The 144,179-nt window shown below is 38.4% G+C and overlaps 5 protein-coding genes, 1 non-coding gene and 1 pseudogene across 6 annotated transcripts; 3 read left to right on the top strand and 4 right to left on the bottom strand.

Moving 5' to 3' along the window:
• Positions 1-23,527: 23,527 nt before the first annotated feature.
• LOC102274958 (keratin-associated protein 13-1) lies at positions 23,528-23,998 on the bottom strand. The gene has a single exon (XM_005899551.2). It carries the CDS (start codon positions 23,996-23,998, stop codon positions 23,528-23,530), a length of 471 nt encoding a protein of 156 aa, XP_005899613.1.
• A 4,248-nt stretch (positions 23,999-28,246) lies between these two features.
• Positions 28,247-28,750, top strand: LOC102276654 (keratin-associated protein 13-1). Its single transcript, XM_005899556.2, has one exon. It carries the CDS (start codon positions 28,247-28,249, stop codon positions 28,748-28,750), a length of 504 nt encoding a protein of 167 aa, XP_005899618.2.
• A 6,569-nt stretch (positions 28,751-35,319) lies between these two features.
• LOC102274676 (keratin-associated protein 13-1) lies at positions 35,320-35,826 on the bottom strand. Its single transcript, XM_005899550.2, has one exon. The coding sequence runs from the start codon at positions 35,812-35,814 to the stop codon at positions 35,320-35,322; it is 495 nt and encodes a 164-aa protein (XP_005899612.1). The 5' UTR covers positions 35,815-35,826.
• A 2,494-nt stretch (positions 35,827-38,320) lies between these two features.
• On the top strand, positions 38,321-38,731 carry KRTAP15-1 (keratin associated protein 15-1). The gene has a single exon (XM_070367075.1). The coding sequence runs from the start codon at positions 38,321-38,323 to the stop codon at positions 38,729-38,731; it is 411 nt and encodes a 136-aa protein (XP_070223176.1).
• A 15,937-nt stretch (positions 38,732-54,668) lies between these two features.
• On the top strand, positions 54,669-57,457 carry LOC138986490 (serine/arginine repetitive matrix protein 1 pseudogene; annotated as a pseudogene).
• Positions 57,458-81,749: 24,292 nt separating this feature from the next.
• Positions 81,750-120,182, bottom strand: LOC102276381 (shematrin-like protein 2). The gene is made up of 6 exons (XM_070382344.1): positions 120,032-120,182; positions 113,882-114,070; positions 104,240-104,428; positions 96,986-97,174; positions 87,547-87,735; positions 81,750-82,057 (listed from the first exon to the last, which is right to left on the bottom strand). Exons 1-6 carry the CDS (start codon positions 120,180-120,182, stop codon positions 81,750-81,752), a joined length of 1,215 nt encoding a protein of 404 aa, XP_070238445.1.
• TRNAC-GCA (transfer RNA cysteine (anticodon GCA)) lies at positions 101,710-101,781 on the bottom strand. Its single transcript has one exon. It is a non-coding gene; the product is annotated as a tRNA-Cys (tRNA).
• Positions 120,183-144,179: the final 23,997 nt, after the last annotated feature.

Raw genomic sequence — 144,179 nt, 5'->3', positions numbered from 1 at the left:
TTACAGTGAAAAGATAGCCATCAAGGAAAGGGTCTCATCAGACATTCAGACATCTCATGGTGCCTTGAACTTGAACTTCTTAGCCTCCAGAACATAAGAAATCAATGTTTTGATAAAGCATCCTTTCCATGATAATCTGTCATAGCGGCTGAAAAGAACCAAGACAGATTATTTACAAGTGTATTTCACTGCCTTATAATTATTTCCTCGATGACAAGAACATTACTAAGAGTTATTATAATCATGTGAGTTGGTGGAGGTTTGTTTTATGATTGAAGTATTTTCAGTTAAACTCCCTGTGCACTTCAAATGATTGTGCTAGTTGAACTTGAGTGCAATGCCTCCACTGTTTGATCAGTTCTTTTAACTGTGTTGGTCAAGTGTTCTACCCTAACTAGCTTTTGTCTTCCTTTTTCATATCCTTAAGCATTGAGTGTGATATCCATGGAGGACTCACACCTTTTTAAAAATTATGATCATTCCTCTTTATCATTAGTGAAGTTTCTATGACTGAGATTAATAAATTAACAGCTCCCTTTTGTTTTTTTAGGTAATTCATATCATTTCTTTCAAAATTTCTGTATGCTTTTATTTTTATTGATTACTCTTGAAAGCAGAATATTGTGGTACTCTTTTAAAATTGAATCTGAATCTTTGTATTAGACTCCTTTTCCTTTTATGTGTCATACAGATATATAGATAAAGATATGTCTAAATATACTCATATGTGTATATGCATATATGGGGTTTCCCAGGGGGCAAAGTGTAAAGAATATACCTGCCAATGCAGGAGATATAGGAGACACGGGTTCTATCCCTGGGTTGGGAAGATCCCCTGGAGTAGGAAATGGCTGGGCTTCCCTGGTGGCTCAATAGATAAAGAATCCTCCTGCAATGCAGGAGACCTGGGTTCAATTCCTGGGTTGGGAAGATCCCCTGGAGGAGGGCATGGCAACCCACTCCAGTATTCTTGCCTGGAGAATCATCAAGGACAGAGGGGCCTGGTGGGCTACAGTCCACGTGGTTGTAAAGAATCAGACATGACTGAGTGACTAAGGACAGGCAATGGCAACCTATTCCAGTATTCATGCCTAGAAAAATTCCATGGACCCAGGAACCTGGAGGATTGCAGTCCATGTGGTCACAAAGAATCTGACAGGACTGAGTGACTGAGCATGCACATATGTATATATACACATATAAAAATGTATATCTAAAAATTTGGAATTTTTTTATTATTTAATCTTTTAGATTATTTTTTTTCCCTTTTTGATTAGCAAAACTTTTAACATTATCAGTTCCCATTTTTAATGTAATATCTGTGGTGTTTTACTGATTTTAGACTTTTTTTTTAGAAATTTCAATGTACATTCCTGATTTACTTCTCATCAATATAAATTATTTTACTATTTCTACAATAATTCTAAAACCTTGGAAAACCTTAAATCCAATTGTTCTCTTTTTTGGTATTGTTGTCCTCATGCATTTTAATACTACATATATTTTAAAACCAAGAATCTTTTCAATTAATGATTTATGAATTTTTACTTAAATGTAATCTGTGTTCACGTTTTTTCTCCCATTTCCATGTTACTCTCTGGGAATATTTTCTTTGTACCTACCTGAAGAAAGTCCTTTACTGTTTGTGTGTGTGTTAGTTGCTTCAATCATTCTGACTCTTTGCGATCCCATGAACTGCAGCCCACCAGGCTCCTCTGTCCATGGAATTTGCCAGGCAAGAATACTGGAATGGGTTGTGCATTCCTTCTCCAGGGGATCTTCCCAATCCTGGGATTGAACCTGGGTATCCCACATTGCACGCAGTTTCTTTACCATCTGAGCCACCAAGGAAGCCCAGCAAGTGGAAGTGGAAGTGTTAGTCGCATCCAATTCTTTCTGACACCTTGGACTGTAGCCAGCTAAGTTCCTCTGTCCATGGGATTCTCCAGGCAAGAATACTGGAGTGCGTAGCCATTCCCTTCTCCAGGGGCTCTCCCCAATCCAGGGATGCAACCCAGGTCTCCTGCATTGTAGGTGGATTCTTTACAGTCTGAGTCACCAGAGAAACTTTGTACCTTTAGTGTTAGGTTTTTCTCTTTTTTTTTTCTTTTTTGGCTACATGGTATATTGCATCTTAGTTCTCTGACCATGTATCAGCCTGTGACCTTACAGTGGAAGCGTGGTGTCTCAACCACTGGACTGCCAGGGAAGCCCCCTTTAGTGCTTTTAGAGAGATAACACAAAAGATCATGCAGGTATCCTGCACTAAAGAAATAACCTTAAGAAAGTGGTCTAAGGAAGAAAGAGGACGTTTAACAGGGAGGAAATGTAGTCACCTACATGATGGGGCTGCAGTGTCTAACTGGCACTTTTCTAGAAGAGCAACATATCTGGTTGTACTGTAAATGTGGATAACAAGAAGGCAAAATATATCTCAAAATTCATAAAGTTAATCCATTTGAAACTCTCTTGATTTGAATAATATTTATTCAGCAAATCATAGGTTTGAAATCAGGTAGAGGAGAAACCTGAATGTGTCATTCTGTCCTTTGTTATTTACTGAGACTCACCTCAACAGAGGGCTTCAGATAGTAAAGAATTCACAGGAAACCCAAATTCTGTCCCTGGGTTGGAAGATCCCATGGAGAAGGGAGTGGCAACCCACCCCAGTCTTCTTGCCTGGAGCAGGCCATGGATAGAAGAGCCTGGTGGGCTACAGTCCATGGGGTCACAAAGAGTTGGACATGACCAAGTGACTAACACACACACACACATACACCTCAGTAGAGTCATTACCCGAGTTTCCTCTGAGAGGCTCAGATTGGTCTCCATTTGTGACTGTTCCTATTGATTGGTCTTGTGTCTTCCAAACGCTCATCTAGGGTTCCCTCTGTTCCTGTTACTCCGTCAGTCAATTTTAACAGGGTTGGGGCTTTTGCATTGGCTGTGAGGTCTCTACATTAATTTTAATACTTGGAAATTAATCTTGGAGGAAATAAATGAATGTCACAAGCAGGTTCAATGTTTAGAAGGCTGTTTTGAAAGCCAAAGCTATGCCTCTGACCAAATAAAAATGAAAGATGGTACCATTTCAATCTTCACCCTTAGAAGGACTGCATATTTCAGCAAAACCAGACTCAAATACACATGCAGCATATACCAGGAAGAAATGAAGGAACATTCCTGACCACAATGGGGTGGTCATGAATACAAAAGGGACACACTTTTGTGACATGAGTAGTTTACTGGGTTTGTGTTATAATGAAAATTATTACAGCACACATAAGTACTGGAGAAGGAAATGGCACCCCACTCCAGTATCTTTGCCTGGGGAATCCCATGGACAGAGGAGCCTGGTGGGCTACAGTCCATGGGGTCGCAAAGAGTTGGACATGACTGAGCGACTTCACTTTCACTTTTTTCACGCATAAGTACAATGTGTAGGAAACTAGCCAGCTGAACTTACAGAAATGATGACTGAGCGAACATCATGCAAATGAGGGAGTAGAAATGTGTAAATGATGACCTTGTAATTGTTAATACCTATTGCTAATAAATGCCACAGTCCAGGAGGTAGAAATTGTCCTTGCATCTCCTGTCAATGTGTCCTATAACTGCTGCTCTGGAACCTTCTCCTCCTGCTCCTGAGGGACCACCTGCATTACTCAGGCTCCTCCTTCCCTAGCAACTTAGTCTACAGCGCTGAGCTCTGCTCTCCCAGCTCCTGCCAGCTGGTCTCATCTCTCTACAGTCAGGAGATCTGCTGTGAGCCCATCAGGACCCAGACATCTCATATGATGTCCAGTCCCTGCCAGACATCCTGCTACCACCCAAGGACCTCCACATTCTTCAGTCCCTGCTGGACAACTCACCCAGGGTCTCTGGGCTTTAGGTCCAGCAAGGACTGCTCCCTGAACCCTGGATCCAAAAGCTGCTACTTACTGGGTTGTAGATCCAGTGGCTTCAGACCCCTGGGTTATGGAGTCTGGGGTTCCCCTATCTTGGGCTATGGATCAAGATCCTGCCACTCAATCTATCTTGATTTTTGGCTAATCTGCGGATCTGGCTTCTAGGCATTAAATTATAGAATATATAGACATTTTTGAAAAATGTCAACTCTAAAATCTCATAAGAAACAACCCTTTTTGTGGTCCCAAAGATTTGTTCACCCATCTGTAGACCACCCAGCCTCATTTAGAAATTGGTTCTTGCACAATGTAAAAGTCTAGTCAAGGCTATGGTTTTTCCAGTGGTCATGTATGGATGTGAGAGTTGGACTGTGAAGGAAGCTTAGTGCCAAAAAATTGATGCTTTTGAACTGTGGTGTTGGAGAAGATTCTTGAGAGTCCCTTGGACTGCAAGGAGATCCAACCAGTCAGTTCTGAAGGAGATCAGCCCTGGGATTTCTTTGGAAGGAATGATGCTAAAGCTGAAGCTCCAGTACTTTGGCCACCTCATGTGAAGAGTTGACTCATTGGAAAAGACTCTGATGCTGGGAGGGATTGGGGGCAGGAGGAGAAGGGGATGACAGAGGATGAGATGGCTGGATGGCATTACTGACTCGATGGACGTGAGTCTGAGTGAACTCCAGTAGTTGGTGATGGACAGGGAGGCCTGGCATGCTGCGATTCATGGGGTCGCAAAGAGTTGGACGTGACTGAGCAACAGAACTGAACTGAAATGAACTGATAATGTAAAAGTAAGTAATAAACCTAAACTTTAAATCATATAGCTGCACTGGTGATGGAAATCACCCAATTATTAAATATACTTCATAATTCAACATTATTTAATTATCTTAAGCAAATAAACAGAGGAGCCTGGTGGGCTACAGTCCACAGGGTCACAAAGAGTCAGACACGACTGAGCAACTAACATACATATAAATAAACACACTTATTCTGGTATCCATATATGGTATTGTTATCATTATTATTAGTTAATTATTGACCAGGAGTTTCTTTTACTGTTTATTGGATTTATAAATGTAAAAGATTTAATTTGTTTTATAATACAAACTTTGGGATAATAAAGATTGAAGAATTTGAGATAAAAAAATTTGTTATTTAGATTTCTTTTAACCTTTTAATATGAATTGGTATGAATAAGCATCTCAAAAGTTATGTGCTGTGTGCTAAGTCACTTTAGTCATGTCTGATTCTTTGTGACCCTATTGACTACAGCCTGCCAGGCTCCTCCTCTGGCCATGGGATTCTCCAGGCAGGAATACTGGAGTGGGTTGACATTCCTTCGTCCAGGGAATCTTCCTGACTCAGGGATGGAACCCATGTCTCTTCTGTCTCCTGCTCTGGCGAGTGGATTCTTTACCACTAGCACCACCAGGGAAGTCCCTCAAAAGCTATAAAAGCCTCATTATTTAAATCACATGAGGTCTTAGATCTCTCTTTACAGGAAAAGAAAAGAACAAAAGTTAGTGGATATATATGGTATGCAGAGAGAAAGAATAAAATTTAGATATACTGCTAGATTTGTACATAAAACAAAAATATACATCTAACTTGTGGCAGTATATTTTCAGAAAATACTAAATATAAATCTAAAGTAACTTCCATTAAGTTCATCCAAAGTTGGCTGGTAAAAGTGATCGGATTCGTGAATCTTGGTGAGTACTTTTCCATGAAATTCATTTCTTTACAGCATGTAAGAAGGAAGCCAATTATTCTTCTTGTGAAGAATTTTGATTCAGGATGTGTGGGCTTTTATCTCTATGCTTTCCAATGGCTCAAACTATATATGGCTGAGAATCATCACAACCTTTATGTCAGCAAAAATGGATGTTCTTTACTTTTTTATAGTCATGTGCTAATCTTTTTAACAAGACACAGATTCCAGAAAACGATACACAGTCAGACAGTTTGAAAAGGAGGCAAATCTAATAATAAAGGAGCATTATCTTTGTGTTGAGGTAAATAAATGTTCAAAGAGACTTTCAAGTCATTATTTCTTCAGAATTTTAAATAGTACTCAGAGGAAGGTAAATTTTTTGTGATACTTTTTTTCCCCTAAGCATGAGGCAATGGAAGTTCAAAGGGAGTCAAAATCTGGCCAAACATCCCAGTCTTACAGAGAAACTGTTGTTCACAATTTTCCTAAAAGAGGGAGGCTGTTATGAAAAGCTAAAACAGAAGTAGTATAGAATTGAATTAGAGAAAATTTGGAAAAATAAAATTACATGGATGAAGCACAGAGATAGAAATTGTCTGGTATATTGCAGGAACATTTGGGCAATTAATTTGCAGTGGGGTTATTAATTAATTTGGTAAATAGGTTTGGACAACATTTCTAATGGCTTCATGTTAGTCCATCATTTTGAAGTTTGCATTTTGAAAGACATTAATCCTAGTTTTCCTTTCCATCTAGTCAATTTACTGAAACAGATTTTTGGTGATAATCTTCACTAGAATTCTCGTCTATTCTAAACAACTTTGCATGCATTGTAAAATAAATATTTTTACTAACCACCTTTGTATTTAATATGTAGAAGTGTAACATGATGAAGGGCTTCCCTGGTGGCTCAGCAGGTAAAGAATCTGCCTGCAATGCAGGAGACCCCGGTTTAATCCCTAGGTCAGGAAAATCCACGGAAGACGTGAATGGCAACCCACTCCAGTAATCTTGCCTGGAGAATCCCATAGTAGCTCAAAAGGTTGCTCTGTCCATGGGATTCTTTACACACAAGGGGAACCCTTTACCAAATAAAACTTTTGTCATCATCAGATTGGGTACTTGAAATTAGACAAGTTCGGTCACGTTCAGGGTGATTTGGCCATAGACAGAGTTGCATTGATTTTGATGATATGATGTTAGCAATCTTACAACAGCTTGGTTCATCCAAAGTAAATTCCTCTACAGATAGATCCATTAAGAGCCTCAAATTACCTATAGTAATTGATTAAAAATGATCAGTGCTACAAAAGGGCTAGAAAAGAACAAACCAAGAGGCAACACAGAGTACAAAAAAGTCTACAGTTCAGTTCAGTCACTCAGTCATGTCCAACTCTTTGCAACCTCATGGACTGCAGCATGCCAGGCCTCCCTGTCCATCACCAACTCCTGGAGTTTACCCAAACTCATGTCCGTTGAGTTGGTGATGCCATCCAACCATCTCATCCTGTCATCCCCTTCTCCTCCTGCCCTCAATCTTTCCTAGCATCAGGGTCTTTTCAAATGAGTCAGTTCTTCACATCAGGTGGCCAAAGTATTGAAGTTTCAGCTTCAGCATCAGTCCTTCCAATGAACACCCAGGACTGATCTCCTTTAGGATGGACTGGTTGAATCTCCTTGCAGTCCAAGGAACTCTCAAGAGTCTTCTCCAACACCGCAGTTCAAAAGCATCAATTTTTCTGCATTCAGCTTTCTTTATAGTCCATTTCTCACATCCATACACGACTACTTGAAAAACCATAGCCTTGACTAGATGGACCTTTGTTGACAAAGTAATGTCTCTGTTTTTTATATGCTGTCTAAGTTGGTCATAACTTTCCTTCCAAGGAGTAAGTGTCTTAATTTCATGGCTGAAATCACCATCTGCAGTGATTTTGGAGCCCCCCAAAATAAAGCCTGACACTGTTTCCACTGTTTCCCCATTTATTTTCCATAAAGTGAAAAACAAGTCTACAAGAGGGCCAGATAATGGACATATTAGAAATATACACACAAATAATTGTGGCTATTTTTCTTGAGACATTAATGATAAATTTAAGAATTTTGACAGAATATGAGAATGTATAAAAATGAAAATTTGAAAACTGTAAAACAGTAAAATAATGTGCAAAACTCAAATGAATTCAAAGGTAAACTAAGGCATTCTGAAACTATTGGCCAGTATATCTCCCATCTGAAATAAAATATAATAATGGCTCAGATCAGGGAGTGGCAGTGTATCTGGTCTAAGTGTAGGCAAACTAGAGGTTCCATCAACCACATTTAAATTGAAGACAGTGTCTACCTAATTTAATTTTTTGAGGAAGCTTATTGATAAGCCCTTTACCTTTCTAACATGAAGAAAAAAGGGCTTGCAATCTCTGGAAAACATTATATCAAAATATTTTTGTACATGTATTTGTATGTATATATGCACTCATTTCACATGCTAGCAAGGTGATGCTCAAAATCCTTCAAGTTAGGCTTCAACAGTATGTGAACTGAGAACTACCTGATTTTCAAGCTGGATTTGGAAAAGACAGAGGAACCAGAGATCAAATTGCCAGCATCTGTTGGACTGTAGGAAAAGCAAGAGAATTCCAGAAAAATATGTACTTCTGCCTCATTGATTACACTAAAGCCTTTGACTGTGTGGATCACAACAAACTGGAAAATTCTTAAAGAGATGGGAATACCAGACCACCTGATCTGCCTCCTGAGAAACCTGTATGAAGGTCAAGAAGCAACAGTTAGAACCAGATGTGGAACAATGAACTGATTCCAAATTTGGAAAGGAGTACATCAAAGCTGTATACTGTCACCATGCTTATTTAACTAGCATGCAGAGTACATCACAAGAAATGTCAGGCTGGGTGAAGCACAAGCTGAAATTAAGATTGCCTGGAGAAATATCAATAACCTCATATATGCAGATGACACCATTCTAATGGGAGAAAGCAGAGAGGAACTAAAGAGCCCCTTGATGAAGGTGAGAGTAAAAAAGCTAGTTGAAAACTCAACATTCAAAAAACTAAGACCATGGCATCTGATCCCACCATTTCATGGCAAATAAATGGGGAAAAAATGGAAACAGTGGCAGACTTTATTTCCTTGGGCTCCAAAATTACTGTGGATGGTGACTGCAGCCATGAAATTAAAAGACATTTGCTCAATGGAAGAAATGCTATGACAAACCTAGACAGCATATTAAAAAAGAGAGACATCATTTTGCTGATAAAGGTCCATATAGTCAAAGTTATGGTTTTTTCAGTAGTCATGTACAGATGTGAGAACCGGGTCAAAGAACTGGTGTTGGAGAAAACTCTTGAGAGTCCCTTTGAGAGCAACGAGGTCAAACCAGTGAATCCTAAAGGATGTCAACCCTGAATATTCATTGAAAGGACTGGTGCTAAAACTGAAGCTCAGTACTCTGGCCCCCTGATGTGAAGAGCTGACTCCTTATAAACGACCCTGATGTTGGGAAATACTGAGGGCAGGAGGAGAAGGGGGTGACAGAGGATGAGATGGTTGGATGGAATCATCAACTCAATGGATATGAGTTTGAACAAACTCTGGGAGATAGTGAAGGACACTGAAGCCTGGAATGTTATAGTCCATGGGTCACAAGTAGTCAGACAGAACTGAGCAGCTGAACAACAATGTATCAGTCATGTGATTTTATAACCATAATGTATGAAAGCAATCATATGTATATAAAAAGACAAATATTTACCAAATACACTACTCTTTTATATACAATGTCTGTAATGCAATAAAATATTACCAAAAATATCAAAATATTATTCCTCCCCCCCAACAAAAGAATAACAATCAATAGGAACAAATTCACCTTAAACACACATATTATAATTAGTTGGCATAGACTGAAATGATAGTGATGGACAGGTGAGTTATTTAAGAAAAATATGGATATAATTGATAAATATATGAGAAATTTTAAGAGATATGGACATAAAAAGCCTAACAGATATTCTCAAACAGCAAGTTAAGGGTTTAAAATTTTCAAAAGTCAACCTAGGATTTTACTTCAGTTCAAGATATTCCTCAAAAATAAAGGAGAAATGAAAACATTTTTAAAAAACTTTTATTCTCAAAAATAAAATAATTAATTAGACTGTGGCTTGGAGAAGCAAATGGCAACCCACTCCAGTGTTCTTGTCTGGAGAATCCCAGGGACAGGGGAGCCTGGTGGGCTGCCGTCTGTGGGGTCACACAGAGTCAGACACAACTGAAGTGACTTAGCAGCAACTTAGCAGACCGTGGCTAATTTGATCAACAGTTTCTAGAAGTGGGTGCAGTTGAAAAGTGCTATAAACTATGGACAACACTTATATCAAATAATTGTGTCCATATCTAAGGAATACAGAGTCACAGACTAAATATTGCAAATCAATATTTCTATAGTAAAGAGCACATATATTTTGAAGTCATCCAGTTCTATGATATTGACAAATAATTCAGCTTTTTTCCTTAAGAAAATAATCTTCTCCTGGAAGCCTATTGTGTACAGCAATAATCAGTACAAGATTGGAGCTGGGTTGACCAGGATCCAAATGTCTGGGAAGTGTCCTTTATCATTCACTGTAATACAAATGTATAATTAGAGATGAAAATAAACTGGGGGAGAATGAAGCTAAAAGCCTCTTTGATTGGTGCACAGGATATGAACTAGGATTCTGCAGGTTTCAAAAACAAATTGATTAATTTTTCACCTTGTTCAAGTGCAGTTCTGCTCTTTATTCATTATTTGATTACTCAAGTTTGACAAGAGGGCTATTTTGAAGAAGTGTTTGTAAAACAGATACAATGAGGAAGGCTAAGATATTTACCTCAATTGCTGGAGAAAGTTTAAAAAAATAGCTGCTTTAGAATATAGAAAAATGAGTAGCTTTTTAAATAATTATGTAAATTCTATGAAGCTGTTGGTCACTTCTTTATTCACATGACGTTTCTTTTAAAAAAATGAAATAATTGATTTTGTTGATTTTCTCAAAATCTAAATTTTGACCTTGGTTTTCCCTGTTTTGTGTTTGACTTCTATTTCATTGATTTCTGTTCTTGTCATTGTAATTTCTATCTTAAATTTACTTTTGGCTTAAATTGCTATTTTGCCTAACTTCCTCAGTATAAAGTACTAAAGCTTCAAGTTTTCTTGAATTGTGAAAGTGTTAGTTGCTCAGTCATGTCTGACTCTTTGCAACATTATGGACTGTAGCTTGCCAGGCTCCTCTGTCCATGGAATTCTCTAGGCAAGAATACTGGAGTGAGTAGCTATTCCCTTCTCCAGGGGATCTTCTCCACCCAGGAATCAAACCCAGGTCTCTTGCATTGCAGGCAGATTCTCTACCATCTGAGCCAAGCCCCAGGTACAAGAATATGAACTATCACATATGGATTAAAATCTAAAATTTTCCTTCTACACAGCTATATCTTTAAAATTTTACTGGGTTGTACCATCATTATCATGCATTTTAAAATATTTTCAATTCCCATTGCGGTTTTTTCTTTGATGGTTAAATTGTTATGAATAGTATTAATTAGTTTACAGTCACATGAGGTTTTTATTTAAATTTTTGTAGTGTACTTTTATCATATATCAACTGATTTTTAAACTTTTAAAAATTTATTGCCAGCAGTAAGTTGAACAAAAGCCCAAATTTAAAGTCTAATGCCAGCATTTGCGATAGAATTTTCTCCTCCAAATGAAATTCACATGAATTAAATCTAATAAACCCCTTAATCCAAAAATAACGTGGTGGTTTGTTATCTGTTGCTTTTCTAATTTTGTTCTCTTGTATATTTGAACAATTAAAATGAGAGATCAATATTCCCTTGTGAATGGGCTTTGAAATTCTAAGTGTGTCCAAGTCCTTAACTAATATCTTCAGAATTTTAAGTGTGTTAATGTGGTAATTTCCTGGAAGTTCATAGTTTGAAGTCATAACTTTCTCTAGCTATTAATCTCAGAAGCAGAGGAGAGCTGAATTCACTCATGAGCAATTTACTATATGTCTATTTCTGCAGAAGTACAAAATTAAGGAAGTAAGGAAATAATTTAGTTCACATTAAAAAAAAAGTAAATAAAGGACTAGTTTAAATTTGTAAGCTTGAAAATAGAATGTCTTTGATGCTGTGAAAGTGTTGCACTCAATATGCCATCAAATTTGGAAGACTCAGCAGTGGCCACACGACTGGAAAAGGTCAGTTTTCATTCCAATCCCAAAGAAAGGCAATGCCAAAGAATGCTCAAACTACCACACAATTGCACTCATCTCACACTCTAGTAAAGTAATGCTCAAAAATCTCCAAGCCAGGCTTCAGCAATATGTGAACCATGAACTTCCTGATGTTCAAGCTGGTTTTGGAAAAGGCAGAGGAACCAGAGATCAAATTGCCAACATCCACTGGATCATGGAAAAAGCAAGAGAGTTCCAGAAAAACGTCTATTTCTGCTTTATTGACTATGCCAAAGCCTTTGACTGTGTGGATCACAATCAACTGTGGAAAATTCTGAAAGTGATGGGAATACCAGAACACCTGATCTGCCTCTTGAGAAATTTGTACGCAGGCCAGGAAGCAACAGTTAGAACTGGACATGGAACAAAAGACTGGTTCCAAATAGGAAAAGGAGTTCGTGAAGGCTGTATATTGTCACCCTGTTTATTTAACTTATATGCAGAGTACATCATGAGAAACGCTGGGCTGGAAGAAGCACAAGCTGGAATCAAGATTGCCCGGGAGAAATATCAATAACCTCAGATATGCAGATGACACCACCCTTATGGCAGAAAGTGAAGAGGAACTCAAAAGCCTCTTGATGAAAGTGAAAGTGGAGAGTGAAAAAGTTGGCTTAAAGCTCAACATTCAGAAAACGAAGATCATGGCATCCGGTCCCACCACTTCATGGGAAATGATGGGGAAACAGTGGAAACAGTATCAGACTTTATTTTTCTGGGCTCCAAAATCACTACAGATGGTGACTGCAGCCATGAAATTAAAAGATGCTTACTCCTTGGAAGGAAAGTTATGACCAACCTAAATAGCATATTCAAAAGCAGAGACATTACTTTGCCAACAAAGTTCGTATAGTCAAGGCTATGGTTTTTCCTGTGGTCATGTATGGATGTGAGAGTTGGACTGTGAAGAAGGCTGAGTGCTGAAGAATTGATGCTTTTGAACTGTGGTGTTGGAGAAGACTCTTGAGAGTCCCTTGGACTGCAAGGACATCCAACCAGTCCATTCTGAAGGAGATCAGCCCTGGGATTTCTTTGGAAGGAATGGTGCTAAAGCTGAAACTCCAGTATTTTGGCCACCTCATGCGAAGAGTTGACTCATTGGAAAAGACTCTGATGCTGGGAGGGATTGGGGGCAAGAGGAGAAGGGACGACAGAGGATGAGATGGCTGGATGGCATCACTGACTCGATGGACGTGAGTCTGAGTGAACTCCGGGAGTTGGTGATGGACAGGGAGGCCTGGCATTCTGGGATTCATGGGATTGCAAAGAGTTGGACATGACTGAACGACGGATCTGATCTGATGAGCTTTCAATAACTAAAATTGATTTACCCCATTTTGGTTGACAAAAATTTCTGAATTTATCATTTCAACAACCAGTTTCTTGTGTAAATTTATGATGTATATGTAAGGAGGTTATCACTCAACCTAGGTACATACATGTGTGCTAAGTCGCTTCAATCATTTCTGACTATCTGGAGCCCTATGGACTATAGCCGGCCAGGCTCCTCTGTCCATGTGACTCTCCAGGAAAGGATACTGGAGTGGGTTGCCATGCCCTCCTCCAGGGGATCTTCCTGAGTCAGAGACTGCACTCATGTCTTTTATGTCTACCATATTGGCAGGTATGTTCTTTATCACTAGCCCCACCAAAACAGATATACAGGCAGCTCTGGAAGGGTTTAGGTTCAGAAGGGACGGGTTTCATCTTGATGCCTTCCCAAGTCTCAAACTCAAAGCAGCTGAAAATGAGCTTCTAGAGCTGCCCATATGTCTGTTTTGGTTGCACCTCACCATGAAATTTGATTTTTTTATAGTTACTTTCTATGCTTTTATAAATATATAAAAATACAACTTGTAAATGAGCCAAATGTAAAAATAAGTGCTTATCTTTGTCCAGAGCCAAGGAATCTAAAGAAACTTCCCATGCCTTATTTCATTATACCTTCAAACGGGTCTGTGAGGAATTCACTCATTACATTTAAGGTCCTTTTAGCATAAGAGAAAAGAGAGGCTCAAAGAGAATCAGACTTGCCAAAGATGACATTTCTTTAAGGACATGAAAATGCTCTACTCTCTTCCTAAGGTGGATTAAATATAAGACACAAATCACTGTATAGATCCACAAGTAGATCTTATTGTATAGATTTAAAACTTGAGAACTAGAATTATTTGTTTCTAGATCTCAAAGAAAAGTTCATGTTAAGGCCAACAACAGAACACCTGACTCCTAAGCTTCATTTTAATGCATTTTCAGTTCTGCCACGTGATCTCATTCTCTCTCCTGATATTCAGCCATCTCTCTCTGTTCTTCTCTTCCCCATTATCATCACCATCATTACTGCTATCAGAATGCTTGGGAGATTTTCAGAGTTCTTAAACTGTTACTGGGAAATCTAAAGGGAAAAAAATAATGAAAGAAAACAGAAAATTTAATTTGGCATCTGCTGACAGAAACTGAAATAGTAATGTCATGTTGCTCCCCTGTGAACACAGTCTTATTTTGTCTATAGCATCCATAATTTTTGAAAATGTAATAATTCAAGTTATCCCCACATGCAATTCCCCTCTTTGGCTTAGGGCAGTCTCTGATGATTAGAAATCAGCTGCATATTTCAGATGTGAAAGTGTTTCTCTGACCACTAGAAATTCTCTAGTTAAAAAGCAAGCTTCCTTAAAAAAAAACAATCAGGGATATATTCAACAATAATTATATAGCAATAAAGTGATATAATAGGGCTTCCCTGGTGGCTCAGATGGTAAAGAATATGCCTGCAATGTGAGAGACCTGGGTTCAATCCCTGGGTGGGGAAGATCCCTGGAGGAGGGCATGGCAACCCACTCCAGTATTCTTGCCTGGAGAATTTCAAGGACAGAAGAGCCTGATGGGCTACAGTCCATGGGGTTGCAAAGAGTTAGACACGACTGAGCTACTGACAGTGATGTACTAACACACAACTAGAAATTACAGTGTTGGAAAGAGTACATTTGTAATATCACAACTGGTGCTGAAGTTAAGTATACTACTGCTTTATATCCTTAAAGATGTAAGAAGCAAAGTGTAAAAATTGTATCATTATTTCTCCAGAAATTGGTGCAGTCCCATACAAAGGCTGCTCTAGAAACAGCCAGTTCATATCCCCGAAACCAAGCAGTACCCTGGGGGTTCTGGGCACAGAAGTCTTTCTGTGTCCCCTTCTTTGAGTTCCAGAGGGCATGTTCAAACATTTGCTAGTCAGGGAAGGGAGGGGGAATGCAGAGACAGGGGAGGAGAAGCCAAGAAACAAGAGTGCAGCCTTGGGGCAAAGTCCTGCTCTGTGAATCCCCTCCTTGAGGGATACGTAAAATGATATCTTTGAACTCTTTTGCAGAGTTAAAAACCTCATCAAATGGAAGATGTCACCTACTTGATGAAGTACTCTTCATTTCAGAGAGGGTTTGTCTCATCATCACCTGATGCCAGATGATCTCTGGACTGAAGGAATGAGGGATATGCAGGCACCCTGAACCTTTTCAGCCACCCTGCTCCTTGACTACAAAACGCCTCGCAACCCTCCCCCACCTGCAGTCGGACACACAGTCTTGAGGGCATTAAATGGCTGTGGCCCTCTTTGCCTGGCAAAGCAATAAAGCTATTTTCTTTCTACTTCACCCAAAACTCCGTCTGAGATTGAAAGCAGTGTTGGGCTACAAAGGCCAGACTCAAATCTTTTTTAACATTCTGAATTTATCAGGATCAAGGTAAGGGTCTCTGTCCAAGCAACAGTGATTCTGGGTCTTCAGTTCCCTGCAAAAGCAGCCTTCTCTCTACCAGATTCCCATTATCTCTCTTGTAGATCCTGCCCCTACTAAGCTGATTTCCTCCTGCTGTATTCCTTGTCCAAATGTTATACTCAGCAGCTCTGTGAAATTTGAATTCAGAAGTTCTGTTCCCAAGCTCCTGCTGCCTAAGCTACTTTATTTCCAGGAATTGCCAGTCATCTTTTTACCAGCCAGCATGTGGTTCTTACTTCTAGGATTAATTTATTCAGTTTCCGAGGAAACTCATCATGAGTCATTTCCATGCAATTGATTTCACCAATTTCTATTTATTTACTCTTGTCACTTTAGTGATTATAGATAACAGCTTTGTTCTCTCCCAACCTTAATTCCCATATTTTTTTTATTAGTCATGCCTCAGTAGTACCCTGTCAAACATCTTGTCAGCACCTGTGAGTCCACAAAATAATATTCTTTCAACTCTATTCTTATAGAATACTTGATGAACAAATTGTGTGATAAACGAATGTTTTATTACATTCTTTTTCAGGGAGAACACATTCATTCATATTATTCTCTATGTTAAGAAAAGTTTAAAATTAATTTTTAAATGGGTTTCCATTTCTCTGAACTTACCAACTATCAAGGCTAATCAAATAATGATTTAATTGCAATGGTAATTAAAGCTGTAAATGAACATCTTATATAAGTACATTTAACAACAAGATCTTAATAACAATCTGAGATGTCAGATATGTGAACAAAGCTTCCAAGAGAAAGTATTTTATAAGCTCAGTCTGGAGAATAAGTAAAAATAGTTTTATTCAGATGGAGACTGGAGCCACAGTACCCAATTAGATAACTGTACCAATTTGAACAGAAATAACAAAACCTTAATTAATGAAGTCAGTATACCTACACATACCCATCATATATTGCTACCTCTGTCTCTCATTTCTGCATAAATTTCTCCTTTTACTGCAAACCAACTGAACTTCTGTTCTCCCCTGAACACAATTGTGTATTTTTACCGTCTATTTGGTCGTTTCACTTCAGGTTCATCTATTTTCCTTTATCTGTTCTCATGGCTCTTTGTTTTTGATATTTAAGACAATTCCAACTTTTAGATTCATTTAAATGCCCTTTCCTTTATAATTATTCTATCACCAAATAAAAATTTTCTTTTCATCTTTTGAAATTGGAGCTAAAATGAATTACTGTGAAATTTAAAGAGTGAGGCAATAAAGATAATATGGTACAGTGAGTATGGCAGTTTAAAATTAGAAGACATTTAGTTAGCAAAATGCTATATGCAAAGGTCCCATTTCCTAATCTGAAGAGTTTGAAAACGGAGATTTCAGGCTTATGAGGATAAGAGAGCAGGCATTTTGTTGCAAATGCCTCCTAAGTGAACTGCTGCTGCTGCTAAGTCGCTTCAGTCATGTCCGACCCTGTGCGACCCCAGAGATGACAGCCCACCAGGCTCCCCCGTCCCTGGGATTCTCCAGGCAAAAACACTGTAGTGAGTTGCCATTTCCTTCTCCAATGCATGAAAGTGAAAAGTGAAAGTGAAGTCGCTCAGTCGTGTCCGACTCTTAGAGACCCCATGGACTGAAGCCTACCAGGCTCCTCCGTCCATGGGATTTTCCAGGCAAGAGTACTGGAGTGGGGTGCCATCGCCTTCTCCACCTAAGTGAACTAGGTAAGTACTATTAGTCAGCTTTCATTCATTAGTCCTCTGCTCAGATACAAGTTGGTACTATAAACCCCAGACTTTTAAAAGCAAAAAGATACATATTTATTAACTGCTGTTAACAGAGAAGGTAGGACACTACTCAAGCATATAAACACACACACATTCAGCTACAGTAACATATTCCCACATTTCTAGTCATCCTTGTACTATATGTCTTAGCCAGAGCAGTAAGGCAAGAAAAACAAATAAAGGGCATAAAATATCACCAAGAGAATAAGAAAGTTGTCTTTATTCACAGGCGGAATGATTGTCTACACAAAACATCCTAAGGAATGTATGAAATTACTACAGAAAACTATTTTATTTCTATATATAAAACCAACATTACTTGAACAATTAAGTCTAAAATATGTTTTAAAAACAAAATATGTAATCTAGAAGTACATTTCATGATTCCAGATTCCCATATTAATACTTATAAAATATTTCAGAAAGAAATTAAATAAAACTCAAATAGAGATACATATCATGGGTTGAAAGCTTTCATTACATCTTAATGTATATTGATAGATTCAATACATTCTGGACAAAAATGCTGGGAGGCATTTTATAGAATCTGAAAGATCGACTGTGAAATTTATATGGGAGAGTAAGAATAGACAAAACAACTTTCAAAAAGAAAATTAAATTTGAAAGACTTTTATTATATCATTTCAGGACCTAATATAAGGATACATCAATGTATTTTGGTACTGAGAAAATTATAGGTGATTATTCAGCAGTTCTCCTGGGTTCCCTTACCCTACTGCTCTCCACCCGGGTGTCCTTTCCCAATAAAATCTCTTGCTATGTCAGCACATGTGTCTCCTCGGACAATTCAGTTCTGAGTGTTAGACAAGAGCCCCGTTTCGGGCCCTGGAAGGGGTCCGCCTTCCTGCAACAAATGGCGACTCCGGCGGGGACTCCTCTTCACTGAGACTGACATCCTGACCACTCGGGGTACTCAGGGGCCAGCTTGCCTGCCAATGGAGCAGACCCAGTGGCCGCAACTGGGACCCTTTTGTCCCTGGTCTCCTCCTGACATGGACAACTGGCCAGAGTGCCCCGACCGGTAAGGAAGAAGAGACTTTATTGACCTCTCTCCTCTTCCCCTCTCTTTTCTCTCTTTAACCCTTCCTATCCTTCCCTGTTTTTCTAGTCCTCCGGTCCTGGACGCAGGAATCTGGTTGAAGGGCCCTCAGCCTGAGCTGAGGATTGGAGACTAATCACCTCCTCTTGGCAGAGAACTCGAACTCTGGTTCTGGACTGGTCTGATTTCTGGTAGGGCCGAGTTCTAGTCCTCCCTTCTCTGGAGGCCCAGGGAAAAGTCCCATAACGCCTGGGTATCTGTAGGTGGCAGGAGACATCTGTAAGGCCACCCGTTTTGCCCTGCCTCTCCCGTCTCCTCCCCCTTCTTCTTTCAACCTGGCTTCCTTTCCTCCCTTGAAATCTTTGATGTTAGTACTTGGATCTGAAGTTCTGTGTCTCTATAGGAGGTTTTCTGAGAGACTGTATTCTTGTATTTAAGGGCTTCCCTGGTGGTGCAGAGGTTAAAGAGTCTGCCTGCAATGTGGGAGACCAGGGTTCGATCCCTGGATCGGGAAGATCCCCTGGAGAAGGAAATGGCAACCCACTCCAGTATTCTTGCCTGGAGAATCCCATGGACAGAGGAGCTTGGTGGGCTACAGTCCACGGATCGCAAAAGAGTCAGACACGACTGAGCGACTTCACTTTCACTTTCATTCAGTGGAACAGAATAGAGATCTGAAATAGACTCACATGTATATTATCAATTTCTTTTTACAAAATGTCAAATAATTCAAATGTGGAAAATGAATTTTCAACTAATGGCATTAAAATCACGGATGTATTAAAGTGATTTTTTAAAAAGAGGTGAAAATGTGTTGTGCAACAATATTATACTTCTACTAAAAACAATTAAACAGTTCTTGTTGCTTTTAGAAGTAAGCGATCCAGAATTAGACACCTAAGACCTAGAGAAAATAGCTCCTAAATCTTTCTGGCCTAATTTCAAGTCATTCTTCCCTTTTCCCTCAATGACCAGACAAAATGGCTTTCCATCTTATAGTGCACATATCAAGTCTTTGGTGCTAAAACACTTGTTCTCCATGTCCCACGTATCTAGTCCCTACTTTTTTTTTTAATCTTTTTTCTCCCTACTTATTCTTTAGACCCATTTCAAATGCTCTTTCTCTGGGAATTCTTTCTTTACTTATAAGATATATGTTGCTCAACATATGTTACTGTAGCATCAAGGACTTATTCACAGCTCATTATTTATATAACATCCACTTTCTCTGTTAGACTTTCATTCTACTTAGAACAAGTAGCATATATTTCTCACTCTGTTTTTCATTTTTCATTATGGAATAATACACAAAATAATTTTATTAAAGAAATATATTCAACGGTATATTTCCATAGCACAGATTTTGGCTCACGGTAAAGCTTTAATGAAAATATTGTGAAAAATAGTAATACTGGCCAAATGTTTGGCTATGTGTTCTGAGGTGTGACTAATTTAAAAAAGGGGCACAAAGGGTTTGGGGAGGATACAGTTATTCATTGTAATCACTAACGAGGTAAAAACTATTAAGAAATGGAAATTGTTGAAATCGGATGCCTAAAAATGACTCATGAGAAAATTTCCTGGGAAAATGGATATATTTATTCTCAGAAATCAGGACTGGAAACAAGTCGGTAGACAGATAATCAGCAGTTTCTGGAACTTTAGTTGTGTGGGCAGCAGCTCGGGACACAAAACTCTGGGTTCACATTTCCACGGTGTTAGGCATCTCGGAAGCATGCAGCAGGAGGAATCAGGAAGCTAGAATCCAGGTAAGTGCCAGCTGATCTGCTCTTAGTTGTATAGAGTAGGATTAAGTTAGTGAAATCTGAATGAACACTATACTATTCACTATCCTAAAATTAATTGATGAAATATAGATAGAATAAAATCTGTATTCCAGGAAATTAATAATGCCAGAGATTTGGAACAGAGGAATGGTAGTTTCCCGAATGGTAATGGCAAAATATCAGCTCAGGAGTTATGTGTTTTCTGTTGTAAAATAATACAGTTTTCTTATTTTGACTATCAACCTGAAATGGGATACTATATTTAACTTCAGGTGTAATTGTAATATTATAAATTCATTGTCTCCACCACTGAATTTCAGTGATTGTTTGTGATCTCATCATATCACTATTTATACTCAATCAATCTTCAAGTTATTTTTATAAATTTACTTACTAATTTTGATAAGGAGAATAATGGCCCCTTAAATGTATTCATATATCTTGTGAATATGGTATGTTGTATAGCAAGAGTAATGAAAGTAGTAATGGAATTAAAGTTGCTAATCAGTTGATACTAAACAGAGAGATCATCAGGTGAGCCCAATGTGTTTATAAACATTCTTGAAAATGGAAGAGAAAGGCGAAGAGTAGACCAGAGTCATATCAATACAAGGAGGATTTTACCCACCATTGCTGACTTTGGAGGAAGTAGGGCATAGGCTAAAGAATTTGGGTGGCCTTTGGTTCCAAATAGGAAAAGGAGTAGGTCAAGGCTGTATATTGTCACCCTGCTTATTTAACTTATATGCAGAGTACATCATGAGAAATGCTGGACTGGAAGAAGCACAAGCTGGAATCAAGATTGCCAGGAGCAATATCAATAACCTCAGATATGCAGATGACACCACCCTTATGGCAGAAAGTGAAGAGGAACTAAAGAACCTCTTGATGAAAGTGAAAGTGGAGAGTGAAAAAGTTGGCTTCAAGCTCAACACTCAGAAAACGAAGATCATGGCATCTGGTCCCATCACTTCATGGGAAATAGATAGAGAAACAGTGGAAACTGTCAGACTTTATTTTTCTGGGCTCCAAAATCACTGCAGATGGTGACTACAGCCATGAAATTAAAAGATGATTATTCCTTGGAAGAAAAGTTATGACCAACCTAGATAGCATATTCAAAAGCAGAGACATTACTTTGCCAACAAAGGTCCGTCTAGTCAAGGCTATGGTTTTTCCAGTGGTCATGTATGGATGTGAGAGTTGGACTGTGAAGAAAGCTGAGCCCTGAAGAATTGATGCTTTTGAGCTGTAGTGTTGGAGAAGACTCTTGAAAGTCCCTTGGACTGCAAAGAGATGCAACCAGTCCATTCTGAAGGAGATCAGCCCTGGATGTTCTTTGGAAGGAATGATGCTAAGGCTGAAACTCCAGTACTTTGGCCATCTCATGCGAAGGGTTGACTCATTGGAAAAGACTCTGATGCTGGGAGGGATTGGGGGCAGGAGAAGAAGGGGATGACAGAGGATGAGATGGCTGGATGGTATCACTGACTCGATGGACGTGAGTCTGAGTGAACTCCGGGAGTTGGTCATGGACAGGGAGGCCTAGCGTGCTGGGATTCATGGGGTCACAAGGAGTCAGACACGATTGAGCAACTGAACTGAACTGAACTGAACTAGAAAACAAACAAACAAAAAGAAGACAAGTAAATAGGCTTTCCCCTAGATCCTCTGGGAAGAAATGAGGCCCTGTTAGTACAATGATTTTAGTTGAGTGAGATATCTCATTCAACTAAATTTAATTTCCTAATTTGCATCTAATTTCTTAATTTCAGGGATGTTTGAAAATCTTACAAAGAATAGGAAAATATTTATTTTTTCTATATAGAACGCTACTTGTTCTGCATAAAGATTAAATTTTCAGTTATCATTGTACTGTCTCTGTTACTACTTTACTTTTCTATAACACTTGCATATAAGATAGAAGAATAACACTTAAAAAAAGAATATTCAATTTTATTTCAATATACAATTGAAACATTCATTTTTTATGATATTAGAGCTTTCTTGAGAACAGTTAGATTCTGTTTCTCTGTTGCTTAAGAAACCCAGGTGCAACCTCACACCTGCTGAGCCTAGTTCCTTCTCATCTAAGTTTGTTGCCTGTCTTTTTTTACAAAGGGTGATAACTTGAGCAGATTGAAAACAGTAATTGGGGTACAGGGATATAGTCAATTGAAAAAAAAAAGAGAGAGAAAAATTCCTGCAAGGTGATTATCTAAAGCTCAGAGTTGTCCTTTTCTCTAAAAATGTACAGCCACACACTAGTCTTCCATTCTGATACTCTTCATGCCCAGGTCTCATCACAGAAGCCTAAATTTTATTCCTGCATTCTTAAAACTGCTCTTGTACATAATGCCTTTCAAGATGTATGGTCTGTGTTTACCATGTGGATAAAGATATTCAAATCTCTTGAGATTTTTTTTTAGAGTAAGGCTGTATGTAGAAGCTGTGGGCATCCAGGGAAAATTCTTGGTTAAAGAAAGAAAAACATCTGGAGTAGGAGATGGCAAGCGACTCTGCTGGACATGATTGAGTGACTGAACAGTAACAAAAACCAGTATTCTTGTCTGTAAAATTCCATGGACAATGGAGACTGGTGGGCTACAGTTCATGGGGTCGAAAAGAGTTGGACATGACTGCTGCTGCTGCTGCTAAGTCACTTCAGTCGTGTTGGACTCTGTGCGACCCCATAGACAGCAGCCTACCAGGCTCCTCCGCCCATGAGATTTTCCAGGCAAGAGTACTGGAGTGGGGTGCCATTGCCTTCTCCGGGACATGACTGAGCACAGCCAAAATTAGTGCATAGCCCCCTAAATCTGAGCTTTCCAAAGCCCATTAACAGAAACAATGACAATACAAATCTTAGTTGACACATTGCTAATAAATAACAACATTCACAGCATATTTGGATGGCAGAATAAAGAGTTTATTAAAATCAAATTATTTGACTTTCCATCTATCTTTGGGAGATGTGCAAAACCATAAATTCTATCTACCATTCAATTTGAATTTCTCATTAACTTTGTACGTTGACAGAGTTAATTTATCACCCCAAGTCTGAGCGTTAGAGAGGTAAAGAATTGCCAGTGATCAGGAAATATTAGAATACTTTTCAATGGAGCAGATTAGGATAACAGATAATTAGGGTACAAAATCTAAATTTCTCAAATGAATTTGGCTCTTCTACAAGTTAATCAGTAGAAGCCAGATATACAGGTTGGTCAGTAGCAAGATTAATGGAAACTTCTGCAGGGAAAATTAATTGGGTGCCAGAATCTGGATCCACAGCCCAGGGAAGGGAAGCCACAGACTCCATAGCCCAGGGGTCTGAGGACACAGGATCCACAGCCCACTGAGTAGCACCTTCTGGATCCAGAGCTCAAGGAGCTGCAGCTGCTGGACTTACAGCTCAGAGACCCACAGTGAGTTGTCTGGCAGGGAATGGAGAAGGTGGAGGTCCTCCGACGGTAGCAGGATGTCTGGCAGGGACGAGATACCACACGGAACGTCTGAGTCCTGATGGGCTCACAGCAGGTCTCTTTACTGTAGAGAGAGGAGCCCAGCTGGCAGGAACTGCGAGGGCAGAGGTCAGTCCTGTAGACCAGGTTGCTGGGGAAGGAGGAGCCACAGGAGGAGCCTGAGTAGCTCAGGCGGCCCCCAAGGGAGCAGGAGGAGAAGGTTCTGGAACAACAGTTGTAGGACATGTTGACAGGAGATGTGAGTTCAGCTGAGCTACAGTGAGAAGATTCTGAGTTTGAATGTAACCTTCTAGACAGATGTGCTTATATATACTCTCAGCAATAGGTGTGGTAACCTACAGGGTCATTTTTTCCATATTTGTGTTCCCTTGTTTACATGCGTGTAACTTAGCAATCTTCTCTATAATTGTAGTTGGAGTGGTTCTCCCCATATTGTATTTATGGATGCTATAATTTTGGTGTTATAGCCAAGGCCAATGAACTACACCTATGTTAGAAATGCTATGACTGTTTTACACTAATGCTTATTCCATCATAGTCAAGAAAGCCTTTCCATTTCCTCTTGCCATAATCTTTGGGCGTTTTGCTTCTGCCAATGAAGAGAAAATGCTTTTCTCAAATGGCAGTTACATAAGATAAAATTATTTTTCTTGTCAATGGATCAGAGGTGTAACTTTGGCTTGAACAAAGAACCTACTAAATACTGGCTTTACTTGTTCCCATGTCTTCTCAGAGGATGAGATGGTTGGATGGAATCACCGACTCAATGGACATGAGTCTGGGTAAACTCCAGGTGTTGGTGATGGACAGGGATGCCTGCCGTGCTGTGGTCCATGGGGTCACAAAGATTCGGACGTGACCGAGTGACTGAACTGAACTGAACTGATATCTTCTTATCCTCCATTATTGTTATTCAATTACATTCTGTTACGCACGTGTCTCAGATACAATGGAGAGGAAAAATTATCAGCCAGGACATTTTTTTGAACACCATTGATGGCTAGAACCAGAAAGAAACCTGCACAACTATTTGGAGACATGGTGACAGTGAGGGAGAGAACTAAGACAGAGTCACAAGGAAGGCCAGTTTGGACCCTTATGAAAAGCATCAAAGAGCTAAGAAATATTGAGATGAGGGAAGGAAGCAATTGAGTTTCAGATTCAGTGGACCTGATATGAGACCTGTAGTCTTAACAGATTGTCATCTGTACATGTAGAAGCCCTAAGAATTTCCTTCTCAGATCTTCATCTACAGGAGGCTTGATTGACCAGGGACACCCCTGCCCCAACTCCATGCTATGGTCCAAAATCTAACACTGCATTGGTAGAAAAGCCTCTCTTTCCATGGGGCTGCTCCCAGACAATGACTGAGCACAGGAGAGAGATTAGAAGGCCTCCTTCTTAGGACACATGAGATCCTTTGCTGGCCAACAATTGAGGATCTCCAATGGTCTTGAGAAACTGTCCACAATCTGTGGCTGCCTGGGACATGTCTTTCTATCTTCTTCACTCTGATGAGACTCTCATGGAAGTCTGACAAGTCTCCTAGCCTTCTGCCCTTCTTCCCCAACACTCTTCTCTCACAGCCATATCCCCATAAGTCTTTGTACCTTTAATTCCATCTTGGGGTCATTTCTGCTAAAGCCCATCTTTTAGTCACCTCAACCTTAGGCCAGTTCTACTCATTTCTTGAGTACCATTTCACACAACAGATGATGCATCAACTTTGATAAATCCTAAACTATTGTTTAGATATGTTAGATAGTATCATTGACTTAATGGACACGAATCTGAGCAAACTCCAGGAGATAGTGGAGGACAGAGAAGCTTGGCATGCTGCAATCCATGGGGCACAAAGAGTCAGTCAGACACGACTTAGTGACTGAAGAACAACAACAACAAAACTATTATCTCTTCAAATACTGTTTCCATCCCATTTTTATCTCCTTTTTTCCTGAGATCCAATTATAAGCAAAATACACTATACATTATATATATATATGCCTCTCACAGTCTTTTCTCTATATTCGGTCTTTTTGTCTTTTTTACACTTTAGTTTGGGATTTCCTCCTATTCCATCTTCTAATTCACTAACTGTCTATTCATTTCAGTCACTTAGTCGTGTCTGACTCTTTGCGACCCCATGGACTGCAGCATGCCAGGCCTCCCTGTCTATCACCAACTCCTAGAAGTTGCTCAAACTCATGTCCATCGAGTCGGTAATACCATCCAGCCATTATCATCCTCTGTTGTATCCTTTTCCTCCTGCCTTCAGTCTTTCCCAATGAATCCATCAGGGTCTTTTCCAATGAATCAGTTCTTTGCATTAGGTGGCCCAAGTATTGGAGCTTCCGCTTCAGCATCAGTCCTTCCAAAGAATACTCAGGATTGATTTCCTTTAGGATGAACAGGTTTGATCTCCATGCAATCCAAGGGACTCTCAACAGTCTTCTCCAACACCACAGTTCAAAAGCATCATCTATTAGTCAATGTTTGATCTATTGATAAAAGATATCACTAGTTTTTCCAAATCAGTTATTTTATAAATTTCTAAACTTTAAGTTAGATTCTGTTGTCTAGTTTTCATTTTCTGCCCCAAATCCTCAAATTATCTTCAATTCTGAAACACAGCTCTTCCCTGATAGCAATATTTTCCTGTTTCCTACTACTAAATTCATAACAAAAGTAGTTTAATGTCTGATTTTCCCAAGACTATTATATGGATTATGGATTTCAGATTGTATTTTCTGCTGTTATATTTTGTTCCAGTTTTATTTTGTTATATTCAGTATTTTAATGTTATTATTTTTGGTAAGTTTATAATAGCTTTATTAAAAAATAAAATAAAATATTGCTATCAACAATAACATTACATTTCCTTGAGTCTGGAGTATAGTTTAACTAGTTTTATTTTAACACTGAATATTTTGTGAATGAACTTTGAAAGTAGCTGTAACTATTTATACACTCAGAATATGATAAAATTTAGTAAACTTTGTTTTTAACCTTTGACTCTATAAAGAGAAGCTATATATATATATATATATATATATTTGGAAAACAGAAAAGAGAGAAAATCTAGGTTAAATACATTAAAAGGAGGAAGGAAAAATGGTAGGGTGAGAACAGAAAGAGGAGAAAAAGAGAGAGATTTATACACCCTGCAGAAGAAAAGAGAAGTGGAAAAAAATCTTCACATATAGGCAGGAAACTGCAGCTCTGCAAATGCCAGGAAGTCAAAGCCTGTGCAGAGAAAAACTAGAGATATTCTAAGACGATAGAAATCCTGCATTGCTGTTCAGTTGCTAAGTCGTTTCCGACTCTTTGCGACCCCATGGACTGGAGCATGCCAGGCTCTTCTGTCCTTCACTATCTCCTGGAGTTTGCTCAAACTCATGTCCACTGAGTCAATGATGCCATCCAACCATCTCATCCTCTGTCGTCCCCTTCTCCTCCCACCTTCAATCTTTCCCAGCATCAGGGTCTTTTCCAGTGAGTCGGCCTTCGCATCAGGTTGCAAAGGATTGGAGCTGCAGCTTCAGCAGATGATAAAAGGAACAACATATCAAGATTCATAAAATACACTAATTTTGATATTTTTAATAATAAAGACATTAGGGAATAAGTAATCATTTGAGTGCAATAGAAAAAAAAATTTCCTAAGCCTTCTCTGTGTTTTACTTTCAATTGTTTCCTTCTCTCACCATACCAGTGTTTCCGTCTTAACTAAACAGACGTGGGCCAGATTGATCTCTCCTGGATACAATTTCAGCTGAGCCTCTTTTTTGGTCATCTTATCTTTACATACACAGAAGCTGTCCTTATGCCATTTCTCTCTCAGTCTCTTATTTTATCTATTTTTCATCTCCATTGGATTAGAGACATACTGTATAACTGTGATCCTTGGTGTATTTTCTATTGCTGCCATAACAGATTACTGCTGAGTGATTTTGGAGAACGGGAGTAAATGGTGACAAAGTGGATCATTTCAGGAAAGCTTTGAAACTGTGCCTCTGATCTATCGTACCAGAGGAAAATCCATCTTATTCCACACTCTTAGGAGGAAAACAGTCACCAGTAAAAACATGTAGATGTAGATACATAGGAGGCGGGTTAGCGTAAATCAGAAAAAAGCTTTCCTGGTCATGACGCTTCCCTGGCCATGATGGGATGTGCATTAGTAAGAAACAGTCATAGCATTTCTGACATAGCAGTAGTTCATTGGCTTTGGCTATAACAACAGAATTACAGCATCCATAAAAACAAATGCGAGAAACCATTCACCTGCAACTGCAATTACCGAGAAGACTACTGAATTACACATATGCAAAAGAGGAAATCTCATGTAGGAACCATGATCCCTTGGTGTGCCACACCCCTTGCTGGAAGTGTACAAATGCTACAGTGCAGGAGAGACATTCAAACTCAGAATCTTCTCACTGTAATTCAACTGAACTCACATCTCCTGTCAACATGTCCTACAATCTCTGCTCTGGAAACTTCTCTTCTTGCTCCCTTGGGAGCTACCAGCACTACCCAGGTTCCTTCTTTCCCAGCAACCTGGTCTACAGGACTGACCTCTGCTCTCCCAGCTCCTGCCAGCTGGGCTCCTCTCTCTACAGTCAGGAGACCTGCTGTGAGCCAATCAGGACCCAGACTGTGGTGTCCCGTCCCTGCCAGACATCCTGCTACCGCCTGAGGACCTCCACGTTCTCCAGTCCCTGCCAGACGACTTTCCCTGGGTCTCTGGGCTTCAGGTCCAGCAGCTGCAGCTCCCTGAGCTCTGGATCCAGAAGCTGCTACTCAGTGGGCTGTGGATCCCGTGGCTTCAGACGGCTGGGTTACGGAATCTGTGGCTTCCCTTCCCTGAGCTGTGGATCTGGATTCTGCCGGCCAACCTACTTTTCCTCCCGTAGCTGCCAATCATCCTGTTACAGACCAACCTGTGGATCTGGCTTCTATCGTTCAATTTGTTGAAGGTCTAAATCCTTTTGCATATTGAGATCAAAGTCTCTCTCAATATACCCATTGTTTTCCTTCTCACACTTACCACCAATCTTTTTTATTCTTAAATCATCAGTTTCTTGCATCATCAACTTTTGAGGGACTCTAAACTTAATGAATAACCCAATATGAAGTCTTAATACCTGTACTGTTGGATTTTCATGGAAAAGCATTTGAAAATGAAAATTTTAATCTAATAAATTTACATCATCTGACATTGAAATGTATTGCTTGTCTCATTATTTGCCTATAGTTTAATCAGTATTCGGGAATTTTAAATAAAGATCAATGTGCCTCTGAAACTGGATGTGAAAACACACATTTTGAAAGATTTTAGCAAATTTCTATTGTCATTGCATATGTTTCCTAGTGGGAGTAATTATTTCCTGGAGGTCCATATTTTATTTGCCTTAATATCAGTGATATTTGCCTGAGGATGGAAGCATGGATTTCTGCTAATAATGGAAAACAGAGAAATTGGTGTATAACTACAAATGCAGGCAACAAAAATATAGTATAATTTATAAGATGATATAATATGTAGAAAACATACTGAAAGTCTAGTATCTGAATGTAGATTTTCAGCTAAGAGAAAAAATAAGCCTTTAAACAACTCCAAGGGTAGATGCTTTGTTCTCTATTGGTTGGCATAAATGCCGTAATCCTTCCCTGAGCCTGGTCCCAGTGCATGATCCTTTCTGAGCCGTACCTATGAACATTCATAAAGAGATTCACAATGATTTTAACTGGGGAGCAACTGGGTTAAGCAGTGAGTGCTAATTCTTTTCAGTCATATCTCACTCTTTGCAACCCATGGATTGTATCCTGCCAGACTCCTCTGTCCATGGGATTTTCCAGGCAAGAATACTGAAGTGGGTTGCCATTTCTTTCTCCAGGGGATCTTCCTGACCCAGGGATCAAACAAGTGTCTCTTATGTCCTCTTCACTGGCAGGCAGATTCTTTACCACTAGTGCCATCTGGGAAGCCCACTGGGTTAAGGAGATGTGGGATAACCTTCTGAGGCTTCCTCAAGGCTCAACCTGAGTTACTAACAGCAACACACATGGAGCAGTGTTGAATAAATATCTGTATCCTCTAGTCTTAGGCTGTATCCTTTGCTCCTAGTATGTTTTCCCCCCTGTATCCTTTTCCCAACTGTAAAGCAGAGCTGAAGTCAAAACCTTGAGTACAGACTGTGTATTTGTCACAAGACACCAGGCAACTAGGACTTCCCAGCTGGTGCTAGTGATAAAGAACCTGCCTGCCAGTGCAGGAGACATAAGAGATACGTGTTGGATACTAGTTAGGAAGATCCCCTGGAGGAGGGCATGGCAACCCACTCAGTGTTCTTGCCTCGAGAATCCCACAGAGGAACCTGGTGAGCTACAGTTCATTAGATTGTACAGTCGAACACAACTGAAGCAACTTAGCATGCACGCATGCATAGCATGCATCAGGCAAATAGTGTGGGAGAACATGGAAGGTGAAAGAATCAAAGAGAAAAAATCTTACAAAGGATTATGTTTTTTTGTTGCTGACTTTATGATGGACAGTGAGGACTTAGTCTTTCAAGATCTTTTAAGGAACATATGGAATGGTTTTGGAATTGTCCACCTCTGGATCTGATCAACAGTGAGAATCATTTATCCATCAACTTGTGCTTCCCATTGCTGGAATGTTGCCTGGCTGTGTATTAATTTTTGGAACCTCATTAAACATGTGAGAGGATTCAGTGTGTTCCTTTTGTTTTTCTGGCTGTGATCTCTGAGAACCCAAGTAGAGAGTGAAAGAAATGTTGTTTATGCAAGAGGGGAGATACTGTCAATGCAAAGAGGGTTGAAACTTGCATGCAATTGTTTCAGGCACCATAGCTGTGTCTGGGATCACAGTTGAAAGTTGAATATATAACAGAGGGTACAAGGAGTACCTGATACACAACTTGCATTTAATGCTCAAACATCCTCATGAGGAAGACAAATATTCTGTGCTATATACCTTTCCAGACACGAGAGAAAGAAAAGTCAAAAAGAATTAGAAATTTGCCCAAATTTGTTCATCAAAGATCTAGTAGAATCCCATCTCTTGAATCAACCTATTCTTGTTCTTTCCGGAGCTTTTTTTTTTTTTCACCTACTCTTTCAACCAAGAGCCTTGAGTATACCTCCTACTACGGAGATTGCTTTATCTGAATAGACTTCAGCTCCTTTGGATCTAGTTTCATTAGCCTCGTGAGTCGTATTCACAATAAAGAGAAAAACAAAAAATAAACATAGAGTTTAGGAAAAGAATGCTAAGGAAAAATGAGCTAATTTCTCTTAAAAAGATTTGCATTAACCATAATACTTAATAATAGACCGAGAGAAATACATGATTATCCCTCAGGAAGATACTGCTAGAAATTCTGAGTGCAATGACAAACCCGCTATTATTCACTTTAATTATCATTATTAATGTCACATTAAAATGTTCCCTTCCTCAATAACTACCACTATGAACAAGAATAGTAAAAAACAAAACAAACACACACACACAAACTTCTCTTTCACAGTCACACATGCATAATTTTAATATCAGCAACCCCAAAATTGAAGATGAGCTTACTGTTAATATTTTTTTAAATAAGAGATAAAGGTGATTTCTATATAACTTGACAGATTTCTTCTCCCCCTCTGAATTCCCCAACATAAACACTGTCACTCCTAGAAGCTTTTCTCTGAAAATTAGAAAAAAGTAAAATTGCGAAACCATGACATCTCACTAATCTGTAAACTGCATTCCACTTTGGTGAGTCAAGACTGAAGGAGCAAGGAGTCAATCAGGATAGAACCATGGGGAAGTCCTTGAGAAGGGAAAAGTCGTGTAATTGGATGTAAAAGTAACATAGAACATGGAATAAAGACCTCAAATCAAGCATGAAAGAATGTACCCCCCGCTGTGTGTGCTTTGTTATACAAAGTAACATGTTAATGACATAAAAATCAATAACAAAAAAGGCACCAGGAAAATAAAAATACAACAGAGGTGGAAGAGGTGATTGATGAGGTAAGGAAAAGCATGCCCAAAGAACTTACTCTGGGTATACATAAAAAATGCTTTAAAACTACAGCTTCTGCTTTGAATAGCAGAATATTACAGCATGTTTGAATCCAATTATGGGTTATATATTTACAGCAATTACAACAGTGTTTTTTCTTCATGGGAATCTTACCTGATTATTTTTACCATGATGTGGTCCTTCAGCAAAATTTTTGTTTTTATTGTTACTGAGACAACCAGTCATTTTATCTTTGATTTGAACTTTTTAAATAATTTTGCATTAGAGCTGCCTGAGTATTATGAACTTTCATTAGTCCACTTTACATGGACTCTTTGGACTGGATGAAGAAATCAAATCACTATTGGAATTAAATTCATTTTTGATTTGAAGTATTTAACAATATTGTCACAATACTGGCTTCATTAATCCTCAGTGAAGCTTTTCTTTTGTTAATGGAAGAGCACATCATCAACTACTGCTTCATCTGTGCTTTTGTTGTTTAGTGTGTGTGTGTGTGTGTGCGTGTGCACACGTGTGCATCTGTTAGTGATAGATAATCATCTTTGGAAGTAATCTTTTTAAAACTTCTGTCATTTGGAATAGACACTGATGCTTCTCCAGTAAAATTGTCTCTTTGACTTTTTATCTGGTGATACTTCTGACCCCCATGGTGGAGAGTAAATGTCAAGAAATTGTTGTACGAGTCATATTCACCATCAACTTCCTTTAAGAATAGAAACTAAGTTCTCACACCTTTAAATTAAAATATGAACTTTTAGCTTCATTGCTCCTAATAAGATATTCTTTTGCAAAGTCTAAAAAATAAAAAAAATTCTCCCAAACAATAAAACAAATAGTTGTAGATTTAAGCAGTACAATATGTGGCCAAACCACTGCAGCAAGAGCATTTAGATTAATCTTTATATGCTGTGTGCTTCTGCACGCAGTCATGTCTGACTCTTTGCGACCTCATGGATGGTGGCCTGTGGATTTTTTTCAGGCAAGAATACTGGAGTGGGTGGCCATTCCCTTCTTCAGGGGATCTTCCCATCTCAGTGGTCTAACCCGAGTCTCTTGGCCTCCCACATTGGCAGATGGATGCTTTACTGCACCATCTGTGAAGCAAGTAAATGCCATGTACCACCCTCAGTTTTATGCACATATTTTATGTACACCAATCACTACAGATGGTGACTGCAGCCATGAAATTAAAAGACGCTTACTCCTTGGAAGGAAAGTTATGACCAACCTAGATAGCATATTCAAAAGCAGAGACATTACTTTGCCAACAAAGGTCAGCCTAGTCAAGGCTATGGTTTTTCCTGTGGTCATGTATGGATGTGAGAGTTGGACTGTGAAGAAGGCTGAGTGCCGAAGAATTGATGCTTTTGAACTGTGGTGTTGGAGAAGATTCTTGAGAGTCCCTTGGACTGCAAGGACATCCAACCAGTCCATTCTGAAGATCAGCCCTGGGATTTCTTTGGAAGGAATGATGCTAAAGCTGAAACTCCAGTACTTTGGCCACCTCATGCGAAGAGTTGACTCATTGGAAAAGACTCTGATGCTGGGAGGGATTGGGGGCAGGAGGAGAAGGGGACGACAGAGGATGAGATGGCTGGATGGCATCACTGACTCGATGGACGTGAGTCTGAGTGAACTCCGGGAGTTGGTGATGGACAGGGAGGCCTGGCGTGCTGCGATTCATGGGGTCGCAAAGAGTCGGACACTACTGAGTGACTAATCTGATCTGAATCAGTAATCCTAAATTTCCCACTATCTCCACCTACTGGTAGCTTGGTGTCTATTATGGCATCTTGCAGGATGTGAAAACAGCCATAGCAGTACTGGCGAGGTTAGAACAACAAATGAACCTCCGCCAAGATTTGAGCACGTGAACCGTCCTACCTCTGTATTTAAGTGTAGTGTGTTTTCCATATTAGTGATAGATATGGAATAAAAGGAGCAATTCTATTTTTTTCAGGCAGAGCAAAGAATAGGATATGGCTTGTCTTCAGATTTAACACTGGTTAAAGTAAAAACTGTTTACCCTGTATGCATCTTATAAGGACTCCACTAGATGAAACCATAGCAAAAGCAAAGTGGAAGTTTCCTAAACCAGTCATCACTTATGTTAACTCAATTATCCATTACATATAAAAAGTGAGAAATCTAAGACAATTACCAAGTGGGACTGGATGCTGAGACAAACAGAATAAACCAAGACATATGGTTACCCTGTGGGTGAGAATCTAGGTCATCTGTACCTTTTAGTAATATTGTCCTTGACTTAACTGATAAAAGTTTGGAGCATAACTGCTGATTCAGGTGTAATCAGCTTCCTAAACATTTAGTTAACTCTTGTAACATGAGAATATTTGCATTGTTTTTGAGTTTCATTTTCCTTTTTTTTGTTTTTTCTCTAAGTAAATGTTATCAACAGAACAACTTAAAAAGTGGTTGCAAACCAACTGTATTGATGATTGTACCAAAAATGCTGGGCTTACTTCTTATAAGTATTGGGGTGTATTAGATGTTTTCAATTATAAATCAATTAGACATTTCATTTGCTTTCTTATGAAAGCAGTAAATCTGGGGCAACTGAAATTCTCACCAAATCTAACTCACTAACTTCTTATTGAATATATTATTTTAGAATCTATCTATGAGTAATCTTCCTTCCAAAATTATGTGATGTAGTCAATTTAATATACCTATTTATAATTATATAAAAATATTCAAGTTTCTAACCCCCTACAAAACCAAAGGTCACCGTTACTTTTCTGTAGTCTTAAAATCTAGTCTTAAAAATGTAATTTCAGATTTTACCATATTAACAGAATGTATTTACTCCTTCTGTATAAAGAGAAGGGTAAACATGAAAGATGAAATAATTTCTTCCAAACCTAAAGGACACTGAACAATTTTACTTTTTAAATTGAGAAAATTTAAATTATGAGTACAAGATGCAGAAAAATACAGCCAGATATTTAGAATTAGATTTGAAGACACGTCCTAAGTTGCTTCAGTTGTGTCCAGCTCTTTGTGACCCTATGAACTGTAGCCTGCCAGGCTCATCTGTCCATGGGATTCTCCAGGCAAGAATACTGGAGTGGGTTGCCACGCCCTCCTCCATTGAAGAAACAAAGCAAACAAAATGACAAAACCAATATGTGGATGTCATATACCATACTTTATTTAAACTTACACCATTTTTTCTACTAGTAAAATTTGAAATACATGCAGTTGGGGAAATAACCAGGAAATAAATGTGCTTCAGTATCGCATGTCTATATAGCTACAAGGGAGTAGTTATGGCACCTTTCTTCAATGAATACATTTTCAGTTACTGGTATTCAAATTATTCCTAATCCAGAGCAGGTAACAGTAGAAGTCAAATTTATAAGCTAAAGGTAAAACAAGAGGTCAACAGATAGTGTAGATCTCAATATAGTAAGTATTGCATTACAATTCTAGATGTAGTAGGTATTGTATTCAAGTATGACATTAGTAGAAGCCAGATCCACAGGTCGGTTGGAAAGAAAGAGACCGGCTACTCCTAGAAGAGAAGAAGGTCGGACGGTAAAAGCTGGATCTACAACTTAGGGATGAGAAAATGTTGGGGCTGTGACCCACGGATTGGAAACCACCGGATCCAAAGCCCAGAGATGGGAAAACATGACCAATAGATTGAAAGTTACTGGAACCGAAGCCCAGAGACCCAGAGCAAGACGTCTGGCAGGGACTGAAGAACGTGCAGGTCCTCGGGCGGTAGCAGGACGTCTGGCAGGGACTGGACACCACAGTCTGGGTTCTGATGGGCTCACAGCAGGTCTCCTGACTGTAGAGAGAGGAGTCCAGCTGGCAGGAGCTTGGAGAGCAGAGGTCAGTCCTGTAGACCAGGTTGCTGGGGAAGGAGGAGCCACAGGAGGAGCCTGAGTAGCGCAGGTGGTCCCGGAGGGAGCGGGAGGAGAAGTTTCCAGAGCAGCAGTTGTAGGACATCTTCACAGGTGATGTGAGTTACGATGGGAAGGTTCTGAGTCTGAATGTCACTTCTTGGACAGGGGCATTTATATATCCTTATCATCGGCTGTGTCATCCTCGTGGCTCATAAAAACAAGCTACCATCATCTTTTTAACTGAATCCAAAAGATCAGCATAGTTATACACATGGAGTGTCTGTGGTTTTATAGCTGAAGAGTATAATCATGTTTGTGCCTTGAAATTCAAGTAGTAGTATGGAATCTTCAAAGCTCTTAGTCATCCTTTTCTACCAAAGTCACCAAGCAAAGCACTCAGAAAACTTTGGAGGCAGTGACTGGGCTGATGGAAGCTGGTTTAATTAAAAATAATTGAATCCCCTTTCACAATCTGTCTCAAAATTGTTGTCATCTGGAGAGCAAAGTTGCTAACTGATCTACTCAAAATCGTTTTTTAAATGAGAACATACATGGATTGTTACCAGGAAGTGGCAGGTTTACCTAATGGGTAATGCCATAAGGAAGTGGCAATGGTAACACACAAGACATATGATGATTTTTTTTTAATTGAACCCCAATGTTAATGGTTTTCATGAAATATTAAATGAGAGTTCCCCTTATTTCTGACACTCCTGCTTAAAACTGTATGCAAACTAGCAAGAGTCCGTCTTAGCTATTCACTCTTTTGTGTGCATGTGTGTGTTTACTGCGAGTGTGTGACTGCTAAGACGCTTCAATCGTGTCCGAATCTTTGCGACTCTGTGACTGTAGTCCACGGGATCCTCCAGGCAAAAGTACTGGAGTGGATGGTCATGCCTTCCTCCAGGGGATCTTCCTGACACAGGAATTGAACCCTGGGTCAGGCATCTCATATACTGGCAGGCAGGTTCTTTTCCACTAGCACCACTTGGGAAGCCTGCGTGTTTATGGTGGAATGAGTTAAATATTATAAATACCTTTATATTGTTTTGGAAAGTTAGAGGTTATTCATCTGAGATACTTTTAGAGACATCAAAAATAAGAACAAAACACGTGACAAAAATGCCCAATGTATTTCTCTCTCTACTCAGAGGCAATGTTTTCCACCAAAAGGACTCCCTAGAATCTGGAAAATGCCTTTGTTTTAAAGAAATTTTATAAGGAATTTGCCCTGAAGTATTTGACCAATGTAGCCATCTTAGGGAGATTCTTCCTCTGCCTTTGAAAGTAACATACATGACTTTGACTTAAACTGTTCTTAGGTGTTTCTGACAAGTCTTACACAATTTCTAAAGTCATTTTTTGTTGTTATTCTATGACTTGTATTCCTCCTCTGTGTAGTAGGGTAGTGAAGATTGACACCTTGAAGAAGAGAGATTGAGAAGCTTTATCTTCCTGTGGCTTCTGTGCTATTTGATTTGTTCATATCACAGAAAAAAAATTTCTACTTTTTAACAAAAGTACTTGTGTGCAAAAAATTCCATTTCATTGAGAAAAGAATGTTCAGTATTACTTGATATCTTATCTTTTTTATATTATCATATATTTTGGAACTCTCTGCCCTCATTTCAATCTACAAAAATCATTTGTAATTATGAATTTTTCTAACTTGATCTTTTTTTGAAGTTTACAGGTAGTAGGCATTTTCCTTACTTTTTTACCTTCTTTAGTAAAAATCCTATCCTATGAGAGAAAAATAAGGGACTAAAGGTTCATCTTTTTTAATGTATAGAGCTTATTATTTTGTTCTCATTGACATCAACACCACTAAAAAATGACTTAAACTTTATGCAGAGATTTTTTTGAAAATTAAATTTATTGACGTGATCTCTCAAGAAGCAAGTCAACTTCAGAATAAGGATTTCTTAAGCATTTTTACAATGGAAACTTCAAAGCACTGCTGAAAATATGGGTCCCTTATTCTTAAAAACTCACACATAGAAGAGCAGCTTGGGTACTTATGCTATAAGAAAACTAGAACATAAATGTGTTAGATGCTCATTTAACATTTGTACCAATTAAGGATCATAAGTGGGTTATTTCTTCTATAAGGTACAGAAGATTTGGGATGTAAAACAGATATTGATTTTTTTCCCTCTCTATTCCTAAACTTGGAACAAAATGAATATTCCCTCCTGACTACAAAGTACTTTTTAGAGCTTTAAACACAACAAAGTTCTCACTGTGTTACCCATTCAATACACTATGTTGAAGGATAAGATGAATAAAACCCCAATCTTACAGGTACAATTATGGTGCAATCAGAGTCACCTACCCAAGCTAGATGAATGGGAAATAACATTTTTGCTTCATGAACAACTGCTTTGAAAATCAATGAAATTCTTTCATTTAAAAGTCTGTAATCATAAAAAAGGTCTTTGAAGGTTAGTGCATTTCATTTTTACTGGAGCCTAATTAAGGGTTCTTATTAAAATGAACGCATGCTATTACACCCATTGCTAGAGTATTTAAGTATCCGGTGTAGAAGGCAACATTCACAGTCACAAACTTCCCTTTCCAACTCAGCTGAACTCAGAACTCCCAACAGCATGTCTTTCAACTGCAGCATGGGAAACTCCTCCTGTTCCCTTGGAGGTTACTTGGGGGTCCCAGTTTCCACCTGTGATTCTTTCTACCCCAGCAATGTTGTCTACTCCCCCAGCACTTTCCACCTGGGCTCCACTCTCTATGGTGGCTGTCAGGAGAACGTCTTTAGGCCCATCAGCTTCCAGACACCCTGTGCTGTCACCAGATCTTTCCAGACATCCTGCTCCCATCCACAGAATTTCATCTTCCGCAGTCCCTGCCAGACAATTTACACTGGATCTCTAGGGTTTGGAAATATTGGCCTTGGGTCTTTTGGTTGTGGAAATACTGGCTTCCAGTCTCTGGGCTCTGGATCCAACTTCTGCTCCCCAACTTTCGTTTCCTCCAGGAGTTGCTGGTCATCTTGTTACTAAACAGCCTTTAGCTCACGCTTTTGTGAATCAACTTTCTGAATGACTCCAGTCACCTCAAGGTTATATCTATGCTTTATGAAGTTTTAACCCTTGGCATCTCCAATATCTTTGATAACTGACCATCTTCATCACCAGGGCTTACTATCACAGTCCTTCTGGAAGTATACAATTCACTGTGGACAAAGTAATCTTGACTTTGTAATCAGGCGTATGAGATATGTCTTGAATTTTCTTCGTTCCTGATCCAATGCTCAGAATCATTTCTGTTGCTGTCTTACTCAGAGTCTTGTTTTACTACTTTTCTCCTAAGACTCTTTCACGTGTATTTCAAATAGATATGGCGTTTAAAATAAACTTATTTCTTTAGAATGAACTACAACATTCCATTTTTTAATTCATATGGTACATTTAGTGAATGCATCCAGTACCTTCAACTGTGTTCACTAGCTAAACATTTTGTTTTGTTAATATTTTGCTGCGTAGAAAAAGGAAGTTTAGAGAATCTAAATATATGGCACATTTTATGTCTTAAGAGATTTATATCCTCTCCTAGGTACTTTTTTTTTCATCTAATTACTTTAGAAAATTTCATTTTTAGGTAGGCATTTGTTGAAAAATATTTATTGAGTTCTGATTATAGTCCAGGCATTCATGCTGAATGAAGACGTACATTCCCTCCCTTCACAGAATTCACACACACACAAGTTTAACTCACTGTTATTTAGCAAGTGCAATAATGTCGATAAAACCATGTTTCAATGGGAACACAAAGAATAGGACGTTCAGAAAGGGTGAGAATATCACGGAAAACTGATTAGTGACAATAAGATTACTAGTTCATGTAAAAAATAAACCATGCTCATGTAATGTGTTAGTTGCAGTCCTTTGAGAGATAGCTGTAGTCTAGGACTTGACATGACAGATATTTGTTGAACAAAATACCTCCCAGTGAAAATGGGGAGGCAGCTGGAGGGTTCTGGGAGAGCATTCAGACAGCAATGCTGGTCTGAACTCAGTGGAGGGAAGATGCAAGGAAGGAAGCTTGGGTTAGAAGAACCTTCTTCAGGCCAGTTCTAAATTTTGATGAGTCACCTCAAGTCATAGACACAGCCCTGCCTGCATATCCTTGCCAAGTTCAGTCACTGGCCAAGAACAGGTCACAGCATGACTTTGGCATAATTGTGGGGCTACACTCAGAGACTAGCAGCTGGGACTGTAAGTCAGTTATGCTCCCTATAGTGGGAGCTACATTTCCATAGCTTCCATGTTCAGAAATTCATCCTGATTTCAAGTAAGCCAAAATAATGACCAATAGCAAAATAATAAATGAAAACAGACTTTTCCACGAATTACATTCAGTATACTTTATTTCATGTCCATTGATCCAAAAAAAGAAAAGACTGATTACTGTATTAGATCCTGTATAGGATGCAATGAGTGAAAGTCAAACCCTGCAATGGAATGTGAGGGAAGAATTGAGAATTATTGGAGGGCTATGCTTGATTTAGAAAAAGTAGAGGAACCAGAGATCAAATTGCCAACATCCACTGGATCATAGAAAAAGCAAGAGAATTTCAGAAAATCATCCACTTCTGCTTCATCACCAACTCAATGGACATAAGCTTGACCAAGATCTGGGAGTTAGTGATGGACAGGAAAGACTGACATGCCCACAGTCCGTGGGGTCGCAAAGAAACGGACATGACTGAGTGACTGAACTGAAAGCCTTTTACTGTGTGGATCACAACAAACTGTGGAAAATTCTTAAAAAGATGGGAATACCAGACCACCTTACCCACCTCCGTAGAAACCTGTATGCAGGCCGAGAAACAACAGATAGACCAGACATGGAGCAACAGACTGGTTCCAAATTGGGAAAGGAATATTTCAAGTCTGTATATTGTCATCCTGCTTGTTTAAATTCTATAAAGAGTACATCATGTGAAATACTAGGCTGGATGAAGTACAAGCTGGAATATAGATTGCCAGGAGAAACATCAATAACCTTATGATGGTTATTGATGAAATAATATTACCCTTATCGCAGAAAGTGAAGAGGAACTAAAAAGCCTCTTGATGAAAGAGGAGAGTGAAAAAGCTGACTTAAAACTCAACATTTAGAAAATGAAGATCATGACATCTGGTCCCATCACTTCACAGCAAAAAGATGGGGAAACAATGAACAGTGACAGACTATTTTCTTGGACTCCAGAATCACTGCAGATGGTGACTGCAGCCATGAAATTAAAAGACGCTTACTCCTTGAAAGAAAAGCTATGACAAACCTAGGCAGCATATTCAAAAGCAGAGACATTACTTTGCCAACAAAGGTTCATATAGTCAAAGCTATATGGGTTTTTCCAGTAGTCATATATGGATGTGAGAGTTGGACTATAAAGAAGGCTAAACATTGAAGAATTGATGCTTTTTAACTGTGGTGTTGGAGAAGACTCTTGACAGTCCTTTGGACTGCAAGGAGATCAAACCAGTCAATCCTAAAGGAAATCAGTCCTGAATGTTCATTGGAAGGACTGATGCTGAGGCTGAAGCTCCATCACTTTGGCCCCCCAATGAGAAGAGCTGACTCAGAAAAGACTGATGCTGGGAAAGATTGAAGGTGGTGGGGGAAGGGCATGAGATGATTGGTTGGCATCACTGACCCCATGGACATGAGTTTGAGAAAACTCTGGGAGATGGAGAAGGACAGGGAAGCCTGGGGTGCTGCAGTCCATGGGGTCACAAGGAGTTAGAGACAACTGAGGACTGAAGAACAAATGTTTGATTTGAAGTGCAACTAAATGTACTAAACAGACAGGACTTATTAGGGCGTATTTAGGACATTCCCTCATTTTTCTCCTGTTATAGAACTTTACACTTGACCCAAGGGCCCTAACTTCCCTAAATTTCTGAACAATATCATGGACAGATGTATGATCACATTAAAAAAATATTTTGATGTCATACATGTAGATTTAATCCATAAATTAGAAGTCTACAGCTATATTATATCTCCTCCTTTTCCTCTCTATTCAAGCCTCTCATGGGTCACCAATGACTTGAAATGGCCTGACCACTTTATTTATCTCTTTGCTCTTCCTTGTCTTCCATCACTGTGCTGCTCCTGGCTTCTGTTTAAGCTAAAGGGAAAGGATAGGTGGAAAGGAAATGACAGCTGAGGCCATTTGTGTTAATCTGCTTTAGACCACCTGGGTCAACATGACCTAGTTAATTCAGGAAAATTTTTCTGGGAAAAATGTTAGATTAAAACCAATAAATCATTTCACTGTATGTTTCAGTAAACTACTGTAATATTTGATACAGTAGTCTGCAGACCTGAAAAACAGCCCCCCCTAATTAAGCAAGACGCTTCCATGGTAACTCAGACAGTAAAGAATCTGCCTGCAATATAGGAGACTCTGGTTTGATCCCTGGGTTAGGAATATCTCCTGCAGAAGGGAATGGCTAGCCACTCCAATATTCTTGCCTGCAGAATTTCATGGACAGAGGAGCCTGGTGGGTTACAGTCCATAGGTTTGCAAATTATGCAACAGTCAGCTTTTATCAAGAGACTGGTGTCAGTAGCTTCTCTTTGCCATGCCCATCAGTTCTATGCTATCTACTAATAAACTTGCCCAGTCCCAATCAATTCTGTACCTTGAAACCATCTGAGCCCACGATCTCACTTCTAACACCTGTCTTTGGAGTCATGTATGGGTTGTGAGAATTGGAGTATAAAGAAAGCTGAGCACTGAAGAATTGATACTTTTGAACTGTGGTGTTGGAGAAGACTCTTGAGAGTCCCTTGGACAGAAAGGAGATCCAATCAGTCCATCCTAAAGGATATCAGTCCTGATTATTCACTGGAAGGACTGATGCTGAAGCTGAAACTCCAATACTTTGGCCACCTGATGTGAAGAGCTGACTCATTTGAAAAGACCCTGATGCTGGGAAAGATTGAGGGCAGGAGGAGAAGGGGATGACAGAGGTTGAGATGGTTGGTTGGCGTCACCTACTCAGCAGACATGAGTTTGGGTAAACTCCGGGAGTTGGAGATGGACAGGGAGGCCTGGTGTGCTGCAGTCCATGGGATCGCAAAGAGTCGGACACGACTGAGTGACTGAACTGAACTGAATGTGGAGACAGACACAGCTGAATGTCTCGGTGCAATGGTGTTCCCCTTTGCTGAAGGAAGTTCTGACACTTCACTTTGCTTAGTTAACAGATTGTCTGGTAGTATTCTGAGATGTCCAAGAGGGACATAAAAAGTCTTTTCGCTCAGCTCGCACTAAGTGCTACCTGTCGTTTGTCTTTGCTGTTGAGGATCCTCCCTCATCACCCATGTCCGAATACTAGCTCTTTTCTGGAGGAGACCATGGTATGTTTTCCAGAAATCCCTTTCTTAACTCTCTGCCAGCCTCTGTCGGATCCTCTGCACTAAACCATTCCCCTGATAGCACACACTTCTATAACGTCTCCTTAGATCATCCCCCTCAATTCTACCAGCTCTGCACCCCACCCAGCTTTCCTCTGCTAGCATCCATTTGTTCTGCAGATGATGCTCTTAGCCTGGAGCGAACACATACACTTACCACACTATTCATGGAAACAGAGCCGGGCAGAAGGCTTCAGATGGGCAGAAAATATTTTTCTCTAAAGGTCTTAATTGATTGAATGAGCCCTGCTCACATTATTGAGAGCAAACTCCTTTACTTAAAGTCAACTGACTATAAACAACAAATTCATCTTTAGAAGGCCTTTACAAGAACAGCTAGACTATAGTATTTGACCAAACAAATGGGCTCCATAGCCTAGCCAAGCTGACACATAACAAAACCACCAAAGTCTCCATTTTCTAGAAAAGCTGGGCTGACAGTTTTTATTTCATAAAAATATAGTTGAAATTACTGCACAAAACTTAAGGCAATAGTAAATTAGAATTTTGCTTATAAGTAATCTTCCTCTCAGTTTATAAAATTATTCTCATATTTTTAAATGATCATTTTCTCAGATTCTTATGTCCATTTTTTAAGAGAGATTTCAAGCATAACTTCATGATCATTCAATAGAAGAACTAAGACTCTTAATAAAATGTCCACGTGTATTCATGAAAATAATTTTTCTCTGTTTATGAGCTGTTTAGCCTCTTCAGTGTATTTTTGTTAAGAACACAGCTCTGACCCAGCTGTGCACAAGACTTGCTCAGGCAAAGGGCAATATTCAGAGAATTTATTTCCCAGAGCATTTTTAATCTATTTGCCCAACTTATATCAGTCATCATATTTCTTGTGTTTTCTCAATCCATTTGCCTTTTCTGTGCCCCCATTTTTGTCATGTCCTTCGTTGGTCATTTTCTACTTTTCTGCTTTGTTTCTTGCACTTGACAAAAGTATTCACCCTCCTCACTTTCCAAAATTTTGGCACTAGTAACACCTAGGACGGATACGATTTTGTTAGGATAGGGCTGTCGTGTCCACTGTGTGGTGTTTAACAGCATCCCTGGGCTCTTCCCACTAAATGTCAGTGCTGTTCCTCTCCACCCTCATTGTGACAATCAAGTATGTCTTCAGATATTACCAAACGTCCTCTGGAAGTGAGCTTATTCTGCGTTTAGAACCATGGATTTAGACGATGTCCCGAGTGAGTTGTTTGGGAGAGTTCTTGACAGTGAACACTAGACCTACCCACATTTCAGATAGGGCTTTGACAGTAAAAATGCAATAGTATATCATTTCATGCATTAATGAGGTGTTGTAAATGATATTATCCAGTAAATATATTTATAGTTCATAAATAATGTTGAGTACTTACTTAACAAATATTATTGCACAATCGCACATAAATACAGTAGCTGTAATTATGTTTACAACCATCACCAGTGTAATAACCTGTTCAATTGTAATTAGAGAAAAGAAAATGGTATTTTTGTGACACGCTTCTCAGCTCTAGAATGGCTAGGTTGTCTGCTAGGATCACACCTATTCTGATCATCCTAGACCAAGAAGTAACAGTAAGATGTAGGTTATCTTCTCACTCTATTTCAAATAGTCAAGACCAATTGAGACCAATTGCTGGTTTATAGACTTCTGCAGTACCTCTTGGACATTCTGACCATTTTCTTCAATTTGTCTGACTCATTCAGTACACTCCACAAAAGAGACATCAACCCTTTCTGTATGTGCCAGCAGTGATGAAGTGGATCTCAAACTACATTTATTCATTTTGAGTTTTTGAAGGTTACATGACAGTTTCAAAAGTATCTCAAAATCTCAATTTAATTCATCATATGGGTACTTTACTATGAACTTCTTCAGCTGTATCTACCAAATATTTCATGTTACAAGCATACACTCAAAGAGATTCATATTTCAAATACAAGAAAACAAGTTCATTTAAACAAATATTTATTTGTTCCTGCTATATACCAGAGTTTATGCTAGGTCCTGGAGAATGCAAGTTTAAGTAATTGTGTAATGGAACTGATACACAGTTATAAACCATATTATAAACCAACTATAATTTTAGTTAGACTGATATAATCTCACAAGACAAGACATGAAGATTGGAAGACCTTTCCCAGAAAAAGTAAACATCAAGTTAGAATCTAGAAGACAGTACATTTGAACAGGCAGAGGAAGGTCACAAGAAAGGAAATGGGACAAGTGAAATATGCAGTTTGTAGGGAGATACTCCCTTGCCCTTTGTGTGTGGGAAAAAGCTTGAGCTTGAACTAGAAAGGTTATTTGGCCATGGATATTATGGTCACAAATTTACATTATATTATATAGGAAACTAGAGGTCAATAGACATTTCTGAGTAATCATTTTAGAATTTCATCCTGTCACCTAAATTTAGCATGCATTTTGAGGGGCAGATTTTTAAATGAGAACTTTCATTTTATTGTTTTAGTCAATACTTGTTTTGTGATATATTTGCAGTTCACTTTTTTTCCTCTCATATTTTATCACTCTGGCCAGAAAGGTATTAGAAATATTTTGTAGTTTGTGGGCTATCTCCTTCTTTTCAACTCCTGCCAACTTTCTGGAAAGGAACCCCCCAAGACAAGGCTTATACCTTCTATGTAATTTGTTACTTTCAGAATATCAAATGTTAGCAGTTGATTCACTCTTCTTTCAAGGGAGCACAGCACTTTAGGTATAAATTGTTTATTAAATGTGGAAAATTATCTTGATATCTTCTGTTACTCAGAAGTTGTCTTGAACAAAAAATACTTGATCAAAAAAAATGTGTTTCTGACACATATCACATTATGTTGTGCACTGGTGTGCTTTCTGATGGACATAGGAAAATGTTGGAGGCAGCGTAATCCTCTCAAAGGGGCTGAACATTCTATCTCAGAAGCAGTGCATATTTCTTATTAATGACAATTTTAAGCACACTTCTGTGTAAAGGGATAAAAGATGTTTTGAACAATGTCCATTAATACCAAATTATATTGTTAGGTTTTTACTGCTGGCTGAAAAAAAGATCACAACATTAAAAAAAAAAATTCATTGTAGACAAAAGTAAAAACTGGTGATCGCAATTACAATCATTAATCCACTCACTTTTATGTTACTTTTAAACACAGTAGACTCAATTTTATGGGTTTTCCTCTTTTATTTCATCATTTATTATTTGTTTATTTTTGGTTGTGCCGGGTCTTCTTTGCTATGCACAGGCTTTCTCTAGTTGCAGCAAATGGGTTGCTCTCTACTTGCGGTACAGGGGCTTCTCGAGGCAGGGTTGCAGATCATGAGCTCTGGGGCACAAGGGCTTCAGTAGTTGGGGCACACTGGCTTAGTTGCTCCATGGCATGTGGAATCTTCCTGGATCAGGGATCAAGTCCATGTCCCCTGGATTGACAGGTGGACTCCCAACCACTGGACCACCAGGGAATTCTTAGGACTTTTCTCTTTAATAATACATGCTACAACTATATACTCTTACAATCCATAAAAAACACAAAGTTGGGTTGGGTATTAGTTCAGTTTTCTGTTTGTTTGCTTTGCCTTGTTTTAAAATAGCATACAGAGATGTTTATTTGTCCAAGATCATACAGCTAGTTAGTGGTGTACTGTAAACTCAGTTTTACTTTTAAAATTCTTTTTAACATATCACCCTATGCAAGAAGTAAAAATGGATTAATTGGAAAAGAACACATCCTGATGATGGTGAACCATTACAATCTTCTGGGTAATTTGCTGTTGGTCAGTTGCTCAGTTGTGTCCAACTGCTTGTGACCCCGTGGACTGCAGCATGCCAAGTTTCCCTGACTTGCATCATCTCCCTGAGTTTGCTCAAAATCATGGCATTGAGTTGATGATGCCATCCAACCATCTCATCCTCTGGGTAATAATGTATCTATTTTCCTTATTAATATCTTCTAAGCATTTGACATCAAGGAAATATTGAGCATTAAGTTTTCAAAAGCCTGGAAAAAATGTCATATTTAGTTATTAAGAATTGTATTTCAAATTAACATAATATTGTAAATTGACTATACGTCAATAAAATTTTTAAAAATAAAGATAAAAAAAAAGAATCTATGCTCTTAACAAATTACATGTCTTCATATTTATTTTACAAAGCCCAGTAAAAGTTAAAATGATTGCTGAATAATGCTCTGAATAATTATAGCCAAACTTATGATGAATATCAAAGAATATTTTTTGAGCAAGTAGAGTACAAATTGAGGAATGATGATATGAAAGAAATAGTGTGGAGAATTGGATGGTATTGCTTGCAAAGAGAAGTTCTACGTAAATCGTGACCCTTCCACACAAAGAAAGAATGTTCATGCAGAAGACCCTAGCAAAGAGCAGGCTTTCTTACATGTGATATAATGCATTCTCATTAAACCCATTTGGGTACCACATTCTCATAACAACCAAATCAGAGATTTCCGATTATTATGCGATTGACTTAGGCCATGGCTTTCACATAATATAGAAGGAAAACAAAAAACACCAACAAGAAAATTGAAATTAGGAAACATTTTCATTTTACTCTTTTATATATCATGCACAGAATATTTTGCTGCCTATTGAAACAGAGAAATGTAAGTATGTAATGATAAATTCTAAATTGCTTAAGCTCACAGTACCAGGCTCCTTTGAAGCAGTGGTCAAATTCATTCTAGCCACTTAAAAATCATGAAATAGACCAGTTTTGAACAAATTAAATTATGAGGAATTAAGATTTATTTAGTTTGTGCATTGTTCAACCTCAACCCCCAAAGATGGCTTATATTGCAATGACTACCCATAACTATTCATTATCTGTCTCTGTTTTTCATTCTATTGCATATGCAACCATTGAGTGTATGCAACTATTTTCTATTTACATATAAAATGAGCTCTATTAAGAATAAAATGCTCTCATTTTTAAAAAGTGTTTCCTGAAAGTGATAACACTAAGTTAGAGAGAGAAAAAGAGATTGGTTTTACTGAGAAATTGAGATCTTTTATATCCTCTGGGCTGTTATAGCAGGTTGACACATCTCTTAGTTTCCACATCTTCTTCTTGAGAAATCTTCCTAATTTTTTTTCCTTTTAAACTTAGTTGTCAGGGATGATTTTTTTTTTTTTTTATTCCTGAGATACAAGCTGGTTAACCTTGGTGACTTACCTTCTAGCCTCAATTTTGTCATTTTAACACTTGGATTAAAATCACATATTTGGCAGGATTAGTCTAGGAACTAAAGGAGACATTATATTAAAAACACTTATTATCTAGTGGAAGGTGGTGACAACATCAGGTCTTTCTTGCTACTATTTTTATTAGTTTTAATTTACACATCCTAAAACAGGGAAATTTCTTCAGTCAATACTTAACACTGAATGGCATTTCTTATCCTCAAACAATTTATATAGCAGTCTTAAAAATTAGCAGAAAGAAAAATAATCCCCACGTGTATTTAAGTGTATTAGAAATAAATGACTCCATCTAGCAGAAGAAGATTATTGTGCTGCAAGAGTAAAATGGACAGGAATAGGAATTTTACTATTTATCTTTCTATGGTGGGGGGTTGGGGGAGGTGGGGAGGAAGGAAGGGATGGGAGGAATTGGGAGATTGGAATTGGCAATATACACGCTACCATATGTAAAATAGGTAGCTGGTGGGGACCTGCTGTATTTTGTGACCCACCACTAACATAGAACTCACAAACTGAAAAATTTTGCTAAGATTTTCCACGTTAGATTTATTGAAGCAACTAATTAGGTGAAAGAGGAGAGTGAAAAAGTTGGCTTAAAACTCAACATGCAGAAAATGAAGATCATGGCATCTGGTCCCATCACTTCATGGGAAATAGATAGGGAAACAGTGGAAACAGTGTCAGACTTTATTTTTGGGGGCTCCAAAATCACTGCAGATGGTGACTGCAGCCATGAAATTAAAAGACACTTACTCCTTGGAAGAAAAGTTATGACCAACCTAGACAGCATATTCAAAAGCAGAGACATTGCTTTGCCAACAAAGGTCCATTTAATCAAGGCTATGGTTTTTCCAGTGGTCACGTATGGATGTGAGAGTTGGACTGTGAAGAAGGCTGAGTGCCGAAGAATTGATGCTTTTGAACTGTGGTGTTGGAGAAGACTCTTGAGAGTCCCTTGGACTGCAAGGAGATCCAACCAGTCCATTCTGAAGGAGATCAGCCCTGGGATTTCTTTGGAAGGAATGATGCTAAAGCTCCAGTACTTTGGCCACCTCCTGCAAAGAGCTGACTCATTGGAAAAGACTCTGTTGCTGGGAGGGATTGGGGGCAGGAGGAGAAGGGGACGACAGAGGATGAGATGGCTGGATGGCATCACTGACTCAATGGACGTGAGTCTCAGTGAACTCCGGAAGTTGGTGATGGACAGGGAGGCCTGACGTGCTGCGATTCATGGGGTTGCAAAGAGTCAGTCACAACTGAGTGACTGAACTGAACTGAACTGATAGAATCTATTTCTCTTTCTTTTTCTCTCTCTGTGTATGTGTGTATTTCTCTCAAAAACCAAAATTTTGGAAAAAAGATGTGTGAGATAACTCTGAACATCTCTTTCCCATCCCATTCCATCTCATTCTATCCTATTATTTCTCACTAGAAGAAGTACTGTTCACCATCAATAAATAGATTATGTGACCCACTAATGCTACAGAACTCACATACTGAAAACTTTTGCTAAGGAGATTTTCCACATGGGATTTATTGAAGCAGCTAATTCCATGTCTTCTTACTTGACCTTATCACAAACATTTTCTTCTATTTTATGTAACAGCGCACTATCTCTCTCCCAGTAAGTGAAACAAAATTCCTATTAGAGAATTGTTCTACCGTGGGTCACTAGATGTTTGCAAAAGAAATCTTAGATTTCTAGATACTTTTTATCAGATAAAATAACAAACTTTAGATGGAAAGATAATTTAGGATAAAATCAGAGTTGTTATTCTAAAAGGGATAAGTAATAATTAGAAAGCATGTTGAGGCAAATTTAAATCAATTAAAAATATCTCATATATGTCTCTGCTTATATCATAATCAAAAAGAATACTAACAAGTATGTGTTCAAGTTTGAATTCTTTCAAGTTAAACTCTTAACAAAGTTTAATGTTCCTTAATGTTCATATCATGTTTTACAGTTTATATGGCACTTTAATACACATACACTACATTATAAACATCACATAATGTATTACAAAAGATTTAGGTACTTGCTTCTTTTACAAAGATATTGCATTACAGTGCACTCCTGATGGAGAATTATGTGTGTGCACATGTGTGCTCAGTCTCTCAGCCATGTCTAACTCTTTTTGATGCCATGGTCTGAGCCCATCAGACTTCCCTGTCCACTGAATTTTCAAGGCAAGAATACTGGATCAGGTTGCCATTTCCTACTCCAGGGGGATCTTCCCCACCTAGGGATCAAACCCTATAATCTGCTTAGATGGTAGAACCCACTTCTATAATCCCACTATCTAGTATTAAATTATTTGTCAAGAGTGAGACAGAGAGAAAGATTTGACTGGATATACAGGAGCCGAGCCAATGGCATTGTAGAAAGAATTGTGGCAGCCATCATGGATTTGGGAATTGTCTTGAAAGGCACAAGGGAAAAATAGATAAAGTGGCTTGGATAGGAAGACTGAAAGAAAGAAGCTACAGGGAGCCCCAAGGACCTAACTGAAGTTTCTAGAATGATAGATGATAGCGGTTCTGATGTGTTTGTTTTTAGGGAGTGGTCTGAGAAAATGTTTCACCCAGTATTCTAACCTTTGTGCCTTGGTAATGGACATAATGTCTACACATGATTTCGAATGAATCCATCACCTTACTGAAACTGCAGATAGAACTATGTCACATATGTTAATATTTAGTTGAATCTCCTGGGAGTTAGTGGTGAGGGAGACTTCCTTATATGTAATAAATCTTGTAAAATACTTCATTTTCAGATTTTTTTTTCTCTTTTTAAAGTAATCATTTCACATAATTTTAGCCATTAATTCTCAAAACACTGAATTAGAGTATTTGCCAAGACCAAGCATCTCAGGAAACCTGAGCTAGGACAACTAAAATGTAGGCCTTTAAAAATAGTCTAATGATACAGTTTTCTCAGATGAAAAAATATAATTTAATCTAATTGCCACCCACCTTGTTGGAAACCTTTCAAAAATATCACATATCTTCAAAGGAAATGTGGGAAACCAAAAGAATTAAAAACTGACACCTCTAGTCATTAAGATAATTAGAATTCGATCAAGGAAACATATATGCAAGCAAAAGCCTAGAACAAGTGAGTCAGAGAGGATTTCTCATCAAACATTCAAACAGTTAGCATCTTTTGACCCATTATATGTCAGACACGTGCTGTGTGTAGAGTGTTGAACTAGACTGGAATGATTCCTTATCTCAGAGAGCTTACATTCCACTGACATTACCAGGTCTTCAGTTCAATTCAGTTCAGTCTCTCAGACATGTCCAACTCTTTGCAACCCCATGAACCGCAGCATGCCAGGCCTCCCTGTCTGTCACCAACTCCTGGAGTCCACCCAAACCCATGTCCATTGAGTCAGTGATGCCATCCAACCATCTCATCCTCTGTTGTCCCCTTCTCCTCTTGTCCTCAATCTTTCCCAGCATTAAGGTCTTTTCAAATGAGTCAGCTCCTCGCATCAAGTGGCCAAAATATTGGAGTTTCAGCTTCAGCATCAGTCCTTCCAATGAATATTCAGGACTGATCTTCCTTAGGATCAGGACTGGTTGGATCTCCTTGCAGTCCAAGGGACTGTCAAGAGTCTTCTCCAACACCACAGTTCAAAAGCATCAATTCTTCAGTGCTCAGCTTTCTTTAAAGTCCAACTCTCATATCCATACATGACTACTGGAAAAACCATAGCCTTGACTAGACGGAACTTTGTTGACAAAGTAATGTCTCTGCTTTTTAATATGCTGTCTAGGTTGGTCATAACTTTCCTTCCAAGGAGTAAGCGTCTTTTAATTTCATGGCTGCAATCACCATCTGATTGCAGTGATTGCACCTGATTGCACCAATCATCTGAAGTGATTTTGGAGCCCAGAAAAATAAAGTCTGACACTGTTTCCCCATCTATTTCCCATGAAGTGATGGGACCAGATGCCATGATCTTAGTTTTCTGAATGTTGAGCTTTAAGCCACTTTTTCCACTCTCCTTTTCCACTTTCATCAAGAGGCTCTTTAGTTCTTCTTCACTTTCTGCCATAAGGGTGGTGTCATCTGCATATCTGAAGTTATTGATATTTCTCCCGAAATCTTGAGTCCAGCTTGTGCTTCCTCCAGCCCAGCATTTCTCATGATGTACTCTGCATAGAAGTTAAATAAGCAGGGTGACAATATGCAGCCTTGACATACTCCTTTTCCTATTTGGAACCAGTCTGTTGTTCCATGTCCAGTTCTGACTGTTGCTTCCTGACCTGCATACAGATTTTTCAAGAGGCAGGTCAGGTGGTCTGGTATTCCCATCTCTTTCAGAATTTTCCACAGTTTATTGTGATCCACACAGTCAAAGGCTTTGGCATAGTCAATAAAGCAGAAATAGATGTTTTTCTGGAACTCTCTTGCTTTTTCGATGGTCCAGTGGATGTTGGCAATTTGATCTCTGGTTCCTGTGCCTTTTCTAAAACCAGCTTGAACATCTGGAGGTTCATGGTTCATATATTGTTGAAGCCTTGCTTAGAGAATTTTAAGCATTACTTAACTAGCTTGTGAGATGAGTGCAATTGTGCGGTAATTCTGAGCATTCTTTGGCATTGCCTTTCTTTGGGATTGGAATGAAAACCAACCTTTTCCAGTACTGTGGCCACTGCTGAGTTTTCCAAATTTGCTGACATATTGAGTGCAGCACTTTCACAGAATCATTTTTCAGGTCTATTCAATAGATTAATAATAATCCAAGGTTTCATGCCAATGGTGATTTTAACATCTAGACTGACTCAGCACAATTACACTCAAACCCATCAATCTGTAACAAATGAAACATATAAAGACATATCAAGAGGACACAGAATAAGTGAACAAGAGGTGGTGAAATCTGATTGCCGCAACCCCATCCCCACTTTTCAACTCTATGACTCATATCTACAAATAAACTTTATATTAGCTGTCTCTTCTTTTTCTTTTTTTTCTTTGCCTGCTCACTCTTTATTGGCCACCACTGGTTTTTCTCTGCTAAAATGCTAGGTTACTGGTCATCAGTGCCCAGCTAGTGATCAAATTCAGTGTTTTCTTCTCATTCTTATACGTGCCTTTCTAAACTGTCTCATGGGACCAGTTTTCTAACTTTCTTTAAACTCTCTTCTTTGAATCATTTATTTGATTCTGCCTCACTTGGATCTCTCAGTATCCACCTAACCATAAATTCTCCATTGTCATGTCCTTCTTTTCAGTCCTCAAAATGTACTCATTTTGCAAAATGGAGTACCATGCTTTTTTTTTTTTTTAATACCCTATGACTCCTCCCAGGATAGCTGCATCTTCTTTCATGCTTTTCACTATCAATTTTACATGTAGTTTAAAAATTTGCATTCAAAATCTTAACTAGTTTCAAAGAAAAGTCTTGCATGTCAACTAATTCCTAGGTATCTCTTGCCATGTTTGTTAACCATCAATATCTCAAAAGCAGCTTGTGAAATTTGGACTCATTCTTATACCTTCTTATTTCTACTAAGATAAGCCCTTTACTTCTGTAACCAAGACTCAAAATCTTCAGGTTGGTTTGGTTTTTATCCTTCTCTTAATCTTCATTTACAACAAATTAGATTAGGCTGTTCTTTTAAAATGGTCTCAATAGCTACCATTTGTTTCTATTTCTTTGCTTCTCTCTTACATAGACTTTTGCAAGCTCTTTTCAGGCAATATTGCAATGACTTTCCTCTGTCTGATTACTTCCTATATAAATCTAGTCTCTGTGTTGCATACAACTAAATTTAATTGATAAAACAGAATATCCTTCTTAAATCAGTTCATATAACATCATCCTTCTCCTTAAAGCTGTTCAGTGATTGGCCAACAACAAGAATAAAGATTTACTGAGAACTATTTGCTGGCATATATGATACATACTTCACTTCAGAATTCAAAAACAGTGGGTCAAATTGGCCCTGCTTTGTCTATTCAATCAATGAATAATTCAGTTATCATTCATTTGTTCAGTAAGTAGTTATAAAGAATCTCTGAAGGCCAAGGGTTCTTTCAAATTTTATTCAAATGACATACATCAATTGCCCCAGTGTTCTTTTTTTTTTTTTTTAATTGAACAGGTTTTCAAAATTTTTAAAGGAAGAGATCGAAAGATATATTGGTACTCTGATTATTTTTGAAATCTTGTAAGTCTTAGCCTGACTCCTAAAGGACAATCTACTAAAACTGTCAAAATATTTCCTTTTGGGGATAGGGAGTGATCTCTGAGCGAGGCAGCAAGATGGATGCAGGATTCTTCTGTGGAACAAGTGCAGAACAGGATAATTGGTTCAGCAACAAACAGAAGAAGCTACTGAAGCAGCTGAAATTAGCAGAATGCCTAGGAAAAAAAGGTGGACATGAGCAAAGCAATTTTGGAGGTTATAAAGCCTTGTATAACAAAACAAGTAATGGAAATCCTTGGGTTTGAAGATGATGTTGTGATTGAGTTTATATTCAATCAGCTGGAAGTGAAGAATCCAGATTCAAAAATGATGCAAATCAACCTGACCAGGTTTTTGAATGGAAAAAATGCTAGGGAATTTACGGGAGAACTGTGGCCCCTACTGTTAAATGCACAAGAAAACATCACTGGAATCCCTTCTGCTCTCCTAGAACTGAAGAAGGAAGAGATACAACAGAGACAGATTGAACAAGAAAAGTTGGCATCTATGAAAAAGCAAGATGAAGACAAGGATAAGAGGGATAAAGAAGAAAAATAAAGCAGAAGAGAAAAAAGGGAGCCATCTCAAAGCCCAAGAAGACGCAAATCCAGTTCTCCTTCCCCTCGAAGACGATCTTTCCCTGTCAGGGGAGAGAGAAAGCACAGTCATTCTCCATCTCCCTGTCACAGAACCAAAAGCCAGAGTCCTGCTCCAGAGAAGAAGGAAAAAACTCCAGAGCTCCCAGAGCCATCAGTGAAAGTAAAAGAACCTTCACTACAAGAGGCCACTTCTACTAGTGACATTCTGAAAGTTTCCAAGACTGAACCAGTACTAGAGCCTAAAGAACCTTCTCCAGAGAAAAACTCCAAAAAGGAAAAGGAAAAGACCCGGCCAAGATATCGGTCATGTTCCAAATCAAGATCCCAGACACGTTCTCGCTCTCCTTCTCATACTAGACCAAGAAGGCACCATAGATCTCGGTCAAGATCATACTCACCTAAAAGACAGCCAAGCCCAAGAAGAAGGCCATCTCCTCTAAGAAGAACCCCACCGAGACGCATGCCTCCTCCACCAAGGCATAGAAGGAGTAGATCTCCAGTGAGACGAAGAAGGCATTCATCGGCATCCTTGTCTGGGAGTAGTTCATCATCTTCTTCGTCTAGTTCCCAGTCACCACCAAAGAAGCCTCCGAAGAGGACATCTAGCCCTCCTCGAAAAACTCGTAGGTTATCTCCTTCAGCAAGTCCTCTGACGCGAAGGCATAGGCCATCACCTCCAGCTATTCCGCCGCCAAAAACTCGTCATTCCCGAACACCCCAGCAGTCAAACCATACAAGGAGAAGTAGTGTTTCTGTCTCTCCAGGGAGAACTTCAGGTAAAGTGACAAAACATAAAGGTACTAAGAAAAGAGAATCCCCTTCACCAGCACCGAAGCCTCAGAAAGTAGAGTTATCTGAATCAGAAGAAGATAAAGGTGGCAAAATGGCTGCAGCAGATTCTGTGCTGCAGAGACGCCAATATAGACGACAGAACCAGCAGTCTTCATCTGATTCTGGCTCCTCCTCTTCCTCAGAAGATGAACGACCCAAAAGGTCCCTTGTGAAGAATGGTGAGGTAGGCAGGCGACGGAGACATTCCCCTTCCTGGAGTGCCTCTCCATCACCTCGAAAGCGCCAGAAAGAGGCTTCCCCTCATGGTAGACGGAGGAGAAGTCCCTCCCCACCTCCCTCCAGAAGGCGACGTTCTCCTTCTCCTGCTCCTCCACCTCGTCGACACAGGTCTTCCACACCACCACCACGTCGAAGGACTCCGTCTCCTCCTCCATGTCGTCGTTCACCTTCCCCAAGAAGATACTTTCCTCCAATACAGAGGAGATACTCTCCTTCTCCACCTCCAAAGAGAAGAACGGCCTCCCCCTCCTAAACGAAGGGCATCACCATCTCCAACACCAAAGCGACGGGTTTCCCATTCACCACCTCCCAAACAAGGAAGCTCCCCATTCACCAAGAGACGTTCGCCTTCATTGTCATCAAAGCATAAGAAAGGGTCTTCCCCGAGTTGATCTGCCCGTGAGGCCCAGTCACCACAGCCAAAAAAACAGTATTCACCCTCACCATGGCCTCGCGCTCCTCAGACCTCAAGTCCTCCACCTGTTCAAAGAGGAGCACCATTGTCACCCCAAAGAAGGCAGTCCCCATCTCCAAGTTCTAGGCCCATTAGGAGAGTCTCCAGGACTCCGGAACCCAAAAAGATAAAAAGCTGCCTCACCAAGCCTTCAGTCGGTAAGGAGGGTCTCATCTTCCCAATCTGTCTCGGGATCTCCTGAGCCAGCAGCTAAAAAGCCCCCAGTACCTCCGTCACCTGTCTAGTCTCAGTCACCCTCCACCAACTAGTCACCAGCGGTGCCGGTTAAAAAGGCTAAAAGCCCAATACCAAGCCCATCACTGGCAAGGAATTCAGACCCAGAAGGAAGTGGAAAGACAAAGAGAAAAAGAAGGACGAGAAACACAAAAAGGATAAGAAGCACAGAAGCACAAAAAAAACACAAGAATGAGAAGGCTGCAGCTGCTGCTGCTGCAGCTGCTATAACCCCTGCAGCTGTAGCTGCTCCCACAACCACATCAGCACAGGAAGAACCAGAGACAGAGCCAGAGCCTAAGAAGGAGACTGAAAGTGAGGCTGAAGATAACCTTGATGACTTAGAAAAGCACCTGCGTGAAAAGGCCCTGAGATCATTGCGGAAGGCTCAAGTGTCCCCACAGTCCTAGGTGGAAATGTTTGTTACGATGTTAATTTTATTTGGTTTGTATGCAATTCAATTTCAAAATTGCTAAAATGTGTTTGAGCTTTAGACTATAACATTTGTTGTAATAATTGCTAGGTTGAAGTTCACCATGTAAAAAAAAGGGCATGGATTTACATTGCAAAAGGTGTCCACAGTGTATTAGGGACATTCTTTCATTGACAGCTGACATAAATTCGTTTAGAGTGAAGTATTTTAAGCCAAAAAAGAAAAATGCCCTTTTTAAATATTGTTGGCATTCTTATGGTTCCTTTAAATACCCCTGGCTATTCCCAGAGGTTTTTCTTTCTACTTTTTCTTTCCTTTTCCCTTTTTCTCATTTGAGTCTTAGCACCCATTTAAGTTATGATGCTTTCAACCTTGATGGTTTGCAAGCTTGCCCAGAAATAAGACCACTGTTGAACTACCACAAAAGTATAAATGACTATTTTAATGCCACAATCTTTCCTGTTGCCTGTGGAGTCTCTGCTGAAATGAATCAGGATTCGAGCTCTAAGATGAGACAGAAAGTGAAAGCACGTTGTTTGCCAGGACACTGTGGGTTTATATAGATGTGTAACAAGTTGATTTGGAACACTGGAATTTCATTCTTTTCTCTTTTTTTGTAAAGGCTATTAATTAGCCCCAGGAAGGATCCTTCAGTTACATAAAATTTTGCTTTATGAAATGTCATGGCTCCATTCATAATTTTGTCTTGCTCCAGTCGGAATATACAACTTTCAGAGCTCTTGTATTTGGAAAGCTGGAAGGGCCCAGACTTTGAAATAGTGTCTTGTTTTCACTGTTTTTGCTTTGTTTTTGTTTTGTTTTGTTTTGTTTTTTTAACTAAAGCTATATAAAGCTTGTGGATTAAACAGAATAAATTTCTAAATTAAAAAAAAAATATATTTCCTTTTATCTTGGGATATGGTTGTGCAGTTCACCACTTTCTTTCAATCTGAGAATTAACATGATTAGAAGTTGTTAATGTATTTGCACTGTTTTTGTCATAAGGTAAAATTTAAAAAGTGGTGAAATAATATTTCTTGAACTCTAGTCTCTAGCAAAGTGAAAAAAATATCGAGGTCTCTATGTTTTTAAAAATATGAAAGAAAGAACATATTTCTTTGTGAAAGACTATTTCTACATACTGAATACACTAACCATACTGGCCAACTGTGTTCATGAAAAATAAAAACAGAACCTAAGATACTATTTGAAATATGATGTACTGAATCCTTATGTGAGACTCTCTTGTGCTCATTTATATAAACTGCCTGTCTCTTGTTGCTAATTAAATATGAGGTCTCACCTTTGCACAAGATAACTTACTTAATTTTCACAACTCTGTGTGGTTGGCACTAGAAATCAGGGAAAACAAATAACATGCTAAACAACACCCAGCTAATAATTTTTGAAGCTGGTAACCCTAGCTCAGTCTGAATCCAAACTCATCTTTTCAGTATAGTTCTTTCACATAATAATCTATGATTTGGTTCCAACCTTCTTTTTCTAATTTGTTTCTTTCCACACTCCAAATTATTTATCAATTTCCTCTCATCCAATACTTGTATATGCATTTGCTTTTGTTTGAGGTATTGCTCTATTGTTTTCACATTTTGGAATGCTCGACTGCTTTTATGTGTGTTCTTACACATAGAAGAATGTGTAAGAAGTCTTCAGAAGTGTTCCTCTACTCTATGAGATTGCTACTTATAACAATCATTTTATGCCCTGTGGGGCCACCCAAGATGGGCAGGTCATGGTGGAGAGGTCTGACAGAACGTGGTCCACTGGAGAAGGGAATGGCAAACCACTTCAGTATTCTTGCCTTGAGAACCCCATGAACAGTATGAAAAGGCAAAATGGTAGGATACTGAAAGAGGAACTCCCCAAGTCAGTAGGTGCCCAATATGCTACTGGAGATCAGTGGGGAAATAACTCCATAAAGAATGAAGGGATGGAGCCAAAGCAAAAACAATACCCGGTTGTGGATGTGACTGGTGATAGAAGCAAAGTCTGATGCTATAAAGAGCAATATTACATAGGAACCTGGAATGTCAGGTCTACGAATCAAGGCAAATTGGAAGTGGTCAAACAGGAGATGGCAAGAGTGAATGTCGACATTCTAGGAATCAGCAAACTCAAATGGACTGGAATGGGTGAATTTAACTCAGATGATCATTGTATCTACTACTGTAGGCAGGAATCCCTTAGAAGAAATGGATTAGCCATCATGGTCAACAAAAGAGTCTGAAATGCAGTACTTGGATGCAGTCTCAGAAATGACAGAATGATCTCTGTTTCTTTCCAAAGCAAACCATTCAATATCACAGTAATGCAAGTCTGTGCCCCAACCAGTAAAGCTGAAGAAGCTGAAGTTGAACGGTTCTATGAAGACCTACAAGACCTTTTAGAACTAACACCCAAAAAAGATGTCCTTTTCATTATAGGGGACTGGAATGCAAAAGTAGGAAGTCAAGAAACACCAAGAGTAACAGGCAAATTTGGCCTTGGAGTATGGAATGAAGCAGGGCAAAGGCTAATATAATTTTGCCAAGAGAACACACTGGTCATAGCAAACACCCTCTTCCAACAACATAAGAGAATATTCTACACATGGACATCAGTAGATGGTCAACACTGAAATCTCATTGATTATATTCTTTGCAGCCAAAGATGGAGAAGCTCTATACAGTCAGCAAAAATAAGACCGGAAGCTGACTGTGGCTCAGATCATGAGCTTCTTATTGCCAAATTCAGACTTAAATTGAATAAAGTAGGGAAAACCACTAGACTATTCAGGTTTGACCTAAATCAAATCCCTTATGATTATACAGTGGAAGTGAGAAATAGATTTAAGGGACTAGATCTGATAGATGGAGTGCCTGATGAACTATGGAATGAGGTTTGTGACTTTCTATAGGAGACAGGGATCAAGACCATCCTCATGGAAAAGAAATGCAAAAGTGCAAAATGGCTGTCTGGGGAGGCCTTGCAAATAGCTTTGAAAAGAAGATAAGTGAAAAGCAAAGGAGAAAAGGAAAGATATAAGCATCTGAATGCAGAGTTCCAAAGAATAGCAAGAAGAGATAAGAAAGCCTTCTTCAGTGATCAATACAAAGAAATAGAGGAAAACAACAGAATGGGAAAGACTAGAGATCTCTTCAAGAAAATTAGAGATACCAAGGGAACATTTCATGCAAAGATGGGCTCGATAAAGGACAGAAATGGTATGGACCTAACAGAAGCAGAAGATATTAAGAAGAGGTGGCAAGAATACACAGAAGAACTGTACAAAAAAGATCTTCATGACCCAGATAATCACGATGATGTGATCACTGACCTAGAGCCAGATATCCTAGAATGTGAAGTCAAGTGGGCCTTAAAAAGCATCACTACAAACAAAGCTAGTGGAGGTGATGGAATTCCAGTTGAGCTCTTTCAAATCCTGAAAGATGATGCTGTGAAAGTGCTGCACTCAATATGCCAGCTAATTTAGAAAACTCAGCAGTGGCCACAGGACTGGAAAAGGTCAGTTTTCATTCCAATCCCAAAGAAAGGTAATGCCAAAAAATGCTCAAACTACTGCACAATTGCACTCATCTCACACGCTAGTAAAGTAATGCTCAAAATTCTCCAAGCCAGGCTTCACCAATACGTGAACCGTGAACTTTCAGATGTTCAAGCTGGTTTTAGAAAAGGCAGAGGAACCAGAGTTCAAATTGCCAACATACACTGGATCATGGAAAAAGCAAGAGAGTTCCAGAAAAGCATCTATTTCTGCTTTATTGACTATGCCAAAGCCTTTGACTGTGTGGATCACAATAAACTGTGGAAAATCCTTAAAGAGATGGGAATACCAGACCACCTGACTTGCCTCTTGAGAAACCTATATGCAGGTCAGGAAGCAATAGTTAGAACTGGACATGAAACAACAGACTGGTTCCAAATAGGAAAAGGAGTACGTCAAGGCTGTATATTGTCACCCTGCTTATTTAACTTCTATGCAGAGTACATCATGAGAAACGCTGGGTTGGAAGAAGCACAAGCTGGAATCAAGATTGCCAGGAGCAATATCAATAACCTCAGATATGCAGATGACACCACCCTTATGGCAGAAAGTGAGGAGGAACTAAAATGCCTCTTGATGAAAGTGAAAGAGGACAGTGAAAAAGTTGGCTTAAAAGTCAACATTCAGAAAACTAAGATCATGGCATCTGGTCCCATCACTTCATGGCAAATAGATGGAGAAACAGTGGAAACAGTGCCAGACTTTATTTTTCTGGGCTCCAAAATCACTGCAGATGGTGACTGCAGCCATGAAATTAAAAGATGCTTACTCCTTGGAAGAAAAGTTATGACCAACCTAGATAGCATATTGAAAAGCAGAGACATTGCTTTGCCAACAAAGGTCCGTCTAGTCAAGGCTATGGTTTTTCCAATGGTCATTGTATGGATGTGAGAGTTGGACTATGAAGAAGGCTGAGCGCCGAAGAATTGATGCTTTTGAACTGTGGTGTTGGAGAAGACTCTTGAGAGTCCCTTGGACTGCAAGGAGATCCAACTAGTCCATTCTAAAGGAGATCAGCCCTGGGTGTTCTGTGGAAGGACTGATGCTAAAGCTGAAACTCCAGTACTTTGGCCACCTCCTGTGAAGAGTTGACTCATTGGAAAAGACTCTGATGCCGGAGGGATTGGGGACAGGAGGAGAACGGGACGACAGAGTATGAGATGACTGTATGGCATCACTGACTCGATGGACGTGAGTCTGAGTGAACTCCAGGAGATGGTAATGGACAGGGAGGCCTGGCGTGCTGCGATTCATGGGGTTGTAAAGAGTTGGACATGACTGAGCGACTGAACTGAACTGATTTGAGTACATACTTTGTTAAAAATCTAATACAGCATCCAGCTCGGTTTTTTTTTTTTTTTTTAATATAATAGAACTTCCATTCTTATTTACTGCTTTGGACTTAATGTAATTAGAGAAGGCTACCTCGACAAAACATGTTTTATATAATAGTCCCTTCAGTATTGCTCCTCTTTCTAATTTTGTGGCCATTAACAAATATGGGAATACTATGATAAGGTAATCATTTTACTTGTAATCATCTACTTCTTTAAGAGATAGTGGATGCTGTTCTGACGGGGTAAGATATTGACATCACAGTAGGAGTGCATGCTTAGCTTGTAGCAGATGTTCTAAAACATGTGATTTCTTGCATGAGTAAATAAATATTGGAACTTACACATAAGCATTACTAGTTTAACATCAATGGTGGGGTCAAAAGTGTTTGTACATTTTTTTTTTCTATTTTCTCAACTTTTCACTGAAGGCATTGGGATACACTTACAGTGATGACTTTCTGAAAGACTCAACCATTGGCTTTTCCTTATGAAAGCCATGTTGCTAAGCAACACATGTGCATTGGTATATTTCTTTACAAAACCGTCTATCATGAGAGACGTCCAGGGCTTTTTCACTTGTAATTATGAGTCCCTTGAGAAATAAACCACAACACAGCCACTAAGCTTTGCTTTGTAGTTTGCATTGGATTTAATAGGAGATGAGTATTCCACTTGACCCCTGAATGTAGAGGTGATTGCCAGCAGAGACATTTTCAGAGTGAAATAGAACACGATTTATGACATGCCTCAGAAACCACATCAGCTGCTGTTCTCCATTATGTTGCTTAATTCTGATCCCTATAAGGCATTTGCCTTACAAAGGCTGTGCCTTGCAAGGCACGTAGAAAATCATGTTTTCTATTATTGATACACAGCCTCTGTTTTCTTCAGGTTGAAGTATTAAAAATCAACTGGCTGAGAAAGCTCAGTTTTTACCTTCAATTTTACATTTGCCACATGTCCTGAAAGTATAATAAGGACGTACATGTGTGTGAGTGTGTGTGTGTGTGTGTGTGTGTGTAGAGAGAGAGAGAAATCTCCTTTTTTATGTTGACAAAGGCAAAATGTCTCCAGTAGTATCTTCTGTACACCAAGGATTATGTTATATAGTTTCAAAAATCTATACTCTTTATTAACTGAAAATAAAGGATTTTTGGTAATGAGCTTTTTGAGAAGCATTAGACAGTAGTAAAGGATTCTTTCTAAGTGTCAAGTAGTACTGCTTTGGCATCAATTTTAATGAGAATTGTTCTAAGTAAGGTCTAAAAGATCCCCAGCAAATTAGCAATGGACTGCAACCATCCAAAGCATGTAAATCATGGAAAACTAGGTTGTTCTCATCCTATTTGCAAAAGTTTCTACCTCAACAGAAACCTCAAGCTTCACAGAACAAAGAATTTAAGCTTTAAATACGGAAAGTTTGAAGAGTTTTATTCCAATCTTAAAATGGTTCCTGTTGGTTTCTAAATGACACAATAATAACTCCCAGCCAACTTCAGCTCTTAGAGCTCCAAGATGAAATTAGAAGAGACCAAAAGTAGTCTTGAAAGATAACCAAATGATCAGTAAGACAACAAGGAAGACAGAGTGAATGAGAGAGTTCTCAAAATAAATTTAGAAATTTCCTAAATGGTAAACAATGGTGACTCGCCCCCTGGTGGACAGACGTTCCCCTGAAGCTATTTTGTCACAAAAAAAGGTGTGTTATGTGCATCATGGATTACTAGAGGTTCTTGAATCTTGAGAATATCAAATAGATTCTCTCCACACTCACAGAAACAGAAGATATTAAGAAGAGGTGGCAAGAATACACAGAAGAACTATATACAAAAAGAAGAACTTCATGACCAAGATAATCATGATGGTGTGATCACTCACCTAGAACCAGACATGCTGGAATGTGAAGTCAAGTGGGCTTTAGGAAGCATCACTATGAACAAAGCTAGTGGAGATGAAGGAATTCCAGTTGAGCTGTTTCAAATTCTCAAAGATGATGCTGTGAAAGTGCTGCACTCAATATGCCAGCTAATTTGGAAAACTCAGCAGTGGCCACAGGACTGGAAAAGGTCAGTTTTCATTCATATCCCAAAGAAAGGCAGTGCCAACGAATGTTCAAACCACCACACAATTGCACTCATCTCACACGCTAGCAAAGTACTGCTCAAAATTCTCCAAGCCAGGCTTAAACAGAACATGAACCATGAACTTCCAGATGTTCAAATTGGATTTAGAAAAGGCAGAGGAACCAGAGATCAAATTACAAACATCCGCTGGATCATCAAAAAAGCAAAAGAGTTTCAGAAAAACGTCTACTTCTGCTTTATTGACTATTCAAACCCTTTGACTGTGAGGATCACAACAAACTGTGGAAAATTCTGAAAGAGATAGGAATACCAGACCACCAGACCTGCATCCTGAGAAATCTGTATGCAGGTCAGGAAGCAACAGTTAGAACTGGACATGGAACAGCAGACTGGTTCCAAATAGGGAAAGGAGTACTTCAAGGCTGTAAATTGTCATCCTGCTTAGTACATCATGCAAAATGTCAGGCTGGATGAAGCACAAGCTTGGATCAAGATTGCTGGAAGAAATATCAATAACCTCAGATATGCAGATGACACTACCCTTAGACAGAAAGTGAAGAAGAACTAAAGAGCCTCTTGATGAAAGTGAAAGAGGAGAGTGAACTGCTACTGCTACTGCTAAGTCACTTCAGTCGTGTCCGACTCTGTGCGACCCCATAGACGGCAGCCCACCAGGCTTCCCCATCCCTGGGAGTCTCCAGGCAAGAACACTGGAGTGGGTTGCCATTTCCTTCTCCAATGCATGAAAGTGAAAAGTGAAAGTGAAGTCGCTCAGTCGTGTCCTACTCTAGCGACCCCGTGGACTGCAGCATACCAGGCTCCTCCGTCCATGAGATTTTCTAGGCAAAAGTACTGGAGTGGGGTGCCATTGCCTTCTCCAAGGAGAGTGAAAAAGTTGGCTTAAAAGTCAACATTCAGAAAACTAAGATCTTGGCATCTGGTCCCATCACTTCATGGCAGATAGATGGGGAAACAGTGGAAACGGTGACAGATTTTATTTTGGGGGGCTCCAAAATCACTGCAGATGGTGACTGCAGCCATGAAATTAAAAGACATTTGCTCCTTGAAAGAAAAACTATGACCAACCTAGACTGTATATTAAAAAGCAGAGATATTACTTTGCCAACAAAGGTCCATCTAGTCAAAGCTATGGCTTTTCCAGTAGTCATGTATGGATGTGAGAGTTGGACTGTAAGGAAAGCTGAGTGCTGAAGAATTGATGCTTTTGAACTGTGGTGTTGGAGAAAACTTTTGAGAGTCCCTTGGATAGCAAGGAGATCCAACCAATCCATCCTAAAGGAAACCAGTCCTGAATATTCATTGGAAGCTGAAACTCCAATACTTCGGCCACCTGATGAGAAGAGCTAACTCATTAGAAAAGAGCCTGATGCTGGGAAAGATTGAAGGCAGGAGGAGAAGGGGATGACAGAGGATGAGATGGTTGGATGGCCTTACCATCCATGAGTTTGAGCAAGCTCTGGGATTGGTGAAGGACAGGGAAGGCTGTCGTGCTGCAGTACATGGAGTTGCAAGTAATTGGACACGACTGAACAACTGAACTGAAATGAACCAGACTCACAACTTTCTTTTCAAATATTATTTTATTATTAGCGCCATTTATTTAAATTCATTTATGTGACCTCTGCTGTTCAAACCATCTTCCCTCTAGTAATAATCCAACCACTCTTAGCACAGAGAATCTAGACTTTATGTTAGGCACCATTGTATTCATGTGTTCAGTCACTCAGTAATGTCTTTGTGACCTCATGAACTGTAACCTGCCAGGCTGTTCTGTCCATGGAATTCTCCAGGTAACTCTTCTGTTCATGGGATTTTCCAGGCATGAGTACTGGCATAGGTTACCATTTCCTTCTCCAGAGGAATCTTCCTGACCCTGGGATTGAACTCGCATCTCTTGTGACTCCTAGCAGGTGAATTCTTTACCAAGAGTGGCCACCTCTGAAGCTCATAAAGCAACATTGTACCTTAGAGAAATGTTCTATAAAGGGAGGATTTCTTCCTTTATTTTTTTTTGGAGGTGGGGTGGGTGTTCCTTCTAGATTATCCTTTGAAATTTTCTTCTTCCAAATACCTAGGCTGTCTATCATGAAATTTCTTGTTGTCCTTGGGAGAATTTTGGCAAAATTTACCTTCCTTAAAAGTTATCTGATAGAATTTTAAGCATTGTATATCCCATGGTGAAAGAGAAAGGATTAGAGGAGATGAGGTAAGATTAGCATGTTGCTTATATGACTGTTCTTCCTTAGCTCATATTCCGGTAGACTTAGGCCCACTGTTGCAATTCTGAGCCTTATGAAGTTTTCTCTAATAAAGTAAATTTTCTGTCCATCCTCAACTCAAAATTATAGGTCCTGTTTGATAGTTATACACAAAGTATCATTAATGTCTATTTCAACTGGTGTAAAATATGATATATTTTACTATATATCTATATATGCTATAGAAAACTATTCACAGTTGGTTTATACTAGAGTTTCCTTAATTTTTCCTGAGTGTGTGCCAATGAAAAACTCATGATCTAAACGAAACTCATTTTTCCTATTTTTTTCTTGTTTCTAGATTTCTTGAGTCTTACCAATTAATGCTCAATTTATGTTAGCCAGCAAAGACAAAGAAGTCAATCTCCCATCTCTTGCAATTCACAATTTATCCTAAATATCAGAACTGATACCTTCTCTCTGGGAACAGCAAGGTGTTGAATACAGAACAAACATGGATTGTGAATCCAGATTCGAATCTTGACTTTACCACCCACTAGGTGTTTGGTATTGGACAGCAGGTGACACAGAGGTAAAGAATCCACCTGCCGATGCAGAAGATGTAATTTGATCCCTGGGTTGGGAAGATCTCTTGGAGAAGGAAACGGCAACCCACTCCAGTATTCTTGCCTGGAAAATCCAATGAAAATAGGAGCCTGGTGGGCTACAGTCCAAGGGGTGGCAAAGAGCCAAACATAACTTGGAGACAAAATAACAGCATTATCTCACAGTTTTGTGGGTTTTTTTTTTTTTTTTTTTCAGTGAGAACACTTGAAATTTACTTTCTTGGCAATTTTAGGTTTACAATATAATCTTATTAACCATACTCTTCATGCTATATATTAGGTCTCCAGAACTTACGCATTTTGTAACTGAACATTTATACTCTTTGACCAATTTCTCCAGCCCACAGCCCCTGGAATTCCCATTCTATTATCTGTTACTAAAAATCTGACTTTTTTTAGATTCTACATATAAATAATATCACACAGTATTTGTCTTTCTGTTTCTGGCTTGTTTCACTTAGTCAAATGTTCTCCAGGTTTATCCATGTTGCTGTAAGTTATTTAAATGGTGAATTTTTTTAATTAAATTCAAATTAATTGATCCCAGGTGATTAAATTTGAGGCCAGCTAGAGTAAATAATTGCTAGGCACTATAACTCAAACTCATCAAAAAGCATATGTTCACTTGTTTTATTTTTAGAAATAAAAATCAATTCATAAAGGGTAAGGAAATGTCTTGAAAATAAAAATCAGTTAACCCAAGTTATTTCAAGTCATGAATTTAAATATTCATTAGATTCTTCAGTAAACATTAAAGAACAGGTATCTTTTATGACTTTTACTTTAGGTAAAGCTGAAAACATATATTTGGCTTGAAAGTTGTACCACTTTCCTCATAGATTTTATAGACTACTTATTAGATAATCAGGGCTTCCCTAGTGGCTCAGACAGTAAAGCGTCTGTCTGCAACTCAGGAGACCTGGGTTCGATCCCTGGGTTGGGAAGATCCCCTGGAGAAGGAAATGGTAGCCCACTCCAGTACTCTTGCCTGGAAAATCCCATGGATTGCGGAGCCGGATAGGCTACAGTCCATGGGGTCGCAAAGAGTCGGACATGACAGAGTGATTTCACTCACTTTATTAGATAATCAGGCAACTAATAGAGACAATGAATGAATCGACATTCCATGAAATTCTGTTAAGATAAAATAAAAAAACATAAAAAGCACATGTATCTGTAATAATTCTTAGTTGTAATAACAATTCTTAGCCATCTGTCTTAAATCAAAAGATGGTATATAAATATATATTAAAGGTATTTGGTTTTATTTTGAAATAAAAATTTAACATGCAAAAAGAACACTTAATGTCTAGTAATAGTAAAAACAGGATCATAGAATATTAAAATAATTTGGTTTATAAGATGAGTACAACATTCTTATTTTACAGTGAATTATGAAAGGAATATAAAACATGTGAGTGTGACATATGATGCTTAAACTATGCTACTCTGAAATAAAGGTGAAAAATATGAACTCTGCAGATATAATCACAGTGGTTTCCCTGGTGGCACAAATGGTAAAGAATCTGCCTGCAATGCAGGGACCCAGGTTCAATCCCTGGATGGGGAAGATTCCCTCCAGAAGAGAACAAACTTCTCACTCAAGTATTCTTGCCTGGAGAATTCCATGGACAGAGGAACCTAGCGAGCTACAGTCTATGAGGTTGTAATGAGTTAGACACAACTGAGTGACTAACATACACAAAGTCACTATAGACTATTTATTGGTGTTTCTAAAAGTAAATAAAAGATATAATTCTGTTAAGAGTTAAAAAAATATTACAACAGCTACACCACTTAAATTGGTTTTGAAAAACCCTTGTGTCTACCTAGTCATCATAATAAGGTGTCTATAAGAACAACATAGATTATTACTAAAAATAAGATATCATTGTTCATTTGGAAGGCCTAGTCAACACCAAAGAAGAAGGATATTCAGGAATCATTACTCTTTTTAAGGTAATAACAACTATATACAAACTGAAAATACAAAAAGATATAGAATATGACTCACAGAGTCACTGTGAAAGATATAAATTGAAAATTGGGATCAATGTCAAGCAAATGTTAAAAAATTACTGCACAAACACAACCTGAGGTTAAATGAGCTGTAGGTAAAACTGAGTTTCTCAACTGAAGAATTAATGCAATTAGTGGGTGAAATAGATTGTATAGGATGCCATAATCTTGATGTTCTTTGCTGTTAAATCTTTATTGTGATTAGGTGGCCATTTATTCTTATGTCTTCTGTTGTATATATAGATTTTATTTTTACTCAGAGCCTGAATTGCAAAGTCAAACATGACTAAGTAACTGAACAACAACAGAGCCTGAATATTTAATGCATCAAAATACCTAAGAAAAATAAAAATAAATGACTGAATATTGTTCCACATGTTGCAAAATTGACTTTTTTGATTATTTGCTTGGTTTGACTGGTTTTAATTGCTATTGATTCCTTTTTTCACCAGCATACCACGCTGCTCCTGATACTAACTATACATTTGCTTTTTTTTTTTTTTTTTGGTTTTGAATGTTATGTGCTTCTATGTTTCCTACCACTCAGAATAAAAACTGAATAAATAAAAGACTGCTCATAGCAACAAAAAGCCCTCATTAGAAGGAACATAACTGAAAATAACCCTCTCAAGACATAACTTGCCAGAAGAATAATGTCCTTTGAATACCATCGCCACACTTCTCCTTAGTAGTGAGTACCTTATGAGTTAATTTCTTTAATCCTTTAGAAACTTGATATATCTGAGGTAGAAATTAAGCAGCTCAAAAGATTGCAATGTGATTTGCAAGATATTAAAGTTGAGGTTTAGTCTACAACAATTAAATACTTATTACTTGCTGAAATTGTTTGGGGGAAAAATGTCATGCTTTAAAAATTCTGATCTACAAATGTGATGGCACAAAGATAATCTTATATCAATAAATCCAAAATGTTAGCATCTTGTTAATGGGTGTTGAATTGATTACTGGGAACATGAACTTTCCATGACCTGACAGAGGCCAGAATAATTTACCTTGTCATCCAAAGTTCTCATCTCCACAGTCAAAATGAACATGAACTTTCCATGACCTGACAGAGGCCAGAATAATTTACCTTGTCATCCAAAGTTCTCATCTCCACAGTCAAAATGAGAGCGGTGACTAAAACCACCAAGGTCACAGCACCCATTGCAAAGCTTCTGGGGAGGCCTGGATTTTGCCAGTCACCCCAGCTCAGTCTCTATAACAGGGATGAATCCAGGTGAGGAGTAAAAGTCCAGTTACTTGAGCTTCATTGTTCATCTCAGTACAGGGACTGCAAATCCTCAGAAGTGGGACTAGTAAAACCTTTAGTCTTTACATCTCAAATGGCATCTGAGCCTCCCAGTCCCTTTAACATTCCCTGGATTCCAGCAAGGCAGGGACTCCCCCTGAGGCAGGAGATAGATAGGCTTCAGTCGCACACTTAAAACTCTCCTCCTGTTTGCATTTCCTGAGACAGGAGATAGGGGGGCTGCAAGTTAGGCTGCAAGTTAGACAGAGAGGGCCAAACTCTGTTTGAGCAAAAGATCAAGAGGTCACATATTTCCCCTCCTTGGGGCAAGGGAGACACTTCCTACAAGCGCAGGAAGTCTCCTCCAGAGTCAGAAAGGAGGGGGTACCACTCAGTAGTTGATGATGACAAGGCCCTCCCATGCGCCTCTGGGCTGGAATGGATTTTGGAAGAGAACTGCACCTGCGTGTTGGAGAGTATCCTAGGGCAGGTCAAGCATGGGAAAGCAAACATATATTTGGCCAAAAGCAAATAAAGGCCCAAAAGAACTGTCCTGCTTCTTTACTGAGTCCCTCCTCATTCAGGGGGACGCCCGCACCCTTTCTCTCCACGTGTGTATCTCTGCCTTGCCTCTGTCTTAAATAAGCAAACTGCTTCTCTGTGTGCTCTCCCATTTGTGCTGTGTCTCTAATAATACACTTTGTACCTGATTTGACAGATTTGCCTCCTTGAGAAATGCATTTTTCAATAGTGGCAAAGGCCAGGGGAATTTTGTTTCCAGCCCCCAGCCCCTGGTGGATGGTGGCTAGGATTCCTAGTTTTTATCTCGGTTACCCAGGTCCAGTCCCTTTGCTGGGAACTAAGATCTCACTTCAAGCCCCAGCTCACTGCTGCCTCTCCAAGATCACTACATGTTAACACGTTTTAAGTCAGTATCCCTTTAATCAACGTCGTGCCTATTAGAGGTAATTTTTCCATTCTCAAAGCTTTGGCTTTTATATGACCCTGGTTAGATTCCCATAAACTGATTCTATGACATGAGGTAATACCCTGACTGTATTTCAAAAGGTTGTTTTGGTTCACTAATTATATATGATTGCTTCTGACATCCTCTGTAAGAAGATATTTTATATAAATGTCACATCCACCATTATTCAAAACCAGGCTCTATTAAAGTGCTAAAACCACTTCAACTGAGTCCCTGGAACAGACATATCTCACAGTTTGGTAATAATAATAGTAAAAACAGTATCTATTCATATTATCATGTTCAGAAACTTTACATGTATCCATTCATTTAATAAAATCACCCTGTGAGGTGGATACTGTTGTTACTCCCATTGCACTGACGGCTCAGAGCACTTAAGTGATAACATGCCTAAAGACACCACAACTGCTAACTGCACAGATTGAATTTGAACTTAGGTGCCAACAAAAGTCCATCTAGTCAAGGCTATGGTTTTTCCAGTGGTCATGTATGGATGTGAGAGTTGGATGGTGAAGAAGGCTGAGCACCGAAGAATTGATGCTTTTGAATTATGGTGTTGGAAAAGACTCTTGAGAATCCCTTGGACTGCAAGGAGATCCAACCAGTCCATCCTAAAGGAGATCAGTCCTGGGTGTTCAGTGGAAGGACTGATGCTAAAGCTGAAGCTTCAGTACTTTGGCCACCTCATGCAAAGAGTTTACTCAATGGAAAAGACTCTGATGCTGGGAAGGATTGGGGGCAGGAGGAGAAGGGGACGACAGAGGATGAGATGGCTGGATGGCATCACTGACTCGATGGACATGAGTTTGGGTAAACTCCGGGAGTTGGTGATGGACAGGGAGGCCTGGTGTGCTGCGGTTCATGTGGTCGCAAAGAGTTGGACACGACTGAGCGACTGAACTGAACTGAACTGAAGAGACTCAAGAGCCTGTTTGTTTTTCACTTGCCTCAATTGCTGATTAAGAGAACCCTCCAGAAGGGGCAGAAGACAGCCACTCCTGGATGGTGTTTCTCCAACGCACTTAGAACAAGGGAAAGCCTAGAGCATAACTTTTGTACAGGTGATTAATCTTGGTGACTTCTCTTCCATTTCCTTTTAGTCACTGTCTCTCATCCCTGTCACATCTGTTCTTAGACTCTCCCTCACTATGTGCTGTCTCCTGGGTTTGCAAACTGAAAAAAAAAAAAAAAGCACAATCTAAAAGTTGAGAACTATGTTTTATTTGGAGGACATTCCGAAGGCTTCCATCCAGGGAGGCAACCTCTCAGAGAGCCCTGAGGAACTGCTCTGAAGCAATAAGGGAGGAGTGAGGATATACAGGAGGTTTTGCAACAAAGACTAGGCAGTCAGAACATCAAAAGATTACTGTGAGTTAAAGAAAATCTAGACATCTCAAGTTACTAAATTGAGCACTTCTCTATATAGGGGAAGGCTGCATCTGCACTTTAGCTATCCAGGGTTAGTTTCCTATTCTTTCCCATCCTGAGTCCCCTTGGGCTGTACCAGTGAGAATGGCTACAGAACCTGAAGGCTTGGCAATGGGCAGCCCATGTGTCTCCATCCTGAGTTCCCTCCCGGCAGCTGCAATGTCCTTTGTTTACTGACCTGGCAGGGAATGTTTTCATTCCTAGGTTCCATGGTTTTTGCTGCATCACTCCAGAAATCTGCTCTCTTGCCACCTTATCTCTTGCTCCAGATTTATCTCTTTGTTTTCTTCTTTTCTTTATTTTCCCAACATTTTTGTGTCTGGTGTTTCAGGGACAGGTGGGAAATAACGTACAGTCTGCCCTCCTCTCAAGCCCTGGGGAGTAAATGAACAGTTCTAACCATTGATTTCATGTCCTAACCCTAAGGACTAAGTGGTGATTTGACTTGGTTTAGGAAAATTTTCATCACCTATAGAAAATTGGAAGAATTGTTAAGAGAAGCAATAGTATATACAGATTCTTTGCGACCCTATAGACTGCAACCCGCTAGGCTCTTCTGTCTGTGAGATTCTCCAGGCAAGACTACTGGAGTAGGATTGTAACAAGAAGGGTTAATTTTGAATTTATGTTGGATCTGCTTCTGTGATTTTAACCCTTATCTTGCCAGTTTGTAGGCATACATAATGGTCTGCCTCAGAGAGTTAACCTGACCCTGTTCATCTGTGAAGGACTGTGACATTCTTGAATTCTCTGTATGGAAAATGGCTCAGCATCCGGTGCCTCCTCATTTGGGGAGGCCGGAATCATAGATAAATGTGACATCTTTGTTGATATGACAGGAAATGTTGCATTTAATACCACCAATGAAATGACTGTAAGAAGTGAAACTAACATATATCCTACCTGAGGATTGTCATTCTAGGAGATTTCCTCACCTCCCCCCATCTCTGATCCATAAAAGATCTAACATCCAGGTCCCTAAAAATTGATTATTTTGAGATGCTAGCCTGCTGTCTTCTCAGTCAGCCAGCTCCTGAATATAGTCCCTTCCTAGTTCCAAAACTTCATCTCAGATTCATTGGCTTATCTTGCAGTGAGCAGAGCAAACTTGGACTCCGTAACAAGTTGCCATACCCTCCGCCCAGGGATTGAACCCACGTCTCTTATGTCTCCTGCCTTGGCAAGCAGGTTCTTTACCACTAGCACCACTTGGGAAACCTTCGTAGAAAAACTGGAAGAATTATTAAAAGAAGCAATAGTATATGTAGATATAGATGATATAAATACAGTGTGTATATGTGTATGTTTACATGTGTTTATTTTAAGGAATTGATTCACATGACTGTGGGGCTGATAAATCCAAAATGGAAGTAAAGGTTGGCAAGCTGTAAATTCAGGTAAAGTTTGGTGCTGCAGTCTTAATGGATTCCTTCTTTGGGATATCTTAATTTCTGCATTTAAGGCTTCCAATGGATTGGCTTAAATCCACCCATATTATCCAGGTAATCTCTTTTATTTAAAGTGGACTCATTGTGAATGTTAACTATGTCTTCAAAATACTCTCACAGCATAGTGTAAACCCTTGGTAGTTGTTTTGTTTTGCTTTTTTCTCTTTGTAAACCAAGGGCCTGACTTAAGCTTTGATCACCCAGGCAGCCACTTCAAAGGGACATCCACTTCAAAGAGACTATCTGGAACAAACACAGTGCCAGCCACATGATTAGATAAAGAGTCAAGGCAATATTGTTTTGGAGCTCTTGGTTGATTTCAGTGACTGGCCATTGGAGCCACTTGTTTTTTCTCTTCTTGCACTTTGAATCTACACTCTTACATACTAACTTCTCCAAAAAAAGCTAAGACCAAGTAACACTTACCCTCAGTCCCACTAAAAGCAGAACCCCAAATATATGCACTCCCTCTCCCTTGCTATATGACCCCAGGTATGTTGTATAATTTCCAGGTCCTGTAAGTAATAAACCTTTGCCCCTAAATTTCCTGGCAGTTCTTGCTGACAGTGTCTCACGATTATCAATACCACAGGGTTGGTCCAACCATGTCAGCCCAACAGTAATGGATAAGGCAGTATTATAAGACTGTTGCTGCAGCAATGACATGGTTGTTATTCCAACCATCTCTGCATCCCTGGATCCTGGGCAAGTTGTTAAACTATCTCCCAGTTTACCAACTTTTTCTTTGAGTAACCCATATTCTCAGTAAATGTATTTGTTTTCAAATGATTTCCATCTCTTTTGATCAAGAACTATGTCGTATATATCTTATTTCTCCTTACATCTTTACTTCTGAAAGAAAAGTACATGATGAAGACAGTGATAATCTGAAGTTATGTGAAGACTTGACAATCTTTCTTTGAACCTCTTCCTTGCCTAGTAAATAGTGCTGTCCTAAGATCTCTGAACAGAACCTTAGGGTAGTCTGGTGGACAGAAGGAATAACTGGTGGCGAGAACGTGAGTTTGTGCCTTTTCATTGTACAAATGACTGTTGGAATGGAAGTTCTAATAAATTATTGTGCTCACATTGTGCATTCACTGTCTACCTAGGAAGCAATGCATTGTTTTATAAGGGCTGTTTAAACCTTTTTAGCAAATTATTTCAGTTATCATTTTAGCATAAAAATATAGCATAAAGAAAATTCAACTTATAATAAGCCCATATCAAGTTTAAGAATCATCTCGTATTACTGCCTTAATAAGCATCTAGCATTATAGCAACAAATGAAAAAGAAAGTAAATATTTCTCTAATGATCGTGTAATGAATTTCAATGTAGCTATACTGAAGGTGAGTAAATACAGACTTCAGTGAAGGAGTTCAATGAAAGAGCAGCAGAGAAAGATAAGCAAACATCACCTTATAAAATAATGGTTATTGTGAAAAAATTAAAGCATGTGAAAAGAATATAGTTGAGCACATATTTTAGTTTTTATATGCTAGGCATTAAAAGATGATACTTTTATTGAATTAAATAGAGGGAAAAGATATGCACTAATAAAATTATTAAAGTAATAATTATACTTATAGCTAACAAATATTGTTTACTCTGGCCATTCTTTGTAATTTACATACATTAGCTCACTTAATACAATATTACAAAGAAAACAATGAAATAATCTTCAATTTTCAGATAACAAAAATGAGACTCAAAGTAAAATATATTCTCAAGGTCATAGAGTTAATCAGCATTGACATTATAACCCAAGCAGTGATGTCAAACTTTGGGTTTCTAACCAATAAGATAAATGTAGGAGAATGGCATCTTAAGATGGAATGGAGTGAAAGTTGATTTAAGAAGACTCTTAATAGAGAATATTGTGGTGAATTGATGAAAACATGTCAAATAAAGAATAAGAATTGGTGATGAAGAAGATGAAATCTCTTTTGGAAAGATTTAGATGGCGGAATTAAATATAAAGCAATGAATGAGGAGGGGAGACAAACTGAAAATTGTTTTCATGACTGGCTCAGTCTTGGAGTGTTAGGTAGATAGAAATATCAGAATAAAGGGTCTGGTTCCTCTCAGTTGGAAACCAGTAATTATATTTGTTAAATTAAAAAAAAAAAAAAACTTATTCAGACTTGGAAAATTGACCAGATATAATGAATTTTTATTCTATACACACAAAAGATAAAATATTTACTAAAATGCTCTTTCATATTAATGGAGCATTTTTCATTGATTAAAGAGTTTTTATATTGACTTTAATCAATAGATTCCCTGTGACCAATTTGAACTGTAAAGAGATGTGATTATGATTTTATATTTCCAAAATCCTTTTCAGTAGAGATAAGAAATTTTGTACTTTGGTAACCACGTTTCAAGAAATTATTCTCCTTTTACTTCTATTCTCTAACAATTATCCTGGATCCTAAATTATACAATCTTTATTTACTAGCATACAAGGATAAAACTAACAGTATTATACCTTCTTCAAAATTAAGACCTTATATTTAATCTAGAGTTTTCTCCTCTACTTTCCTTCTGGAAAGTTCCATGGACAGAGGATCCTGGCAGGCTACAGTCCATGGGGTCACAAAGAATGGCCATGAATGGGCACACACACACATACATGCCAAATTTTTGTTTTCAGGCAATTTCGAACTAGTCTTTCCTAAGATATCAACTAGACCTTTCAAAGATGTTGATAATGTTATTTGTTCAAAATATTTTTCAACTTGCAAAATCCTCTGAAATTTTATAAGGACTTGTACAACCTGGAATACTCAATCATCTAAATGCATGGCACAGTTGGAAAAATGGACAGAGAATAAGGATATACTTCTTGGAAACTTTTGACCAGGTATTCAGAGTTTCTCAGGTTATCCCAGAGAGGTTGTTACTAACACCCAAAGCTGGTCCCATACCTGAAAAAGCCCTAAGTAAATGTGCCCATACATTGGAACTTGAGAAAGTTTCTTGAAACTCAAGAAACATGTTTTATGGGACTATAACCGTATTGCTAAGCTTTTGCTGAGATTTGTAAGCAACATTTGAATAGTGTATTTTTGTCAGGTTTGTTCTCGGACATTATCCTAGTATCTAAGTAAAGCATAGCAACAGTATTGTTTAAAGAATTGTATGACTGTGATGTTAAAAGGAGGAACATCTATATCATACCTGAATAATTTGTTGGCTATCCTAGGAAATATTTGAAGGTTGATATGAGTTCCAGCAGGCTTTCTGGCTACAGAACAGCATTACCCCAATGTAAGACTTTAATCTCTTACTTAATCTTTACTTAATATTTAATCTACTACTCTAACCTAACTTTATTCCATTTTTATTCTGTATTCAGATAATCAGCTGATTGAAAATATTTTTATTTCTAATGAATCATTTAGAAATACAAATAAATTACATAACATTAAAGATTTCACACTCTTCTTGTGTGATTTAGTCAGAGCATATGACCAGGATTAAGAGATTTTTTTTTTTTTTTAAGTGTTAGGCTGTCTCTACTTTATACATGGAAAAAATATGGGATATAACTAAAAATCTTCAATAACAATAAATGCTAATTGTGTTTTCAAAAAAGAAAACAAATAACAATTGCATGCATATTTTATAAATGCTCATTAGCTGTTAAAAAAAAAAAAGCAAAAATCGTTAGAAAATTATGGAACAATTCCACCCCCCCCCCACCACAAGCACAAGAAAAAAAGTCATGTTGGAAATTTCTCTGGTGAGTTACTATTTTTCTGTCTAATCAGTGGATCAAAAGCAGATTCAGATTATATTTGTTTTAATTTTTAACACATGACCTAAGTTTCTATTCATGTTGATAGGTGAAAGAGTAAAAAATGTTCTCACATTTTTCCTAGAAGTCTTTTGTTATACATTCAAAACATTTACTTTCATCTCAGAGATAGATCAATGAAATTTTAGCACAGAATTATGATAATATTGATTACACTAAGAATGTCAGCAATAATAATAATTATATTGATTACTGCTTGTCATCCTCATGTATACTGTCCCCAGAGAGATTAACCAAATGAAAAGGGAATAGAAATTCTTCTCTTCTGCATCAAATTATTAATATATATATAGTCTGATTCTTCTACAGAGTAACTTACCTTTATTTCTCCTGCTGAGCCCACTATGGTGCTACATACAACCCCTAGATAATGCTGACTGAAAGAACAGATGGTGAATTTTTGATCTGCTATGTTTTGTTTTGTTTTTATTTAGGCTTGAATTTTAACATTGCTCATTGCTTAGTTACACTCAAAAGCAGATAAACAAGAAATTGGTAAGTACAATTCTCTGTATGAGAAGAGTAAAAACGTTAAAGAAACACAGGTATTGATTTATGAGAACAATCTTCATAAAATAAGTTGTCATAATTCAGCTCTAATAACTATCACCAAAACTTTTAAAATGGTCTATCTGAGAACTTTCAGGGAGAAAATACTTGCAGAGTGAACACTGCATAGTCATCACGGAAATCAGGACAGCAGGGTTCTCTCCCAATTTTGTCACTAATTTTTAAGGGAAAATCATTTGTTCCAAGATACTTGTCTGCAAAATCATGCTATAAATCCTTCAACATAGGCTTCAACAGTATATGAACCAGAAATTTCCAAATATACAAACTGGATTTAGGAAAGGCAGAGGAACCAGAGATCAAATTGCCAACATCCTCTGGATCATAGAAAAAGCAAGAGAATTCCTGAAAAACATCTGTCTCATTGACTATGCTAAAGCCTTTCACCGTGTGGATCACAACAACCCGTGGAAAATTCTTAAGGAGATGGGAATACCCGATCACCTTATCTGCCTCCTGAGAAACTTTTATGCAGGTCAAGAAACAATAGTTAGAACTGGATCTGGAAAAATGGACTGGTTAAAAATTGGAAATGGAGTACATCAAGGCTATATACTGTCACCCTGCTAATTTAACTTATATGCAGAGTACATCATGTGAAATGCCAGACTGGATGACTCACAAGCTGGAATCAAGATTGCCTAGAGAAATTTCAATAACCAAAAATATGCAGATGATACCACACAAATGGCAAGTGAAGAGGAACTAAAGAGCCTCTTGATGAAGGTAAAAGAAAAGAGTGAAAAAGCTGGCTTAAAACTCTACATTCAAAAAACTAAGATCATAGCATCCAGTCCCATCACTTCATGGGAAACAAATGGGGAAAAAGTGGAAGCAGTGACATTGTATTTTCTTGATCTCCAAAATCTCGGCTTATGGTGACTGCAGCCATGAAATAAAAAGACTCCTTGAAAGAAAAGCTGTGACAAACCTAATTATGACAAACAGCACATTAAAAAGCAGAGATATCACTTTGCCGACAAAGGTCTGTATAATAAAACCCATGGTTTTTCCAGTAGTCATGTACAGATATGAAAGTTGGACTACAAGTAAAGGCTGAGAACAGAGGACTTGATGATTTGAACTGTGGTGTTGGAGAAGACTTTTGAGAGTCCCTTGGACTGCAAGGAATCAAACCAATTAATCCTAAAGGAAATCAACCCTGAATATTCAGAAGAACTGATGCTGAAGCTGAAACTCCAATAATTTGGCCATCTGAAGTGAAGAGCTGACTCATTGGAAAAGACCCTGATGTTGGGAAAGATTGAGGGCAAGAGGAGAAGGCAGAGACAGAGGATGAGATGGTTGGATGGTATCACCAAATCAATGGACATGATTTTGAGCAAAATCCGGGAGATAGTGAAGGACAGGGAAGCCTGGTGTGCTGTAGTCCATGGTGTCCCAAAGAGTCAGACAAGACTTGGCAACTGAACAAGCACAATTACCTTGCCTACAAGATTATGAAGCAGCATTGTAGAGTTTTAACATTGCATTCAGGTCTCTATGATTTCACTTTTTGTTCTTTTATAAAATTACTGTTGTTTAATCACTGAGTTCTGTCTGTCTCTTGTGACCTCAAGGACTGTAATCAGCTAACTCCTCTGTCCATGGGATTTCCAAGGTAAGAATATTGGAGTGGGTTGCCATTTCCTTCTTCAGGGGATCTTCCTGTCCCAGGGATTGAACTCAGGTCTCCTGCATTGGCAGATGGTTCCTCTACTGCTGAACTATGAAGGAAGCTCTTTTCAAAATTATATTTGCCCAATTTATGCCAAATATTATTTGGGTCATATCATTTTCTGAAGATATAATTCAATTTTATGAAAACAGTTTAGAAACTCTGGTATTCTACTTATTCTGTTCCTCAATTCTTTTATTTCAATAAAATGATTACTTTTGAAGGGAGAATGTTTTACTGAAATTCATCTTTATATAATTTTTAAAAAATCCTTCAATGATAATCTTGTTCAGTAGAAGATAAACAATGTTTTGCTCCTTGGTAATATTTCTGTGCATTTATTCTTCTTAATGAATTACAATATTTCAGTGTAGCGATGACTATGCAAATGAAAGACTTTGTTCCCATAGGAGGGTAAGTGAGATGAGTGAGCTGAATGAGCAAATTTCACATTTTTATTATACAGATTGTCAAAGACTTTTAGGTCATTTAAGTCAGTGTTATTTTACATGTATAACCAAGTAGATGAAAGCAGAAGATTATGAACGAAAGAAGACATTATAAAATATAATTAAAAGATACACGGAAAAATAGAACTTACTTTCCCTAAAAATTTAGAAATATGGATTTTAAGATTTAGGAAATGCAAGTTTGGTCTGACTACAGTTTTAATTAAATACGGATAACTAGCAACTATAAATGGGTACATCTAACATGACTTGTTTTTATAAAAAAATTAAAGGACTTAATCCTTGTGTTTATAACTGTCAAAGAGCAAAATTACATATAGGTAAAGGCAATGGCACCCCACTCCAGTCCTCTTGCCTGGAAAATCCCATGGACGGAGGGGCCTGATGGGCTGCAGTCCATGGGGTCGATAGGAGTCGGACACAACTGAGCGACTTCACTTTCACTTTTCACTTTCCTGCACTGGAGAAGGAAATGGCAACCCACTCCAGTGTTCTTGCCTGGAGAATCCCAGGGATGGGGGAGCCTGGTGGGCTGCCGTCTATGGGGTCGCACAGAGTCGGACACAACTGAAGCGACTTAGCAGTATGTTACACATAACTGAGTTAAATGAACCACAAAGAGCCATATTTTTTATTTCCAATTAGAACATTTATTGGTCACCAACATAAGTCATCTGATAGTGCCCAAGCAAACAAATGCCAGGAGACATGTGACGGACATGCTTATAAATAATAATTTCTCTGAAATTCTTAAGTTTTTCATGCTAAATAGGCCTAGGGTTGTCTCAATTCATTGACTGAATAATGTTATGTCAAATCCACTCATGGAAGCGGATGTTGGGTTACTAGAGCCAGAGTTTAGTAGAAGCTGGAGAAACCACATCTTCTAAAGAACAGTGGACGGTGACAGCAGCCAGAGCCAAAGCTTCCGAAACCAGAGCCACATCTGTAGCCTCCAAAGCCAGAGCCAAAGCCCAGCGAGCGGAAGCTGCCGCATCCACAGCCACGGCCAAAGCCCAGGCCGCCAAAGCCTCCATAGCCGTAGCCCAGGCCGCCGTAGTGGTTGCTGTAATGGCTCATGGTGTCGGGGTGGGGAGTCCGGTTTGCTGATCGAGACCAGGTCCTGAGTGTGGGTGTCAGCTCGTGCGGAGGGATGCTTATATACCCTGGTCAGAACACATGGTGATACATGAGGCCATTTCTTTGTATCATTGTATACTTGAGGCAAATTGCTAATCTGTTTGCTGACACAAGGAGAGGCACACACGCTCATTAAATTGTTTGAGATTGCATAACTGCCTGGTTAAAATGTTCTTGAACTCATTACATTCTTTTTTAATGAGAGAAGAAAATATCTTTAAAGTCACAAAATAAAAATTCCCTGAATAGAATTCATTACTAAGCACATTGCATCATTCATATTGGGCAGTATTTTCTTATTGAATATTATCTCATTTCTCATTTTCATATCATTCTTTGGATTCTTGTGTATTAATTCCTCCTAGATTTAGATACATTGATCATAGATTTAGATAGATACATAGATACATAGATTTAGATACATTTGATCAAGATTAAATTTTTTAAATCTATAAAATTCTTTAAAGAAATATCAAATTTATTTCCATTTATACATTATGTACATAAAGAAATTATATAATATACATGTATATGATATATATACACACAAGAGTATACTATTTGATTTTATGTAACAACTTACAAAACATTTTTTTGGTTTATCAACATAAAATTTATTTCAGGAACTGACAGACTAACAAAAGGAATGAATTCACTTTCATAATCAGTTTGAAAACCATGAAAAAATATTTTCTTTACATTGTTATCCACTTTTCCAAACTGGACAATACCCTAATATCTTAAGATGAAGGTGAATTTGTCTCTATGCTTTACAGTTACCATTTTTCTTCTCTTATGTACACTTCTTCATTATCCGTATGTTACTCTCTTATTCAGCATTTCTTTAAATCTCATTCTACAGTCATTCCTAATACATGCTTGCACCACCTAGAATTTTGCTTTTACCTCTTTCCCAATCAATATTTTATCCCTCTATTCATGACTCTAGTTTTATCATATTATTTTTGCCTTTAAAATTTCTCTAACAGTTCTGACTGTCCAAGTCCCTTATTTTCTTTCTCTCAGGCAATCAGTGATTTTTTTTTCATAAATTGCTTACTTATTAACTCTTTAGATATAATAAAAAGATTTAGATGCTTTTAAAAATTATACAATATTTCTAACACAGCTTCTTAAAATCCTGATGCCTTGAATATTGCCAAAAATGAATGTAGTGATGAAATGACTGAGACAGGAACAGGTATTTGATGCAGTTGGCCAGTCTTCTGGTTTTTCTTGGTTCACTCCGTGAAGATAGTAAATCTAACCTATGTTCAAGTTCCTCTGAATGTGACCATATCTTGGACTTGAGTCTTTAACAACATGTTTACCTTCTATTACTTAATCATGTTACAGAGTTGTTTTGTTTTGTTTTGTTATTGGTGCTTTGTTTTGATTTGTCTTGAGGTTTATAAATGACATTTTCATTGAGATATAGTTGACAAGTATTATTGTATTGGTTTCAGGTGTACAGTGTAGTGATTCAATATTTGTACACATTGCAAATTGATCACCTCAGTAAGTCTAATTAAATCCATACCACACATTTGCAATTTTTTTCCTGTGATAAAAACTATTAAGTTTTACTCCCTTAATAATTTCCAAGTGTACAATATGGTGTTACTAACCATATCCCCTCTGCTGTACCTTAGATGCCCAAGATACATATTTTATAACTTGAAGTTTGTAACTTCTGAGCACTTTCCCCCATTTTGCCCAAGCCTCTGCACCTGTCTCTGGCAACCACCAATATGCTCTATCTGTGAGTTCAAATTTTTGTTTTTTTAACCCTACATAAATATGAGATCATATAATATTTGTCTCTTTTTTTGTCCTTTTTCAATTAGCATAATACTTTCAAAGTCCGTCTATGTTGTTGCCAGTAGAAAAATGTCTTTCTTTTTATGGCTGAATATTACTTCATTTTACACATAACACATTTTCCTTGATTTTTCCATCAATTGTCTCTTAAGTTAATTCCATACCCAGGCTATTCTTAATAACATACTCATGATCAGACGCTTCAGTCATGTCTGACTCTTTGTGACGTTATGGACCATACCTCACCAGGCTCCTCTGTCTGTGGGATTCTCTAGGCAAGAACATTGGGGTGAACTGCCATGCCCTCCTCCAGGGAATCTTCCCAACCCAGGGATTGAACCCAAGTCTCCTACGTCTCCTGCATTGACAGGCAGGTTCTTTACCATAGTGCCAACTGGGGAGCCATAAATAAAATATGTGCTGTGCTTAGTCACTCAGTTGTGTCCGACTCTTTGTGATCCATGGACTGTAGGACTACCAGGCTTCTCTGTCCATGGGAATTCTCCAGGAAAGAATACTGAAGTGGGTTGCCATGCCCTCTTCCAAGGGGATCTTCTGAACCCAAGGATCCAATCCAGATCTGCAATCCAGCATTGCAGTTGGATTTTTTACTGTTTGAACCACCAGGGAAGCCCAAGAATACTGGAATGGGTAGCCTATCCCTTCTCCAGAGGATCTTCCCGGTCAAGAAATTGAACTGGGGTCTTCTGCATTGCAGGAGGATTTTTTACCAGCTGAGTTCTCAGGGAAGCCCCAAGTAATGTATATGGGGTTGCAAATATATTTTCTTTTTTTCTTTGTTTTGCAAAACCACAGGACTTGTGGGATCTCAGTTTCCTGACAAGGAATTGAGCCTGATACCTGGTAATGAAAGCCCAGAATCTTAACCACTAGGCCACTAGGAAACTCCACTCAAATTCAGTTAGTGTCTTAATGATGTTTTTGATAATATATTTTCCCAACCAGATTTATTTACGGTTTTTCCAAACAAAAAACTTGCCAAATTAATAAAATAATAAATTCTGCAGGCCACAACTTGTAATAACTACCTAAGAAGAATTATTAACTCAAATGGCTTTCAGCTTTTAAAGGAATATTTAACTCAAAATACAATCAATGCTACTGTTAAATCCTCCTTTCTCTTTTAACAAACTTTATTCTACCTTAATTTTTTTATTCTGAAAAAGAAAGTAGTTGTCAAAGACTATTTTTTTTCTCATGAGTAATTTTGAAGTCAAATAATGACAAAGAAATCTAAGTTTAAGCATCCCATAAATAATTAAGCAAATCTGCTAGACTGATTGTGATAAGGGCTAATTTATGTTCTTATTGTCAATGAAAATAGCTATGTTCATGTGATATAAAAAACAATAGATTTTACAATTTTTTAAAAAGCTGAAAGATGAAATATAGCATTAATTTATTTTGTATTTTCAAAGAAAATAGTAATATATAAATACATAATTAAGAACAAAAAATGTGAATGAATACTATAAGATATATGAATCAGGTATTTTTATATATTTTATTCTGGGTAAAATAATAGAACAATAGTAATATCCTTTGGATATTAATTATCTTTGAAAACTGAGAAATGTATATTTCTTTTGAAAGTCCTTTGCAGAGTGCCTTTTGTGGTTAATTCAATGGATTCTAAGACTTGGGCAATTCTTTGTTAATCTTTTTAGGAACTGCTACAAGAAGATAATGAGTTGATTGGATCAACAGTGCTCGGATCCTGTTTTGACATGCTAAATGATGAAAATATATTTTTCCATTAGCCAAATTGTAGCTTTTATTTGGAAGCCAAGGGCATTTCTGATGGCTCAGTGGTAAAGAATCCACCTGACAATGAAGAAGACAGAGGTTTGATCCCTGGGTTGGGAAGATCCCCTGATGAAGGAAATGGCAATTCACTACAGTATTATTGTCTGGAAAATCTCATGGACAGTTGAGCTTGGCAGGCTACAGTTCATAGGGTCACTAAAGAGTTGGACACAAACAGGGGAGCCCGAATTAGTGACTAAACAGCAACAACAAAGGGCACTTCTACCGTGAACTCAAAATGTGTTCCACAGACGAAACTGATTGAATTGTAAAGTAGAATGTAATAAAACATGATAATGCATTTTTTTTGGAAATGTCATACACAATTCTTCTCTATCTAATGACACTGATGATTTTAGTTTTAGCCGTATAGAGCAAGTTCCTAAACTTGGAACTATTACCTGATTGCATGCGTGCTGCTCAGTCGCTTCACTCCTGTCCAACTCTTTTGGACCCATAGACCATAGCCTGACAGGCTCCTCTCTTCATGGGATTTTTCTGGCAAGAATACTGGAGTGGGTTGCCAGGCCCTTCTCTAGGGGATCTTCCAGACCCAGAAAACAAACCTCTGTCTCCTGCGTTAGCAGGCAACTCATTACCACTGAGCTATTCAGGAAGCCCTTTTAAAAATTATATTTGCCAATTTATACCAAATATTACTGGGTTTATATCATTATCCGAAGATATCATTCAGTTTTAGGGAAGTAATTGAGAAAATCTGGTATTTTACCTAGTCTATTTCTCATTAAATGATCATTTTTGAAGTGAAAATATTTTACTGAAATTCCTCTCTATATAATTTTTTAAGTATTATCAAATTGTAATTTTGATCAGTTGAAGATTAACAATGTTTTACTCCTTGATAAATGTTCTGTTCACTTATTGTCCTTCTTGTTGTTCAATTGTGAAGTTGTGTCTGACTTTGTGCAACCCCATGAACTGCAACACGCCAGGCTTCCTTGTCCTTCACTATCTCCCGGAGTTTGCTCAAACTCTTGTCCTTCAAGTTGGTGATGCCACCCAACCATCTCATCTTCTGTTACCCACTTCTTTTCCTACCCTCAATCTTTCCCAGCATCAGGGTCTTTTCCAGTGAATTCTTACTGGATTACAAATACTTCAGTGTAGTAATGATGATACAGATGAAGGACTGTGTTTCCATAAGAGGGTGAGATGAGTGAGTTGAGTGACCAAAGTTCATGTTTTTATTGTGCAGTTAATGACTTTTAGATCATTTAAGTCAGTCTTACGTTACATGCATAACAGACTAGATGAAAGTAGAAGATTGTGAAGAAAGGAAGATAACATAAAATTCAAACAGTCACAGGAAAACAGAATTTACTTTCTCTAAAAATTTAAAAATATGGATTTTAAGTATTCTGAAATGCAAGCATTCTCTGATATAGTTTTAATAATATGGCTGACTACCAGTTATGAATAGCTATATCTAAGATGACTTATTTTCATAAAAAATTAACAGAGATAATCCTTATATTTATAATTGACTAACAGCAAAATTATATATAAGTATGTACACATAACTGAGTTAAATGAACCACAAAGAGCCATATTTTTTATTTCCAATTAGATCATTTATTGGTCATCAGCATAAGTCATCTGCTAGTGTCCAAGCTAACAAATGCCAGGAGACATGCTTCTAAATAATAAATTTTCTGAAATTCTTAAGTTTTTCATGCTAAATAGGCCTAGGGCAATTTCAGTTCATCGACTGAATAATGTTATGTCAAATCCACTCATGGAAGCGGATGTTGGGTTACTAGAGCCAGAGTTTAGTAAAAGCTGGAGAAACCACATCTTCTAAAGAACAGTGGACGGTGACAGCAGCCAGACCCAAAGCTTCCGAAACCAGAGCCACATCTGTAGCCTCCGAAGCCCGAGCCGAAGCCCAGCGAGCGGAAGCTGCCGCATCCACAGCCACGGCCAAAGCCCAGGCCGCCAAAGCCTCCGTAGCCGTAGCCCAGGCCACCGTAGTGGTTGCTGTAATGGCTCATGGTGTCAGGGGTGGGGAGTCCGGTTTGCTGTTCAAGACCAGGTCCTGAGTGTGGATGTCAGCTCGTGCAGAGAGATGCTTATATACCCTGGTCACAACACGTGGTGATACATGAGGCCATTTCTTTGTATCATTCAAAAGTATGAATTTACTTGAGGCAAATTGCTAATCTGTTTGCTGACAAAAGGAGAGGCACACACACTCATTAAATTGTTTGAGATTGCATAACTGCCTGGTTAAAATGTTCTTGAACTCATTACATTCTTTTTTAATGAGAGAAGAAAATATCTTCAAAGTCACAAAATAAAAATTCCCTAAACAGAAGTCTTCGTTTACTAAGCACACTGCGTCATTCATACTTGATGGTGTTTCCTCCTTGAACATTTTTTTCATTTTCAAAGCATTCTTTGGATTGTCGTGTATTAATTCCACCTAGATTTAAATACAATGATCAAAATTAAGATTTTTAAATCTATAAAATTCTCTAAAGAAATATCAAATTTATTTCCCATTTGTATATACATATATAGATTATATATAATATGCACACATATATATATATATATATATATACACACACACACACACACACATACAGAAGAAAACTACTTTGATTTTATCAACAGCTGGCAAAACATCTTTGGTTTATCAACATAATAAAATTTATTTCAGGAACTGAGGGACTATCTAATGGAACAAGCTCACTTTTTATAATCAGTCTGAAAACTATGAAAAAATATTCTCTTTATATCATTATGTACTTTCCCAAAATAGACAATACCCAAAATATCTAAAAATATAGATGATTTTTTTTGAGAAAAAACAATCTTTTTAATAAGTGATGGTGGAGAAAATTTCATTCTTGTTGAAGACTGAAATTAGTACAATTCTGTAGTACAATACACAAAAATAGACACAAAATGGGGTTAAGACCTAAATTTAATACTAGATACTATAAAGCTTTTAGTTTTCATTGATCTTTGGTATTGATGTATTCACCTATATTTTATTTATTTCTGCTCTGATTATTTCGAATTTCTTTCCTTCACATAACTTTGAGTTTTTTTGTTCTTTCTCTAGTTGCTTTAAGTATAAAGTTAGTTTGTTTATTTGAGATTCTTCTGTTTCCTGAGGTAAGATTTTCTGTCTGAATAATCTCTGCACTGATAAAAGAAGGATTTTAAAGTCCCCCATTTTCATTGTCTAACTGACTTGATTTCTTTTTATGGCCATGCTCCTATCTTGCTGCTGATGCTGCTGCTGCTGCTGCTGCTAAGTTGCTTCAGTCATGTCTGTGCGACTCCATAGACGGCAGCCCACCAGACTCCCGGTCCCTGGGATCCTCCAGGCAAGAACACTGGAGTGGGTTGCCATTTCCTTCTCCAGTGCATGAAAGTGAAAAGTGAAAGTGAAGTCGCTCAGTTGTGTCTGACTCGTAGCGACCCCATGGACTGCAGCCTACCAGGCTCCTCTGTCCATGGGATTTTCCAGGCAAGAGTTCTGGAGTGGGGTGCCATTGCCTTCTCCGGCTCCCATCTTGAGTGCATATAAATTTACAACTGTCATATCTTCTTGGATCCATCCATTCATCGTGATGCAGTGGGCTTCTCTGTCTCTTGTGACAGTTTGTATTTTAGTGTCTGACGTGAGCACTGCTGCTCCAGCATTCTTTTGATATCCATTTGCATAAAATATTTTTTGCCATCCTTTCACTTTCAATTTGTATGTGCTCCTAGATCTGAAGCAGTTCTCTTGTAGACAGCGTATATGTGAATTTGTATTTGTATCCATTCGGCCAGTCTATGTTTTTTGTTTGGAACATTTAATCCATCTACATTTAAGGTAATTATCAATCTGTATGTTATTATTGCCATTTTGCTAATTACTTTGGATTTACTTTTGTTAGGGCAGGGTATATTTTCTATGAAGAGTCAGCTGTCTACTATATTGTGCAATATCCCGGGTAACATTAACCTCTGCATCTTGTACTACTACGTTCTTTATAAACAGTGCTTCCTATTTCAGAATAACATTAGCATTTAGTTCAGTTCAGTTCAGTCGCTCAGTCGTGTCAGACTCTTTGCGACCCTGTGAATCGCAGCACTCCAGGCCTCCCTGTCCATCACCAACTCCCGGAATTCACCCAAACTCATGTGCATCGAGTCGGTGATGCCATCCAGCCATCTCATCCTCTGTCGTCCCCTTCTCCTCCTGACCCCAATCCCTCCCAGCATCAGGGTCTTTTCCAATGAGTCAACTCTTCGCATGAGGTGGCCAAAGTATTGGAGTTTCAGCTTCAGCATCAGTCCTTCCAGGACTGATTCCTTTAGGATGGACTGGTTGGATCTCTGTACATATTAAAAAAAAAAAAAAAAAAAACCTGGCTTAAAACTCAACATGCAAAGAAGTAATATCATGGCATCAGGTCCCATCACTTCATGGCAAATAGATGAGTACAAAATGTAAACAGTAATAGACTTTATTTTCTTGGGCTCCAAAATCACTGAGGACAGTGATTGCAGCCACAAAATTAAAAGATTTCTCCTTGGAAGAAAAGCTATGACAATCCTAGACAGCATATTAAAAAGCAGAGAAATCATTTTGCCTACTAAGGTCTGTCTAGTCAAAGCTATGGTTTTCTCAGTAGTCATGTATGGATGTGAGAGTTGGACCATAAAGAAGGCTGAGCACTGAAGAACTGATGCTTTCCAATTGTAACGCTGAGGAAGACTCTTGAGAGCCCCTTGGTCAGCAAGGAGATCAAACCAGTCAATCCTAGAGGAAACTAACCCTGAATATTCATTGGAAGGACTGATGCTGAAGTTGAAGCTCCAGTACTTTGGCCACCTGATGTGAAGAACTGACTCATGAAAAGACCCTGATGCTGGGAGAGATTGAAGGCAGGAGGAGAAGGGAATCCCAGAAGGTGAGATGGTTGAATGGCATCACTGACTCAGTGGACATGAGTTTGAACCACTCCAGGAAGGTAGTGAAGGACAGGGAAGCCTGGCATGCTGCACTCCATAGCGTCGCAAAGAGTCAGAGATGACTGAGTGATTGAACAACAACAATTGTGCATATAACACACCTTCCTCACTTTTCACTGTTGTGTTACATGTGGAAATAACGCACCTGACAACAACTTTAAGATATTAACAGCAACCAAAATATTACCCGTGTTGGTCAATCCAGGCATTCTATTTACCATAAAATAGGTTTTGAAAATTTTACAGACCACATTTATCCACTGTTTGGAAAAGACTGGCCCACCACCAATCACTCTGATTCTGTGTTAGAATCAGCAATAGCCAGAGCATCAAAATCCACTAACAGATAACCTTGATCACAAACAGTGAATACTGTAAGCCCTAACATGAGGGCAGCAAGAGTCACCTCCTGACCCATCTTTTAAGCTACCATTCTACCTAACATTTCTAGTTTCACAATTTGGAAGCAAATTGAGTACATGGCCATGAAATCCAAGCATTTGCCATCTATCAGTGCAATTATAATGTCATAGATTCCCTCTTCCTGAGGAACTAGCAGGGTGCTGAGGAGAACCAATGGAGCCCCAGCTGAACTGGGCACAGACATGAGAAATTAAGGCAGGAAAATAGACTTCACAAGAGAATCTGCAAAAAGAACTGATCATCAGTCTCAACCCAGCAAATGCAGTAGTTCCACAGAAGTGGCAGAAGGCTAAAACCAGGCAAAGAACTGAAACCTTCAGGGACAGAAATACACCAGAGTTCAGAGGATTTCCTTCTGACTGTCTGACTTGTTGCCAAGACTGTGGTAAATAAGTCTATGGTCTGTGAAAATCTGAAAAAAAAATTAGTACAAAGGTGACAGGTGGACGCACAAAGAAGAGAAAGGGACTATTTGTAATTCTCATAAAAAGAATGATCTGGTGGTTTGGTGATCCAGTGGTTAAGACTCTGCCTTGCAATGCAAGGCACACCAGTTAGATCCCTGGTATGGGAAGATTCCATATGCCACAGAGCAACTAAGCCCTGTGAGAAGCAACTAATGAGTCCAATTACCGCAATTACCGAAGCTTGTGGTGCCTAGAGCCTGGGAACTGCAACAAGAGAATCCACTGCAATGAGAATCCTGTGCACTGCAATGAAGAGTAGACCCTGCTTACAGCAACTAGAGAAAGCCACATGCAGCTGCGAAGACCCACTGCAACCAAAAACTTAAGCAAATAAATACACAAATAGATAAACATTAAAAAAAAAATACTGGACCTGGAGAAAATCCTTGGTATGAGTTTATTGAGTGAATGACTGAAAAGAAAATTAGGGGTTCTGGTGATGTGTGGATACAGCAGTTTTGTATTCTGGTGAAGTTGGCGAAAGTAATAAATAATAATAGGAATACTACCAGGCAGAAGGATATGGCAGTGCTGCAGGAGCCTTGGGTGGCCTCAGATAGCCAATCCCCCACCGTCCCTGCTGCCTGGCCTCTGTCATGGCCCTGCCCCTTCTTGAGTGGAGACTAGGACCCAGTGTGGAAAGCCCTTCATCCTGAGAAACAAGGCACAGTGGAAAAGCGGCCTCGCCCCCACCCATCACGCACCACCGGGTGCTAAACCATTTGTAGATGACCTACTTCTGGGTTGGGGTTTCCATCTTAGCAGAGCAGCTCCGTCACTGTTGTTCTTGTTGTTTAGTCTCTCAGTCATGTCCAACTCTTTGCAAACTCATGAACAGCAGCACACCAGACTTTCCTGTCCTTCGCCTTCTCCCAGAGCTTGCTCAAACTCATGTCCATTGAGTCGATGAAGCCATCCAACCATCTCATCCTCTGTCATCCCCTTCTCCTCCTGCTTTCAACCTTTCCCAACATCAGGGTCTTTTCCAGTGAGTAGGCTCTGGGCATCAGGTGGCCAAAGTATTGGAGCTTGAGCTTCAGCATCAGTCCTTTAGGTGAATATTCAGTGTTGATTTCCTTTACAATTGACTGGTTTGATCTCCTTGGTATCTCTGGTTGCCCAGATGGTAAAGTATCTGCCTGCAATGCAGGAGACCCTGGTTCGATCCATGGGTCAGGATGATCCTCTGGAGAAGGGCATGGCAATCCACTCAAGTATTCTTGCCTAGAGAATTCCATGGAGAGAGGAGCCTGGCAGGCCACAGTCCATGGGATCACAAAGAGTTGGACAGGACTGAGCAACTAACACTTCCCAAAAGTAATAATAATCCTTACATGAGAAAGAGCCTTAAGACTGACTGATGGGTTGGGACTGATGTCTATGAGGTCAGAAGCTGTGGACATAGCAGAAGAAACCAACTGGGAAATGGTGCAGGGGAGCATGTAGACCCTGACTGAGAAGGGGTCTGTGCTGAACGTCACTGGAGCAAATAGAATTGAAGGAGGTGAGGTCTTTATGTACAGCAAAGCACCAGATGGGAATTATATTTGACTCACAGTCCAAAAGGGTTAAATCTCAGACCCTAAGAGGGAAGAACAAAATGCAGATAATCTTGATTCTATACTTTACAGTTACCATTTTTCTTCTCTTCTCTACTCTTCTTCATAACCCATATATTGCTGTCCTATTCTACCTCTCTTTAAATCTGATTCTGCACTCATTCCCACCACATGCTTTGACGATCTAAATCATTTGTTCTTATCTATTTTTACAATTAATATTTTACCCCTCTATTTGGGTCTCTAGTTCTATCATAATATTTTTGCTTTTAAGTTTTCTTTATTCTGTGTGTCCCAGCCCCTTATTTTCTATTAGGTAATTAGCAAATTTTTTTTCACAATATATTACTTATTCATTAAGATTTTATATTAAAAAAAGATTTATATACTTTAAAAATTATGAAGAAACCAAAACATTGTAATTTTTTAAATTAAATAAAAAATAGAAAAAAATTATATTTTTAACAGAGCTTCTTAAAATCCCAATGCCTTGAATATTTCCAGAACTGAATATGCAGTGATGAAATTACTGAGACAAGAATAGATATATGAAGTTGGTGGCTAGTCATCTGCTCTTTCTTGGTTCACTCTGTAAACATGGTAAACCCAGCCCACGTTCAAGTTCCTCTGAATATGACCATATCTTGCACTTGCATCTTTAAGAACATGTTCACTTTCCATGGTTTAAACATGTTACTGAAAATTTTGCTTTGTTTTGCTACTGTTGCGTTGTTTTGATTTGCCTTGAGGTTTATAAATAATGTTTCTATTGAGATATAATTGACATATATTATTATATTAGTTTCATGTATAAAGCATATTGATTCAGTATTTGCATATATTGCAAAATGATCATCATAATAAGTCTAATTAAATCTACTGTCACACACTTACAATTTTTTCCTGTGATAAAACTATTAACTCTTACTCTATTGATAACTTTCAAATGTACAGTGTAGTGTTTTTAACCATATTCCCTATTATATCCCTATGATATTTATTTTATAACTGGAAGTTTATAACTTTCGACCATTTTCACCCCTTTTTCTCAACCTTCAGTCCCTGTCTCTGGCAACCACCAATCTATTCTATCTGTGAGTTCAGATTTTTGTTTTTTTAATCCAGTGTATAAGTGAGATCACACAATATTTGTCTTTCTTTGTCTCATATCACTTAACATAATGCCTAGAAAGTCCTTCTATGTTGTTGCAAGTAGAAATTTTCTTTCTTTTTATTGCTGAATAATATTTCACACATTTTCTTTGTCCATTTTTCAATTAATTGTCTCTTAGGTTGATTCCAAACCTGGGCTATTGTAAATAGTGCTGCAATGAACATGGAGGGTGCAATGTGCTTTTCCTTTTTTCTTTCTTTCTTTTAGCCCTGCCATATGGCTTGTACCAAGTTGTGGAAAATTCTTAAAGAGCAGGAAATACTAGACCACCTTGCCTGCCTCCTGCAAAACCTGTATGAAGGTCAAGAAGCAAGAGTTAGAACCTGTCATGGAACAGCAAACTGGTTCCAAATTGGGAAAGGAACACAAGCTGGAATCAAGATGCTGGGAGAAATATCAATAAACTCAGATATGCAGATTTCACTACCTTTATGGCAGAAAGCAAAGAGGAAATAAAGAGCCTTTTGATGAAGCTGAGAGAGGAGAGTGAAAAAGCTGGCTTAAAACTCAGCGTTTACAAAATGAAGATCATGGCATGTGGTCCCATCACTTCATGGCAAATAGATGGGGAAACAATGGAAACAGTGAGAGGCTTTATTTTCTTGGGCTCCAAAATCACTGCAGATCATGACTGCAGCCATGAAATTAAAAGATGCTTGCTCCTTGGAAGAAAAGCTATTGCAAACTTGTTGCTGTGATGCTTAGCCGTTCAGTCATTTTCGACTCTTTGCGACCACATGGACTGTAGCCCCCAGGCTCCTCTGTCCATAGGGATTTTCCAGGCAAGAATATTGGAAGAGTCTCCATGCCCTTCTCCAGGGGACCTTCCCAACCCAGGGATCAAACCTAGGTCTCCCACATTGCAGGCAGATTCTTTATCATGTGAGTGACCAGGGAAACCCATGATAAACCTAGACAGCATAGTAAAAAGTACAGACCTTGCTTTGCCAACAAAGGTCCATATAGTCAAAGCTATGGTTTTTCTAGTAGTCATGTATGGATGTGAGAGTTGGACCATAAAGAAGGCTGAGCATTGACGAATTGATGTTTTTGAACTGTGGTGCTGGAGAAGACTCTTGAAAGGCCCTTGGACTGCAAGGAGATCAAACCAGTCGATCTTCAAGGAAATCAGTCCTAAATATTTATTGGAAGGACTAATGCTGATGCTGGGAAAGATTGAAGGTAGGAAGAGAAGGGGATGACAGAAGATGAGGTGGTTGGATGGCATCACTGACTTAATGGACATGAGTTTGAGCAGGCTACCAGAGATGGTGATGGACAGGGAAGCCTGGCATGCTGCAGCCCATGGGGTCACAAAGAGTCAGAGTGAACTGAGCAACTGAACAACAACAAATATGGCTTATGGGATCTCAGTTCCCTGACCAGGAATTGAACCTGGTTCATGGCAGTGAAAGTCCAGAATCCTAACCAGTGAAAGTCCAGAATCAGGGAACTCCCGGCAAATTTCTCTCTGAGTTAGTGTTTTAATAACACTTTTGATAATACTTTTACCTAACTGTATCTGTTTACTGTCATTCCAAACAAAAATATTTGTTAAATTAATAAAAAAAATGTTGGGCATGCCACAACTTGTAATGATTCCCTAAGATAAATTATTTATTCAAATGGCCTTTGGCATTTGAAGGAATATTTAACTCAAAGTACCAATTATTCCTATTGTTAAATCCTGTTTTCTCCTTTATCAAATTTATTTTATTTTTATTATTTTTTAGAAAAAAACAAATAGATGACAAAAACTATAGCTTTTTAGAGGAGTAATTTTGAAGTCAAATGATGACAAATAAATCTAACAAGTTTAAGAATCATTCCATGAATGAGTAAGTAATCTGCTTAATTAAGTGTAACGAGGGCTAATTTTTGTTCTTATTTCCAATGAATATAGCTATGTTCACATGAGATAAAATTCAGTAGATTTTACAAACTTTTTGAAAACTGAATAACAAAATATGACATGATTTGTTTGTGTATTTTCAAAGAAAATACTATGTAAATATGTAATTAGAACAAAAAGTTTTGAAACAATGCTGTGAAATATTTGAACAGGTTATTTTTTATTGATTTTATTCTAGGTTAAATAATAGAACAATGTTAATATCCTTTGGATATTAATTATCTTTGGATGCTGAGAAATATATATTTCTTTTGAGAGAAAGAAATGTTTTAAAAATATGGATATATTATTTTACATATATTTTAAAAATATGGATGACTACCAGTTATAAATAGGTATATCTAAGATGACTTATTTTCATAAAAAATTAACAGAGATAATCCTTATATTTATAATTGACTATTAGAAAAATTACACTTTAGGTATGTACACATAGCTGAGTTAAATGAACCATAAAGAACCATGTTTTTCATTTTCAATTTTATCATTTATTGATCGTCAGCATAAGTCATCTGGTAGTGCCCAAGCTAACAAATGCCAGGAGACATGAGACAGACATACTTCTAAATAATAAATTCTCTGAAATTCTTAAGTTTTATATGCTATGTAAGCCTAGGGTAATCTCAATTCATCAACTGAATAACGTTATGTCAAATCCACTCATGGAAGCGGATGTTGGGTTACTAGAGTCAGCGTTTAGTAGAAGCTGGAGAAACCACATCTTCTAAAGAACAGTGGACGGTGACAGCAGCCAGACCCAAAGCTTCCGAAACCAGAGCCACATCCGTAGCCTCCGAAGCCTGAGCCGAAGCCCAGCGAGCGGAAGCTGCTGCATCCACAGCCACGGCCAAAGCCCAGGCCGCCAAAGCCTCCGTAGCCGTAGCCCAGGCCACCGTAGTGGTTGCTGTAATGGCTCATGGTGTCAGGGGTGAGGAGTCCGGTTTGCTGTTCAAGATCAGGTCCTGAGTGTGGGTGTCAGCACTTGAGGAGGGATGCTTATATACCCTGGTCACAACACGTGGTAAAACACATGGTCATTCCCTTGTATCATTTGAAATTATGCATTTACCGGAGGCAAATTGTTAATCAGTTTGTTGACACAAGGAGAGGCACACACTCATTAAATTGCTTGAGGTTGCATAACTGCCTGACTATAGGGTCTTTGAACTCATTGCATTCTTTTTTAATGAGAGAAGAAAATGTCTTCAAAGTCACAGAATAAAAATTCCCTGAATAGAATAGAATTCTTCATTACTAAGCATATTGCATCAGTCTTATTTGATGGTGTTTTTGCATTGAACATTTTCTCATTTTCCTATCATTCTTTGTTTGTTGTGTATTAATTACACTTGGATTTAAATACAATGATGAAAATTAAAAAAATTAAATCTATAAAATTCTTTAAAATAATATCAAATTTATTTTCCACTTGTGTATATTTAGATTATACATAATATTCATATATAATATATATATACACACATACAAGAAAACTATTCTGATTTTATGTAACAGCTTACATAGCTTCCTTTTGATTTATCAACATAAAATGTATTTTAGGAACTGAAGGACTATCCAAGGGAACTAACTCACTTTCATGAGCAGTCTGAAAACCATGAAAAAATATTCTCTTAACATCGTTATCCACTTTTCCAAAATGCACAATATCCAAATATTTTAAAATATAGATGATTTTGCCTCTATGCTTTACACTTATCCTTTCTCTTCTTAACTCGTTTTCATAATCCACATATTACTCTCTTATTCAACTTCTGTTTAAATCTCATGCTACACTCATTTCCAATACATGCTCATGCCATCTAGGTCTTTTATTCTTATTTATTTTTTCCAATCATTATTTTATCTTTCTATTTGTCTCTAGTTTTATCATAAATTTCTACTTTTAAATTTTCTTTACCAATTCTGTGTGTCCTATCCCCTTATTTTCTCTCAGGTAATCAGCAAATAATTTTTCATAATGTATTCCTTATTCATTAAGATTAGATTTAAAAATTTTATATGCTTTTAAAAATTATGGCAAAAACCAACACAACATTGTGAAAAATTTTGTATATTTAAATTAAAACAGCTGAAAAAATATATATACAATACTTTTAACAGAGCTTCTTAAAATCCTGATGCCTTGAATAACTCCAAAAATGAAGATACAGTGATGGAATGGCTGAGATAGGAACGGGTATATGAAGTAGTTGGCCAGTCTTCTGTTGTTTCTTCGTTCACTCTGTAAAGATGGCAAACCCAGCCCACATACAAACGCCTCTGAATGTGACCATATCTTGATCTTGGGTCTTTAACATGTTTGCTTTCTATGAGTTAACCATGTTACTGAGGATTTTGTTTTGTTTTGTTACTCTTGCTTTGTTTTGATTTGTCTTGAGGTTTATAAGTGACATTTTTATTGGGACATGGTTGACATACATTATTATATTAGTTTCAAGTGTACAACATAATGATTCAAAATTTGTATATGTTGTAAATGATTACCATAATAAATCTAGTTAAGTCAATCACCACACAGATGCAATTTTTTCCTGTGATAAAAACTATTAGATATACTCTCTTAATAATTTTCAAATGTGCAATATGGTATTATTAACCATATTCCCTATGCTGTACATTAAATCCCATGATATTTATTTTATAACTGGAAGCTTATAGCTTTTGACCACTTTCATACATTTTGCCGAACCCTTAGCCCCTGTAGCTGGCAGCCACCAATCTATTCTATCTGTGAGTCCAGAGTTTTGTTTTTTAAATGCCACATACACTGAGATTATACAGTATTTGTCTTTGTCTTATTTCAGTCAGCATAATGCCTTCGAAGCCTTCGAATGTTGTTGCCAGTAGAAAGATTTCTTTCTTTTATAGGTGAACGATATTTCATTTTATAAATAACACATTTTCTTTGTCTATTTTCCCATCAATTGTCTCTTAGATTAATTCTATACCTAGACTAAAGTAAATAATGCTGCAGTGAAACTGGGAATGCAAATTTTTTTTTTTTTTCCTTTTCTTTCTCTTTTTACCTTGCCACATGGCTTGTGGGATCTCAGTTCTATGACCAGGAATTGAACCTGGGCCATGGTAGTGAAACTCCAGAATCCTAACCACTAGGCAAAAGAGAACTCTGCACAAATACCTTTTTGAATTCGTGTTTCAATTACATTTCAATAACATTTTTGATTATATAGTTTCCTAACTGGATTTGTTTTATGTCTTTCCAAACTAAAAACCTTGTTAAATTAATACAATAATAAATTCTGCATGTCACAGCTTGTAATGATTCCCTAAGATGAATTATTGACTCAAATGACTTTAAGTTTTAAAGGAATATTTAACTCAAAGCAATAATTAATCCTACTGTTAAATCCTGTTTTCTCCTTTATCAAACTTTATTCTATCTTTATTTTTGATTCTAAAAAATACTTGGCAAAATCTATACTTTTCTCAATGAGTTATTTTGAAGTCAAATGATGACAAATCTAACAAGTTTAAGAATCCCATGAATGACTAAGTAAATGGGTTATATTGGGTGTGAAGTGTGAAAGTTTCTCAGTCGTGTCTGACTCTTTGTGACCCCATGGACTACAGAGTCCATGGAATTCTCCAGGCCAGAATACTGGAGTGGGTAGTCTTTCCCTTCTCCAGGGGATCTTCATAACCCAGGGATTGAACCCAGGTCTCTTGCATTGCAGGTAGATTCTTTACCAGCTGAACCACAAGGGATGTCCATATTGAGTGTGATGAGGGCTAATTTTTGTTCTTATTTCAATGAAAATAGCTATGCTCACACGAGATAAAAGCCAATAGAACTTACAGTTTTTAAAAAAGCTGAATGATGAAATATGCCATGATTTACTTGTGCATTTTCAAAGAAAATAACAATATGTAGATATATAATTAAGATAAAAAATTAGAAAACAAATCTGTGAAATATACGGACTAGGTATTTTTTATTGATTTAATTGTGGGTTAAATAAGGGAACAATGACAATATCTTTTGGATATTCATTAATTTGAACACTGAGAAATGCAAACTTCTTTTGAGGATTTTCTTGGCTTTTTGTTTGCTTTGTTTTTGATTTTTGTTTTGGTTAATTCAATGGACTCAAAGACTCGGGCAATTCTTTGTTAGTCTTTTTGAGAACTATCTACAAGAAGGCAAGGAGTTGATTGTGAAATTCAGGTCCTGTTTTGCCATGCTAAATGATGAAGACATATTCTTCCAGTGACTAAAATATAGCTTTTATTCGGAAGCTAAGGGCAATTATGGTGGCTCAGTGGTAAAAAATCCTCCTGCTATTACAGGAGACATGGATTCAATCCCTGAGTCAGGAAGATCCCCTAAAGAAGGAAATTGTAACCCTCTCCAGTATTCTTGCCTGGAAAATCCCATGGAAAGAGGAGCCTGGTGGGCTACATTTCATGGGTTCACAGAAGCATCTGACTTGGATGGGGGAGCCCGAATTAGCAACTAAACAACAACAACAAAAGGCATTCCTACCATTAATTCAAATGTGTTTCTTAGATAAAATTAATTCAATCATGAAAAGTGGGAGGTAATAAAATATAATAATATATCTGACTATAAGTATCATACACAATATTTCTAATGACATTGATGGCAGTTTTCATTTTTAGCCCTATAGGGCATGTCCATAGTTAGAACCAGACATGGAAGAGCAGACTGGTTCCAAATTGGGAAAGGAATATGTTAAAGCTGTATGTTGTCATCCTGCTTATTTAACTTCCATGCAGAGTACATCATGGAAAATACTGGGCTGGATGAAGCACAAGCTGGAATCAACATTGTCAGGAGAAATAGCAATAATCTCATGCAGATGAAAACCACTTACAGCAGAAAGTCAAGAAGAAATAAAGAGACTCTGGATAAAAGTCAAAGAGGAGAGTGAAAATATTGGCTTAAAACTCAACATTTAGAAAACTAAGATCATGGCATCTGGTCCAGTCACTTCATGGCAAATAGATGGGGAAACAATGGAAACAGTGACAGACTTTATTTTCTTGGGCTCCAAAATCACTACAGATTGTAACCACAGCCTTGAAATTAAAAAAAAAAAAAAAATGCTTGCTCCTTGAAAGAAAAGCTATGATAAGCTTAGACAGCATGTTAAAAAGTACAGACAGTACTTTGCCAACAAAGGTCCAAATAGCCAAAGCTATGGTTTTCCAATAGTCATATATGAATGTAGGAGTTCGACAATAAAGAAGGCTGAGCAACAGAGAATTTATGTTTTCAAACTTCAAAGTTTGGAGAAGACTCTTCAGAGTTCCTTGGACTGCAAGGAGATCAAACCAGTCAATCCTAAAGGAAATCAATCCTGAATATTCTTTGAAAGGACTGATGCTAGACTCTTTGCTACCCTGTGGACTGTAGCCCACCAGGCTCCTCCGTCCATGGGATTCTCCAGGCAAGAATACTGGAGTAGGTTGCCATTTCCTTCTCCAGGGTATCTTCCCAACCCAGGGATTGAACCCGGGTCTCCTGCATTGCAGGCAGACGCTTTAACCGCTGAGCTACCAGGGAAGCCCTGAAGCTCCAGTAGTTTGGCCAACTAATGAGAAGAGCTAACTCATTAGAAAAGACCCTGATGCTGAGAAAGATTGAAGGCAGGAGGAGAAATGTTTGACAGAGGATGAGATGGTTGAATGGCATCACTGACTCAATGAACCTGAGTTTGAGCAAGCTCCTGTAAAGGGTGAAGGACAGGGAAGCCTAGTGTGCTGCAGTCCGTGGGGTCACAAAGAGTCAGACATGACTGAGGGACTAAACAACAGTAGGGCTTGTCCATATACTAGGAACTATTACCTGATTGCATGGGTGCATATTCAGTTGCTTCAGTCATATCTGACTCTTTGTGAACCCATGGACCAGAGCCAGCCAGGCTCATCTCTCCATGGGATTTTCCCAAAAAGAATATTGAAGTGAGTTGCTCACCTCTAGGGGATCTTCCTGACCCAAGCATCTAACCCACATCTTGTACCTTGGCAAGTAATTCATTACCACTGAGCCACCCAGAAAGCCCTTTTTAAATTATACTTGCCCAATTTATACCAAATATTATTTGGTTTATATCATTATCTGAAGATATCATTAAGTTTTAGGAAAACAATTTAGAAAATCTGGAATTTTAACTGTTCCCCATTTCTTATATTGCAATGAATTGATTGTTTTTGAAAGAATAATGTTTTATTTACATTCTTCTTTATATGATTTTTTTAAACTTATCAGATGGAAATTTTGATCAGTTGTAGAATTTTTGCTCCTTGATAATATTTCTATGTATTTAGTGCTTTTGTTTTCATTGTTGCTCAGTCACTAAATCATGTCTGACTTTTTGTGCCCCATGAACTGAAGTAGGCCAGGCTTCCCTGTCCTTCTCTATCTCCCAGAGTTTCCTCAAACTCATATCCATTGAACTGGTGATGCCATCCAATCACCTTATTCTCTGCTGCCACCTTCTCCTGCTCTCATGTTTCCCAGCATCAGTGTTTTTTCCAGTGAGTTCTTACTGAATTACAAACACTTCAGTGTAGTGATGATGATGTAGGTGATTTAAAAGGTAAGTGAGATGAGTGAGTTGAGTGGCCAAGGTTCATATTTTTACTATCCAGTTTTTTTAATGACTTTTAGGTCATTTTACTCACTTATCTTACATGCATAACAAACTAGATGAAAGCAGAAGATGATGAATATAGGACAATATTATGACACACATTATAATTAATAGATTCACAGAAAAACAGCTTATTTTTCCTAAAAATTTAGAAATGTGGATTTTAAGATTTATGAAATGCAAGTATGCTCTGACTACAGTTTTAATAATACTACCAACTATAAAAAGGTATATCTAACATGACCTGTTTTATAAAAATATTAAAGGAGATAATCCTTGTATTTCTAATTTACAAATAGAAAAATTACATACAGGTATATACACACATCAACATTCAGAAAGCGAAGATCATGGCATCTGGTCCCACCACTTCATGAGAAATAGATGGGGAAACAGTGGAAACAGTGTCAGACTTTATTTTTCTGGGCTCCAAAATCACTACAGATGGTGACTGCAGCCATGAAATTAAAAGACGCTTACTCCTTGGAAGGAAAGTTATGACCAACCTAGATAGCATATTCAAAAGCAGAGACATTGCTTTGCCAACAAAGGTCCATCTAGTCAAGGCTATGGTTTTTCCTGTGGTCACGTATGGATGTGAGAGTTGGACTGTGAAGAAGGCTGAGTGCTGAAGAATTGATGCTTTTGACCTGTGGTGTTGGAGAAGACTCTTGAGAGTCCCTTGGACTGCAAGGAGATCCAACCAGTCCATTCTGAAGGAGATCAGCCCTGGGATTTCTTTGGAGGGAATGATGCTAAAGCTGAAACTCCAGTACTTTGGCCACCTCATGCGAAGAGTTGACTCATTGGAAAAGACTCTGATGCTGGGAGGGATTGGGGGCAAGAGGAGAAGGGGACGACAGAGGATGAGATGGCTGGATGGCATCACTGACTTGATGGACATGAGTCTGAGTGAACTCCAGGAGTTGGTGATGGACAGGGAGGCCTGGCGTGCTGCGATTCATAGGGTTGCAAAGAGTGGGATACGACTGAGTGACTGATCTGATCTGATATACACATACCGAGTAAAATGAAACCCAAAGAGCCATAGTTTGTATTTTCAATTAGATAATTTATTGGTCATTAACATCAGTCATTTCTCAGGGCCCAAGCTAACAAATTCCAGGAAACATGAGACAGAGATGCTTATAACTAATAAATAAGTAATAAATTCTCTGAAATTCTTAAGGTTTGGGTGTATATAGGCCTAGGGAAATTTCAGTTCTTCGACTGAATAATGTTGTTTCAAATCCACTCATGGAAGCAGATGTTGGGTTACTAGAGCCAGAGTTTAGTAGAAGCTGGAGAAACCACATCTTCTAAAGAACAATGGACGGTGACAGCAGCCAGAGCCAAAGCTTCCGAAACCAGAGCCACATCCGTAGCCTCCAAAGCCAGAGCCAAAGCCCAGCGAGCGGAAGCTGCCGCATCCACAGCCACGGCCAAAGCCCAGGCCGCCAAAGCCTCCGTAGCCGTAGCCCAGGCCTCCGTAGTGGTTGCTGTAATGGCACATGGTGTCAGGGGTGGGGAGTCCGGTTTGCTGATCAAGACCAGGTCCTGAGTGTGGGTGTCAGCTCGTGCAGAGGGATGCTTATATACCCTGGTCACAACACGTGGTGAAACACGTGGTCATTCCTTTGTTTCATTGCAAATTAGGCATTTACCTGAAGCAAATTATTAACCTGCTAACACAAGGAGAGACACACATTAAATTTCTTGAGGTTGCATAACTGCCTGACTAAAAGGTCCTTGAACTCATTACATTCTTTTTTAATTAAAGAAAAAAAATTTGTCGTCAAAGTCACGAATTTGTGTTGGCACAGTCACAAAGTAAAAATTTCCTGAACAGAATTTTTCATTACTAAGCATATTGCATCATTCATATTTGACAATGTTTTCTCATAACATTTTTTTCTCATTTCTCCTTTTCCTAGAATTCTTTGGTTTCTCATGTATTAATTCCACCTGGATTTAAATACAATGATCCTTTGGCAAAACTAATACAATTATGTAAAGTTTAAAAATAAAATAAAATTAAAAAAAAAAATTAATAAATACAATGATCTAAATTTAAAATTTAAATATGTAAAATTTTTCAAATAAATGTCAAATTTATTTCACATTTGCATGTATATAATATATACATATAATATACATATATAATATATATGCATACACACACAAGAAAGCTATTTTGATTTTACAGATGATGTACAAAACACCTTTTTTGTTATAAATATAGTAAAATTTATCTCAGGAATGGAAAGGAGCTTTCCAAGGGAAAATACTTTCATAACCAGTTGAAAACCATTATAAAATATTGCCTCATATGATAATCCTCTTTTTCAGAATGGACAATACCCAAAATATGGTGTAAAAGTGCAGATGATCTTGGCTCTATGCTTTACAGTTACTATCTCTCTTCTCTTGTCTTCTTCATGATCCATGTATCCTTCTTCTGGAAAACCTCTCTTTAAATCCCACTCAGTATTCATCCCGAGGCATGCTAGCATCAGCTAGGTCTTTTGTTTTTATCCGCTTGTTCCAATCAGTATTTTTTCTTTCTACTCATGTTTCTAATTTTATCATAATATTTTTGATCTTAAATTTTCTTTAGCAATTCTGTTTGTCTCAGTCCCTTATCTTCTCTCAGGCAATAGGCAAATATTTTTTTCCTAATACATTACCTGCTCATTAAAGTTTAGCCTTAAAATAAAGTTTGTCTTCCCTTAAAATCATACAGCTTTTTCAACAGAGCATCTCAAAATCTTGATCTCTTGAAAATCTCCAAAAATGAATATGCAGTGATGAAATGACTGAGACAGGAGAAAGGTATTGGAAGCTGTTGGCTAGTCTTGCTGTTCCTTGGCTCACTCTGTGAAGAGAGCAGACCCAACCCATGTTTAAGCTCCTCTGGATCTAATCATATCTTGGACTTGGGTCTTTAACACCATTTCACTTTCCATGATTTAAATTACTACTGAGGCTTTTGATGTTTTGTTACTGTGGCTTTGTCTTGAGGCTTATAAATATCATTTTTACTGAAATATAAATGACATATTTTATATTCATTTCAGATGTACAACATAATGATTCAGTATTTGCACACATTGCAAAGCGATCACCACAAAAAATCTAGTTAAATTCATCACCACACAGGAGTTAAATTTTTTCCTGTGTTAGAAGCTATTAAGATTTGCTGTCTTAATAACTTTCAAATGTACAATATAGTATCCCATGACATCTATTTTGTAACTGGAAGTTGTAATTTCTGACCACTTTTACCTATTTTGCCCATCCTTCACTCTTGCCTCTGCCAACCAACAACCTGTTCTCTGTATATATGAGCTCAGATTTTTGTTTCTGTTTTTTAGTTCCACACACAAGTGAAATCATATGATATCTGTCTTTCTTTTTCTTACCTATTTCACTTGGTGTAATACCTTCGAAATCCATCTATGTTCTTACAAGTAGAAAGATTTCTTTTTAAGACTGTGTAATATTTGGCAAAACTAATACAATTATGTAAAGTTTAAAAATAAAATAAAAATTAAAAAAAAAAAAGACTGTAATGTTACACTTTGTGTGTATATATATATATATATATATATATATATATATATAATTCATTTTCTTTATTTTTATTGTCTCTTAGGTTGATGCCATATCTGGGCTATTTTAAATAATGTTTCAGTGAACAAGAGGGTGCAAAACATTTCTTTTTTTCATTTTTGCCCTGCTGCGTGGCTTGTGGGATATCAATTTCATAACCAGAGATTGAATCTGGCCAAGGCAGTAAAAGTTCACAATCCTAACCCCTAAGAAACCAGGGAACAATCCACGAATATCTTTTGAGTTATCATTTTTACAACATTCTTAATAATGAATTTACCCTACTGGATTTGTTTATTGTTTTTCCAAGCAAAAATATTTGGTGAAGTAATGAAAAAAATTATTTCATATGTCACAACTTGTGATAATTCTTTAAGGTGACTTACAGACTGAAATGACTTTCAGGTTTTAAAGGAATATTTAACTCAAAGGACTAATCAATCTTACTGTTAATTCCTGTTTTCTCCTTAATCAAGTTTTATTTTTATTCTGAAAAAGAAAATAGTTGGCCAAAATTATATTTTTCACATTTAGTCATTTTGAAGTCAAATGATGATGAAAAATTTAACAAAGTTAAGAATCCCGTGAATGATTTAGTAAATCTACTAGGTTGAGTGTGATGGGAGCTAATTTATGTTATCTTCAGAGAAAATAGCTATGGTCACATGAAGTAAAATCCAGTAGATTCTACAATTTTTTTAAAACATGCTAAAAATGAAATATGGCATGATTTATTTGTGTAATTTCAAAGACAATAATAATATGAAAATATAAAATTAAAAATCAAGGTAAATTAGAAGTGGTCAAGAAGACATGGCAAGAGTGAACATTGACATTTTAGGAATCAGTGACCTAAAATAGACCAGAATGGGCAAATTTAAGAGGCCCATTATATCTACTTCTAGGGGAAAGAATCCCTTAGAAGAGGTGGAATGCTCCTCATAGTAGCAAAAGAGTCCAAATGCTGTACTTGGGTGCAATCTCAAAAATGACAGAATAATCTCTGTTCATTTCCAAGGCAAACCATTCAATAGCTCAGTAACCCATCTATGCCCCAACCACTATACCAAAGAAGCTGGAGTTGAATGGTTCCATGAAAATCTACCAGACCTTCTAGAATTAACATCAAAAAAATGTGTCCTTTTCATGATAGGGGACTGGAATGCAAAAGAAGGAAGTCAAGAGATAACTCGAGTAACAGGCAAGTTTGGCCTTAGAGTACAAAATGAAGCAGGACAAAGGCTAATAGAGTTTTGCCAAGAGAACACATTGGTCATAGCAAACACCCTCTTCCAACAACACAAGAGACGAATCTACACACGTACATCACCAGACAGTCAATACCAAAGTCAGATGAATATATTAATTGCAGTCAAACCTGGAGACGGTCTATACAGTTAGCAAAAACAAGACTGGGAGCTGACTGTGGCTCAGATCAGGAACACCTTATTGCCAAGTTCAGATTTGAATTGAAGAAAGTAGGGAATCAAATCCTTTATGATTCTACAGTAGAAGTGTCAAATAGATTCTAGGGATTAAATCTGATAGAGTGCCTAAAGAACTATGGATGAAGGTTCATGACATTGTACAGGAGGTGGTGATCAAAAGCATCCCCAAGAAAAAGAAATGCAAAAAGGCAAAATGGTTGCCTGAGGAGGCCTTACAAAGAGCTGAGAAAAGAAGAAAAGCTAAAGGCAAAGGAAGAAAGGAAGATATACCCATCTGAAGGTGAAGTTCCAAATAATATCAAGGACAGATAAGAAAGCTTTCCTAAGTGAACAATGCAAAGAAATAGGGGAAAACACAGAATGAGAAAGAATGGAGCTGTCTTGAAGAAAATTAGGGATACCAAGGGAACATTTCATGGAAAGATGGGCACAGTAATGCATAGAAAGAGCAAGGACCTAACAGAATCAGAAGGGATTAAGAAGAGGTGGAAAGAATACACAAAATACTATTAAAAAAAAAATCTTATTGAACCAGATAACCACAATGGTGTGGTCACTCACCTAGAGCCAGCTATCTTAGACTGTAAAGTCAAGCGGGCCTTAAGAAGCATCACTAAGAACAAAGCTATCAGAGGTGATGGAATCCCAGCTGAGCTATTTCAAATCCAAAAGATGATGTTGTGGAAGTCTTGCACTCAATATGACCAGCAAATTTGGAACACTCAGCAGAGTCCACAGGACTGGAAAAGGTCAGTTTTCATTCCAATTACAAAGAAAGGCAATGACAAAGAATGTTCAAACTACTGCACAATTGCATTCATCTCACATGCTTGCAAATAAATTCTCAAAATTCTCCAAGCCAGCCTCAAGAGTACATGAACCGAGAACTTCCAGATGTTCAAGTTGGATTTAGAAAATACAGAGGATCCAGAGATCAAACTGCCAAGAATCACTGAATCATAGTAAAAGCAAGAGAATTCCAGAAAAAATAAACTACTTCTGTTTCATTGAATGTGCTAAAGCTTTGACTGTGTGGATCACAACACTGTGAGAATTCTTAAAGAGGTGAGAATATCAAACCCCCTTATCTGCCTCCTGAGAAACCTGTATGCAGATCGAGAAGCAACTGTTAAAACTTCACTTGGAACAATGGACTGGTTCAAAATTGGGAAAGGAGTACTTCAAGGCTATATATTGTCACCCTGCTTATTTAGCTTCTATACAGATTGATTATATTCTTTGCAGCCAAAGATGGAGAAGCTCTATACAGTCAGCAAAAACAAGACTGGGAGCTGACTGTGGCTCAGATCAGAAACTTCTTATTGTCAAATTCAGACTGAAATTGACGAAAGTGGAGAAAACCACTAAACCATTCAGGTATGACCTAAAGCAAATCCCTTATGACTATACAGTGGAAGTGAGAGATAGGTTTAAGGGACTAGATCTGATAGACAGAGTATCTGATGAACTATGGACAGAGGTTTGTGATATTGTACAGGAGACAGGAATCAAGACATTTCCCAAGAAAAAGAAATGCAAAAAAGCCAAATGGCTGTCTGGGGAGGCCTTAAAAATAACTGTGAAAAGAAAGGAAGCAAAAAGCAAAAAGGAAAAGGAAAGATATACCCATTTGATGCAGAGTTCCAAAGAATAGCAAGGAGAGATAAGAAAGCCTTCCTCAGGGATCAATGCAAAGAAATAGAGGAAAACAACAGAATGGGAAAGACTAGAGATCTCTTCAAGAAAATTAGAGATACCAAGGGAACATTTCATGCAAAGGTGGGCTCATTAAAGGACAGAAATGCTATGGACCTAACCTTCAGCTTTCTTTATAGTCGAACTCTAACATCCATACATGACCACTGGAAAAACCATAGCCTTGAATAGATGGACCTTTGTTGACAAAGTAATGTCAACTATAAAGAAGCAGAAGATATTAAGAAGAGGTGGCAAGAATACACAGAAGAACTGTACAAAAAAGATCTTCAGGACCCAGATAATCATGATGGTGTGATCACTCTCCTAGAGCCAGACATCCTGGAATGTGAAGTCAAGTGGGCCTTAGAAAGCATCACTACAAACAAAGCTAGTGGAGGTGATGGAATTCCAGTTGAGCTATTTCAAATCCTGAAGATGATGCTGTGAAAGTGCTGCACTCAATATGCCAGCAAATTTGGAAAACTCAGCAGTGGCCACAGGACTGGAAAAGGTCAGTTTTCATTCCAATCCCAAAGAAAGGCAATGCCAAAGAATGCCCAAACTACCGCACAACTGGCACTCATCTCACATGCTAATAGAGTGATGCTTAAAATTCTCCAAGCCAGGCTTCAGCAATACATGAGCTGTGAACTTCCAGATGTTCAAGTTGGTTTTAGAAAAGGCAGAGGAACCAGAGATCAAATTGCCAACATCCACTGGATCATGGAGAAAGCAAGAGAGTTCCAAAAAAACATCTATTTCTGCTTTATTGACTATGCCAAAGCATTTAACTGTGTGGATCACAATCAACTGTGGAAAATTCTGAAAGAGAGGGGAATACCAGACCCCCTGACCTGCCTCATGAGACACCTGTATGTGGGTCAGGAAACAACAGTTAGAACTGGACATGGAACAACAGACTGGTTCCAAATAGGAAAAGGAGTAGATCAAGGCTGTATATTGTCACCCTGCTTATTTAACTTATATGCAGAGTACATCATGAGAAATGCTGGGCTGGAAGAAGCACAAGCTGGGATAAAGATTGCTGGGAGAAATATCAGTAACCTCAGATATGCAGATGACACCACCTTTATGGCAGAAAGTGAAGAACTAAAGAGCCTCCTGATGAAAGTGAAAGAGGAGAGTGAAAAAGTTGGCTTAAAGCTCAACATTAAGAAAACCAAGATCATGACATCTGGTTCCATCACTTCATGGCAAATAGATGGGGAAACAGCGGAAACAGTGGCAGACTTTATTTTTTGGGGCTCCAAAATCACTGCAGATGGTGACTACAGCCATGAAATTAAAAGATGCTTACTCCTTGGAAGGAAAGTTATGACCAACCTGGACAACATATTAAAAAGCAGAGACATTACTTTGTCAACAAAGGTTCATCTAGTCAAGGCTATGGTTTTTCCAGTGGTCATGTATGGGTGTTAGAGTCGGACTATAAAGAAAGCTGAGTGCAGAAGAATTGATGCTTTTGAACTGTGGTGTTGGAGAAGACTCTTGAGAGTCCCTTGGACTGCAAGGAGATCCAACCAGTCCATCCTAAATGAGATCAGTCCTGGGTGTTCATTGGAAAGACTGATGCTGAAGCTGAAGCTCCAATATTTTGGCCACCTGATATGAAGAGCTGACTCATTGGAAAAGATCCTGATGCTGGGAGGAATTGGAGGCAGGAGGAGAAGGGGACAACAGAGGATGAGATAGTTGGATGGCATCACAGATTCAATGGACATGCGTTTGAGTGAACTCCGGGAGTTGGTTATGGACAGGGAGGCCTGGCGTGCTACAGTTCATGGGGTCACAAAGAATCGGACACGACTGAGTGACTCAACTAACTGAACTGATCAGAGTACATCATGTGAAATGCTGGGCTGGATGAAGCACAAACTGGAATCAAGATTGTCAGGGGAAATATCAATAACTTCAGATATACAGATGACACCACTCTTATGGCAGAAAGCAAAAAGGAACTAAAGAGCCTTTTTGATGAAAGTGAAAGAGGATAGTGAAAAAGCTGGCTTAAAACTCAACATTCAAAAAACGAAGATCATGGCATCTTCATGGCATCCCATCACTTCATGGCCAATAGATGGGAAACAATGGAAACAGTGACAGACATTATTTTTTGTGCTCCCAAATCACTGAAGATGGTGACAGCAGCCATGAAATTAAAAGATGCTTGTTCCTTGGAAGAAAAGCTATGTCAAACCTAGACAGCATATTAAAAAGTACAGACATTACTTTGCTGACAACGGTCCATATAGTCAAAGCTGTGGTTTCTCCAGTAGTCATATATGGATGTGGGAGTTGGACCGTAAAGAAGGTTGAGCACCAAAGAATTCATGTTTTCAAACTGTGGTGCTGGAGAAGACCCTTGAGAGTCCCTTTGACTTCAAGGAGATCAAACCAGTCAATCCTAAAGGAAATCAGTTCTGAATAGTCTTTGGAAGGACTGATGCTGAAGCTGAAGCTCCAATACTTTGGCCACCTGATGCAAAGAACTGATTCATTAGAAAAGACCCTGATGCTGGGAAAGACTGAAGGCAAGAGAAGTGTTCAACAGAGAATGAGATGGTTGAATGGCATCACTGACTCAATGGACATGAGTTTGAGCAAGCTCTGGTAAAGGGTGAAGGACAGGAAAGCCTGGTGTACTGCAGTCCATGGGGTCTCAAAGAGACTGACATGACTGAGGGACTGAACAACAGCATTAGGGCTTGTCCATATACTAGGAACTATCATCTGATTGCAAGTGCGCATATTCAGTCAGTTCAGTCATGTCTGACTCTTTGTGACCCCATGGACCATAGCCCACCAAACTCCTCTCTCCATAGGGTTTTCCCGATAAGAATATTGCAGTGAGTTGCCCACCTCTAGGGCATTTTCCTGACCCAAGCATTTAACCCACGTCTCCTGCCTTGGCAAGTAATTCGTTACCACTGAGCCACCCATAAAGCCCTTTTTAAAACTATATTTGCTCAACTTATAACAAGTATTATTTATTTTATATCATCTTCTGAAGACATCACTGAGTTTTAGGAAAACAATTTAGAAAATCTGGTAGTTTACTTATTCCTTGTTTCTTATATTGCAATGAAATGATTGTTTTGAAAGAATGATCTTTTATTTAAATTCCTCTTTAAATGATTTTTAAAAAAATTATCAAATGAAAATTTTGATTGCTTGTAGATAAACAATTTTTTCTCCTTGATAACATTACTGTGCATTTAGTGTTTTTGTTTTTGTTGTTGTACAGTCACTAAATAATGTCCGTCTCTTTGTGACTCCATTAACTGAATGAAGTAGGACAGTCTTCCCTGTCTTCCTGTATCTCCCAAAGTCTCTTCAAACTCATATCCATTGAACTGGTGATGCCATCCAACCACCTTATTCTCTGCTGCCACCTTCTCCTCCTGTCCTCATCTTTCCCAGCATCCGTGTTTTTCCCAATGAGTGCTTACTGAATTACAAACACTTCAGTGCAGTAATGATGATGCAGATGATATAAGAGGGTGAGATGAGTGAGTTGAGTGACCAAAATTCGTATCTTTATTATCCAGTTTTTTGACTTTTAGATCATTTTACTCCCTTATCTTACATGCATAACAAACTAGATGAAAGCAGAAGATGATGAATATAGGACAACATTATGACACACATTATAATTAATACATTCACAGAAAAACAGAGCTTATTTTTCCTAAAAATTTAGAAATGTGGATTTTAAGATTTGTGAAACGCCAAGTATGCTCTGACTACAGTTTTAATAATACTGATGACTACCAACTATAAAAAGATATATCTAACACGACCTGTTTTATAAAAATATTAAAGGAGATAATCCTTGTATTTCTAATTGACAAACAGAAAAATTACATACAGGTATATACACATACTGAGTTAAATGAAACCCAAAGAGCCATAGTTTGTATTTCCAATTAGATAATTTATTGGTCATCAACATCAGTCATTTCTTAGGGCCCAAGCTAACAAATTCCAGGAAACATGAGACAGAGATGCTTATAACTAATAAATAAATAATAAATTCTCTTTAATTCTTAAGGTTTGGGTGTATACAGGCCTAGGGAAATTTCAGTTTAAACAACTGAATAACATTGTTTCAAATCCACTCATGGTAGCAGATGTTGGGTTATTACAGCCAGAGTTTAGTAGAAGCTGGAGAAACCACATCTTCTAAAGAATAGTGGACGGTGACAGCAGCCAGACCCAAAGCTTCCGAAACCAGAGCCACATCCGTAGCCTCCGAAGCCCGAGCCAAAGCCCAGCGAGCGGAAGCTGCTGCATCCACAGCCACGGCCAAAGCCCAGGCCGCCAAAGCCTCCGTAGCCGTAGCCCAGGCCTCCATAGTGGTTGCTGTAATGGCACATGGTGTCAGGGGTGGGGAGTCCGGTTTGCTGTTCAAGACCAGGTCCTGAGTATGGATGTCAGCATGTGCGGAAGGATCTTACATACTCTGGTCACAACACATGGTGATACATGACGCCATTCCTTTGTACCATTCCAAACTGTGCATTTAAGGGAGGCCAATTGTTAATGTTTGCTGACACAGGGAGAGGCACACACTCATTATATTGCTTGACCTTGCATAACTGCCTGACCAAAAGTTCCTTGAACTCATTCCATTCTTTTTTAATTAAAGAAAAAAAAATTTGTCATCAAAGTCACAAATTTGTGTTGGCATAGTCACAAAGTAAAAATTTCCTGAATAGAATTCTTCATTCTATTCTAAGCATATTGCATCATTCATATTTGATAGTGTTTTCTCATAAGTTTTTTTCTCATTTCTCATTTTCATAGCATTCTTTGGATTGTTGTGTATTAATTCCACCTAGATTTAAATACAATGATCAAAATTTTAAAATTTAAATCTATAAAAGTCTTCAAATAATTGTCAGTTTTATTGCCCATTTGCATATCTATAATATATATATAATATACTAATTCAATATGTACAGATATGTAAATATATATAATATATATACATATACACACAAAGAAGCTATTTTGTTTTTACATATGACATACAAAGCATCCTTTTGGTTTATAAATTTAATAAAATTTATCTCAGGAGTGGCAAGGAACTTTCCAAGGGAAAATACTCACTTTCATAACCAGTCTGAAAACCATTATAAAATATTGCCTCACACCATAACCCTCTTTTCCAGAAGGGACAATAACCAAAATATGGCCTATAAGTGCAGATGATCCTGGCTCTATGCCTTTTCAGTTACTATCTTGCTTCTCTTCTCTTCTTCATTATTCGTGTATCCTTCTTCTGGGAAACCTCTCTTTAAATCCCACTCAGCATTCATTCCCAGGCATGCTAGCATCAGCTATGTCTTTTGTTTTTATCCACTTGTTCCAATTAGTATTTTATCCTTCTACTCATGTCTTTACTTTTGTCATAATATTTTTGATCTTAAATTTTCTTTAGCAATTCTGTTTGTCTCAGTCCCTTATTTTCTCTCAGGCAATAGGCAAATTTTTTTTTTCGTAATCCATTACCTACTCATTAAAGTTTAGCCTTAAAATAAAGTTTGTCTTCCCTTAAAATCATACAGTTTTTTTAACAGAGCATCTCAAAATCTTGATCTCTTGAAAATCTCCAAAAATGAATGTGCAGTGATGAAATGACTGAGACAGGAGAAAGGTATTAGAAGCTGTTGGCCAGTCTTCTGCTGTTCCTTGGCTCACTCTGTGAAGAGAGCAGACCCAACCCATGTTTAAGCTCCTCTGGATCTAATCATATCTTGGACTTGGGTCTTTAATACCATATCACTTTCCACGATTTAAATTATTACTGAGGATTTTGTTATGTTTTTTTACTGTGGCTTCGTTTTAAGGCTTATAAATAGTATTTTTATTGAGTTATAAATGACATATATTATATTAGTTTCAGATATACAACACAATGATTTAGTATTTGCATACCTTGCAAAGTGATCGCTATAGTAAGTCTAGTTAAATACATCACCACACAGGAGTTAAATTTTTTCCTGTGTTAAAAACTATTCAATTTGTTGTCTTAGTAACTTTCAAATATACAATATAGTATCCGATGACATCTATTTTGTAACTGGAAGTTTGTAACTTCTGACTAGTTTCATCTATTTTGCCCACCCCTCACTCCTGCTCTGCCAACCAACAACCTGTTCTGTGTATCTATGAACTTTTTGTTTTGTTTTTTAATTCCACACATATAAGTGAAATCATACGATATATTTCTTTCTGTGTCTTACTTATTTCACTTAGTGTAACGCCTTCAAAGTCCATCTATGTTCTTACAAGTAGAACGATTTAAGACTGTGTAATGTTACACTTTATATATATATAAAACACATTTTCTTTATCCATTTATTTTTATTGTCTCTTAGGTTGATGCCATATCTGGGCTATTGTAAATAATGCTTCAGTGAACAAGAGGGTGCAAACTGTTCTTTTTTAAATTTTTGCCCTCCTGCGTGGGTTGTGGGATATTAGTTTTACAATCAGAGATTAAATCTGGCCAAGGCAGTAAAAGTTCACAATCCTAATCCCTAAGAAACCAGGGAACTCCCCATGAATATCTTTTGAGTTACCATTTTTATAACATTCTTAATAATGCATTTACTCTACTGGATTTGTTTATTGTTTTACCAAGCAAAAATGTTTGTTGAATTAATGAAAAAATAAATTTTATATTGCACAACTTGTGATAATCCTTTAGGGTGAATTATGAACTGAAATGATTTTCAGGTTTTAAAGGTATATTTAACTCAAAGGACTTGTTAATCTTACTGTTAAATCCTGTTTTCTCCTTTATCAAGCTTTATTTTTATTCTGAAAAAGAAAATAGTTGGCAAAAATTATATTTTTCACAATGAGTCATTTTGAAATTAAATGATAAAAAAAAATCTAACAAAGCTAAGCATCCCATGAATGATTTAGTAAATCTATTGGTTGAATGTAATGGGTGCTAATTTATGTTATTTCCAGTGAAAAAAACTGTGCTCACGTGAGATAAAATGCAATACATTCTACAATTTTTTACAAAATGCTCAAAAATGAAATATGGCATGATTTATTTGTGTAATTACAAGACAATAATAATATAAAAACATAAAATTAAAAATCAAGGTAAATTGGAAGTGGTCAAGAGGAGATGGCAAGAGTGGACAATCGACATTTTAGGAATCAGCAAACTCAAATGGACCAGAATGGGCAAATTTAATTCAGATGTCCAGTATATCTACTACTAGGGGAAAGAATCCCTTAGAAGAAGTGGAATAGCCCTCATGGTAACAAAAGAGTCCAAAACGTTGTACTTGGATGCAATCTCAAAAAAGACAGAATAATCTCTGTTCATTTCCAAGGCAAACCATTCAGTATCACAGTAACCCAAGTCTATGCCCCAACCACCAATTCCGAAGAAGCTGAAGTTGAATGGTTCCATGAAAACCTAGAAGACCTTCTAGAACTAACACCAAAAGAAGATGTCCTTTCATCATAGGGGACTGGAATACAAAAGAAGGAAGTCAAGAGATAACTCAAGTAACAGGCAAATATGGTCTTAGAGTACAAAATGAACCAGGACAAAGGCTAGTAGAATTTTGCCAAAGAACACATTGACCATAACAAACACCCTCTTCCAACAACACAAGAGACAAATCTACACATGTACATCACCAGACGGTCAATATTGAAGTCAGATGATTATATTCTTTGCAGCCAAAGATGGAGAAGCTCTATACAGTCAGCAAAAACAAGACTGGGAGCTGACTGTGGCTCAGATCAGGAACACCTTATTGCCAAGTTCAGATTTAAATTGAAGAAAGTAGGGAATCAAATCCCTTATGATTATACAGCAGAAGTGACAAATAGATTTCAAGGGATTAAATCTGATAAACAAATTGCCTAAAGAACTATGGACGGAGGTTCATGACATTTTAGAGGCGGTGGTAATCAAAAGCATCCCCAAGAAAAAGAAATGCAAAAAGGCAAGAGGGTTGCCTGAGGAGGCCTTACAAATAGCTGAGAAAAGAGAAACTAAAGGCAAAGTAAGAAAGGAAGATATACCCATCTGAAGGTGAAGTTCCAAAGAATATCAAGGACAGATAAGAAAGCTTTCCTAAGTGAACAATGCAAAGAAATAGAGGAAAACAATAGAGTGGGAAAGACTAGAGATCTCTTGAAGAAAATTAGAGATTTAAAGTGACTATTTCATGGAAGAATGGGCACAATAAAGAACAGAAACAGGATGGATCTAACAGAATCAGAAGAGATTAAGAAAAGGTAGAAAGAATACATGAAAGAACTATACAAAAAAGATCTTAATGAACCAAATAACCATGATGGTGTGGTCACTCACATAGAGTCAGCCATCTTGGAGTGCAAAGTCAAGTGAGCCTTAGGAAGAATCACTACAAACAAAGCTATTGGAGGTAATGGAATTTCAGCTGAGCTATTTCAAATCCTAAAAGACGATGCTATGAAAGTACTGCACTCAATATATCAGCAAGTTTGGAAAACTCAGCAGCAGCCACAGGACTGGCAAAGGTCAATTTTCATTCCATCACAAAGAAAGGCAATGCCAAAGAATATTCAAACTACTGCACAATTGTACTCATCTCACATGCTAGCAAATTAATTCACAAAATTCTCCGAGCCAGACTTCAATGATACGTAAACCGAGAACTTCCAGTTGTTCAAGCTGGATTTAGAAAATACAGAGGATCCAGATTTCAAATTGCCAAGAATCAATGAACCATAGAAAAAGCAAGAGCATTCCAGAAAAAAATCTACTTCTGCTTCAGTGACTGCACTAAAGCTTTTGACTGTGTGGATCACAACAAACTGTGGAAAATTCTTCAAGAGATGAGAATACAAAACCACCTTTCCTGCCTCCTGAGAAACCCATATGCAGATCAAGAAGCAACAGTTAAAACTTCACTTGAAACAATGGTCTGGTTGAAAATTGAGAAAGGAGTACTTCAAGGTTGTATGTTGTCACCCTGCTTATTTAGCTTTTTTACAGAGTACATCACGTGAAATGCTGGGCTAGATGAGGCACAAGCCAGAATCAAGATTTCTGGGATAAATATCAATAACCTCATATATGCAGATGACACCACTTTTATGACAGAAACCAAAGAGGACTTAAAGAGCCTTTTGAGGAAAGTGAAAGAGGATAGTGAAAAAGCTGTCTTAAAGCTCAACATTCAAAAAACTAAAAATATGGCATCCAGTCCCATCACTTCATGGAAAATAGATGGGAAAACAATGGAAACAGTGACAGACTTTATTTTCTTGGGCTCCAAAATCACTGCAGATGGTGACTGCAGCCCTGAAATTAAAGGATACCTGCTCCTTGGAAGGAAAGCTATGATCAACCTAGACTGCATATTAAAAAGCAGAGATGTTACTTTCCAAGCAAAGGTCCATACAGTCAAAGCTATGGTTTAACAGGATTCCCTGTCGTTCTCTATCTCCACAGTTCCCTCAAACACATATCCATTGAGCTGGTGATGCCAGACAATCACCTTATTCTCTGCTGCCACCTTCTCCTCCTGCCCACATCTTTTTTTCTCCAACGAGTTCTTACTAAATTACAAATACTTTAGTGTAGTAATGATGATGCAGGTGATATGAGGGTGAAATGATGAGTTGACTGGACAAAGTTCATATTTTTCCTCTCCAATTACTTGATGACTTTTAAATCATTTTACTCAGTCTTCTCTTACATGCTTAAACTAGATGAAAGCAAAGGATGATGATGAATACAGGACACATTATAACACTAATTATATTTAATAGATTCACAGAAAAACAGAGCTTATTTTTTCTAAAAATTTAGAAATATGGATTTTAAGATTTGTGAAATGGAAGTGGGCTCTGACCACAGTTTTAATAAAATGGAACGCTACCCACAGTTATATCTAACAAGATCTGTTTTTATAAAACTATTTAAGGAGAAAATTCTTATATTTATAATGGACAAATGGAAAAATTACATACAGGTATGTATATGTACTAAATTAAATGACCCTGAAGATCCATATTTTGCATTTCCAATTAATTAATTTATTGGTCATCAACATCAGTCATCCATCAGTGCCCAAGCTAACAAATGCCAGAAAACATGAGATAGACATGCTTATAACAAATACATAAATAATAAATTCTCTGAAATTCTTAAAGGATGGGTGTATACAGGCCTAGGAAAATTTCAGTTCTTCAACTGCATAACATTGTTTCAAATCCATTCTTGGCAGCAGGTGTTGGGTTACTAGAGCCAGCGATTAGTAAAAGCTGGAGAAACCACATCTTCTAAAGAACAGTGGACTGTAACAGCAGCCAGAGCCAAAGCTTCTGAAACCAGAGCCACATCCCTAGCCTCCAAAGCCAGAGCCAAAGCCGAAGCCAGAGCCAAAGCCGAAGCCCCGCGTGCGGAAGCTGCCGAATCCACAGCCACGGCCAAAGCCCAGGCCGCCAAAGCCTCTATGGCCGTAGCCCAGGCCGCCGTAGTGGTTGCTGTAATGGCTCATGGTGTCAGGGGTGGGGAGTCCGGTTTGCTGATCGAGACCAGGTCCTGAGTGTGGGTGTCAGCTCGTGCAGAGGGATGCTTATATACACTGGTCACAACACGTGGTAAAACACACGGTCATTCCCTTGTATCATTTGAAATTATGCATTTACCGGAGGCAAATTGTTAATCAGTTCGTTGACACAAGGAGAGGCACACACTCATTAAATTGCTTGAGGTCGCATAACTGCCTGACTAAAAGGTCCTTGAACTCATTGCATTCTTTTTTAGTTAGCGAACAAGAAAATTGTTGTCAAAGTCACAAATTTGTGTCATCAAAGTCACAAAGTAAAAATTTCCTGAATAGAATTCTTCCTTACTAAGCATATGGCATCACTCATATTTGACAGAATTTTCTCATAAAATAATCCCTCATTTCTCATTTTCATAGCATTCTTTGGATTGTTGTGTATTAATTCCACTTAGATTTAAGTACAATGATCAACATTTTTAAATTTAAATCTACAAAATATATAAAATTCTTCAAATAAATGTCAAATGTATTTCCTATTTGCATATCCATAATATATACATCTAATATACAAATATTATGTGTACATAGAGCATACATATATATAATATATATGCATACACACACAAGAAAACTGTTTTGATTTGGCATATGGCATACAAAGCATCCTTTTTGTTTATAAATATAGTAAAATTGCTCCCAGAAGTGGCAAGGAACTTTCCAAGGGAAAAAACTCAGTTGCATAACCAGTCTGAAAACCACTATAAAATATTGCCTCACATGATAATCTTCTTTTTCAGAATGGACAATACCCAAATATGGTCTAAAATGCAGATGATCGTGACTCTATGCTTTATAGTTACTATCTTTCTTCTCTATTATTCTTTACGATCCACGTATCCTTCTTCTCTGAAACCTCTCTTTAAATCTCACTCACCATTCATTCCCAGTCAGTGGAAGTGATGGAATTCCAGCTGAGTTATTTTAAATCCTAAAAGATGGTGCTGTTAAAGTGCTGCACTCAATATGCCAGCTGCTGCTGCTGCTGCTAATTCACTTCAGTCATGTCCGACTCTGTGCAACCCAGAGATGGCCAGCAGGTTTGGAAAACTCAGCAATGGCCACAGGACAGGAAAAGGTCAGTTTTTATTCCAGTCCCAAAGAAAGAAAATGCCAAAGAATGTTCAAACTACTACACAATTGCATTTATCTCACATCCTAGCAAATTAATGCTCAAAATTCTCCAAGCCAGACTTCAACTATACATTAACCAAGAACTTCCAGATGTTCCAGCTGGATTCAGAAATTACAGAGAAACCAGAAATCAAATTGCTAAGAATTGTTGAATCATCGAAAAAGCAAGAGCATTCCAGAAAAATATCTACATCTGCTTCATTTACTGTGCTAAAACCTTTGACTGTGTCGGTCAGGTCAGTTCAATCACTCAGTTGTGTCAAACTCTTTGTGACCCCGTTGGCTGCAGCATGCCCAGTCCTTCCTGTCCATCACCAATTCCCAGAGGAGTTTACACAAACTCATGTCCACTGAGTCAGTGATGCCATCCAACTGTATCACAACAAACGGTGCAAAATTTTTATTGAGATGAGAATATCAAACCACCCTACCTACCTCCTGAGAAACTTGTATGCAGGGCAAGAAGCAACAGTTAAAACCGCACTTGGAACCATGGACCGGTTCAAAATTGGGAAAGGAGTATATCAATGCTGTATATTGTCACCCTGCTAATTTAGCTTTTATGCAGAGTACATCATGTGAAATGCTGGGCTGGATGAAGCACAAGCTGGAGTCAAGATTGCTGGGAGAAATATCAATAACCTCAGATATGCAGATGACACCAGCTTTATGGCAGAAAACAAAGAGGAACTAAAGAGCCTTTTGATGAAAGTGAAAGAGGACAGTGAAAAAGCTGACTTAAAACTCAACATTTATGAAACTAAAACCATGGCATCTGGTCCCATCACTTCATGACAAATAGATTGGAAAACAATGGAAAGAGTGAGTCTATATTTTCTTGGGCTCCAAAATCACTGAAGATGGTGACTGCAGCCATGAAATTAAAAGATATCTGCTCCTTGGAAGAAAAGCTAGACAGCATATTAAACCAACCTAGACAGCATATTAAAAATTAGCGACATTACTTTCCCGACAAAGTCCATATAGTCAAAGTTACGGTTTTTCCAGCAGTCATGTATGGATGCGTGAGTTGTACCATAAAGAAGGCTGAGAGCTGAAGAATTGATGCTATTGTACTGTGGTAGTGGAGAAGACTCTTACGATTCCCTTGGACTGCAAGGCAATCAAACCTAAATGAAATCAGTCCTGAGTAATCATTGAAATGACTGATGTTGAAGCTGAAGTTCCAATACTGTGGCCATGTGATGCAAAGAACTGATTCCTTAGAAAAGACCTTGATGCTGGGAAAGATTGAAGGAAGGAAGAGAAGTGTTTGACAGAGGATGAGATGGTTGAATGGTATCACCGACTCAATGGACATGAGTTTGAGCAAGCTCCAGGAAAGGGTGAAGGACAGGGAAGCCTGATGTGCTGCAGTCCATGGGGTCAGAAAGTGTCAGACATGACTGAGGGACTAAACAGCAACAGCAGGGCTTGTCCATATACTAGGAACCATTACCTGATTGCATGCGTGCAGACTTGGTCGCTTCAGTCATCTCTGACATCTGTGTGACCCCATGGACCATAACCGACCAGGCATAGCTGTCCAAGGCATTTTCCCAACAAGAATATTATAGTGAGTTGCCCACCTCAAGGGGATCTTCCTGACCCAAGCATCTAACCCACATCTCGTGCCTTGGCAAGTAATTCACTAGCACAGAGCCACCCAGAAAGCCCTTTTTAAAAATATATTTGCCCAATTTATACCAAATACTCTTTGGTTTATATCATTACTTGAAGATAACATGAAGTTTTAGGAAAACAATTTAGAAAATCTGGAATTTTACCTACTCCTCATTTCTTATATTGCAATGAAATGATTGTTTTTGAAAGAACAATTTTTTATTTGCATTCCTCTTTATATAACTTTTAAAAAAATTATCAAATGGAAATTTTGATCAGTTCTAGATAAACAACTTTTTGCTCCTTGATAATATTTCTGTGGGTTTCGTGTTTTTGTTTGTGTTCCCGTTGTCACTAAATCGTGTCCGTTTCTTTGTGACCCCATGAACTGAAGTAGGCCAGGATTCCCTGTCCTTCTCTATCTCCACAGTTTCCTCAAACTCATGTCCACTGAGCTGGTGACGCCAGACAATCACCATGTTCTCTGCTGCCACCTTCTCCTCCTGCCCTCATCTTTCCTAGCATCAGGGATTTTTCCAATGAATTCTTACTGAATTACAAATACTTCAATGCAGTAATGATGATGAAGATGATTTAAGAGCGTGAGATGAGTAAGTTGAGTGGCCAAAGTTCATATTTTTACTATCCAGTTTCTTAATGACTTTTAGACCATTTTACGCAGGCTTATCTTACATACGTAACACACTAGATGACAGCAGAAAATGATGAATATAGGACAATATTATAATACTTTATAATTAATAGATTCACTGAAAAACAGAGCTTATCCTTCCTAAAAATTTAGAAATATGGGTTTTAAGATTTGTGAAATGCAAGTATGCTCTGACTACAGGTTTAATAAAACAGAACACTGCTGCTGCTGCCGCTTAGTTGCTTCAGTCGTGTCCAACTCTGTGTGACCCCATAGACGGCAGCCCACCAGGCTCCTCTGTCCCTGGGATTCTCCAGGCAAGAACACTGGAGTGGGTTGCCATTTCCTTCTCCAATGCATGAAAGTGCAAAGCGAAAGTGAAGTTGCTCAGTCGTGTCCGACTCTTCGAGACCCCATGGACTGCAGCCTACCAAGGCTCCTCTGTCCATGGGATTTTCCAGGCAAGAGTACTGGAGTGGGGTGCCGTTGCCTTCTCCGAAACAGAACACTACCAACTATCAATAGGGGTATATATATAACATGTCCTGTTTTATAAAAATATTAAAGGAGAAAATTCTTGTATTTATGATTGACAAATAAGAAAATTATACACAGGTATGTATACATACTGAGTTAAATGAACCCCAAAGATCCATATTTTGTATTTCCAATTAGATAATTTATTGGTTGTCAACATCAGTCATCCTTCAGTGCCCAAGCTGACAAATGCCAGGAAACATGAGATAGACATGCTTATAACTAATACATAAATAATAAATTCTCTGAAATTCTTAAAGGATGGGTGTATACAGGCCTAGGAAAATTTCAGTTCTTCAACTGAATAACATTGTTTCAATCCATTCTTGGCAGCAGGTGTTGGGTTACTAGAGCCAGCGATTAGTAACAGCTGGAGAAACCACATCTTCTAAAGAACAGTGGACTGTAACAGCAGCCAGAGCCAAAGCTTCTGAAACCAGAGCCACATCCCTAGCCTCCGAAGCCAGAGCCAAAGCCGAAGCCAGAGCCAAAGCCGAAGCCAGAGCCAAAGCCAAAGCCCCGCGTGCGGAAGCTGCCGAATCCACAGCCACGGCCAAAGCCCAGGCCGCCAAAGCCTCCGTGGCCGTAGCCCAGGCCGCCGTAGTGGTTGCTATAATGGCTCATGGTGTCAGGGGTGGGGAGTCCGGTTTGCTGATCGAGACCAGGTCCTGAGTGTGGGTGTCAGCTCGTGCAGAGGGATGCTTATATACACTGGTCACAACACGTGGTAAAACACACGGTCATTCCCTTGTATCATTTGAAATTATGCATTTACTAGAGGCAAATTGTTAATCAGTTCGTTGACACAAGGAGAGGCACACACTCATTAAATTGCTTGAGGTCGCATAACTGCCTGACTAAAAGGTCTTTGAACTCATTGCATTCTTTTTTAGTTAGAAAAAAAAAATTTGTGGTCAAAATCACAAATTTAGTCGGCACAGTCACAAAGTAAAAATTTCCTGAATAGAATTCTTCATTACTAAGCATATTGCATCATTCATATTTGATAGTGTTTTCACATAAATTTTTTTCTCATTTCTCATTTTCATAGCACTCTTTGGATAATCATGTATTAATTCCATCTAGATTTAAATACAATGATCAAAATTTTTTTAAATTACAAAATATATAAAATTCTTCAAATAAATTCAAATTTTTCTTATTTGCATATATATAATATATATATTTAATAAACAAAATCAAAATGTACATATAATGTAAATATATATAATATATATGTATACACAGACAAAAAATATTTTGATTTTACATATGGCATACAAAGCATCCTTTCCGTTTATAAATATAGTAAAATTTATCTCAGGAGTGGCATGGATCTTTCTAAGGGAAAAAATTAACTTTCATAACTGTGAAAACCATTTCACAGTCTGAAAACCATTATAAAATATTTCCTCACACCATATCCCTCTTTTCCAGAATGGACAATACCCAAAATATGGTCTACAAGTGCAGATGATCCTGGCTCTATACTTTACCGTCATTGTCTTTCTTCTCTTCTCTTCATCGTGATCCATTTGTCATTCTTCCATGAAATCTCTCTTTAAATCTCACTCAGCATTCATTCCCAGCCACCCTAGCATCAGCTAGGTCTTTTGCTCTTATCCACTTGCATTTTTATTGAGATATGAATGGCATATTATCGTTGTTTCAGACGTACAATGTAATGATTCAGTATTTGCATACGTTACAAAGAGATAATCATAATAAGTCTAGTTAAATTCATCACCACACAGGAGTTACATTTTTTCCTGTGTTAAAAACTATTAGGACTTGCTGTCTTAATAACTTTCAAATGTACAATAGTATCCCCATGACATCTGTTTTGTAACTGGAAGTTTGTAACTTCTGACCACTTTCACCTATTTTACCCACCCCTCACTCCTGCCTCTGCCAACCAGCAATCTGTTCTCTGTATCTATGAGCTCAGATTTTTGTTTTTGCTTTTGTTTTTTAATTCCACACATAAGTGAAATCATATGATATTTGTCTTTCTTTGTCTTACCTATTTCAATTCACATAATGCCTTCAAAGTCCATCTATGTTGTTACAAGTAGAACGTTTTTTTATGACTGTGTAATGTTTCTCTTTATATGTATATAACAGTTTCTTTATCCATTCATTTTTCCATTTTTATTTTAGGTTGATGCCGTATTTGGCTATTGTAAAAATGATGCTTCACTGTACAAGAAGGTGTAAGTGTATATATATATTGGGCCTGCTCTGTGGCTTGTGGGTTACCAGTTTTGCAACCAGAGATTGAATCTGGCCATGGCAGTAAAAGTTCAAAATCCTAACCCCTAATAAACTAGGGAACTTTTCATGAATATCTTTTGAGTTATTGTTTTTATAACATTTTTGATAATGCATTTTCCTAATTGGATTTGTTTATTGTTTTCCAAGCAAAAATGTTTGATGAATTAATGAAAAAGTAAATTTTATATGGCAAAACTTTTGATAATTCTTTAAGGTGAATTGTGGACTGAAATGACTTTCAGGTTTTAAAGGAATATTTAACTCAAAGGACTAATTAATCTTACTGTCAAATCCTGTTTTCTCCTTTATCAGCTTTATTTTTTATTTTTATTCTGAAAAAGAAAATAATTGGCAAAAATTATATTTTTCTCAATGAGTCATTTTGAAGTCAAATGATGACAAATAATCTAACAAAGTTAAGAATCCCATGAATGATTCAGTATACACTAGGTTGAGTGTGATGGGGGCTAGTTTATGTTACTTCCAGTGAAAATAGCTATGGTCACATAAGATAAAATCCAATAGATTTTACAAAATTTTTAAAATGCTCAAAAATGAGCATTTTAAAATCTGGCATGATTTATTTGTGTAATTTCAAAGAGAATAATAATATGTAAATATATAATTAAAAATCGTGGTAAATTGGAAGTGGTCAAGAGAGATGGCAAGAGTACACATTGACGTTTTAGAAATCAGTGACCTAAAGTGGACCAAAATGGGCAATTTAACTCATATGGCCATTATGTCTACTACTAGTGACAGGAACTCATTAGAAGGAATGGAATAGTCCTCATAGTAACAACAGAGTCCACAATGCTGTACTGGGGTGTAATCTCAAAAACAACAGAATAATCTCTGTTCATTTCCAAGGCAAACCATTCAATATCACAGTAACCCAAGTCTATTTTGCATAGGAAACTGGAATGCTAGGTCCATGAATCACGGCAAATTTGAAGTGGTCAAACAGGAGATGGCAAGAGTGAACATTGACATTCTAGGAATCAGAGAACTAAAATGGACCGGAATGGGTGAATTTAACTCAGATGACCACTATATCTACTACTCTGGACAGGAATGCCTTAGAAGAAATGGAGTAGCCATCATGGTCAACAAAAGAGTCCAAAATGCAGTACTTGGATGCAATCTCAAAAACAACAGAATGATCTCTGTTCGTTTCCAAGGCAAACCATTCAATATCACAGTAATCCAAGCCTATGCCCCAACCAGTAATGCTGAAGAAGCTGAACTTGAAAGGTTCTATGAAGACCTACAAGACCTTTTAGAACTAAAACCCCAAAAAGATGTCCTTTTCATTATAGGGGGCTGGGATGCAAAAGTAGGAAGCCAAGAAATACTTGGGGTAACAGGCAAATTTGGCATTGGAGTATGGAATGAAGCAGGGCAAAGGCTAATAGAGTTTTGCCAAGAAAATGCACTGGTCATAGCAAACACCCTCTTCCAACAACACAAGAGAAGACTCTACACATGGACATCACCAGACGGTCAACACCGAAATCAGATTGATTATATTCTTTGCAGACAAAGATGGAGAAGCTCTATACAGTCAGCAAAAACAAGACTGGGAGCTGACTGTGGCTCAGATCATGAACTCCTTGTTGCCAAATTCAGACTTAATTGAAGAAAGTAGGGGAACCACTAGACCACTCAGGTATTACCTAAAGCAAATCCCTTATGACTATATAGTAGAAGTGAGAAATAGATTTAAGGGACTAGATTTGATAGAGTGCCTGATCAACTATGGACAGAGGTTAGTGACATTGTACAGGAGACAGGGATCAAAACCATCCCCAAGAAAAAGAAATGCAAAAAAGCAAAATGGCTGTCTGAGGAGGCCTTACAAATAGTTGTGAAAAGAAGAGAAGTGACAAGTAAAGGAGGAAAGGAAAGATATAAACATCTGAATGCAGAGTTCCAAAGAATAGCAAAGAGAGATAAGAAAGCCTTCCTTAGCGATCCATGCAAAAAAATAGAGGAAAACAACAGAATGGGAAAGACTAGAGATCTCTTCAAAAAATTTGAGATATCAAGGGAACATTCCATGCAAAGATGGGGCTCGATAAAGGTGGCAAGAATACACAGAAGAACTGTACAAAAAAGATCTTCATGACCCAGATTATCATGATGGTGTGATCACTAACCTAGAGCCAGACATCCTGGAATGAAAAGTCAAGTGGGCCTTAGAAAGCATCACTACAAACAAAGCTAGTGGAGGTGATGGAATTCCAGTTGAGTTCTTTCAAATCCTGAAAGATGATGCTGTGAAAGTGCTACACTCAATATGCCAGCAAATTTGGAAAACTCACCAGTGGCCACAAGACTGGAAAAGGTCAGTTTTCATTCCAATACAAAAGAAAGGTAATGCCAAAGAATGCACAAACTACCGCACAATTGCACTCATCTCACACGCTAGTAAAGTAATGCTCAAAATTCTCTAGGCCGGGCTTCAGCAATATGTGAACCGTGAACTTCATGATGTTCAAGCTGGTTTTAGAAAAGGCAGAGGAACCAGAGATCAAATTGCCAACATACACTGGATCATGGAAAAAGCAAGAGAGTTCCAGAAAAACATCTATTTCTGCTTTATTGACTATGCCAAAGCCTTTGACTGTGTAGATCACAATCAACTGTGGAAAATTCTGAAAGAGATGGGAATACCAGATCACCTGACTTGCCTCTTGAGAAACCTATATGCAGGTCAGGAAGCAACAGTTAGAACTGGACACGAAACAACAGACTGGTTCCAAATAGGAAAAGGAGTAGATCAAGGCTGTATATTGTCACCCTGCTTATTTAACTTATATGCAGAGTACATCATGAGAAACACTGGGTTGGAAGAAGCACAAGCTGGAATCAAGATTGCTGGGAGAAATATCAATAACCTCAGGTATGCAGATGACACCACCCTTATGGCAGAAAGTAAAGAGGTACTAAAGAGCCTCTTGATGAAGGTGAAAGCGGAGAGTGAAAAAGTTGGATTAAAGCTCAACATTCAGAAAATGAAGATCATGGCATCTGGTCCCATCACTTCATGGGAAATAGATGGGGAAACAATGGAAACAGTGTCAGACTTTATTTTTTAGTCTCCAAAATCACTGGAGATGGTGACTACAGCCATGAAATTAAAAAACGCTTACTCCTTTGAAGAAAAGTTATGACCAACCTAGATAGCATATTCAAAAGCAGAGACATTACTTTGCCATCAAAGGTCCGTCTAGTCAAGACTATGATTTTTCCAGTAGTCATGTATGGATGTGAGAGTTGGACTGTGAAGAAAGCTGAGTGCCGAAGAATTGATGCCTTTGAACTGTGATGTTGGAGAAGACTCTTGAGAGTCCCTTGGACTGCAAGGAGATCCAACCAGTTCATTCTGAAGGACATCAGTCCTGGGTGTTCATTGGATGGCTTGATGCTAAAGCTGAAACATCAATACTTTGGCCACCTCATGTAAAGAGTTGATTCATTGGTAAAGACCCTGATGCTGGGATGGATTTGGGGGCAGGAGGAGAAGGGGATGACAGAGGGCTAGATGGCTGGATGGCATCACTGACTCGATGGATGTGAGTTTGAGTGAACTCCAGGAGTTGGTGATGGACAGGGAGGCCTGGCGTGCTGCGATTCATGGGGTCACAAAGAGTAGGACACGACTGAGGAACTGAACTGAACTGAACTGAACTGAATCCAAGTCCATGCCCTTAGGGGAAGCACTCTGACTGAAACCACCCACCTAGCCAGGCGTCATAGACACCATTTCATGAGTTGTTTTATGACAGGAGGTCCTGGTAAGGAACTGGGAACTAATAAATCACCCCCAACTGGAAGAGTTCAGGAAAGGTCAAAAGGAGACACCACATGTTCGACCACCTCCCAGAATCCTTCTCTCTGGCATCCATCTTGGCTGAACATGATGCAGCACCACTTGCACCACCAGAAAGTACTCTGAGTCAGAATGATTGGCTAAAGACAACCGGGAAATTACTCCCATCACCATAAAACCAGGTGCAGAGCAGTTCTCCTGGGTTCTCTTACCTTACTGCTCTCCACCCAGTGCCCTTTCCCAATAAAATCTCTTGCTTTGTCAGCACATGTGTCTCCTCAGACAATTCATTTCTGAGTGTCAGACAAGAGCCTAGTTTCAGGCCCTGGAAGGGGTCCCCATTCCTGCAATAAGTGGCGACTCTGGCAGGGACTCTGCTGCGATTGACATGCTGACCACTCAGGGTACTCAGGGACCAGCTTGCCCACCAAAGGACCAGACCCAGTGGCTGCAACTGGGACCCTTTCGACCCTGGTCTCCTCCTGACCCAGACAATTGGCCGGAATGCCCCAACTGGGTAAGGAACAATGGACTTTATTGACCTCCCTTCCCCTTCCCTCTCTCTTTCCTCTCCGTAACCCTTCCCATCCTTCCCCTTTTTTCTTGTCCCCTGGTCCTGGATGCAGGAATCTGGTAGAAGGGCCTCAACATGAGCTGAGGATTGGAGGCTGATCACCTCGTTTTGGCAGAGAACTCGAATTCTGGTTCTGTTCTGGTCTGGTTTCTGGTAGGGCTGAGTTCCAGCCCTCCCTTCTCTGGAGGCCCAAGGTAAAGTCCCATAATGCCTGGGTATCTGCAGGTGACAGGCGATGTATGTAAGGCCACTCCTTTTGCCCCCCTCTCCTGCCTCCTCCCCCTTCTTCTTTCAACCTGGTTTCCTTTCTTCTCTTTAAAATCTTTGAAGATCTGGGATATTTTCATTTACTATGTTAATACTTGGATCTGAAGTTTTGTGTCTTTATAAGAGGTTTTCAGAGACTGTATACTTGTATTTAAGGGAGTATCTGATAAGAACTGCCAGGTATATGTGTGTATTTTATTTTATTTTTTAAATTTATTTTAATTTTTTATTTTTTAATATAAATTTATTTATTTTAATTGAAGCTAATTACTTTACAATATTGTATTGGTTTTGCCATACATCCACATGAATCTGCCATGGGTATACACGTGTTCCCCATCCTGAAACCCCCTTCCATCTCCCTCTCTGTACCATCCCTCTGGGTCATCCCAGTGCACCAGCCCTGAGCATCCTGTATCCTGCATCGAACCTGGACTGGCGATTCATTTCTTATATGATATTATACGTGTTTCAATGCCATTCTCTCAAATCATCCCACCCTCACCCACAGAGTCCAAAAGACTGTTCTATACATCTGTGTCTCTTTTGCTGTCTCGTACACAGGGTTGTTGTTACCATCTTTCTAAATTCCATATATATGCATTAGTATACTGTATTGGTGTTTTTCTTTCTGCCTTACTTCACTCTGTATAATAGGCTCCAGTTTCATCCACCTCATTAGAACTGATTCAAATGTATTCTTTTTAATGGCTGAGTAATACTCCGTTGTGTATATGTACCACAGCTTTCTTATCCATTCATCTGCTGATGGACACCTAGGTTGCTTCCATGTCCTGGCTATTATAAACAGTGCTGCGATGAACATTGGGGTACATGTGTCTCTTTCAATTCTGGTTTCCTCGCTGTGTATGCCCAGTAGTGGGATTGCTGGGTCATAAGGCAGTTCTATTTCCAATTTTTTAAGGAATCTCCACACTGTTCTCCATAGTGGTTGTCCTAGTTTGCATTCCCACCAACAGTGTAAGAGGGTTCCCTTTTCTCCACACCCTCTCCATCATTTATTGCTTGTAGATTTTTGGATCACAGCCATTCTGACTGGCGTGACATGATACCTCATTGTGGTTTTGATTTGCATTTCTCTGATAATGACTGATGTTGAGCATCTTTTCATGTGTTTGTTAGCCATCTATATGTCTTCTTTGGAGAAATGTCTATTTAGTTCTTTGGCCCATTTTTTGATTGGGTCATTTATTTTTCTGGAATTGAGCTGTAGGAGTTGCTTGTATATTTTTGAGATTAGTTGTTTGTCAGTTGCTTCATTTGCTATTATTTTCTCCCATTCTGAATGCTGTCTTTTCATCTTGCTTATAGTTTCCTTTGTTGTGCAGAAGCTTTTAAGTTTAATTAGGTCCCATTTGTTTATTTTTGCTTTTATTTCCAATATTCTGGGAGGTGGGTCATAGAGGATCTTGCTGTGATGTATGTCGGAGAGTGTTTTGCCTATGTTCTCCTCTAGGAGTTTTATAGTTTCTGGTCTTACATTGAGATCGTTAATCCATTTTGAGTTTATTTTTGTGTATGGTGTTAGAAAGTGTTCTAGTTTCATTCTTTTACAAGTGGTTGACTTCAGTTTTCACTGAAGTGACTTAACATCAGCAGCAGCAGCAGACCTTGTGATGTACGCCCATTGTGGCGTATCAACAAGCTAAATGATACACCCATCAACATTGACTAAATCTGACCAAATGTTCTAAACCCTTTTAATTGATTTTTTTTGACAAAACTTCCTAAATTGAATTCTTCTGAAGTTCCTTTGACCTCTAGCTAACTTTGGGGTGCTTCAGAGGACCCTTGAAACATCCCAAAGAGAGATATTAAAATAATTGTGCTTATTTGGTTGGTTAAATTACATGAAAAATATTATCAAAAGAGTAATAAATCCTCTCATGTATAATGTATGGTATAATTACTAATATAGATATCCTAGAAATTATATGGAGTTTGTAACATTCTGATATATCCTGGTATTCTAATCAAAAACCTGATGACTTCACAAAAGTTAACAAAGGACTGAATGAACCAGCGAATATGCTTATAACTTTTATGGTTTCTATCTGAAAAATTATGGGTTTAAATCTTGTGTTTTCCTGGAGTAGGGAAAACTTTCCTCTCAAACTAATTATGACAATAATTTGATAAAATTATACATTAGAAACAAAACAATTATATTTTCTTTCTGTCTGACTCCTCCAGAAATTGGAAACTCTTAGGTTTCCAGTAAGTTTATCATGTGAATTAGGAAGGTTATCTCATAACAGGTACAAAAATATCAAGGAATTTTTGAGACCTTAAAAATGGAAAAATTCACTTAAATTTGTTAGGTGAAATCTGTGATAAGCCTTTGGTGTGAGTTTCTGAGCCCTATTTTATTTTAAAAGTTCAGTCTGAGACTCTATAAATGTTTCAGCAAAATAAAAAGTCTATGATCAATTATGATTATATATATCATCAGGCCAAAATTAGTAATAGCAGGCCTATTTTGCAAACAAACTAGCCTTAATTTGGTTATATTTGATAAAAATGAAGGTAATTTTAGGGGGAAAAATGTTTCAATAAAGGTTAAATCCCAGTTTGTTAATGGAGTTCTGCATCTAGTAAGACTCAATTCTTGGATAGTTCTTTGCTGTTATGAGCTATTAATGTAAAATTTAATTGAATTCTTAAAGAACACACTGTTTGTTTCTGAAGCTTATCTCAGTAATTTATCTTTGGATGAAGATCAGTCTCCTCATGACCTGCAACCAGGACTGGAAAAAGACATAATTTAAGGGACTATCTCCAACCTGGATGGAAGGACTCTTTTTTCAGGTACTCTTAACTAGCTCATGCACAATGAAACTGAAGGGAAATTGACTTAGATTAATTCCAACTTCCAAAGGCCTCTACACTGGACTGGTCTATAGACAAGATAGCTGACCTGATCTCACCTTAAAATGATGCTCAAACAGAGGAGAAACTACCCTAAACCAGGATGAGAAGACGATGACATCAGAGGTAGACAGCTTGCCCAAGATGCTAGGCCTGATTTATATGATCATTTAAAATGTTTTCTTGACTTCTTAGACCTTTGCATATAAATCAAATGTTTTTCTATCATAGGCCTGATCCTATGCTAGTTTTAGAAATCAATGCAGTTGTTGGGTCTGTGGCCAATTGCTTGTGTCTAGTTCAGGGTTACCTGGGTAAATTTCTCTACTACAAGACTCTAACCTGTTGGCCCTGAGAAAATTTACTTAAAAAAAAATTATAGTCATATTCAGGTCCTTATTGACATTACTAGATGGGATCTCTTCACCTGGCCAATTAATAATGCCTGCTCTGACTTGGCCATAAATTTGAGCTTTCTTCTATTACTCAAGCTCAATCAGAGCAACAGGCAAAGTTTCAGCAAAGGGAAAAATCTCCTACAATTATGGGATGGACTTATATAGATAACACCAGGCTATGGTAATTTAGGTTTAAAGTCTCCTCTATGTTGGAAACAATTAAATCATACTAAGGATAATCAGTCTAGTAATGCTAGAAAACTGGGCTATGTGCCTATAGACAGTGCCAATATATAATTTCCCTGAAAGATAAAGATTCGTACAGAGTAGACTAAGTCAGATGACCCGGGATATACTGGCCTACATCTAATGGAATCTCTTAAGTCTTACTTATGACTTTACTAATACTGCTGGCTATGTTATTTGTATTTCACCTGCTTTACAAAATTGCTGTTTCTTACACTGCCAAATGTGTGACTGAGGCCTCTGATAAAATAATGTATAGTTCTATGTGAGATAGATGATGGTAACAGTGTAACTCTAGATATGGGAAAAAGCAACAAGAGGGAATGTTTTATGGGACCCAGAGGTTAGTAAGACAGGTGGTCCAGAGAATTTTGGATACTATTTTATAGGCTAGTCCAGTAACAGCACATTGGGTGTCCTGTCAACAAAATCTTTGCCAAACCTGAGAATGGACTTTCTCAACACCATGGGATAAAATGGTCATGAAATGTCCCCCTTGAAATCATGGTCAAGTTTATGAGCAAAAAGGGGCGCTGCCAGCTGAAAACTGACACTTGCCATCTACGTCTACATAGATTAAATCATGGCCACTGCAACAGCTGACCTTCAACTCCCCCAAAAGGAGTTCAGGGTGAAAATCAGGAATGAAGCACTCTGTGCTCTGAGAAAAACTGGCAGAACAGGCCTTCGGATAGTTAGATCTTTTCAGGAGAAGATTTTATGAGTCCCAATTCTTGCATCTTCTCATACCTAGAGAAACACTGACATCATTAATGGTGACATCTGCTTTGGCCAATACAGAAAATTTTACAATTAAAAGTCAAAATAGAGTAGCTATGGTTCAGACATCCTGGGAAATAACTAGATGATACGATGTGTGTAATTTCAGACTAGACCTTGTATTGCTAAACACTTGAGTTTTCTGTGTCATGTTAGGCTTTGATGCCACCATTCTCAAAACAATGTCTGCTGGAAGCTAGTAACTGCAACCTTAACTTTTTATAAAACTAGGCAACTGGCTATCTGGCTACAAGTCTCCCCCAAGTGCCAGGTCCAGCCTGGGTTTCAGGTCTATTCTTCTAAGAAGAAATGAGATTTATTTTGTCTATTACACGTGTACATCCGTGGCAGATTCATATTGATGTATGGAAAAACCAATACAATATTGTAAAGTCATTAGCCTACAATTAAAATAAATAAATTTATATTAAAAATAAATAAATAAATAAAATAAAATTCCAGCTATCATTCCTCCAACTACTTCTAATTGGGTCTGTTACACCAAAATGGCAGACTAAGGGGTTGAGATTTTAATCATACAAGGCTCAGATTTAGGACTTGGAACTCAGGAATACTTTCAATTCAGTGTCTATTCTCCAAGCTGAGGCAGTCCTATGCCCTATTTTGACAGGAAGTTAGGACAGTCATAGTTGCCTAATTCTCTAAATTAAAACTGAGCAGGACTCTGTGGGGCTCTGGAGTAGAGATCTGTTCTGTGTTCTCCATTTCTTGTCTATAAAATATAGTCTTCATTCAGCCTCCTTGACCTTCCCTGAGTTCCAAAGAGTGGATTCAAACAATTGCTAATCAGGGAAGGGAGGGGATACAGAAACAGAGGAGGAGCAATCAAATGGTGGTACAGACTTGAGACAGGGTCCTGGTTCCTACTCAAAGAAATATACATAATGATGTCTTTGAGTTCTACAGAACTGGTGCCCCCACCCAGGTGGAGGAAGGTAACTTCAGAATGAGCACAAGATTCCTGGAGCGCAGTTATTTTGCATCACCACCAACCAATCAAAGTCACAAAACCTGCAGCCCTCACCCCAAATGTTGCCTTCTGTTTCCAGGGACCAGAGATGACCATCTTGTTAGGTCTCCTGTTTGGCCCCTGTCTATTTCATCTCTGAGAGGAGCCAATAGTTTCAAACTAAATTGCTGTTATTACAAGGGTGATTGCTGGTTTCAGGCAAAAACATACCTCAACTTAGATCAGGTAGAGAAAGACTTCTGCTCTGCCAGGCAGGCCTACACCCTTGCACAGCAGGAAGAAGTTACAGAAGAAAGAGACCTTCACCCAAATTCCCAAGAAGTATCTTGAGTATGAAGTCTCTCAGGGGGGAGTTGTTAGGGGAAGCACACTGACTGAAACTGCCCACCCTGGCCAGGCCCTTTAGTAACCATTCAACATGAGTTGTTTTATGACAGGAGATCCTGGTAAGGAATATGAAACTAATAAGCCACCACCAACCAGGAGAGTTCGAGAAAGGTCAAAAGGAGACACCACTTGTCCGACCACCTCCCAGAATCCTTCTCACTGGCATGCATCTTGGCTGAACGAGATACACCACCACTTGCACCAACAGGAAGGACTCTGAGTCAGAATGCTTGGCTAAAGAAAACCTGGAAACTAATCCCATCACCATCAAACCCTAGACTGCAAAGCCACAGGGAAGAGCAGTTCTCCTGGGTTCCCTTGCCCTACTGCTCTCCACCCGGGTGCCCTTTCCCAATAAAATCATTTGCTTTGTCAGCACATGTGTCTCCTTGGACAATTCATTTCTGAGTGTTAGACAATAACTCAGTTTTGGGCCCTGAAAGGGGTCCCCATTCCTGCAACACAACCACTAATTCTGAAGAAGCTGAAGTTGAATGGTTCCATGAAAACCTACAAGATCTTCTAGAACTAACACCAAAAGAAGATGTCCATTTCATCATAGAGGACTGGAATGCAAAAGAAGGAAGTCAAGAGACAACTTGAGTAACAGGCAAGTTTGGCCTTGGAATACAAAATGAAGCAGGAAAAGGGCTAACAGAGTTTTGCAAAAATAACACATTGGTCGTAGCAAACACCCTCTTCTAGCAACACAAGAGACGTCTCTACACATGTACATCACCAGATGGTCAATACCAAAGTCAGATTGGTTATGTTCTTTGCAGCCAAAGATGGAGAAGCTCTATACTGTCAGAAGAAAAAACACTGGGAGCTGACTGTGGCTCAGATCATGAACACCTTATTGACAAGTTCAGATTTAAATTGAAGAAACTAGAGAATCAAATCCCTTATGATTATACAGTAGAAGTGACAAATAGATTCAAGGGATTAAATCTGATAAACAGAGTGATTGAAGAACTGTGGATGTAGGTTCATGACATTGTACAGGAAGTGGTGATCAAAAGTATCACCAAGAAAAAGAAATGCAAAAAGGCAAGAGGGTTGCCTGAGGAGGTCTTACAAATAGCTGAGAAAAGAAGAGAAGCTAAAGGAAAAGGAAGAAAGGAAGATATACCCATCTGAATGCAGAGTTCCAAAGAACAGCAAGGAGAGATAAGAAAGCTTTCCTAAGTGAGCAATGCAAAGAAATAGAGGAAAACAATAGAATGGGAAAGACTAGAGATCTCTTGAAGAAAATTAGAGACACCAAGGTAACATTTCATGCAAAGGTGGGCACAATAAAAATAGAAACAGCATGGACCTAACAGAAGCAGAAGAGATTAAGAAGAGGTGGAAAGAATACACAGAAGAAGTATACAAAAAAGCTCTTGATGAACCAAATAATCATGATGCTGTGGTCACTCACCTAGACCCAGCCATCTCAGAGTGCAAAGTCAAGAGGGCCTTAGGAAGCATCACTAAGAACAAAGTTATAGGAGGTGATGGAATTCCAGCTGAGCTATTTCAAATCCTAGAAGATGATGCTATTAAAGTGTTGCACTCAATACGCCAGCAAATTTGGAAAACTTAGCAGAAGCCACTGGACTGGAAAAGATCAGTTTTCATTCCAATCACAAAGAAAGGCCAAAGAATGTTCAAACTACTGCACAACTGCATTCATCTCACATCCTTGCCGAGGTCCAGCCCCGGTGGATCCAGGGAATTCGAAGCGGGGGCGGCGTCGGTGAGGATCAGGAAACAACTGCTTAATTAAACTTTAATTAAGGATATAAAGAGTAATGGAATAAGGATAGCTCAGTTAGGAAATTCAGTGGAGAAAAGAGGCTGAATAATTCAGCCAGAAGGTAAGAGAAAGAACGACATGGTGAGACCAAGTTTCGGTGAACAAGGCCCGCACTTTATTTTCCAAAGTAGTTTTTATACCTCAAGTTATGCATAAAGGATAATGGGGGAAGGGGTAGAGTCATGCAGCAAGCCAGGCTTTCTTCCTGAAAACTTATCATATGCAAAAGCTTAGGTGATTTGCATCATCTTCTGGCCCGGAGGCCTGTTAACATTTTAAGACCCTTTCTTCAGAAAACTTATTTTTCTCTAAAGGTGATAAGTCAAGCGCCACCCTCCAAAAGCATTAGATAAAGTTGCATTCCTACAGAGCAAAGGTGTGGTGGGCTATAATAAGAAAAAGAATTAACTCAAGGGTCCCAGGTTACAAACATTAAAGCTACTATTTACACCAATTATATTAATCAATACACTGCCAGGGACACAGCAGGTAAGGGATATGGAGACCTAGCAGCAAACATTGGCCCAACAAGTGAAAATCCCTTCACCAATACAATTTCTAATCAATCTTTTAACTACTCAAAGGGATCTGTGTTTAGACAGTTTAGAACATCTCCTGCCTCTCACAGTTGGGAGGCTCTGAACAATCACATGTGGCCGGAAAAACCTATTCAGGCAGGCTAGAGGATTTCCAAAGGAGTTTGTAGGTTAAACACTACATAATAATTCACACCCAGGAATTATTAACTGGAACTGTAAGTTAACTCTTTTTTCAGAGAGGTAGTGGGGGACAGCCCCCCGTAAAGTCAGAGGTGTAGGTGAAAGCACAAAGCAGAAAGTAGGCAGACTCTGGTTTTGGGGGTAGATGCTCTAGAATTTCCAGGGGGACTCCTGAAGCTCAATCCCGCCTTTGCATATGCCAAGCCTCCTTCCTCATGACCTTTGTCATGGGCGGAGTTCCTCACGCTGGCTACCGGCAGTGATAGAATTCTAGTTGAGCTATTCCAGATCCTGAAAGATGATGCTGTGGAAAGTGCTGCACTCAATATGCAATATGCAATATGCACTCAATATGCAATATGCCGGCTCCCGGCACATCCTAGCAAATTAATGCTCAAAATTCTCCAAGCCAGGCTTCAACAGTACATGAACTGAGAACTTCCAGATGTGCAAGCTGGTTTTAAAAAATCAGAGGAACCAGAGATCAAATTGCCAAGAATTGTTGGATCATAGAAAAAGCAAGAGAATTCCCGAAAAACATCTGCTTCAGTGACTGTGCTGAAGCCTTTGACTGTGTGGATCACAACAAACTGGATAATTCTTCAAGAGATGAGAATACCAAACCACCTTACCTGCCTCCTGAGAAACCTGTATGCAGGTCAAGAAGCAACAGTTAAAACTGCACTTGGAACAAAGGACTGGTTCAAAATTGGGAAAAGAGTACTTTCAGGCTGTATATTGTCACCCTGCTTATTTAGCTTCTATACAGAGTCAGTTCAGTCAGTCAGTTCAGTCGCTCAGTCGTGTCTGACTCTTTGTGACCCCATGAATCGCAGCATGACAGACCTCCCTGTCCATCACCAACTCCCGGAGTTCACCCAAACTCATGTCCATCGAGCTGGTCATCTCATCCTCTGTCATCCCCTTCTCTTCCTGCCCCCAATCCCTCCCAGCATCAGGGTTTTCCAATGAATCAACTCTTTGCATGAGGTGGCCAAAGTATTGGAGTTTCAGCTTCAGCATCAGTCCTTCCAAAGAAATCCCAGGGTTGATCTCCTTCAGAATGGACTGGTTGGATCTCCTTGCTGTCCAAGGGACTCTCAAGAGTCTTCTCCAACACCACAGTTCAAAAGCATCAATTCTTCAGTGCTCAGCTTTCTTCACAGTCCAACTCTCATATTCATACATGACCACTGGAAAAACCACAGCCTTGACTAGTCGGACCTTTGTTGACAAAGTAATGTCTCTGCTCTTTTAATATGCTGTCTAGGTTGGTCATAACTTTTCTTTCAAGGAGTAAGCGTCTTTTAATTTCATGGCTGCAATCACCATCTGCAGTGATTTTGGAGCCCCAGAAAATAAAGTCTGACACTGTTTCCACTGTTTCCCCATCTATTTGCCATGAAGTAATGGGACCAGATGCCATGATCTTAGTTTTCTGAATGTTGAGCTTTAAGCCAACTTTTTCACTCTCCTCTTTCACTTTCATCAAGTGGCTTTTTAGAGTACATCATATTAAATGTTGGGCTGGATGAGGCACAAGCTGGAATCAAGATTGCTGGGAGAAATATCAATAACCTCATGTATGCAAATGACACTATTTTTATGGGAGAAAGCAAAGAGGAACTAAAAAGCTTCTTGATGAAAGTGAAAAAGGAGAGTGAAAAAGCTGGCTTAAAGCTCAGCATTCAGAATACTAAGATCATGGTATCCAGTCCCATCACTTATGGGCAAATAGATCGGGAGACAATGGAAACAATGAGAGACTTGATTTTCTTGGGCTCCAAAATAGCTGAAAATGTTGACTGCAGCCATGAAATTAAGACACCTACCTCTTGGAAGGAAAGCTATGACCAACCTAGACTGCATATCAAAAAGCAGAGACATTACTTTCCTGACAAATGTCCATATAGTCAAAGCTATGGTTTCTCTAGTAGTCATGTATGGATGTATGAGTTATACGATAAAGAACGCTGAGAGCTGAAGAACTGATGCTTTTGAACTGTGGTGCTGGAAAAGACACTTGAGATTCTCTTGGACAGCAAGGAGATCAAGCCAGTCAATCCTAAAGGAAATCAGCCCTGAATAATCATTGAAGTGACTGATGTTGAAGCTGAAGCTCCAATACTTTGGCCACCTGATGCAAAGAACTGATTCATTATAAAAGACCCTGGTGCTGGGAAAGACTGAAGACCAGAAAAGGGGAAGACAAAGAATGAGATAATTGGATGGCATCACTGACTCAATGAACATGAGTTTGAGCAAGCTTAATAAATGGTGAAGGACAGGGAAGCCTGCCGTGCTGCAGTCCATGGGATTGCAAAGAGTTGGACACGACTGAGGGAATGAACAAGAACAATAATATTAAGAACAAAAAATTGTGAAACAATGCTGTGAAATATATGAACGAGGTATTTTTATTGATTTCATTCTGTGTTAAATAATAGAACAATGACAATATCCTGTGGATATTAATTATCTTTGAAAACTGAGAAATGTACATTTCTTTTTATTTTTTTTTTTTTTTTTGAAGTGTGGTTTTGTTAATTCAATGGACTCTAAGATTGAGCCGGCTTCCCTGATAGCTCAGTTGGTGAAGAATCCACCTGCAGCAGAGGAGACCCCAGTTGCCTTCCTGAGTCGGGAAGATCTGCTGGAGAAGGGATAGGCTACCCACTCCAGTACTCTTGGGCTTCCCTTGTGGCTCAGCTGGTAGTGAATCTGCCTGCAATATGGGAGACCTGGGTTCGATCCCTGGATTGGGAACATCTCCTGGAGAAGGGAAAGGCTACCCACTCTAGTATTCTGCCTGGAGAATTCCATGGACTGTATACGGGTTGCAAAGAGTTGGACATGACTGAGTGACTTTCACTAATACCAAGATAGAGTAATTCTCTGTTAATGTTTTTGGGAACTGTCTACAAGAAGACAATGAGTTGATTGTGAAGCTCAGATCTTGTTTTGATGAGCTAAATGATGAAAATATATTCTTCCATTGCCAAATTGTAGCTTTTATTTGGAAGCCAAAGGCACTTCTGGTGGCTCAGCAGTAAAAAAAATCTGTGTGCTAATTCAGCAGATACAGGTTTGATCTCTTGGTAAGGAAGTTCCCCTGGAGAAGGAAACAGCAACCCACTCCAGTATTCTTGGCAGGAAAATCCTCCTTTTCCTCCTGGAAGAGGAGCCTGTTGGGCAACATACAGTTCATGGAGCTGCAAAAGATTCAGGCGTGAATCGCTGACTAAACAGCAACAACGGGCATGTCCACCATGAATTCAAAATGTGATTCTTAGACAAAATTAATGGAATCATAAAGTAGGATGTAACAAATTAGGATAGTATATTTTGCTAAGAGTGTCATACACAATGCTTTTCTATATAATGATATTGATGGGTGTTTTATTTTTAGCCCTATAGGGCATGTTCATAGACTAGGAACTATTACCTGATCAAGTGAGCTATAAGCTAAGCTAAGTCACTTCAGTCATGTCTGACTCTGTGCGACCCCATAGACAGCAGCCCACCAGGCTCCCCCGTCCCTGGGATTCTCCAGGCAAGAACACTGGATTGGGTTGCCATTTCCTTCTCCAATGCATGAAAGTCAAAAGTGAAAGTGAAGTTGCTCAGTTGTATCTGACTCTTAGAGACCCCATGGACTGCAGCCTACCAGGCTCCACCGTCCATGGGATTTTCCAGACAAGAGTACTGGAGTGGAGTGCCATTGCCTTCTCCAAAGTGTGCTATAAGGGAGTCATTAATGTATAATACCTCACCTGTTCTGTATATTGAAACTCTGTAATATTCAGACTGGATTGACTGAAAGGATAGATGATAACTCACGCCTGAGCAAGTTTCTTTATATGTAGATGGTCTGTACCTTTCAAATGAAGACTCTCATCTTCTATAGACAAAGGTATATACATACATATATAAATATAAATATAATAGATATGCATATAAATATAGGCAAAATATAGGGCTTCCCCAGTGGCTCAGCAGTAAAGAATCCACCTGCAATACAGGAGCTGCAGGAGCTGCAGTTTCAATCCCTGGGTTTGGAAGATGCCCTGGAGGAGGGCATGGTGGCCCACTCCAATATTCTTGCCTGGGGAATCCCATGAACAGAGGACGTTGGCAGGCTACAGTCCATGGAGTCACAAACAGTCGGACACAACTGAAGCGACTTAGCATGCAAGCACACACGTAGGTAAAATCTAGCTAAAGCTAGCACTGAAATTGCATTTCAGTTTTTTATAGATTCTACAATAATAAAATATAAAAATGGTAATTCTGTCTGAGAAAATCTTCTTTCACATCCCCCATAAATTCTGCTAAGTTCAGGGAAGCTAAGCAAAACTTTCAAGATGCTCTGCTTACCTGCATGGATTGGGGGAAATACACTGAAGAAGGAAACATTCAGATCTTGGCCTTAGTCCTGATGCTACCACTAGAGATGATATAACTCTTTAGAAACCAATTGCTTCACTGACATTTTTTTTTTTTTGAAGCTGCAAGATGAGCGGCAAAGCACTACTGATATTTAATGTTTGTTTATGAGATTGCTGTCTGACTGAATCAAATATATTTGATCAATTTAAACAGAAATCCCTTCATAGATACAGAGAACAGATTGGTGGCTGACAGAGAGAAGGAGGTGGGAAAAATGGGATGGGAAAAATGGGTGAAGGAGGTCAAAAGCTACAAACTTTTAGTTACAAACTAAGTAAATCATTGTACATCATGATGATTATGGTTAATAATCACACTATATTACATATTTGAAAGTTGCTAAGAGAATAATGTTAAAAGTTCTCATAGGAA

Source organism: Bos mutus, chromosome 1 (assembly GCF_027580195.1).
Source record: "Bos mutus isolate GX-2022 chromosome 1, NWIPB_WYAK_1.1, whole genome shotgun sequence".
NCBI lineage: Eukaryota > Metazoa > Chordata > Mammalia > Artiodactyla > Bovidae > Bos > Bos mutus.
This window is presented reverse-complemented; position numbering and strand designations above follow the sequence as displayed.

Excerpts from the sequence above, each read along its gene's own strand:
- KRTAP15-1 (XM_070367075.1), top strand. The coding sequence starts at position 38,321 with ATGTCTTTCAACTGCAGCATGGGAAACTCCTCCTGTTCCCTTGGAGGT.
- LOC102276654 (XM_005899556.2), top strand. The coding sequence starts at position 28,247 with ATGTCCTACAATCTCTGCTCTGGAAACTTCTCTTCTTGCTCCCTTGGG.
- LOC102274958 (XM_005899551.2), bottom strand. The coding sequence starts at position 23,998 with ATGTCCTACAACTGTTGTTCCAGAACCTTCTCCTCCTGCTCCCTTGGG.
- LOC102276381 (XM_070382344.1), bottom strand. The coding sequence starts at position 120,182 with ATGAGCCATTACAGCAACCACTACGGCGGCCTGGGCTACGGCCATAGA. Across the intron at positions 104,429-113,881 it reads AGGCTACGGATGTGGCTCTG|GACCTGGTCTTGATCAGCAA; the intron begins GTTTCGGAAGCT and ends ACCCACACTCAG. Across the intron at positions 97,175-104,239 it reads AGGCTACGGATGTGGCTCTG|GACCTGATCTTGAACAGCAA; the intron begins GTTTCGGAAGCT and ends ACCCACACTCAG.
- LOC102274676 (XM_005899550.2), bottom strand. The coding sequence starts at position 35,814 with ATGTCCTACAACTGCTGCTCTGGAAACTTCTCCTCCCGCTCCCTCCGG.